The following is a 144,179-nucleotide window of genomic DNA, read 5'->3' as shown; positions in this document are numbered from 1 at the left end:
ACTTCCGCCACACTTTTCGCAATGCATTGAAATACGATAGGGCCTCTCCTTAGTATTCCTTCCTCCAGCGGCTATCTCGGCGAGATAGCCTGCCGGATCGATTCCCGGTACGTGCGTGTACCATCTGCAAATATCGACACCGAATAAAGCTTGGAAGGTATTTTATAGAATTTGAAGTTCGCGAGCGCGATCCGCATTATACATAATTGCAAGTGACGTCAGTTCCCGTCTTCCGGTTTTGCGTCCGCCATCACCGAGTACATACGTCGCAGTGACCGTGCTGTGTTTACGCCTGTGCGGCGGATCGTTTGGCGTTGTGCGCGTGTTTGCATCGTTTGCCTTGCCCGTATGGCGAAGGAGAATCGTTCAGGACATTGTCCTGCATACTTTGATGAACTTGTAGGACCAACGCGGGCCAGGTACAAAGAAAAAATAGCCCTGTGCGACGGCGTGGATCCCTATGAGCTACGGGTTGGTGCTCAAGCCGCTGTTGATGCAAGCCTGCTGCCAACGGTTACCCATGTCGACATTATAAATTATCTGGTACTCTCGACAAATTATGTTTCACTTGACCAGATGAAGGCCTACAAATCGCTGGACTCACACAATTACTTTACGAGCGGATGGGTCCGGAACATCACTGCCAAGAAGTTGCCGTCTGAGCGTGTCGTCGTGCTTAGTCAGGTGAGTTCAGTGCACTCCGCATTTCATAGCCGTGACAAAAACACAGCAATAACCACAAAATGACAGACAAACCTAGGCAAAATTAAAACTTCGACTTCTGTGGGCTGCGCGGAGACGTCGCCGAGCGGGAATGCGGGAGACACCGAACGTGAAAACTTCACAAAAAGTTAGCCAACATTAAACGAACTTAAAAACAACAGCTCTTGTTTTAAAAGGTAACGTGGCGTTAAAAAAAGCAGAATTAGCGGGTGCGGTGTTTACGAAATGCTGTTCTATTGTGTCAGCTGTAGAAGTGCATGTTTTTCCTGAATTTGAGCCCCTGTTCTTTTCCTTCAGTTTACTTTGGATTAGCTGCAACGGGAGCACAGCAGCTGCTTGCAAAATTTGTGCATTATCATTATCAGCTCTGTGTTAACCATGCACACTGCAAAGTGCAGTTCTGGTGCTCATTCAGCGCTTTTTTTTTCTTTTTTGCAACCGACCACGAAAGTTAAAGATAACAATTTCATTGTAACGCACAGAGAAAACGAAAACAATCACGTGTGTTCACTGAGAGATTGAGGGAGGCTGTCAAAGACATGCTGTTTTCGCTCTTTATTTGTAGGTAAACCATTCACAGCGCCTGCGGGAAGCACCACTAAAAGTTTGGCTCTTGGTTGACTTGGATGGCAGTATCATCACTGCCCACTGTACCTGCATGGCAGGTGCAGGAGAAGCTTGCTCTCATGTTGGTGCAACTCTCTTTGCGGTGGAAACAGCAGTGCGGATCAGAGACTCTGCGACTTGCACGGACAAGAGCAATGTGTGGCTCCCTGCATACAGCCCTACGACTGAGTTCAAACGGCTCCAAGACATTGACTTTTCGTCGTCTAAGGCCAAGAAAAAAAGAATGGACACCATCCACATCGATTCTCCCAACACCCATCAGCCATCCCGACCAGTGCCAAAAGTTCCTGCTCCAACACCAGATGAACTCGAACGGTGCTATGCTGCGATAAAAGAGAGTGGAGCTAATCCTGCATTATTCATGGTTAATGCAAAATACAGTTCAAATTTTCATCCACCAAAAGAGAATGAGCCGTGTCTCCTTCGCAGTCTAGGGAGCACAGAAGCCAGAACAGAAGATTTGCCGGCCTTACTAGTTCGTGCAGAGAAGGTATTACGTGAACTTAAAATAACTGACGACATGGTGACTCGTGTTGAGAGAAACACGAGAGAGCAGTCTAAATGTTCAAAGTGGTACGCATACCGAGCTGGAAGAATTACAGCATCTGTAATGAAGAGTGTCTGCACAACGAGTGTGAGCCAGCCATCAGTGAGCTTAGTGAAGCGAATTTGTTACCCTGAGAAACAAAAGTTTTCATCAGCGGCAACAGAATGGGGACTGCGACACGAGAACACTGCCCTTTCCAGCTACAAGGCCAAAGCAGTGCAGCAGCATAGAGATTTTCGTCTTAGAAAGACTGGTGTTTTTTTATGTGTGGAGTACCCACATCTTGCAGCTAGTCCCGATTCATTTGTAAGTTGTGCATGCTGTGGTGATGGCATTGTGGAAGTGAAATGTCCGTACTCTGCAGCGGATTGTGACATTTTACAAACATTGAACAGTCCTAACTGTTCTCTTGAGCAAAGGAATGGGAAGCTTGTTTTGAAAAGAACTCATGCATATTATTTTCAAATTCAAGCACAGATTGCAGTGTGTCGTGTGAAATATTGCGACTTCGTTGTGTGGACACCTACGTCACTTTACACTGAAAGAGTATTGGAGGATGCAGTTTTTTTTAATGAGATTTTGCTAAAGGCAACTCGGTTTTTTACACACGTTGTTCTTCCAGAGCTGTTCGCAGAGTTTTTTACTAAGAAAGGTGAAGCCGTAGAAAGTGATGCTGCAACTGCTGCGTATTGCTACTGCAGAGGCCCGGAAATTGGAAAGATGTTGGCTTGTGATGGCAAAAAGTGCCCTTACAAGTGGTTTCACTACTCTTGCATAGGTATCAAGCGGGCACCAAGGCAGAAGACATGGTTTTGCTCAGACTGTTCAACTAATGTCCTTACTAGTCTTCTGTTACAATGAGAATTCATATGTCATGTATACACCACATGTCCCACTTTTGGCAGTATTTTGTATTTTACTTATTATTTATTTAGTATTTTACTGAAGTGAGGCTCCATAAGTGGTAGTTTTAAAGGCAGCAGAGCTTATGTAGAGGTACTTGTGTGTTGAAACTTTTTTTCCCCCAGGTATCCACTTGATACGTGTAACACCAAGATAAGGCTCTACTTATTTCGTGGGAAGTTTCATGAAACCTTCACATATGTTGTGCGAGTTAAAACTCTAACAAAACCAGATTTTACTAACTTCCCGATTCAATGAGATAATTCGAGCATGGTCGTGACATAATTAAAAAGTTTTAACTGTATATCTAACACATGTTTAAAGAATGACACGGTTGTTACTGCATTCAAACGTTTATTTTCCTGGTAGTTCTTTGGTGTTGACTTGGTTTAGAACTAGTCGGGGTGTCACCTCAGAATGAGACACTGCATGTAGTTATGTATGACATCAGCTGTTGCAGGAAATGTCAAAATTTGCTTTGCACTTTATTATGTCATTTAGCAACAACATGTCTTACAGCCATATGATGTTTTAGAAGCACCTTATTTTTCATTTGCTAGTCTCCATTCCTCTTTATGATGCTAGTCATGTGTTACATCTAAATAGGCAGACTTGTGTTTATCCTGTAGAAAATTCAGGAAATCTTGAAATCTGCTCGGTATTTGTATTGTACAAGTTTAAGCGGTGACCTACATCACCATTTGAGACTGCTCTATGAATGAAGTTTTATTGCTTTTGCAGTGCAGTAAACATTTAGAAGTACACGTAGCCGGGCTAGTCTGTTTAGGTTCAATGAATAAGCCCACAGAAAGTATGGCTGTTATGCGCAAAGAAATAACGAGGGATGTGGTCAAGGGGAAGCATTATATCTTTGCGCAAAACATGCCATTACTTTCTGTGGTTATTCATTGAGCAGTAAACATTGTTTGATGTGCATGATGTCATTGTTGCGTAAAAAAGCAATCAGTCATAGTGCTATATGTTTATTTGCAAGAAATGAGCTGCTACATCGCATATTCTTGCTGCTTCGTTGAGACTTTCTAGATACGTTATTTGTAAATACAGTCCTGTTCAATATGAGATTGCAAGACAGTGCAGCTGCTCTGCACTAATGGTGCTTTAAACATTTAGTCATCAAGGTGTCAGCACTAACAATAGAATACATTGAATGGTCATTTGCAGTGTTTATTGTGACTTCCAACTCTCACACTGCCCGAGACACTGAAAAATGACTCAAGTTGTGTACTTGTGATGGACGACATTCAGCTTTGTAAGTAATCAATGATTAGTGTTTCCCAGCTGTGTATGACTAGTGAATCTAATGACTAGCAAAAAGTCAGTAAACTGGTGTCCAAAAATAAAATGCATCTGTACACCAGCCAAGTCGGTCCTGTTATTTCTGCAATCTACTCGGATGAGAACTCGAGTGTCACACAGGTCGACGGCAACAATACCTGTCGTCCATGATAGTGTTATACCAGAATTGAATCTTGAGAACATTGAAATAAACATATCATATCTTATATATTCAAAACTTCGAACATTTACATAGCCATAGTAAAAGATTGTTCAAAAATAAAGGCAAACACACACTCGAAAAAGTCCCCTGCATGTAAACAATACAATATGAATACTCATTCACGAAAATTCACCTGCATGTAAACATTGCATTAATACACAGGAAAAAAAGGATTTCAGGCATGCACTAAAAAACAAATTTGCTGAATGTAAAGAGCACATCAATTCAATTGCATCCAGAAAAAAGCTATTCATCATTCCCAGGCACAACAGATGACACAAAAATTCGTCAGTGCACAGCACACTGTTACTAACCTTGTCCAACAGGGCAATATTGTCACCTTCTTTACGTGTCACAAAATGAACTGGCTGAACAGCTTTCATTATCACATACTTGTTTCGTACCAAACCTATGACCCTTCTACATGTATCCTGACATTTGCAATCTTCCTTGTGGTTTCTACCTCCATAGCTGACAGCTGCCTCTTCCCTTTTGTAAAAGCAGGGATGTGCAACTTGGCACAGTACAAGCCTAAACTATCAGCAATATCAAACCCTCTGTCCGCGAGAACGACATCACCGTGTGACAGCTTGTCCAGAACTCCACAGTTCTCGGTTATGTGTTTGTCAGATGTTCGACCTCCCCAGCCCTTTGATATGAATGTGATTATCCCCTGTGGACAGATGCCTATTAAGTATTTTGCGGTATTGCTTGACTTATATTGTGACCACGTCTCGCATCTTGGCTGTAGAGAGGACGGTCGCTCAATTTTAATTTCAAAGCAGTCAATTATCAGCGCTACCTTTCTACCGAAAGAGTCATAAAATGCCTGTGGCAGTGTGTTACAAATTTCATCACGTGAAGGCCACACAATAGTTTCCTTCAGCCGCCAAAAAGCAGTGTGTAGCCACCTGTCAAATACTCTACTTATTGTTGACTCGGAAACCCTAAAGCGATATCCAAGGTCCTGCAATGGGAAGTTCCACTTCAGTTTCATCAAGAACACCACGAATTCTTGAAACTTACCAAGGCAGCGCTGTGGAGTATGCTTAACAGACACTTCTAGTAGCTGATAGATAGAAAAGAGAACAGCAAAACTTGGAAGCCCAGTGTAAAAGGAGACTTTCTCTGGGTCTTCACGCAATGACAGCTCGGTAATTTCAAGTGCACTTTTCTGAATCCTTAGTGTCCGTAGCTCTGATGTAAGACGCTGATTATCCTCCTCCAGCGCCTTCAGGTCCGCGGCAGTCACGTCTGTCTGTGTGGCCGTATCTGCGAAAGCTATCGCAAAAACAATCGTAAATTGCATGCAAGTAAAAATGGCAAATGGCGATAGTGCGAGTTTGGAACATAACAAACCTGTGTTGGCGGCGGTAAAACTGCAGCCTGGTGAAGCAGTGCTGACTGGCGAACTCGGGACTGTGGAACTCGGAACCTCCGTGTCTGCAGCGTCCAGGTCCATGGTGTCGCACGTACTGGGTCACACAACTTCGCACGAGTCGCCACAGCGGTGCTTTTCGCTGCCCGCATTTTACGGCGCTCGTACCGCGCAAATTTCGTCGGCGTCTGCTCCATGCAACCATGGCCCAATAAGATGTTCGGCGCCCAGTCGGATTCGTCTCATCGAAGAGTTTAGCGGGCCTCCCTGAAAAGCAAGGCGCGTTCGCTGTGTTCAATTCGGTGCATCACCTTCGACAAAAATTTATCTCGCGCATAACGAACTGGGCGATTATCGACTCCACGGCGATACACTGAGCGAAAAGGTGGGTAAGGTGGAAATAAAACTTGCCTGTTTTGAAGTGACGCCCGCATACACGAACGTTGTTCAGGGTCTCAGGTCCTTCCTGTTGATGCGCGCCAGCCATGTGCTTCGCGCCGCTTCTCTGACAGCTCTTTTGTGCGGGCGCACTGATTTGCGATCACCTTCGGCAAACAGTACATTCCTGCCTCTGATCCTTGTTTCACTTGATTTGCACTTGCTTCTCGCGCGCGGCAGCCAAAATATTGCACAAATCGTCCATTGCGATGTACGGTGTCGACGGGAAAAGCGACCGCCGTACAGCTTCGCTCAGTGTCGTCTGCTGCGATGTACTCGGTGATGGCGGCGCAGTAATCCCAGAGTTCCGCGGTGTGACGTAGTTGCAAGTTATGTATATAGATATATTATATATATATTATATATATATATATATATATAGATATATATATATATATATATATATCATTGCATTACCGACACGTTATCATAAACCTGAGGCGAACAAGCAAGGCGAGCTTGATCTGTTCATTAGTTTGATGAACCGTAATTTGGCTTGGCTCGGGAACACAGTGCGGAGGGCAATCTAGTGAGCGTCGAATACTTGGCTCATTGAATCGGAAAGCAGAACTGTAAAGCGAAAAGCGCTTGTTAGTTTTTGAAGTCTTCTTCCCTCGCTGTTTTCATTCACTCTGTTGTACATTGCTGCTAACATGGGTACCTGTTAAGGGAAAGTCATTAGTAAAGACAACATGCATGTGTCCATGCCTGGACTTCCCTCTTAGTTACTCCCTCTTATTACTCTTTCAACGGCGTGAAGTGGCGTGCGGCAACAAAGGCAGTGTGTAATCGGCTAATATTCCCTATGAATTACCTATGCTTTACAGGAAAGCAGCGTACACTAAAGAACGCTTTGAAGGGTGTCGTTTCGCCTCACAAAAACAGTCCTCATATCGTGCATGCCTCTCGATTGCATTATCGCCGCGCGCCCGGCACTTCCAGGTCACAAATGGCATGCACGTTATGAGCGTGAGACAGCATTCTTCATAGGAAAGTGGCGAGTGCCGAGAATTCAGAAAGGAAACGCAAGCCAGCAGCAAAGCAGCCGGTTGAAGATCTCTCCGTCGTTGCTATGGCAACGGCGCGCGCGGCCGCGCTCGCTTCCGAGTCTGCTTGCCTACCCTTTCGCCGTCTGTTCTGTGCACACCGGTCCCCGCCGCCGGCCTGCGCCAGTCAACGAGGGGGGGGGGGTAAAGGGAGGGGGCACTTGCTAAAGGCCTTGACAGTTTGAGAGAAACACCTATTCTCATTATTCTTGTCGGTAAAACACCGCCTCCGTCAAACTTTTGGGACGGGATGCGGGCCCTTGGGGCATACCCCCTAGCTACGGGCCTGGCCTCTGGACTCCTAGGTGGCCCCGGTCGGTCTACGAAACTTCTTCCGAAAGACCACGGCCAGTATCGTGTGGTCTAGCAAGCCTCGTACTTCATATACGCCGTCAAGTCGCTTGAGACTTATTGTAATCAAACAATGTCGAGGCGTGAGATTGTGCATATAGACCTGCTAAAGCCTGACTGTCACTGTGCAGCTGTCCAATTAGCCAGGATGGCTCTTTTTCGGAGGGGAAGTAAATGTAATGCAAAAGAGCAGCACTACTTGCAGAAGTAGAGAACGCTGCTCCCGTAGAAAAAAGGCGACGATTCAACAATACAAGCTTTGCGTTGGTTCTACTAATACTGGTTACGTTTCTGCGTCGTCTCTAATAGTAGAGTACTTCCTTAAAACGCTTCATTATATTACAAATGGCTGCCCTCATGCTTGCCTTGGTTTCGTTTTGTATTGCCTTCTTATGGTTGAGGTTAACAAAAATCTGGGTTCCTTTTCTTCGTTGTTAAGTATGGGTTGCGTGGTAATAAAAAATAAAACATTAGAAGTTTACTTGCTCCATTTCCAAAAGCGAAACCGAAACTGCAGCAAATATCTTGGTTGCAATGCTCCAGCGAAAAAACAAGCAACTAAATCTTCAGCAGCGTTGTACTAGTGATAATAATTGCTGGAGTTCTACGTGCCCAAACCATAATATGTTTATGAGGCGTGCCGTAAAGCAGGGCTGCGGAAATTTCGACCACTTCAGGTTCGTAACGTGCATCTAAACCAAGTACACGAGCCTCTAGCATTTTCGCCTTGTTCAAAATGCTCGAGCCGCCGTCAAACCTGTGCCCTTTGGGTCAGCATACGAGCACAGTAACCGCTGTACCACCGCGGCAAACATAAGCACTTCTGAGAGAGACAAAAAAAAGAAGAAAAAACCGCATTGGGATTCGAACCAAGGCCCCTGCGATTGCGCGCAAAGAGCCAGCACGGATGATCAACCCATTCAGCCACAGCGCGCGGCGGCTAGCCCGTGATACGATAGCTATTATAAAGATACTATGGTCAAACGCTCCTTGCAACGCTCCTTGCAAGTGTCCCCACCTTCCAAAGAGCAGGAGCGGAATGCAAAAGTGAAAACAGCTGCTTTCTGTTCGCAAAAATACGCTGTAGACCATAATTCGATGTTTCACAGCGCAAGGAGCGAAGACGACATTGGAAAACACACACAGCGCTGAACTTACAACTGACTATTTTTTCAAACTTACAGCAATATATATGCGCTCTTCCACCAGGAAAGAAAAAAGAATAGAGCAAATGAAGCATACAAAAAATTCCCGAAAAAATCGTAGAAGCCCAAACAATTTTGAAACGTGATTAAGAATGCACGAGTGCAGCTTCACTTGCTCTTTCGAGCAACGAAAGTGAATTTCTCGTGATCGTAAAATATATGTGATATCGATGATGGGTTGTTGTTTCCTGCGACTACAATTTTTTTTTGTACACCAAGCCTGCAATTGTCGCGTGACCAAAATCGCGTAACATCGCACATCTACTTATGTGACTACAATCACGTAACAACTAGCCACGTCACTAAAAATCACGTAAAATCAAGTAATTAGTCTCGCCACTAAAATCCGGTAACGTCAGGTAATATTGACGTGACGTGTTGGCGCCAAAAACTTCGGAACAACCGGGTGGCGCGGGGCAACCTCAGCGTCCGCACTGGACTCTAATAAAGATGTGCTTTCTCTCTCACGTGACTAAAATTCCATCATGTGACTACTAGTGACGCGACATTTCCCCTTCAGGACCACGCAACAAGTGCGTAGTCTGGGGAACCGACCGAAACCTGAGAAGAATAGATTATCCAAGCCTAGCCATATCCTATAATACTATATTAGCAAAAACTTTGCACCTCTAGCAATAGCTTGGTATTACTAGCAAAACCTTAGAAGAAGCTAGGTCGAACGCTAGCTCCGCTTTCGGTTCCAGCCTTGCGCAGCCAGTACATGCTGCGCACATTTTCATTTACAGATGTTTAATATGGCATCTTATTGCGGTACGCTGAGGTGGGCTGCGAGTGCGTGCGAAAACCTGCTGAATCACAGGATTTTCGTTTTGTAACTGGGAGCACCAGTCCCTGGACTTCCCGAAAGCTTTGATCCACACACGTCATATCACACGGACCTATCCGATGCAGCGCACAGTGCTTTGTGATGTTAAGCTGGTTTTTTAGATGCGAAGTATTTTATGGCGGAGTTCAATCCGGTGGTGGTGGTGGTGTGCGGCGTGACCACCATTACTGCGCATGCGCATACCCTCTCCACTCACCCTCTCCCATCCCCCTATCCACATCCCCTCTCTCATCCCCCTCTCCACTTCACTCCATTTCACCGGCCGTTTTTGGCGCCGTAGTTGTCCGCCGCCGCCGCCGGTGTCCGTAACCAGTATCGCTCGACATAAGAAAAAAAAAAACGAAATAAGAAAAAAATTCCAGGATGGAACGAGGTTCGAACCTGGGCCCTCTGCGTGGAGCCCAGTATTCAACCTCTGAGCCATGCCGGTGCTTGAAACTGCTTTGCAAAAAGGTCCTATACAGGCTTCATGTCGGGAAGGAACCACATTAGCATATGCAATATAGCGTGGTAGAAGAGTAAAATAAGTACCAAGTGTCGCACAACGCGAATTCCGTAACCAGGCGTCACACAATGCGAATTGCGCAACGAGTAGGTTGTTGAATGCTTCCAACCCATTACAAAGGACTCTGCCATATCTTCATCGTCATCAGGCACAGCATCAACAAAGTGCGCATAATGCCTTACATGGGTTAGCAGGTACCAACGCTCTCCGTAGAATGACGAAAAATGGCACAGTGCCTGCTGCCCTACTTCTAAAAAATTACAATGATTTATAGCGTAGTGGGTTCTTCGCAAGTGCACTTGTATTGGTTGCCAAGGAAGCCCATAAGCGCATGATCCATTTCCTCGGGGTCTCAGTAAAGTTCTTTGCACCCCCACCCTTCTCTCTCCCACGTCAACGTATGTTATACAGCATGACGGGAGAGGTAAATAGCGGCCGGGCGTCACCCAATGCAAATTACATAACTGGTGGGCCGTTTAAAGATTCCAACCCATTACAAATGGCTGAGCCATAATTCTTCATCGTCATCAGTCGTCGCGTCAACAAAGTGCACATAATGCCTTACAGACGTGTAGCTGGTGTCTCGCTTCTCCGCAGAATTACGAATAATGGCTTAGTGGGTGCTTCCCAATTTCAAAAAAAATTGTGATTTATGACGTAGTGGGTACCTTTCTAGTGTACTTGTATTGTAGCCCCAAGAGAGCTTAACGGGCTCTAGAAACGCCGCTCTTCCAGCTTTCGCTGTGACTGTGCTGCGGTTTCAGCGCAGGCCTGGCGTTTTAATTTTTGGCTACTTTCCCGTTCCCTCGATTTAAACCAAGTTATCTATGTCGGCCGACACCACAGCCGCGGAGTTGGAGCATGCGGTGCCCAAGCACCAAGTCCAAGGCTTGTTTCCAGATTAAGCATTGAATTTGGCACTTGCGCTGCACAAAAGAAAAAAAAAGGCCTTTTGTTATGTATCTGGAACTCGTGCAAATTTTTCGCCTGGCGCTTAACTTCGCAGACCGCCTATTGCTGAACGCGACTTCAAAGCATATTCATCTTGAAGGGGCCCTGCGACGCTTTTGCGACTCTACCCTATTTAGCGCTGGAATGGGTGTAGAAATGAATGCCGAGAAAAACGCAAAAATAATTACGAAATTTGGTGCACCAAAACTGATGTCATTCGTCTCCAAAGGTCGAAACTCGAGCAGTCGACGACAAGAAACGTTCCCTTTCGCATTTCACTCTCCCGCTGACGTCAAAGGCGTTTCCAATCACCGCGTGCATGTTATAGAAACGTACCGGAAGTCGCGCCTCGTGGTAGCCTTTACACAGTGCCTTGCCACCGCTCTTTTTGACGGCGTTGGAACCATGGCTACGACGAACCACGTGCGTCGCCTAGCAGATGGTCCACTGGTTTGTCGTGTAGTGCACAGAATGAGTCTGGATGATCTAACAAACCTTCAGCGCGAGATCTTGCGATGTAGCAATGCCCTGCACGTAGTGCCGTATCCGGACACGCCATTGTAAACTGAAAGTGCGTCGCTGAGTCCCGCGCAACGCGAGGACGACTCCGCGGGCCTGGACGAAACGCTATTGCCGATGACGCGGAAGGCGTCACTTGGTAAGCGTTTAGAATTTTTCTTTTTTCGTTGACAGCATCGTGCCGAACAGAGCGTTGCGTGTTTCGCAGCTGCCAGTGTGGCCAATATCGCCCCGATGCCGCAAAAAGCAAACGCGGAAGAGTATCGTTTGATTACCATTCCCACCACTTCCACAGAGCACCTAGCATCATGTCCGTTTTTTCGAAAATACACCAGTTAGAAACAGAAGTGATTTGTTTCTGAGAAAGCATAAAAAGGGGTTTTATTTATTTAGGGTTCACCTACATAGCCCAGCTACCACGATATGAATATTACATGGTACTTGTCGCGGCAAGTCAATCAAAACGCACGGCCTTTGTCGTCACTGCCACATGACTAAACGTCACTTCCCATAACAAAAATAGCCGATGTGTGCCGCTATAGTCCGAAATCACGGTAGTTTATCCGGTCAAGTAAAATTATAACTGCTTCGTTTTCGGCGATGCCACTTGCGCAACGACGTCGGCGCATTTCACAGTACCAAAACAAGCGTTGAAAACAACACGCTTAATGTGTGTCACAGGGCTCCTTTAAAAGACAGGTCGTGCAAACACGGATACAAGAGAGAAGTCAAGGCAATACAAACACCCTCTTGGCTTCTCTCTTGAGTCCGCGTTTGCACGCCCAGCCTTTTAAAGAATGCCAACCGACTGCCTCATCTCTCTCTTTCTTAAAGCGTAATTAGAGTGAGCAGGACAATAAAAAGCGCTCTGCAATTATACACAAAGCAATCGAGTATTCGACGAACTGTTTGTGTCATTTTAGGCATCCACTACGACTCTGGTATATTAACTTCTCCGACTTCGTCATCACCCAAAAAGAGAACCTCACAGAAAAGGAAAAAAAAAAGAGTGCGAAAGTGACCACAGTTTATGCCTTAATCCCCGCAACTGCAATTTTCAGCGCACTCATCTCGTACCCATTTTTATTGTTGCCACAGGATCTTGCTTCTAGTATTTTTAAAATTATAAGTCACCAAATACCAATGAAGAGAGTCTCATTTTTATAATAGCGTAATAAACATAGTCATTCTCCACGAAGTGATTGCTAAAGTCTACAATCTATGCTTCAACCACGGAAATTCTTACTGTAAGCATTTCATGCTTTACTTATTTACATTTTCGCCAAAAGTCTACTGCATTTAGTGAATTCAATAAAAGCGTCGCAGTTGTTGTTACACAAGCGTAGCTACTTTGCGCAACTCTCAGTGCCCTGGCTCATGTCGGCTACTTTTTGGCTAGTTTTGCAAGTTCTGGGGCTACTTTTTGTATTTTTGATCTGGATACCCTGCTTACAACGACAGATGCTAACGTGCTCAGTCGTTGCTTCCTTCATGAAATGGTTGAAGTGTCCACCAAGAAGCGAAGCATGGGATGCGAATGAGAAGGCGATTCTAACGGGCCCTAAAACCCAATCGTGTTCGTCTCATAAGTGCAAAACTTGACCATGCACTTTCCAGTTTTATGTGCAATGAAGAGTTTGGACATATGCATGGAACATATTAATAGCGACAGACAGGTCAGACGCGCAAGAAAACACCGGTGCGCTTAATTAAAAGAGAAGACGAAAAACTTCTAAATCGAGGCCAAGAGACAAAATTACATCTTGAAAGTGCTTTTACAGCCACCCCATATTTTGTCAGTCGCGTGGAGCAGGCAGGTGCGCATAAGGCATGGTGCATAATCATCATAACTATCCTAATCATAAACCAATGAAATATGTGCAATTCGACGAAATTTAACAATACAGTTAGGCGAAGTAAGGGTCCAAGGACGCAGCGTCGCGGTGCATCGGATGTGACGAAACAATTGCTCGAGTTATCACCCTAGCTAACATGCTGCGTTCTGTTAGATAAGAAGCATTCGATCCGGTAAAATAAATTTCAATGTGTATATAGGATGTAAAAGCAAACGGTGAGAAACGGTATCGAACTATCACCACCTAGCTTGTGCAACGCTCGACCACATCACCACACAGAACTGTCACGCACTTCCGCATGGTCCGCAGCCGAGACAACGCAGAGAGCCCAGATAGCCCAGAGAAATGGTGACTATGACGTCATCATGACTTGATGTATCGGCTGCAACATGGTGACGTCGGGGAAGCAGGGGAGTCGCCTTCGAGTAACTTCCAAGGGTGTGAATGTCGCGAGATGCGGCACATAGCGCTGGCTGAATCGCGCACGCGGGCTTCAAAATTCATATAAATTGTTAAGGTGTTTAATAGACAGCACTCAACGACAATGAGTAATGGCGACAGTCACGGCAAGGCACGAACTCCCTGCGCGAGCGGCGTTCTTTTTCAAGCAACCAAAGAGGACGACCCACTAGAAGGTGCTGGAGAGGGTAACCCATTACCATGTCCCAAGGCTTCTCTACAATTACCCCGGGTACGAAAAGGGAGCCGTCCGGCGACCTAACAGCTCGTCACTATGAGTGGGTCATAGTAGGCCTTGAAGCGCTCCACGTTGACAACGTCGCGCCCTCGACGGCGCATGTCCGAAGCTGGTTCGGTGGGTTCGATCAAGTAGTTGACCGGGGATGTGCGCTCGACGAACCGGTATGGGCCTTCGTATTTCGGCAGCAGATTTGAAGAAAGGCCACTTGAAGTGGTAGGGACTGAGAGCCATACGAGCGCTCCAGGGAGGAACGTGGGTTCAGAAGTGGTGGTGCCATCACGAATGCTCTTCTGCAGCTCTTGTTCCTGCGTCGTAAATGTCTTGGCAAGCTCGCGACACTCTTCAGCGAGCCCGGCTGTGTCAGAAATAGGTGCACACTCAGATGAATCCGGCTTGTATGGAAGTATCGTGTCGATGGTGTGCGACGGGTGCCTTCCGTACAGTAAGAAGAACGGTGAAAAACCAGTAGTGCTCTTAGGGGCGGTGTTATAGGCGTAGGTGACGAAGGGCAGAATGGCATCCCAATTGGTGTGATCGGCGGCGACCACGGTGTAAGAAAAATAATTTAGGTGTGGACACTCTCCGCCCGCCGCGAAGGAGAGCGCGTCCAGATAATGTTCGCCTTTAATACATGCGCCAGCCGCAGTTTCGCGGGGGGCGCTGCGACATGGGGGCTTAAGAAACCTATTGCGACGAGGCGAACGCGCGTTTTTCTTCATTTTTTTTTTCACCTCATTGCATTTGTTTTAACCGTGCACGCTAGCAACTAGAGCAAGGAACGCATAGGCCTCCAACGCTCAAGTTTGCGCAGCGCCGTCCGCCGCCCCAGCGGAGAGAGGGGAAACCTCCGGTAGCTCGGACGGGTCGCTCTTGCTCGGCTTTTATCTCGCATTTTTCACGCTATGGGTGCCGTTCCTTCGTCGCACTCGAAAGCAGGCATGCACTCCTGCTGCATTGTGAACTGTCAAAAAAGTTTAAAAATGACGAAGAGCCGAAAACTTCCTGTCATGTTCCACCGTTTCCAATGCAAGCAGTGCGAGGAACAGATGCGTCAAGAGTGGATTATGGCAGTTCGCCGCGATGCTTTTGCGGTCTTGTCACCTTGAAGCAATTTTTGTCGCACACAGTATTACGAACTATTAACGGGGAGAAACGCGATGATTGTGCTCATTTGAAAAGGAAGTGCGTTTGTGAACCGAAGCTACAACAAATAGACAGCCGCTGTACGTTTCGAGATTGCGCGCTGGCTTTCCGAGTCAACCATTTGTAATGTGACAGCAGCGGAGCATGTGGGCCTATTACACCACAGTTTAAATAACTTAGCGTGAGTACTAAGTGTTTAATTCAGCTGATTGCGGTACATTTCCCGTCCCGGCTCCCTGTAAATAGAATTAAGCTGCATGTTTGCACTGAGAGCTTATAATGGCCTTGCATGCGACACGCCGTGATTGCTTAGCAGGCTGAAGTGTTGCGGTGCTGAGATCGTGGTCATGGGTTCGATTCACGCATACGGCAACTGCATTTCGATGGGAGCGAAATCCAGTAACACCGGCGTACTTAGATTTACGTACACGTTAAAGAACCCCAAGTGGCCGAAATTCATCCGAATTAATCCACCACGGCGTGCCTCGTAATAATGTCATGCGTTCGGCACGTAATAAAAACCCTTGCATGCGCGTGATCCGCGGGCAATGTACAGTTGCCGCTTTGGAAACGAGCTGAAAAAAAGAACCAAGGTGGCAATTAAATTTTCGATGGCTTCGCGAATTCAGATGCGCTTATCATCGGGCACAAATCTCGGCATAATCATAAACATGCGCGATCCCAGTGGGTATTGTATATAGTACCAGGGGCCTAGCCAGAAATTTTTTTCGGGGGGGGGGGGGGGTCCAACCATACAATATGTATGTTCGTGCGTGCAGTTTGTATGTGTGCGTGTACATATACGCAAGCAAAATTGAAAATTTTCGGGGAGGGTTTGAACCCCCCCCCCCTTGGCCACGCCTCTGTATAGTATGAAGTTGACCAAGCGAGCTGTCGAAACAACCAAAGCGACATTCGAATGAGCGAGCACGGTGCGTGATCAGGCGTCGATATTATTCGAAATGAAACACGCCTCTGCAAGAAACATGCATGGTCGATGTGGGCATGAAATATTTATTTATTTTTTGTTTGCGCGTATCATTATGCTGTCAAAGGGAGCTCTAAAAAATCCAAGGTGACATTCAACTTGCGATCCGACGTTGTTATCATTCGATGCAAACCTCGGCAAAAGTGAAACTCCCACGAAACTGAACACTGCGCATTGCGATGCAGCCAGTGACTCAACAGGGCAGATGTAAATTTATGCTCTTCATACTGAGCTCATAATAAATTTAAAGCCGCACGACAAACTTGGCATCAAAGCAATCGAAAAGGTATCAATAGAAAACGCACGCGAAAGCGTGCTGGGTGTTTGCTGACAGCTCCGAGTAGACACAAGTTTACCTGCTTCGTCTTGCGGTGATTGTCTCACAAGTGGTCTAGCCAGCCGCAGACGTGGGCTGTATCTGTGCACAATTTTCGCCAACGCTGGTTTTCGCCGCCGCCACCGTGTCTGTGAGTGATTGTGATGTCTTAGCTGCTGCTGGGCAAACCCGCGAATGCCAGTCACGGCAAGGATTTGATTCAGTGCCATTATGGGGAAGAAGTGCTACGTGCCGAACTGCAATTCAGGATACCAAACTTGCACGGAACGAGTGCCGCTTTTCAAGGCTCCGTCAGATAATTATCGTCTCGAACTGGGGCGCAGGGCTATGCCCAGAGCAGACAAGGTTTTGAAATCGTATGACCATGTGTGCGCCAAACACTTTACCGAGGACATGATATAAAAAGCATACTAAAACGTACAGTGCAATGACAACGTCATTTTGAACGCTCCCAGAAAACCTGTGCTGTCGACGGACGCGGTGCCCAGCATCTTCCCCGAGTATTCGAAGTATTCGACTTCGAAGGAATGTTCAATGAAACCACCTGAAACACGAAAGCCTACAGCCGCGGGCTCCGAGACGCTTGCACTCGCCGCATCCAAGGTGTCTTCCGGAACAAGTTATGAAAAGCCACCACGTGGAAAACCATTTGAAAGTGATTCATCAGCAAGCCCGTTAAAGAAAATGCGCACAGCTTGCGCCAGTGCACCTGTCGATTCGCTTGACGAAACATGCCGCTGTCTCCCATTGAAGGTTGCAGGACCCTCTCCAAATGCCAGCACCGATATCCACCAACAAAATGTTGGTCTTATCTTATTACAGTGCTAAAGTGTTTTGCGCGCCTAATTTATCTCATATGGAAGTTTATTTTAGAATAATTTCTTGCTGGGCGAGTTGGTGCATGACTGTGATGGAAGTTTCTATTGAGTGTATTTGCAAGTTTAGCATGGTATTGAATGAGCAGTTGAGCATATGGTTACATCATTTGAATTAAGCTTTTACATAGGGATTATTTCTAGCAAAAAAAAAACCTGAGTTTCCATGTAATAGAGCTTCTTCTTTCGATACCGATCTGTAGCGTAATAGCGAGGAATTAACAAAGGACAAGAAAGGACGCGGACAAGCGCGTTTGGTTGTTTTTGCGCTATTACGATACAGATCACGCAGTATCAGCGAAAACAATTTGCCACCCTTCTAAGTTCGAAAATCGAGGTACATAATATTTAACTTATTTTGTTTGTTAGGTCGACGACGTGGATCTCTATACAAGTCAGCATGACCCGAACGACGCTGAAGAGTCTACTGAAGTTGGCACCGGCTCAGGATTACAGGCGGAACGTAGAGGTCACGTGTCGGGCAGCAATCCAAGCGCATGTGATTCGTTGACGTTTTCACGCCTCTCCAGTTATGCATCCACCATTCAACTTCCGACCACTAGATGGGCTACACAGATCATTCAAGGCTTCGGAGAACAAGCTGTCGTCTTCACGGAAGGGGCTTTGCCGAGGAATCATGACTTGGCACCTGTGCAGCAAAAGACACTAGAAGTGAAAGTTTCAACAAGTGGCATGCTGTCATTGCGGGCTTTTATTCATGGTCACTTTGCTGAAATTGAAGCCATAGCTGGTTCGGTTGCTTTGAACCGTCTTGGTGAGTTGGAAGGCGTCCTGCGCAAGTTTCACAATCAGCATATTTGTGCTGGTGGTCCAAGTGACAAGTTGTACCGCAACATTCAGCCTGAGTGTGCATATATTGATGCGTATGGTGTGTGGCGTCATAGAAGCTGCAAGTTGTTGGCTCGAGAAGGACGTTGCAGCCTTTGCAAAAGATTGAAAGACACCTTGCGTATACATTACTTCCGCCAGCAAAATAGAGACAAAATGAAGCGCATTCGTATTTTCAGAAGCCCGACCAACAAAAATCGCATTGATCTTCTGCGGAAGGCTAAGATTGCCTGCTACAAGTCCAAAGTCCGCCTTTTGAAAGGAAAAAAAGATGTTGGAGGCAGAACTTAAAAAATGCACAGCCCAAGTTAAAAGAATTAAGTGAGGAGACAGTTGAACGCATCTCTCGCGATGCAAACCTCACTGAAGCACAGTAGCTCGTCCTCAAGGAATGTGTGGTTGCTGGTAGGACAGGCAGTAAGAAAGGCCGCCGATACTCTGACAGTTGGATCCTGCTCTGCTTACTTCTGCATATTAGGTCACCAGCAGCGTACAAATTCCTCATGGAAAATGAGGTGCTGTCTCTGCCATCAGTCCGCACTATATGCCGTTATGTCTCGATGATAGGTTTTAAATCGGGATTTGACAAGAAGTTTTTTTCTGCCTTTGAAAGAAAAATGCAACACATGGACCAGTTCAAACGACATGGAATTTTGATGTTTGATGAAATGCAAGTCCGGAAAAGCAAACGTGTAAACTCACAGACAATGACTTATGTCGGGCTGGCGTCTGACACGGGAAACACAGAAGACCTCGCTGATCATGTCCTGGTTTTCATGTTCTGCCCTTTCGGTGACAGCTACGCCCAACCTGTAGGAGTGTTTGCAGATAAAAATGCAACAGCAGGAACCACTCTCGCCCAACTGCTCCTTCAAGTAATTGTCCTTCTAGAAAAAGCCGGCGCCATAATCCATGGTTTTGTCTGTGATGGCGCAACTACAAACAGGAGCATGTGGAATATTCTAGGAATAAGCGGTAGTCGTTCAGACAGCTGTAATTCCTTCAAGCACCCGCTAGATCCATCAAGAAGCGTATTCGCTTTTTCTGACACACCGGACTTGTTCAAGTGTGTGCGAAATAGACTTCAGCAGCAGAGGTACCTCAAGAAGAATAGGCAGTGGATTAAATGGGAATACTATGCTGAAGTGTACAAGAAGACCAAGTGAATAAGGGGGGGCCTGAAAGTCTGCCCAAAAATAACGCATTCTCATATTTACTCGTCGCAATGTGAAAAAATGCATGTGAAGTTAGCCACCCAAGTGTTCAGCCGCTCCATGGCAGCGGGTATTCAGTTTTACAAAGAACAAGGATTGCGTAATTTCATAGGAAGTGAGGCAACGCAAGAATTTACATTGTTTCTTAATAATTTGTTTGATTCACTGAACCAAAGATTTCCAGCAGAAGGCATCAAAAACAAAAGTCGAGACCACGGTGATCGAGACTTAGCAGTCATCGAGCAAGGTATTCTGTGTCTTGACAGCTGGGAGAGTGAAATAAAAAGTGGAGCCATTACAAAGGACATGTTTTTGACAAAAAGCACATGCGACGGACTTCGTGTAACCTTGAAGTCTACAAAGGAACTCTGTGACGTGCTGCTGAATAAATACCGGTTTAGATACGTTCTTACGAGCAAATTGAATCAGGATCCAATTGAGCGGTTCTTCGGTAAGATAAGGCTGGCAGGAAAGCAAAACGACCACCCCTCTATGCCAACGTTCTTGCAGCTTTACCAAACCTTGTCAATTTACAGCTTGATCAAACCTCCGAAGTACGGTAACTGCAATGTTGTTGATGGCGAAAAAGCCTTGTTGGATTCATCACATTTCAGAGACCTCATCAGTAGTAATGAAACCATGGCATCACGCCCCGGTTTCGTAAATCAGATTAAGCAAAAACTAGATGACATGGTGAAAGTGGACGACTGGGAATGTGAAGACATCCTGGCGCAACAGGAAACAGATTGTGTGTAAGTCACGGATTGCATACTTTACTACGTTACTGGATTTGTGCGTAGAAAAATGCGAAAAGCAACGACGTGTTCTACTTGTCTATCGGCTTTTAGTGCAAAAAGCGGAACTTCGGCCAAAGCAGCTCTGACAAACGTCAAGAACATAGGAGGCCTCACTCATCCAAATGGAGGCATATTCAATTTGTTTAAACATACCGAGCAGTTTAGTCATACCGAGTTTAAACATACCGAACATACTGATTGCAACACAGTTACTGGGACACAATAGATGCTGTGCTTGACACATATACGCTGACGTTACCGTGTGCTGAACACAAAGAAGAGGTACTTGCACACCTGCTCCACTATTACGTCGGCATGCGCATGAGGCAGCATTGCAAGCATATTAGCACAACCATGAAGAGGCATTCTCAAGAAAAAAAGAAACAGGCGAAGCTGCTCTCGTCCTAGGAAGGTGGTCTTCCACATTGGTATTGTGAAGTTTCCGATTTTCGTACTTCGTGAAACGGTGCTGATTCGCAGTCGGCCTGCATGGTAACCTAGGCACTAAGAAAACGTGGACATTAGTACAATTTTTGCCACTTTCTGTGTGGCGGCTTCACAGCCGTGCTCACTGTACTGTCAATAAAAATTTTTTTCTGCTCATACCATTGCATCTATGTGCGGTCACTTTTACCCATGTGGAACAAAATTTACTTATCATAGGTGAACCCGTGCATGGCAATTCCTGTGGCATCACCTCATTTACCTTCTGCTTTAGAATAGCCTATTTATGCTATATTCAGAACTACATATACTAAGGTATGGATGTCAGGAGGCCATTAAATGATTATTTTCGTTAGCTGCTTAAGCGCACCGAATGCTTTATTCAGTACTCCTGGCGTCGCCTAGCTTGTAGTACGCTCTTGTGGTAACTGTTGAGACGAGCAATACATGAAGCAATTAGAAAAAAGTCGGAGTATTCAACCACCAAACACGTACGCACGCGACTGGTTCTCATGGTCGCCTGGGTTTACATAACTTTTAAATCCACTGAAAGGACTTGTTATTGCACAAGTGCAAGACGTAACAATGGTGCAGTACTAACCAAAAACCACAATACACACCCATTGCAATAACGTAAGATTATATTCACGCCCGTATGCTCAATGCACGTCCACGTTTTACTGGTTCTTTTTAATCTTCCGAGCGAGTGCCTGTATTTCCGTAAAATAATTACCTGTCCTCCACCATGTTCGCTGTCGTAAACGACTGGCTGTCGGTTATCCGGAAAAAATTATCGCAATGTTCACTATCATAAGCCAGCTTCCAAATGCCGAAAAGAAAGTACATAATTGTTCTTATTGTTTAGACCGCTGCTGCTGTAATTTACGCACAGCGGAGGAGGATAGAGCCATAGAGTTTCCTAAAATGACCTAGAGGGAACTCTGGCGCTGCGATCGTTCAGCCACCATGGGAATGATGGGTAGTACACGGATTTGCCTAGTCTTCGTGCTTGTGGGCTTCGAACGCACTTGTGGCTTTGTTTATTGCTATATTTTGGTTTTCTTTCGGATAAAAGAATGGATCGTTGTGAACTTCGTGACCAGATTTGAAACGGTGAGCCTAAAGAAGTTAAAGTGGCGAAGTAGAACTGCTGATATTTGCTGAACTTCGTTTTGCGACAAAGCGGATGCAGGCGACGCGGAGCCAAACGGAGCCGAAAGAACGAAGTTTAGACAAATCCGTGTACTACCCATGATTCCCATGCTGGCTGAAGCGCGATGCATTGCAGCTCCCATAGACACTAGCGCCAGAGTTCCCTCTAGTAAGTATTGTAGGAAACTCTATGGATAGAGCATGGCCTTGGATAGAGCAACTGAACGGCGAGTTTTCATACGGTCACGGTGTAAACGGCGCACCCGACGCACATAGCGTCCCTTACAGCGTTGCGTCCGTAAAAGCGCGGCGTCTTGCTTAGCGCGCGTGAGCAGTCTTTCTGCTCGCTGACTTCTCACGTGCGCAATGCCGTTACGGACGCTACGCACGCAGCTCGTCTTCTATAGTACATGCGCCGGCCGCGGTTGCGGGGGAGGCGCTGCGACATGGGGGCCGAGAGGAGGAAAGAGGCGAACATTATGTGGACGCGCCGTCGGGCGGAGTGTCCACACCTAAATTTATTTTTCTTACACCGTGGCGGCGACGTACATTGACAGCATGTCGCCGAGCGTGCGGTTAAAGCGTTCGGTTAGGCCATTCGTCTGCGGGTGGTAAGCAGTAGTTTTGCGGTGAACAGCATGGCACTCTTTCAGAATGGCTTCCACGACTTCCGATAAGAAGACACTGCCTCGATCGCTGAGAAGCTCTTAGGGTGGACCATGACGCAGTATGAATCGGTGTAGTAGGAAGGAGGCAACGTCGCGCGCTGTAGCCGCTGGGAGGGCGGCAGTTTCGGCGTATCGCGTTAGATGGTCAACAGCGACGATGGCCCAGCGGTTACCAGCCGAAGTCAGAGGAAGTGGTCCATACAAATCGATGCCCACACGCCCGAACGGACGGTTAGGGCAAGGTAATGGTTGTAGACCTGCTGGCGACACGTGCATTGCAGGTTTTCGGCGTTGGCAATCGAGGCAGGAGCGAACGAACTTCTGCACGTAGCGGTACATCCCACGCCAGAAGTATCGTTGTCGAATGCGGTGGTAAGTTTTGGATACCCCAGAGTGCGCGCATTGCGGGTCAGAGTGGAAGGCCTCGCATACATCAGAACGCAGACTGCGGGGTATCACTAGTAGCCACTGGCGGCCGTCGGCGTTGTAATTGCGTCGGTGTAGGAGGTCGTCACGAACGGCGAAATGGTGGGCTTGACGACGCAACGCGCGAGTGGATGGTGTTGCCGTCGGTTCAGTGAGCAAGTCGATCAGCGAGGCGATCCATTTATCCTTGCGCTGTTCGGTAGCGATGGTGTGAACGCTGATTGAAGCAACAGCTATGTGAGATACTGAGCAGGGGGCATTGTCGTCAGGCAAGGGAGAGCGCGAGAGGGCGACGGCGTCAGAATGCTGGCGTCCGTTGCGGTACAGCACGCGGATGTCGTAGTCCTGCAGGCGAAGTGCCCAGCGGGCGAGACGGCCTGAGGGATCCTTCAATGACGACAGCCAGCATAGTGCATGATGGTCGGTGACGACATCAAATGGGCGACCATACAAATAAGGTCGAAACTTTGTAAGGGCCCATATGATCGCCAGGCACTCTTTTTCCGTGACTGAGTAATTGGTCTCGGCTCTGGTAAGCGTACGGCTTGCGTATGCCACGACATATTCGGGGAACCCTGGTTTGCGTTGCGCAAGGACAGCGCCGAGGCCTACACCGCTGGCGTCCGTGTGTACCTCCGTTGGGGCCGTAGGGTCGTAGTGGCGTAGTATGGGAGGAGACGTCAACAAACGACGGAACTTTGCGAACGCGCCGTCACACTCGGACGACCACGAATTTAGGGGTCCGTTACTTCCAAGGAGCTTCGTCAGCGGCGATATGATGGTGGCAAAGTTTCGTATGAAGCGTCGAAAGTATGAACACAGTCCGACGAAACTGCGCAGTTTTTTGACGGACGTAGATTTGGGAAATTCGGCCACGGCCCGAAGCTTGGCCGGATCGGGAAGGATTCCGTCTTTGGACACGACGTAGCCGAGGATTGTCAGCTGCCGTGCCGCAAATCGGCACTTCTTCAGATTCAGTTGGAGGCCGGCGTTGCTCAAACGTGTCAAAACATGCCGCAGACGTTGGAGATGCGTGGAGAAGTCCGGAGCGAAGACGACGACGTCGTCCAGGTAACACAGACACGTGTGCCATTTCAAGTTACGCAGAACGGTGTCCATCATGCGCTCGAAGGTCGCGGGCGCATTACACAGACCGAACGGCATGACGTTGAACTCGTACAAGCCGTCGGGCGTGACAAAGGCTGTCTTTGGTGGAGCGTCATCAGCCATGGGTACTTGCCAGTACCCCGAGCGCAAATTGAGAGATGAAAAGAATTCTGCTCCTTGGAGGCTGTCAATCGCGTTGTCGATTCGCGGCAGTGGATAAACATCCTTGCGGGTGATCTTGTTGAGCCGTCGGTAGTCCACACAGAACCGCACAGAACCGTCCTTCTTCGCAACGAGAACAACAGGAGACGCCCATGGGCTGTCGGAGGGCCGAATTACATCGCGTCGAAGCATATCGTCCACTTGCTCGTTAATTACCCGGCGTTCTGTGGGAGACACGCGATATGGACGTTGCCGCAGTGGTGGTTGGGCGCCAGTGTCGATGCGATGCGTAACAGCGGACGTGCGGCCGAGGGATGTTTGCCCGACATCGAAAGAGTGACGAAATTCATCCAACAAGCACAGAAGCTGCAAACGCTGGCCCGACGTAAGGTTGTCAGCAATGGAGGGACCAAATACATCAGTAGGTGACGAATCAGACGTGGAAACAGCACTGATGGTGCGGGAACTGGTACAGTGCGAGTCATCGGGTGCGTCCAGAACTTGTGCGTCTTCAACGGGTTCCACTTTGCCGAGACATTCCCCTCGAACCAACGTAACAATGCACAGGGATGGGTTGGTAACAAAAATGTGGTGCTGCCCTGAGTGACTCGCACGGTCGCAAAAGGTACCAGCAACCCTTTCCTAGTGCAGACGCGGGCAGATGGCGAAAGGAGTGCAATGGTGTCGGAGAGACCGGCGCAGTAGACCGACACAGCCGTTGACGAGTTTGGAGCCACTTTCGTATCGTCTTTGACGAGGATCTTGCTCACTGCCGATGGGCTGTCTGTCGGCGTCAAATGTGAGAACGGTGAGAGTTCGATTTCGGCTGGTGCGCAACGAATTACGGCGTCGTGGCGGGAGAGGAAATCCCATCCCAAGATGACGTCGTGAGAGCATGCCGCAATTATGATGAACTCGACGTCGTACAGAACGTCCTGAATGACGACGCGAGCCGTGCATACTGCTGTGGGATGAATACTCTTGGAGCTCGCGGTACGGAGGGACATCCCAGAAAGTGGCGTCATCACTTTTCGAAGTAAGCGGCAAAGTTTTGCGTCCATAACGGATACAGCGGCTCCAGTATCGATAAGGGCCGATGCGCGAACACCGTCCACAAGCACGTCGATTACATTCGATGGACTTCGCTGAGGGCTTTCACAGTTCGATAGCGTCGCAGCCCTTGCCTCCTGGACTGCGACGACTAGTTTTCCTGCTCTCGTGCGACCGAACGTGGCCGCATGGGTGACAGTGATCGACGTCGTGGAGACGGAGAGCGGCGAGTAGCTGGAGGTGGGCGTGACGTCGGCGACATAGGTGGAGGTGGGTCGTAGAATGCACGGCTTGACTGGCTGGTGACAGGTGACGCGACTCGAGGCGGCTGCACGCGTTGACAATAACGTGCCACGTGACCGGCGTAACCGCAAGCAAAGCAGATGGGCCGGTTGTCGGGGGTGCGCCATCGGTTCGCCGGGGTAGGTCCCGCCCATGTCGCAGTACGTGATTGACGGGTCGGCTGCTGAAATGACTGCATGGTGGGCTGCAGTCGGGGCCTAGGGATGGCGTCAGCATATGTAGCCGGCACACCCGCCTCAAAGAACGGAGGTCTAGCGGCGGCTTCGGCGTAACTCATTGGGGCAGCCGCAGGAATTACTTGGGGCGTTCTGGCAACAACTGGAGGGTAACTCTGGGGCGCAGGAGCCGGAGGTTGCGGGTGGTACTCAGGCATGACCTCCGCAATTTCCTGCTCAATCGCTCGGCGGAGAGGAGGAAGAAGGGCGGTCGACGACTGTTGTACGTGCGGCGGGTGGGCAAAGGCGAGGAGGGAGACCTGGCGTGCAATTTCCTCGCGCACGAATGACTTGACTTCTGCCAGCAACGCCGCCTGGTCAGATATTGCCGCCAAGCCAGCTCTGCGTCGCGTGATGGGGAGCGACGGGTCATCGTACGCTGCCGGCGGAGCTCCTCGTAGCTCTGGCACAGCGTTATGACCTCGGCCACTGTGCCAGGGTTTTTGGCGAGGAGCATGGTGAAAGCATCGTCGTCAATGCCTTTCATTACGTTCCGGATCTTGTCAGACTCAGACATGGTTCCGTTGGCCTTCTTACACAAGTCGAGGACGTCTTCGATATAACTTGTGAAAGATTCACCGGCCTGCTGAGATCGTTCACGTAAGCGCTGTTCGGCTTGCAGCTTACGAACTGCTGGGCGGCCAAAAACGCTGATGACGGCGGTCTTGAAATCGGACCAAGTCGCAAAATCGGACGCGTGGTTGTTGTACCACAAGCTTGCTACGCCCGCGAGGTAGAATACCAAGTTGCTTAACTTGCCTTCTTCGTCCCATTTGTTGGGGATGCTGACGCGCTCGTAAATTTCGAGCCAGTCCTCCACGTCGGTGCTATCGGCGCCAGTGAAGATAGGTGGATCGCGTATACGGGGGACACCGGGACATGTGCTCATTGCGAGAGGAGGCGTTTGCTGGGCGGCGTCTTGAGGCATGGTAGATGGCAGGGTACGGGATCGGAGCTCCAGGGGCACTGAATGGGAGCAGAGCACTCTCCACCAAATTGTTAAGGTGTTTAATAGACAGCACTCAACGACAATGAGTAATGGCGTTCTTTTTCAAGCAACCAAAGAGGACGACCCACTAGAAGGTGCTGGAGAGGGTAACCCATTACCATGTCCCAGGGCTTCTCTACAAAATAAATATACCTTCCGCACTATACTCGATGTTAATGTTTTGCAGATGATATACGCATGTTCACGGGAACCAATACGATGGGTCCCGGCCAGAATAATTCTATTCGCAATGGAGGGCAAACAGTTCGCCCACCAAAAGGCCCGAGCGCTGTTACAACAGGCCACACGTGCGGAATGTGGGGATGAGAGTGAAAAGAGCCAGCCAATTGTCACACAAAAAGACAAAGTGGAGTTTTACTTGAACGAGCAACAAGGGGCTTTCCCGAGCCACATCCAAAGTTGACGAGGGAGTACCAGACAACAGACAGACTGATAGAGATAGAGGCATTCACGCACCCCCCGAATACTTAACAGAATGCACCCGAGCCAGCACGGGCAGGAATGCCCCGTGTGCCAAGAGCCAGGAACACTGCAACACATCATGGGGGAATGTAACAACAACCAGTAGCACCCACTACCACTCCTTTTTCACCCCACCTTGAACATGCTGCCCCACGCTATCCCACCTGTTAGAAAGCGATGGGAGATCTTTCTGTCCAGCGCCGCTCTGGAAGACCAGCTGCGGCTTGGATGCACATGGGTTCCTGCTAAAAGGGGACCCCTTCCTTCCGGCGCATGCGCCGAAAAGCTCATGAATGATGTTTTTCATTCATCCATTCATTTATGCGACTTGTGTGCTCATAGCAGACGCTATAAAAATAGCCTGCGTCGTGTAAGCCCTAGTTAGGGCTCCGTGCTTTCCGATAGATTCGAAAAAAAAACGATAAACACTCGCCGATAAAATTTGTGACAATTCAGATTTATCCGTTATAATCCGATTTTAAAAGGGCATTTCAACGTTGAAAGGGCATTTTCAAATTGAGATTCATCAATCGAAAGGAGCGCACCTCTATCAGCGGCAGCAACCTCGCAAAATATGCTTGCGTCTATAACAACAAGCTTTAAAGTTGTAGGCCTAATGCGAACAAACGAAAGTGTTTTGTATTAAAGTATTTGTGCTTGGATATATATGTATTTGTGCGTCCAAACCTTCCAGACATATATAATACACTTAATGTGTTCGCATGTTTTGTGTTAAGATATCATTTCATCTGAGATTTCGGAGTATTGAGAATATTATTAATAATTATAGGTCCTTAATTTTTATCAAGGAGATGAGGGAGGCTGGGAGAAAAAGCTGAGAAGCAGCTTGACTATCTCCTGGAACCCTTCCCCTCCAAAGTACACTTTGTCGAGTTTAAAGCAGTGCACAACAGCAGCCTTATGAAGAGGGTAAATTAACAGGAACTGAGAGAAAATGAAAGGATGGAGAAACAGAATTACCAGGAACATTGCAACGCATATTCTTTGGAATTAAAACTAATAAGAACACATTGCAATAACTTATAATGCAAAATTAAACACCGAATTTCGGGGACTTGGAGATTCACGTGAAATAAACTCCGATAAACGCCGAATTTCCCTCCAAAAAATAAACTCCGAAGAACAGCCACTGAATTTCAAGGAACACTGAAAACACGGAGCCCAGGCCATAATACACAAGCTGGAGAAGAAAATATTTCATCCGGTAAGGTTGGCAATAAATAATTTCCTTCTTCCCATTAAATATATTTCATATTCCTGCATTTGCTAGTGCGTATAGAGGGTCTGCTCTAGGGCTCAGCTGCAATGTCACATTCGGAGAGCATGCAGTCTTAACTCCCCAATACGCGAGTAGTTATCTGAAAGTTTATCCATCAACTAGCGCGACTGGTGTGGCTCAGGAGAAGCCAGTATACACCTAAGAGCAGCGGTGATGTGATCAAGGTTCTGCCCAGAGGACCGGAGCCAGCCAGAGTCCCGGGGAGATGTCGAGGAGAGGAGCCCGGAGCTGTTAACAGTAACGTTTATTACATATTTACAGGTAGCGTGTTGCTACATGATGGGGTTAGCATCATGGAAGCTCTCGGAGCTCGTGAGAGCTCGAGAGAACTTGTGAGAGCTCGTCGGGAGCGCATCGGCGCTCGCATTTTATGTGCTGGCCTTCCCAGGGTTCCCTGTAGGAAAAAACAATGGAGGCCAAGACAGTCCAATGAAAATTTCCATCTTCACCTCCGCCCCCAAAAGGGAAAGGTGAAACGCCGCCTCCTTCCCAACCCACGAAAGGAGAAAGAGGCACATCCAGTTCGTCCCATGGCGAGGGAAAAACACTGCCCACCGCGCACACACGGCACAGCACGAAGACGTTGAATCTTACGTGGAAGTCAATTTCGTAGTCTGTTGCAATGATGGGTATGCGCGAGGCAGACCACGAATTGTGGAAACAGCGGCAACAAGGCGCCACGGAGAACGTGGGAAATGCATCCGCAGACGGTTCCCAGACGCTGGGTCCTTTGTCCGGGGCACCTTGACGACAAAGCATGCCGCCTCGACGGCCAACAACTCTTCCTAATCTGTCAGTCGGTCAGGCGTGCCCAAAGGGTTTTACGAGGGGCGCAGACAACCTGAGAATACTAGACGAACGACCTTCGTGTTGTCGCCGCTCCTGGGGCATCTCTGGAACCGCTGACCCGGAAGAAATCAGGGTAGTCCTAGCCGCAACGTCTCATGCGTCAAAGCGGCGCCAAGCCAGGCAGGCCGATCATAACAGCCCGTCCACCGTCACAGGAGGTCTCGAAGGGGTTGCAGCACCAAAGCACTCCGCAGAGACCGTAGATCTGCTCCCTTGTAGACGTTGACGCAGGCTGCACCAATCTCTGGACCTGAGCCATGGCCAGCAAACGCCAGAAACGAGCCACGCAAGACCCGAGGCACAACAAACATAGGGCACTCAACTGACCTCGAGAAATGCCAGGTTACAGTTTTGGTAAAACTCCCTAGAAATTTATAATTGGTGCGCTCACTCGTGAAAATCAAGAATCAGATAACGAAGCCATAACAAACTCAGACCTACTACGTGCGAAGCAAATCAACAGCCTAACGTTTTGTATCATTTCCCAGAGAGATTCACAGCGTTCAAGGCACGCAGGTGCTACGGGCGAAACAAAACGAAAGGAGGTAGTTAACGAATTACGCCTCTCACAGTAAGTAAAACTCAAAATCAAACTTGCGCGTATGAAAATAAAACAAACAGAGAAACAAAAAACCTACACTACACTGATGCGCATACTAACAAGTGTGCTGCAATTTACACAAGGTTTACACAGAGGTTTTTACCCTCAGCCTACTTCTCTGTTAAAATCAACTTGCGCAAAACCCTCAACTCGGGTGTTAGGTTTCGCTAAATGTAAGCACACTCAGTACAACAAGTATCTTAATGTCTGCAGTTATCATGAGGAAGAAAATAAAAGTTACAAAAATCGACATACTCCTTGCTCATCTGGAGACACGCGAACATTAAAAGCAAAACAATTCAAAACTGGATACAAGAGAAATTCTTGGTAGCCTTACACTGTCCGAACATTATGCGGATAAAATAAAATCAACAAAAGCAAAACCTACACTACACTGCAAAAACATAAGGTTTAAACAGAGGCTTTTTACCTTCAGCCTACTTATCTGTTAAGATAAACTTGCGCGTAAAACATAAAACAAACAGAGAAACAAAACCTACACTTCACTGCAAGAACAGAAGGTTTAAACAGAGGCTTTTACCTTCAGCCTACTTCTCTGTTAAAATCAGCGCAAAACCCTCTACTCGGGTGCTAGCTTTTGCAAAATGTAAGCAAACAAGCAGTTAAGCAAATATCTCAATGTCTGCAGTTAAGATGAGGAGGAAAATAAAACTTTCAAAAATCGACACAGTCCTTGCTCATCGGCAGACATGCAAACGTTAGACAGCTAAACAAAACAATAATAAAACTGGATACAAGACAAATTCTTAGTATCCTTCGTGACACTGCGTAATTTAATGCGGCACCCTTTCAGACGTGCTCTGGGGGGACGCGCATACCACAGTTGTCGATGGGCCAGATCGCGACGGAGGGACAAAAAGCCAACCTGTCCGAAGCACACAGTGGCGGTGACCTTTGTTCCGCGGGCCCCGAACTTCGACAAAGAGACACCCGGACGCTTAAGCTTCCTCGCTGTGGGCCTCCGCGAACAGCGGTCACCCTCTCGCAAACTTGGGGGAGGACCTTTGTCGTTACAGTCGCGTACGCACCACCTCGCTTTGCTCCACCGTTTAGCCTTCCAAAAAGATGATGAAACCAGGCGACCACTTCGGCGTCTCTCTTTCTTGGCCCTCGCGACACGCTTCATGCCTAATCTCGATTTGTGCGAGACCAGCAACTTTTGACTTTTAGAGAACTTTTTCGGGGTTTCCAGTCTCCGCTCGAGGCAACTTGGACCTTTCCCCTTTCCCCGAAGTTTTCGTTGGCGCCTTTTTCTTTCGGGGCGGCACGGAACGCTCCCCGACTCGGCAATAATACTCGGAAGTACATTGCTCAAAACTCCAGGCGGCTCAACTGGCTTATCCTCGGCGTTATTTCTAGCTGTCTGCACTTCAGAAACAACGCTACAATCGACACTTGCTAAACCAGCCGGCTCGCCATCAGATGTCTCTCCTTGATGAGAGTCATCACCTCGCGCTAATCTAAGCGCTTCATCACCTCGCGCTATGTTGAGCGCCTCTTCCTCTCGTGGTAAGCTAAGCGCCTCATCATCTGAACTTTTACAGTCTGCTTCGTTAGCGCTTTCTGCTTCCGGAACCTCATGAGCAGACTCACAGGCCATCGGATCCGTCATAGCTGCCGCCGATTCGTCACCAAAACAAAGGCCTTTCGAAAGCATATCCACATCATTCTGAGAGGGATAATGCTCGGGCAGGTTTTGGGACACCAAAGTTTTCGTGGCGAGCAGTCTGAACGGTCCCTCACTCTCAACGCGGGCTAATGGCAAACACACACTTTCATTTTCAACTACTTGCCATGCACACGGGCGTTCCCCTGCGGTCACCTCATTTGTCAAAGAGTACGGATGTACACTATCAAACGTTGCGGAAGAGTCCCGCAGTACGTTTTCCTCAACTAATTCCTGAATGGGGGGTTTCAATTGTTCCAGATTATTGTCGCTGCTGTCCCGAAAACAGAGAACATTCCTAGGCTTGCGGCAGCCGATTGCGATGTGACCTAGCTCTTTGCAACGGTGGCATACAACCTGCTTCCTAGCCTTAAACGCCTTTTCTTTCTTTCGATCTTCTGAGTGGCTCACTGTAGACGTGGACTTAGCAGGACTGCCTTTCTTTTCTTATCTGAGGCTGCTTTCTCGTTATTCGGGTTACTTGATGCCTGATAAAGTGCTAAAGCCAATCGCCTTTTCTCATTTATCCTGTCTTCTTCAGCCCATCTTTTGATTCTCTCGGCTTCTTTTTGCCTTTTTTCTACTTCTTCCCAGCACTCCTCAATTTCATCATCCTCCGCCCCGCATTCCTGAATAGCCTTAATCAGCTGCTGACTCTCTCTCTTCTCTCCCAACCTTAATTCCCAGCTCTTCACACAGTAGTAAGAGGTCTGGTCTCTCTAGCTTCTTTACCAACTCCATGGTCTTCACGAGTGAGGACTTTCTACCCGCCGTGACGTTAGGTAGCGAACAAGCGAAGCCTAGACGCACGGTAAAACACTGCCAGTTTTAGAACATGAAAGCTAAAATGGTGAATAGCTGTGACGTATGGTAGCGGTACAACGAAGCCTATACGCACAGAAGATTACACACAGATTTAGAAAACTTCAAAAGCTAAAACCTGGCAAAACTCAAAGAAAGTCAAGCACTCACCATATCGTTGAGGCCCGAGTCAAGCATGGGTCATCCCGTTGCTGCTAACCAGTTGATGAGTTCCAGTTGTCAGCAGCATCCCACCGCTGCCATCCAGTTGATGTAATCGGGGGTCTGCCCAGAGGACCGGAGCCAGCCAGAGTCCCGGGGAGATGTCGAGGAGAGGAGCCCGGAGCTGTTAACAGTAACGTTTATTACATATTTACAGGTAGCGTGTTGCTACATGATGGGGTTAGCATCATGGAAGCTCTCGGAGCTCGTGAGAGCTCGAGAGAACTTGTGAGAGCTCTTCGGGAGCGCATCGGCGCTCGCATTTTATGTGCTGGCCTTCCCAGGGTTCCCTGTAGGAAAAAACAATGGAGGCCAAGACAGTCCAATGAAAATTTCCATCTTCACCTCCGCCCCCAAAAGGGAAAGGTGAAACGCCGCCTCCTTCCCAACCCACGAAAGGAGAAAGAGGCACATCCAGTTCGTCCCATGGCGAGGGAAAAACACTGCCCACCGCGCACACACGGCACAGCACGAAGACGTTGAGTCTTACGTGGAAGTCAATTTCGTAGTCTGTTGCAATGATGGGTATGCGCGAGGCAGACCACGAATTGTGGAAACAGCGGCAACAAGGCGCCACGGAGAACGTGGGAAATGCATCCGCAGACGGTTCCCAGACGCTGGGTCCTTTGTCCGGGGCACCTTGACGACAAAGCAAGCCGCCTCGACGGCCAACAACTCTTCCTAATCTGTCAGTCGGTCAGGCGTGCCCAAAGGGTTTTACGAGGGGCGCAGACAACCTGAGAATACTAGACGAACGACCTTCGTGTTGTCGCCGCTCCTGGGGCATCTCTGGAACCGCTGACCCGGAAGAAATCAGGGTAGTCCTAGCCGCAACGTCTCATGCGTCAAAGCGGCGCCAAGCCAGGCAGGCCGATCATAACAGCGGTAACGATCTGGCTCCAATGGCAGTGGACGTACTCTGCCCTGGCTGACGCATTTCGCACATTGCTGTGCAGTACTTCGAATCGTTTGCCACATTTCCTTAGTACCGATTTCGCATTTGCGTGCATATTAAAGGGCCCCTAACCAGGTTTGACAATTTTGAGCTGACGAGCGCAGTGCATACACTGGGCGTTCACGATCACGTTTCCCAAAATTTGCAATGCTACGCGCCGCGGAAATGCGTCAAATTTCAAACTGAACGCTGCTTGCCCTTCTTCTCGCGGCCGCGCGCCCAGAGAAGGAGGAGATGACGTACATGAGGGAATGGCCCTACGTAGATGGTAGTGTTCTGACGTCGGCCATCTACGTAGACGACTGTGCTCTGACGTCGCCAACAGTAGCACGTGACACTGCGATAATTATTTGACACGACGTGTAGTTTCTGTAATTTGTTGCTTGAATAGATTAATAAAACTTGACAGCAATTATAGGACACACAAAGAGAATGTGTGCGTTTTATTTTTTAAATTTTTACTGCGAATCGCAGCGACATGCGAGACTAATCCAGTTCCGTTTCGCGTGCGTTCGTGTTCTCGCGCTCTGAGCATCGTGCAGACGCCACCCCTTGCAACGAAACTAATTTTCTACCGCGTTCCAGCGCTAATTATGCTGATTTATCCTCCCGCGTTTAATTCGATGATTATGCGGCACACCGCTTGTCTCGCGCCTGTGCAAATGCCGCAGCTTTCGTGTTCAGCAATGGGTTGAAAACCAAGTGGTCGGCGAGGGCGCATGCGGCATAACTTGCAGAGATGAAGCGCAAAGAACGTTGCCACAACACCGCTCGCGTCTCGGGGGCTCGGGCTGGTTGGCTGGTTCGGGCACGTCATGCGCTCGTGGCATTCTGTGCGCATGACGTGTTCATGCGTATGCGTCATGTGATCCACCCGCTCACGTGCCGAAGAGGGCAGGGAAGGGATTTGGCTTGCGAAGGCTACACGGGGCGAGCGGCAAGGGTTTTATTGCATACCGCCGCTGAGGTGCGGGAGTTGGCCTTGATTGACGCGGAAGTGCGATGAAGAACTTAGATTTATTTACAATAGGAGCATTAATAAAATAGGGTGACAAGATTGCAGATAAACATAGTTTCGGCCGGCAGCATATCGTACGCTGCGGACCACGGCCAGGAGAGCACGACCTGGCTTTCGATAGTAGTGCTTCTTATAAAGCTTTCCCACACGTCACTTCCAGCCAATCAAGAACTGGGGTGAGATGATGTCAGGTTCGTCCAATTGGCAGTCCCAAACAGGTGGCGTCACTTTCGGCCAATGGGAGACCCAGAGCCTTGTTGCCGGTGGACTGCGCTCTTGCGTGTAAGAGCGCGCGCCTAGAGATGCAATGCGTCCTTTTCATCATGTTGCATCCCGGTGAGGCCATCGTCCCAGGATCGATGAACGTGGAATACGAACCACCTCGGCTCTGGCGCGAAGGCGTCGCTCTGGGGATGACTCACACTCCCATGCCTCTGTGGGAATGCCGCACTTATCCGCTGAAAAGCTGGATGCTGCAATGGTGCGCAGTTCGTATCTAACAGTTTCAAGCTCGCCTCCTCGCATCATGGTTTCGCGCAGCCTCAAAGCATTGGTTTTCTCAGCTTCTATTGGACCGATTAGAAAAATTCTTGTGGCATAATGCTCCTTATTGGGCGCGCAACAACTTCCAGTGTCTAACTGAAATTCGTTGTGTCACCTGGTGAGGGGCCCTTTAAGCCATTTTATGCGCGTTAAAGAAACTGATGACTCTAGTTTCGCTTGAGCGCAGGACGGGAATAGTCTAGTTCATTCTGGATCTAACGCGGTCACCAGCGATAAGGCTCGAATTTTCGATGACGCATGTATAAACGCCGACGCGTCTTACCGCAGTTAAGTTTTATCGACGGCCGACGCTCTGTTCGCCGCTATCAGTGTACAGCGTGTGTTGCAGTAGTTCGACTTTTCGTCTCCCTGGCACAGGTTAACCCAAATAAAAAGTTTCGTCTGAACCTGCTGACTGCTACCTTCTTCAACGTCACGATCACGTGACACTATGTTTCACCCTTTCCCCTCCTCCTCCCCCTCGCTCTGCTTTCCCACCCGTTGATATACTATACATGGCTACGCTGTCTCCGTTCTCCTCCCCTTCACTTCATTTTTCCACCTCACTGTTAAACTATACTATACGTGGCTGGGGTATGCTTTCTTTCTCTCTCTCTTCCTCTTTCTTACTATCTCTTTCTCTTTTTTTATGTCTCTTTCTCTTTCTGCCTAGCTCTCTGTTTTTTCTATCTCATTTTTGTGTCTTCCTTCCATTTCTTCCTCTCCATTTCTCTCTTTCTCTTGTTTATATCTTTCTCTCTCTCTCTCTGCACTCGTACTCTCGCCCATCCGAGTTATTGCATCCCACGCCAGACAATTCAGCGCACGTGTCCTGGGAGCGAAGAAGACGATCAAGAAGAGGGCAGAAGAGAACGCGCGCCGACCTAGAAACGCGCTAGGAGGCAGAGACCGATCATGATGATATATATATATATATATATATATATATATATATATATATATAATTGCAGGGAATAACTTCTTGGACGCCAGTAAATAATATGAATGAAAAAGAAGACACACGTCGAAAAACAGAATGGTTTCGTAACGTTTCGGCCGTGGGGCCGGCTTTTGCCAGAATAACCTAGCCGAACGCAATGTAGTTGTGATGTTCCGTTCGAGAAAGGTGGACAGATTGGTACTCTTGAAGGATATGAAATACCGTTTCAGGTTTCTCACTGCATCGGCGGTGCCGGCTCAGTGTTCTGTTTGTTAGTTAGTGTCTCTGTTGGGTTATTCTGACGAACGCCGGACCCACGGCCGCAACGTTAAGAAACCATTCTGTTTTCGACGTGTGTCTTTTTTTATTATTCACACACACACACACACATATATATATATATATATATATATATATATATATATATATATATATATATATATATATATATATATATATATATATATATATATATATATATATATGTATGTATGTATGTATGTATGCAGTACATAACTAGTGTAACCGAAAGACAATTAAGCCTTGGCTTAACTGTCTGCCGGTTTCGTTAGCTGCGCATAGTACAGAAAACGAGCACCTCAGGAAATTCCCGTATACTTTCTTGTATATGTGTGTACCGGCTGTCCCAGCTAACTTGGAGCAAGATTTAACAAAAAAAAACCATGCTGTCTCGGAAAGCTCTACCTGTTGTTTATTAGTGGTAGCTGTGCGTACATACAACCTGCATTTTTTTTTCGTGACTAAGCGTTAATTAACTTTAATTAGACAACTTTTTAAATCTTGCTCGAATCGGTAAAATACAGGCTTGTGCGAATATTCGAGCCCTTCAAATATTCGAACGAATATTACAGGATTCGAATTCGCTTCGATTCGAATTTAAATTATTGAAAATTTCGAAGTATTCGAAATGAAGTCCTGTATACTCGTCCGCTTGTAGCCCCCTGTAAAGGTGCTTTCACTGCAGTAGACGGATGCTCTACCCTGAATACACCTTTCCATGAAAAATCCGCACTGCCGCGAAGCCCCACTTCAAGGTTAAATGAACATATTACCCTCCCATCGATTCATCATTTTTTAAGTTGAAAAGCTTGTTATACCGGCTTATACGCGCTAAGTATAGTAAATTTTAAAACGTAACATATTTTACAGGTTATCACTTGCATTCTACGGAAAGTCAAATCCTGCTACTATTCAAAGTTGCTTCCACTTCACTTTGAACCAAGATTGACATTTGCACATGCTTAGTTTCAATTAAAAAGAAAAATATTGTGCAGGTTGGTTCGGTCATGACAAATATGCTCATTTTTATTTATAATAAGTATATTGCCACGCCCACTTCTTGTCTTGTTTTGATGTATTCGGGTTTGACCGGCAGGAACGGTTATCAACGCTCGACGCTGTCCGCGAAGCAGTGTTCGAGAAGCTTCGCGATTGTAGTAGATCGTTTTGTTAAGATTGCGCCCCGCACGCGAATGTTCCAGCTTTGTCTAGAGATAACGCCGCCACCAGCGATATTGCTGGAAAGTTCGATAGCGCCTGTATAAAAGCCGACGCGCTTGACCGCTTGTCAGTTGATCGACGGTCGACGCTCTGTTCGCCGCTATCAGTGTATTGCTTTTCAGTTTCTCGGCCACAAGTTCGGCCAAATAAACAGTTTCATCTCGGACGTGCTGACTGTGGTCTTCGTCGACGTCACGACCACGTGACATCTGGTGGAGGTGCTGCTTCTTCCATGATCCGGACGCCCCCGCGAAGCGCTGACCCAAGCCCAAGCCGCGAGGAGGACGACGGCAAAGAAAACCCGGATCGTCGAACAAGCCGCAGGCAGAAGGGACTACAGCCAGAGCACGGGCTCCTTCCCGAACAAAGCAGGCAGCCCCAGGTCCCAATACCGACCGAAGCGACGATGACCGATCACGTGCAGCCTGCGCCGATCCTACTCCGGCAGCCCAAGGAGCCGCCAACCTTCCGTGGGTCGTCATTCGAAGACCCGGAAACCTGGCTCGAGACTTTCGAAAGGGTCTCAACATTCAACGACTGGGACTCCGAGGACAAGCTGCGCCACGTTTACTTTTACCTTGAAGACGCAGCAAGGACCTGGTTCGAGAATCGGGAGTCCACTCTCCGAACTTGGGACGCCTTTCGCAGCGCTTTCCTGCAGACGTTTGCAAACGTCGTCAGAAAAGAAAGGGCCGCAGCCTTACTAGAGACGCGGGTCCAACTTCCAAATGAAAGCGTTGCCATCTTTGGAGAGGAAATGACCAGACTGTTCCGCCACGCTGACCCAGCCATGCCCAAGGACAAGAAAGTCAGGTTGCTTATGCGAGGGGTAAAGCAAGAGCTCTTCGCTGGGCTGATGCGGAACCCACCCTCGACAGTCCAAGAATTCATCTCAGAGGCGACGACGATTGAGAAGACCCTGGAAATGCGCAACCGCCAGTATAACCGCCGATTGATTCAAGACAGCCCAGCTGTTCATGCCGTCGGCTCCGACGACCTGCGTGAAACGATCCGAGCGATCGTGCGGGAAGAACTGCGCAAGCTGTTACCCTTACCACAGCCTGAAGTTGCCTCGATCGCTGACATCGTCCGAGAGGAAATCCAGCAGTCTCTGGGCACCCCCGAGTCAGCGCAGCCGCAGCTGCAAGCAGTGAGCTATGCTGCTGCAGCCCGACGCAACGCCTCCCCCCCCCCTCCTCGCCCACGTCAAGACGCCGCGCCGCCCCAGCAGTTCCGCCGCCAGGCACCACCGCCGCCGCCACCGACGTCATACCGCCCGCCAGCCGGCCAGCTATACACGCCGAGGAAGACCGACGTTTGGCGCGCCCCCGACCACGGCCCACTCTGCTACCATTGCGGGGAAGCTGGCCACACTTACCGCCGCTGCCAGTACCGACAGATGGGACTACGTGGGTTCGCCATCGACGCGCCGCGTCCACAGCGAGGGGAAAGACCACGCGACATCGCCGACTACCTCGCGGGAACGCAATGGACGCCCCGACAACCTTCCCGCTCGCCATCGCCAGGCCGCCACGTCTCCCCCCAACGCCGACATACACCTAAAGAACACGCCGCAAGCCGAACGAAGCCCTGACGTCGAAATTTCACGGACCGAAGAAGACCTGACGACGCAACGTCGAAGCAGCGGGACAAACCGACGTAGCCGTGATCCGACGCCGCGACCAAATCAAAACGGTATGGCGACGAACGAGTGACCTCGACGTTCTCATCGACGGCCACAACGTCACCGCTCTCGTCGATACTGGAGCCGACTATTCTGTCATCAGTGGACCGTTCGCGACGAAGCTTAAGAAAGTCAAGACCGCCTAGGAAGGCCCCGAAATCCGGACAGCTGGAGGTCACCTAGTAACGGCGGCAGGAATCTGCACAGCGAGGGTCTCCATCAACAACCGGATTTATCCTGCAAGCTTCGTAGTCCTTCAGCATTGCTCCCGAGATGTCATCATTGGTATGGACTTCTTAAGCCTTCATGGTGCAGTCATCGACCTCAGATCCAAGTCGATAACACTATCTACAGAAAAAGCATTACCGCGGTACACGCCGCCAGGGAAGCATGCCTTGAATGTGCTAGAAGACCAGGTCACCATCCCTCCTCGCTCCAGCGTGATTATTTCCGTCGGCACTCAGAAAGTAGCAGACCTGGAAGGCGTCGTTGAAGGCGACCAGCATCAGTTGATTAACCGCGAGATTTGCGTCGCAAGAGGAATAGCAGAGTTGCGGGGAGGCAAAGCAACAGTGATGCGCACGTAAACAAAGGCACGACAGTCGCTTACATCGAAGAAATTGTGGCAGCCACCAATGCTTTCGCCATCACCGATTCTTCCGAGCCCACACCGACGAACCAAGCTCCTCAACCAGCTTTCGACGTCAATCCTAGCCTTCCGAAGCATAAACAAGAACAGCTCAAAACCCTGCTCTTGAAATACAGGGACTGCTTTTCGTCATCGTCAAGAATCCGCCAGACCCCAGTCGCAAAACATCGCATCATAACAGAGGAAAATACCAGGCCACTCCGGCAGAGCCCGTACAGAGTTTCGACGCGAGAACGCGAATCCATAAAGAAACAAGTCGATGAAATGCTACGCGACGACATCATCCAGTCGTCGAAGAGTCCATGGGCGTCACCCGTGGTGTTAGTGAAGAAGAAGGACGGAACCCTACCCTTCTGCGTCGATTATCGCCGCCTGAACAAAATCACGAAGAAGGACGTCTACCCTCTCCCACGGATAGACGACACCCTGGATCGACTCTACAACGCGAGGTACTTTTCGTAGATGGACCTCAAGACCGGCTATTGGCAAATTGAAGTCGACGAGAGAGACCGAGAGAAGACCGCCTTTATAACACCAGACGGTCTCTTCGAGTTCAAGGTTATGCCATTTGGTCTTTGCTCGGCACCTGCGACGTTCCAGCGCGTTATGGACACCGTGCTGGCAGGATTGAAGTGGTGGACTTGCCTTGTGTACTTGGACGACGTCATTGTGTTTGCCTCAACCTTCGACGAATACCTCCGGCGCCTTGACGCTCTACAAGCAATCAAGACCTCTGGCCTCACTCCTCGTATGCAAAGCGGCACTTTTCAGGCTTCAAGGTGAGGCCGCCTCACCTTGAAGCCTGAAAAGTGCCGCTTTGCATACGAGGAGCTACTGTTTTTGGGTCACGTGACCAGCAAGGGTGGTGTTCGCCCAGACCCGCGGAAAACAGCTTCAATCGCTGCTTTCCCGCCCCCCACCGACACGAAAGCCGTGCGCCGTTTTCTCGGCTTGTGCGCCTACGACAGGCGCTTCGTCAAGGAATTTTCACGAATCGCCGAACCGCTAACTCACCTCACGAAGACCGACGTGCCATTCAAGTGGGAAACGGCGCAAATCGAAGCATTTGAAGAACTGAAACGACGCCTTCAGATGCCTCCGATACTAGCGCATTTCGACGAATACGCCGATACGGAAATCCACACCGACGCAAGCAGCGTAGGACTCGGCGCCGTCCTTGTGCAGAAGACTGACGGGCAGGAAAGGGTCATCAGTTATGCTAGCCGGTCGCTATCACAGGCAGAAACGAACTATTCTACAACAGAAAAGGAGTGCCTAGCGATCATCTGGGCTGCATCCAAGTTTCGCCCCTACCTCTACGGCAGGCCCTTCAAAGTTGTGACCGACCACCACGCATTGTGTTGGCTAGATAACTTGAAGGACCCGTCAGGTCGCATCGCACGGTGGAGCCTACGACTTCAAGAATTCGACATTACCGTCGTTTACAAGTCCGGAAGAAAACACTCCGACGCTGACTGCCTGTCTCGCGCCCCCGTCGACCCACCGTCGCAGGACGACAAGGAGGACGACTCTTTCTTGGGAACCATAAGTGCCGACGACTTCGCCGAACGACAGCGAGCGGATCCAGAACTCAGGGGCCTTGTGGAATACCTCGAGGGCAGGACCACCGTTGTTCCGAAGGTATTCACGCGGGGACTGGCGTCGTTTTTTTTTTTCTTGCGAAACGGTGTTCTCCTAAAGAAGAACTCACCGCTTCAAGCCGATTGCCTTCTCGTGGTACCCTCGACGTTGCGGCCAGAGGTCCTCCAGGCTCTGCACGACGACCCGACGTCTGGACACCTGGGTGTTTCTCGCACGCTAGCAAGAATACAGGAGAAGTACTATACTGACCGCGCCTTTCCGCCGACGTCACTCGTTACGTAAAGGCCTGCCGGGACTGTCAGCGACGCAAGATACCGCCCACTAGGCCAGCCGGACTTCTGCAGCCTATCGAGCCACCTCGACGGCCGTTCCAACAAATCGGGATGGACCTACTGGGGCCGTTCCCGACGTCTAATACCGGAAACAAATGGATCGTCGTAGATACCGACTACCTCACCCGCTACGCCGAGACAAGGGCCCTGCCCAGAGGCAGTGCCCCCGAGGTAGCGAAGTTCTTCGTTGAGAACATCGTCCTGCGTCATGGCGCCCCAGAGGTCCTCATCACCGACAGAGGTACGGCGTTTACTGCTGACCTAACTCAGGCAATACTGAGACTGAGATACAGCCAAACAAGCCACCGCCGGACGACAGCGTACCACCCACAGACAAATGGCTTCACCGAGCGGCTAAACAAGACCATCGCCGACATGTTGGCCATGTATGTCGACGTCGAACACAAGACGTGGGATACCATCCTTCCGTATGTGACCTTCGCATACAACAAGGCCGTCCAAGAAGCGACGCAGATGACGCCGTACAAGTTGGTCTACGGAAGGAACCCGGCGACGACGCTCGACGCCATGCTACCCAACGTCACCGACGAAGAAAATCTCGATGCCGCCGCTTACTTACAACGTGCCGAAGAAGCTCGACAGCTCGCCCGCCTGCGCATCAAGACCCAGCAGCACACCGACAGCCGTCGCTACAATCTTCGACGACACTTCGTGGAATACCAGCCCGGCGACTGTGTTTGGGTCTGGACGCCGATACGCCAACGTGGGCTTAGCGAAAAACTCCTTCGGCGATACTTCGGTCCATACAAGGTTCTTCGACGCCTCGGCGCTCTTGACTACGAGGTCATCCCGGACGGCATTACGAACTCCCAGCGACGCCGCGCACGACCTGAAGTCGTCCATGTTGTGCGCCTTAAAGGGGTCATGAAGCACCCCTTGGGCTGATTGAAAAAACACATCCTGCGGAAAGCTGACACGGCTATGAACTGCTCTGCCAAATATTACAGTCGTGCGCGCCGCGTAATGGCCACAAGCGGAGCGCGAAGTTGCCGTTTCCCCAGGCACCCTCTTTTCAAACAGAGGCCGGTTCTCACTCTCGTCGGTGGGCGGGGCGTCTGTCCGCTGTACGTCGCAAGAGACATAGCATGCTTATTGGCCGATGGCCGACGTAAATCGAGAGCGGCGTTCGGATCAGATGCGCTTCTTGCCGCGGGGTGCCGCCACTTGCCGGCGCCGCACTCCTCAGTACACGGTAGCCGCACTCGCGCAAGCGAATCACAGCGGGAGAGCGATCGCGTTTCATGACGCGCGCTGGCGTAACTTCTTTCCCCCATGCCATCCCTCCCTGTCTAGCTTCCAGTGCGCTCGCCGGCACGAGAAAAGAGAGAAAGCGCTGGGAGCGTGCGCCAAACCCCCGTAACTCCGCTGATTCTTGACGGATTCGAGAAATTTTTGCGACAATCGATTCGGGAGGCAGTACAATCCGATACTGAGGCCATTAGATCATTACTTGGAAAAGTGGTTCATGACCCCTTTAAGCCGTTTTTTGCGCGTTAGCAAACTTGGGGACTCTATTTTTTCTTTTGTTATTGTAATTTATTTGTGTATGCACTTGTTTTTTTTTTTCTCTTCTATGTTCTTTCACAAGCATCGGGACGATGCTTTTTCAGACGGGGGGGGGGGGGCAATGCCACGCCCACTTCTTGTCTTGTTTTGATGTATTCGGGTTTGACCGGCAGGGACGGTTATCAACGCTCGACGCTGTCCGCGAAGCAGTGTTCGAGAAGCTTCACGATTGTAGTAGATCGTTTTGTTAAAAATGCGCCCCGCACGCGAATGTTCCAGCTTTGTCGAGAGATAACGCCGCCACCAGCGATATTGCTGGAAAGTTCCATAGCGCCTGTATAAAAGCCGACGCGCTTGACCGCTTGTCAGTTGATCGACGGTCGACGCTCTGTTCGCCGCTATCAGTGTATTGCTTTTCAGTTTCTCAGCCACAAGTTCGGCCAAATAAACAGTTTCATCTAGGATGTGCTGACTGTTGTCTTCGTCGACGTCACGACCACGTGACAATATAGTACGTTATTCGAATTCGATTCGAAATTATTCGACCAAAATCACTATTCGCTTCGAATTCGCTTTGAACCTAAAATTTACTATTCGCACAAGCCCAGTAAAATATTAACATTATGTTGTACCTCGCCTCAAATAACCCCAGAGTCAAGCATTTATTTTTTGCTGAAATCTGCCTGGTTGATTTCTCCGAAAAGAAACAAAAGCGCGCGAAACACGCCAAATATAAAATAGAGGCGCGCTCGCGCGCCACTACTCAGGCGCTTCCAGGCGTTTTTTTTTTATTGAAATAGAAAATAAATAAAAGAGTTGTTGTCACCATTGCGTGGTGCCGGCTACCCCTTTCCACATAGTTGTTAGGATAAAAAATAAGAAACGAAAATACTAATATATATATAAATATATACAGTCCTACAAGTTCAAAAACTCGGTAGCCATCGCAAATATTAGTGTCTTAAAAAAAAAACGCTGGAGCACTTCCATTGCTTTGCGGTTTATTCTATAGACGGCCAAGGGCCTAGTATTTTCGCCAACGAAAACGTTCGCTCCGAGTCCAGCGTGTGGAGTTCCTGTTCGAGTGGCACATCCTCGTCTTCGTGGCCGCACGAACACGTTGACGATGATGCACGATGAATCCGAAATTAAAAGTGCCTACATGAAGCACTTCTTATTTCGGATTCATCGTGCATCATCGTCAACATGTTCGTGCGGCCACGACGGCGAGGATGTGCATCATCTGTGGCTCGACTGTCCCAAGCACGACACACATAGACAGCTGCGTTTGTTCATTGTACAGGGCTTCACGCTATTTCATGGATGCTCACCAAAACACGATGCTGACGCATCCATCATCGAACCTGAAGCCCTGTACAATGCGGCGATGAACGAACGCAGCCGTGTATCAACTAAGAACGCTTGGAAGCGCCGGAGTAGTGGCGCGCGACCGCGCGCCTATTTCATATTTGGCGTGTTGCGCGCGCTTGTTTTTTCTCAGAAAACACAACCAGACAGATTTCAGGAAAATATAAATGCTTTAGTTCTGGGGTTATTTGAGGCAACGTACAACACAAAGTTAACATTTTACCGATCCGAGCAAGAACAAAGAAATTGGCTAATTAAAGTTAACTAATTCATTCAGATGTGTCAGAGACACACGCTTCCTCATTAGCGTATAGTCATGAAAAAATACAGCTTGTATTTAAACACGATTACTACTAATAAACAACCGGTAGAAGTTTCCTAGAGCGCATGCTTTTTTTTCTTCTTTTAAGCTTGGTCCAAGTTAGCTGGGGCAGCCGGTATATATGTAAATGACGCGGTGCCATTCTTTGAAGAGCAGTAGTTTCCTTTGTTTCTCTTACGCAGAAGAGATATACAAGGTCTCGTTTCTATTTATCGTCTTCTGCTGTCCTTAAATACTGCGGCGTTCTTTACTGTTCTGCCAATCACTGGTCAATCCTTTTTAGTTTTTTAATTTGCGTTCCTGCTTACGAAGCTTACAACACAAACTGCGACGAGACCTGTGTTTAGCTTTTGTGCGGCTCTTCCGACGCGTTTTGCTATGCTCTTATGTGATTGACTCTTTTTTTTTTTCGATCGTTGTCTCCGTTGAGACACCTGTAGAATAACACCGCCCCTTCCTTGGCTGTCGACGGGAGGCGGGAAGTGTTGATTAACGAGTGAAATAATACGCATCGAGACGGGCGAGAACGAAAACTCGGTCATTAAGAGAGCACGAAATAAAGCCGACTCAGTCATCGAGGTGTGCCGCCTTGACCTATACACGTAAGCGCGCAACATCATAGCAAGGAAAACAAACGTTGGTGACTAAGGGCGATCCCGAATTAAATTTGGCCCCGGAAGGTCGGTTGCCAAGTGACGGCGACACGGAAGAATCCGAGCACTGCAGCACGAGCCCGAACATCAGACGCGTCTTTAAACTGCACGCAACGCCCTGAGCAAAACACTCTGGCGTCTGGCCACGCAATGACTTAGAGACGCTAAAGAGGAAGAAGATCTTGTTTCGCGTTAGTAAATTTCATAATACCCGCAGCACCACTCCAGCCCCGTGAGGGTGAGAGGGATGCTAGAAGAACGAGCGGAATGTAAACACAGGTGCCGACGCTGCCTTGCTCGCGGTGACGTCATAGATTTTGACGGCGTCTGCATGGGCCAACACGGCTCTTTATCGGTAACAATGAATAGCACACTGTGTTTTAGAGGACACGGAGGTTCGACATAGCAAAATTCATCAACATTTTTTTGTCGGCCACTGTATAGCCAAGAAACTTCAAGATTACTTGAACTTTGATTTTCTCTTTGAATAAGAAGCTTATTATCGATTATACACAACTAATGAAACCGACAGACAGTTAAACCAAGGAAAGAATAGGGACATTATTTATGATTTCTTAACTGTACGCGCCATTCGAAGGTTGTGGGTTCGGATCCCACCGACGCAAAAGGGTGATCTTTCGTCCACTTTACTTCCTTTAAATTAAGCGAGAATCATTACACTACAATTAAAAACCACAAATAATGCCCCCTATCATTTCCTTGGCTTAACTGTCTGCCGGTTTCATTAGTTGTGTATTATAGAGAAAACGAGTCCCTCGGACAATTCCCCTCCCTTCGTAGCTTATGATGGAGAAATTAATGATGGAAAAGCTTAGCAGTCTGAACTAATTACAGTGCACTTAGACAGATGGTGCTGTTGTTTTAGCTGTTGTTTGTCTTCGGTGTGCTTACTTGTTGACCTCATTAGCATACATATCCTCCAGGGTACAGAAGAGAGAGCCTTCGCAACGCAATTACGAGATCCCCCGCCTGGAAATTGTCATTTTCAATTTTCCGTGTACATATGTAACGCGCACACATACAAACACGCGCGCGAGCACACATAAAGGTTGGTTGTGAATCCCACCCCTCCTCCCCGAAAAACTCCTCTCTCCGTGCCAGTGAAATATGTTAAATAGAAGTTCGAGACGCTTCCCTGCGACCTATGGAATGGCACCTAACCAATTCGTGCGGGGGTGGGTCGTTTTTATCTACATCCTTTACATTGGCTAGCTTTAATGAGTGTCTTTTCTTTCACTTTTTATAGCCGCTACGCTGGTACAATGGTTAAGGTGCCCGGCTGCTAATCAGAAAGTCGCGGGTTGGATCCCGGCCTCGGCGGTCGCATTTTCGAAGGAGGCGAAATGCTAGAGGCCCGTGTACTGTGCGACGTCAGTGCACGTTTAAGAAAATCAGAGTGTCGAAATTTACGAATCCCTCCACTGGCATGCCTCGTATTCGTATCGTGCACGGTTTTGGCGCATAGACCCCAGTAATTATTAATTATTGGCATTAGTTTTCCCTCCATTGAACTGGTAGCTCGCTTGACAATACCGAAATAAGAAGACCTTATACCTTTAGGACTTTTGCTCGAAACTTAGGAAAACGTGTGACTGAGGGAGTGACTTTGTGTGTAACAATGCCTCCCACAGCGCGACATTATCAGGTGAAGTTCTGGATACGTACACACAGTTTCGTTGGTTGTTTAAATTAGGCGTTATGGCGCGAAAGCAACTATACAGTTATGCTACGCCAGCTGCAAGGGGCTACATAACGAACAGTAAAAGCGGCGAAATTCTAAGTGAAGTTTATTTTAAAAAGCCACATTCCTGTAAAAGCTTAAGCAAATCAGACAGAGGCGCCAACAGTTAACCTAGAATTACACGGCGGTGGAGAGGTATGTGTGTAGTTTGTAGAGTTTGCGGAATATGTTTTTACAGCGAATCTGTTGTAGCTCGCCGTAGTTTTTGCGGTGTCACCAGAAAGCTCCTCAAGTGGGTATGCGCCACAGGAGTTGGGAAAGCCCAACAATACCGTGCACTGCAGGTGCGACCGTCAAGCGAAAACGAACACGTGGAAAAAGAAAGAGAGAGAAAGCGATAGCAAGAAAGAGGAAAAGAAAAATAGAGAGAAATAAAGGAAGAAAGACACAAAAAGATAGAGAGACGAAAAAATATAGAAAGAGAGAGAAATAGATATAAAAACATAGAGAAAGACATATAGAAAGAGAGAGAGAAACATATAGAAAGAAATAGACACAAGAAAGATATAGAAAAAACTGAGAGCAAGACAGAGGGAAAGAGAAAGAAATAGATAGACAAAAAAACAAATAGAAAGTAAGAAATACAAAAAAGAGATACCAGAAACAGAGAGAAAAAATAGAAAGAAGAAAGAAAGAAAAAATAGAGAAACAAAAAAGGCCACCCAGCTGCGCTCTTCCTTCAGGCTTGAGTAGTACGAAGCTGGCACAATTTTTTTGCCTCAGTGTTGACGTGTGATAGATGATGACGCGTGAAAGAGATATTCATGACCGTTGACGATTCCTGACACTTTTCGCACGTTTTTCGTCCTTTCCTTTCTAAGTAAAGAGTGGTGTGTATAAGGTGTCTGTGCCCCCAATTCGAAGTCTACAAAATATAGCTCAACAAACCGTTCTTGGCGACGGGACGTCTTCGATTCGCCAAGTGCGGGTTCAGTCAGACAGGGCTCGTTACCTCTGCAGAAGTGCGACCTTTGCTGCAATTTTGGTGGTAACGCCAAGCCGTACATTCTTATTTATAAACGAGTGTTCCGGAACAGCATGCCAGTATGGCGGATGGTAGAGTATGGCAGTGTATATTAGATAATGGGAGCATGCGGCACGCACCCACTCTGGCAGAATGGCCAAGTAGCGGGTAGTTTCGTAAAAAAATCAATAAATTATAACCTATAAATGTATAATTTATCGCTCTCGAAGAAGAATGTAATAGAAATTAAACATTTGAAGATGAGATAGACAGACAGGACACGAAAAATAATGCACGAAAGGAGGAAACTGCAACAAAAACAAACCAGTTTAGTAGAAAAATTCTGCAGCCAAAACCTATTTGATCATTTTCAATACTTTCCTCAAGGCATCGTCAACTTTCCTGTCGTTGTGCACAAGAGCCGATGCGTCCAAAGACAGTACATTTGGAATACTTAAATCTAATCTAAGCGGGCGGAATATACTGTATATATAAAGTCATTTTACGCATATTAGAAAAATATTTTAAAGCAGAACTAGAAACTGTTCAGTCGCCTCCTGGTCTCGACAAAACCAGCAATTTCGCGAGGATTCCAGAGCAGCTCCGTGTAAGTAGAGATTTAGATGCGGGATTCGACAACGTAGTCTGCGGATTGCGACTTGAATTGTTCGTGCCTGACATGTTTTACTACTGCAACGATATTCCAAGGTGTTCGTTAGTGACGATCATAAGTTCACGTAACATAATAAATGTAGCACTTACAACTAACTTCCATGCCGGTAGAAATTCGAGCAACCGGACCACTCAAAGACGCGTTTTCAAGTGCATATGCCATATCGTCCAGGAGTAGGACCTTATGTCCGCCGAACTTCCAACCTAACATAATCTGAAGCTGTATGCGGATCTAGCCTACGAGCACATTGTGTCGGCTTCACACTTTGCAGTAATAAAATTACAGTCATTAAATTACATTTTGCCGTAGTGAGCAATGTAATGAGTTACTATATGTGCTGCTAGTTTAGTAACGCGATGAATTACTTTAAGTGATTAATTTTCTTTAATTACTCATTACTTTCCTAATTGCTTCTGGCCGAACTATAGCATGCCCGCTTCCCTTAATAAAAAATTACCAAAAAAGGAAAGAAAAGTAACCAAGGCAAGCTCATCTGTGCACCAGACCTCAAACGTGGGAAGTTCAACGAATATATCTGATATTTTAATGTATATATTCGGTGTAAATTGTAAATAAAGTACACTTGGATAAGTGTACAAACGATGAACTTTTGTTCCACTATAAATGAGCACTAACAGACAATAATGCCAAGGAAAGTATAGGGGATGTTATTAGTAGTAAATGTAAGGTTGTGGAGATAGGTTTGGCACAAAGCTTAAGGCCGAACCATATAGAGCGTTTTTGCCGGCGTTTTCCCGGCGTTTCGTACGCCGGCGTCCCTCGACGTCGACGCTACCGGTGACGGTGGCCGAAACGTCCACCTCTGGACGGTCCAGACATCACGGGAGGCAGCGTCGACGCCGGAAGCAGTTCGATGAACGCAGAACCAATCAGCGTGCGGCTGGCAGCGACTTCCGCTACGTAACGGCGTTGTCACTGCTGCCAAAATGGCTGCCGCCCGCCTCGGATCTAATAAGTCGTCGCCGTGCACTCTGTGGCCCTTAAGTTCTCAACTGATGCTTGTATTTGACTTAGCTTGTTCCCTAGAAGCTTCGACAGCAAAGCGATCGTGATATCTTTGAAGTCTTTCCGAGTGCCGTACTCAAGTTGATCGGTAGGCTTAGCAGGAATGAGTGTATTGGCCGAATACGTGGCCTCAGAGATGTACGGCAGCTTCAAGCTCAGAGGCGATACATTACAAGTTTGTGCTTCTTCTTAATGCCAATAGCTGGCGCTACAAGTCAAATAAAAAAAATAGACTTTTCGGTGGCGTTGTGTCACTGTGACTCGTTTTCTGCACCACTGAACTGCTAATGAGACATAAAAGCTATAATCAGGAATATATCTTGTTGGTCCATTGGCGGAAACTGTACACTGCTTTACGAGGTGTCAGGTTCATTCCCTCTGGTCACACTGTGTGACGCTGAGCTAACGCTCTTCATATGGTTTGCCGTCCTCTCTGACGGCGTTGATGCGACGACGCCGAGGGACGCAACGCCAGGAAACGCCGGCAAAAACGCTCTATATGGTTCGGGCTTTACCCTACGAGGCGACCGTGAAGGGACGCGACGTTCTCCACTGCCGCAGCGAACAAAGACGCTACGGCCGGTTTCGTCGACTCCGGCACGGCGCAGAAAAGGCACTCGAGGCAGGAGGTCAACAAACAACAAGGGTTTATTAACCCAAGATGCAGCACAGTACGACAGCCACGGGCTTGCAGGCCGTAAAGGGAACTCCGCAAGACCGATCGAGTACGCTTGCCAGCGGCGCTAAGACTACCACACAAAGGGCAGCGGTCGAGCACACGAACGAGAAGCCGCCTGCTAGAGCAGCGCGTCAACCTCTCGTGCTAGCCTGAGAGCATCTCCCGCGGGCAAGCCAGCGCCAGACAGAAGCGAGCTCAAGGGGGAAGGGGGTTGTCACTGGCGGCCAATGAGGACAGGCGTTGCGCAGTGACGTAAGCTAGCTTGGTGGCGTGAGCATGTCGAGGCATGCCCGGACGCGTGCCCGCGCGCCGGGAGGCCGACGCATGGCTCGCACCAGACAAAGAGGCCTGGCGCTGCCGCCATGGTGGCCATACTGCCGATTAACGGCGGTCCCCGGCGCTCGAGCCGCGCAGGGTCAACACGCGCGCTAGCTGGGGAACGAGGCGCCAAAGGGAAGGGCGCGCTCGATTCCCACAAGGTAAATGAAAGGGAAGTCTGTTAGTGCTCATTAATAGTGTGTATAACAAAGAAAAAACGAGCCCTTAAAATGAAAACTTTTGTTCCAGTAATTCAAAGTAACTTCATTACTTTCAAAAAGCAATAGAACGGTGACTAATTTCGACTAGATGTAATTCACAACTTACATTTATAAAATTAGAAGAGCAATTACTAATGCGAGTTTGTTATTTTTAGGAATAATTTGGCCATCTCTAGTTGGCTTCCTCGTCCTCTTCTTGATCGCCTTTTTCGCCTCTCTGATCGTATAACACCGGCCAGTTATGTTAAAGTGTCGCGCCCACGACCTTGGCCACGGGCGATGCAGCCGTGACCGTCCTTGCTTTTATTTGTTCGTGCTTTCGTTGTCACGACTTCTTTTGTTCTTTCGCGCCACCCACGCTTCTTCCTGGAAACCGGAGAACATCGCCGCCGTCGTCAAGGTTACACCTCCCACTCTACTGACTACAGCAGCAGCTCCCCCCGTATAAAAAGCCCCACGTACGACCTAATACCAATTTAGACGTCTCGACAGCATCGGCTTACACCATTGTGACTTAGTTATTCATTTATTTTTGTATTGCTGAGGTATACACATCTGAAATTAGAATTATTTTGTAAAACACATTTTTAGGGAGTGTTGGCGGTATAAATAAAAAGAAATCATTGTCTGTAAACTATATGAGTGTTCCTTTTAAATGCGATAAGGTTCGCGAAATCGGTGCAGTGCTTGCCGAAAAAAAAATCGTCAGTTTAGTGATTCCTCGTTGGACTCTAAATAAAGTTTATTACCTACCTACACACATTTTAAAGTGGAGGTCCACAGTTGAAGGTACGCATTGCAGGGGCCCGGCGTAGCCACAAATTATTGTCGGGGGAGGGGGGGGGGGGGTAACCCTTTATGTAGGTACGTGCGTGTTTGTATGTGTGCGTATATCAATATATATATATATATATATATATGTGTGTGTGTGTGTGTGTGTGTGTGTGTGTGTGTGTGTGTGTGTGTGTGTGTGTGTGTGTGTGTGTGTGTGTGTGTGTGTGTGTGTGTGTGTGTGTGTGTGTGTGTGTGTGTGTGTGTGCAAAGTTGAAAACTACTTTCGGGGGGGAGGGTTGTCTGAATGCCCCCCACCCCTGCCTACGCCAGTGACGCTTCGTGTTTGTATTATTTATCAATCTGGCATTGCGCGAATAACAGTGCAAGGAAGGAAAAAAAAAACGCTGACGATGCTTTTATTTGAAAAGTTGAAAAATTAATATGAACTAATTATGCGATTTGGCGAAACACAATAAACAAAATGGTTGACTTGCCCCTACACGAATGGCAAACAACATTTACTTTGGCTTTTTCCAGCTACGCAGCACTTACATAACTTTTAATGTTGGCACGAGTTACGTAGGACACCGTGCAGATCACGCAGCGCAAATTGCACGAAATGAAAACTTTTATAACGAGAAATGGAGGTCATGCATGTACTGCACAGATAATACGTCACTGGTCCAAAAATAAAGAAAAGTAAAATAAATAATGAGTTTGAAATGAGAGGATCAGACAGATGGAGAGAGACATTTCAATTCAGCCGTTTAGATATCGCAGGTTACGTTGTTGAATATTCGAAAGTAACGCACTTATGCTTGTTTCTGGGCTAGCAGTGAAGGACTAAGGAGCCCTTGCCCTATTTAGAAAATTGGGGCAAGCGATCGCTTTGCGTATAAGTGTTGATGCTTGGGCTAGTTGGTTGGCAATCTTTGGTTGGTAAGCTTCGTATGCGTAAGTGACGTAATACTTTACTTCCTTTGTTCCTTCTATAGCATCGCGCCGTGCTCCCTCCTAACTGCTTCCTTCCTCCATGTTGGGAATTGGACCGTCATCGTGCTCATCAAGGCAACGCTTCATTTGCTACAGGCAACAACGACGATCGTGCGTTCATATCCAGGCAACAATGAAACGTGGCAACGTGAAATGACAGGTCACCTCGATGAAGGATCACTGATCTCCGTATCAGAAACGGCTGATCGCCCACAAGCGCACGATCGAGACTCCGAGAGGGCACCAGTTATTAGAAAACGGTGCGTACAAGTACGCATATGTGGCTGACGTACTTTCGAGGGCCTTCGATACGAGTTATGACAAGCTTCGCTTGAATAGAAAGAGAGACGGGCTCAATATTTCAATTTAGAGTGAGCAGCATTATCCCGTTTTTCAGTACCGTGTCCAAGAGAAAGCGCGCGCCGGCCGATTCGACCCACACCGAAAAAAACGTCGCCTGCTAGAAAGCGCGCGAACTTTCGAGAAAGGCCCGGGCGCGTGGAAAACGCCGCGCCGGCCACTTATTGGTCGATAAGCGCCCACGTGACTCAGTGCGAAGGTAACTGCTCCGAATTCGGCGGGCGCCGCGGCCCACGCTGCGGGTACGGGTGTAATCGTCTACTATGCCTGCGTGCACGTGAGTGAGTCAGCCGCGGCCCACGTTTTACGCAGTTATTGCGAGCGGCCGTCAAAACGAAGTCAGTCACCTGGGTTTTCGTTTTCGGAAGCATTTAGGGTGACGCTTATTCGTGGCTCCGGCGCTAAAGCGCCGAATAGGTTCTTGAGCACCGGTCTAAGAACTTCCAAATAATACACAAATCAAACTAGTCGCGCTTTGCGGTCTTCCTGTGTCGCAAAAACAGATACGAGATGCCGAAAACATATCCAGTGGAATAAATAAAAAGAGCGGACGATGCACTGACCTAGAAGCGGCAGACACGTAATGCCATCTGAACTGTATCGTTAAAACTAGCGCCGGCGCTCTGCAGAGGTTTCGAAGATCGCTTTCCTCCCGAAACTCGGGCTGCGACAATAAAAGAGCGCTTACGGCATGATACACAAACTCTAATTCTTTTTTTTTTTTCCTCAGTGAGCTTCGCGGACAACTGAGTCATCTCTAAAACGAACCCAAAAATAAAGCTGGCCGTTTCTTTGTGTTTTTTAGGAGCCGGCGAAAACGGCAGCAGCAGACGACGCTAGAACCTTCCCGACCTCTCTGCGAGCGGGCGGCCAATCAGAGCCCGCAGCGTTTGCGTCACACGCCTCTGAGGCATACGATTGGTCGGGCGGGTTCCGCAACACTCCCGAAGTTTCTCGAACGACGCGAGGTTTGTTATAAAAGAGCGGCGTCGTCTGCTGTGGCGCAGTTTTTGACACACGAGTGCAAATAGTACGCACGCTCACGAATACGAGCAACGCTTTCTTCGCTACGAAGCGAAACCAAACCTTTTCGCAATGCCAACTCGCAACAGTTCGGGAGCGCCGGCAATCGGCATCGACCTGGGCACCACGTACTCCTGCGTGGGAGTCTTCCAGCACGGTCGTGTCGAGATAATCGCCAACGATCAGGGCAACCGAACGACTCCCAGCTACGTCGCTTTCACCGACACGGAGCGGCTCATCGGCGACGCCGCCAAGGCTCAGACGGCCATGAACCCCGAGAACACCGTCTTCGACGCAAAGCGACTGATCGGTCGCAAGTACGACGACCCCAAGATTCAGGAGGACCTGAAGCACTGGCCCTTCAAGGTGGTCAACGAGTGCGGCAAGCCCAAGATCTGCGTCGAGTTCAAGGGCGAGAAGAAGCGCTTCAACCCGGAGGAGATCAGCGCCATGGTGTTGACCAAGATGAGGGAGACCGCCGAGGCGTACTTGGGACAGAAGGTGAAGGACGCCGTCATCACGGTGCCTGCATACTTCAACGATTCTCAGAGGCAGGCGACCAAGGACGCGGGAGCCATTGCGGGACTCAACGTGCTGCGCATCATCAACGAACCGACGGCCGCTGCCCTGGCCTACGGACTGGACAAGAACCTCCGAGGTGAGAAGAACGTCCTCATCTTCGACCTCGGAGGCGGCACCTTCGACGTCTCCGTGCTGACCATCGACCAGGGCTCAATGTTCGAAGTCCGCTCGACCGCGGGCGACACCCACTTGGGCGGCGAAGACTTCGACAACCGAATGGTGGCCCACTTCGTGGAAGAGTTCAAGCGCAAACACCGCCGGGACATGAGCAAGAACGCGCGCGCCGTGCGAAGGCTTCGAACGGCGTGCGAACGCGCCAAGCGGACTCTCTCCAGCTCCACGGAAGCGAGCATCGAGATAGACGCTCTGCACGAGGGCGTCGACTTCTACACCAAGATCACCCGGGCGCGCTTCGAGGAGCTCTGCATCGACCTGTTCCGCAGCACACTGGGACCCGTCGAGAGGGCCCTGCAGGACGCCAAGATGGACAAGTCTCAGATTCACGACGTCGTCCTGGTCGGAGGTTCGACCCGCATACCCAAGGTGCAGAAGCTGCTGCGAGACTTCTTCAACGGCAAGGAACTGTCGATGGGCATCAACCCGGACGAAGCGGTCGCCTACGGCGCCGCGGTCCAGGCGGCCGTGTTGAGCGGCGATAACAGCGAAAGTATCCGCGACGTCCTCCTCGTAGACGTCGCTCCCCTGTCTTTGGGCATCGAGACCGCCGGAGGCGTCATGACTCGCATCGTGCAACGCAACACTCGCATCCCGTGCAAGACGTCCCAGACGTTCACCACTTACTCAGACAACCAGCCAGCGGTCACAGTCCAGGTCTTCGAAGGAGAGCGAGCCATGACCAAGGACAACCACCTTCTCGGCACCTTCAACCTGAAAGGAATCCCGCCAGCGCCACGCGGGGTCCCCAAGATCGAGGTGACCTTCGACATGGATGCCAACGGTATCCTGCACGTCTCTGCTAAGGACCAGAGCACGGGGAGGCAGGAGAGCATCCGCATCACAAATGACAAGGGACGCCTCAGCAAGGAAGAGATTGACAGGATGCTTGCAGAGGCCGAGAGGTTCAAGCAGGAAGATGATGTTCAGAGGGAGCGGGTAGCATCCAGGAACGCACTCGAGTCATACGCGTACAGCGTCAAGCAGGCCGTCGAGGAGGCCGGAAGCAAGATGTCGCAGGGCGACAAGGACAGCGTCCTGGAGAAGTGTAGACAGATCATATCCTGGATCGACAGCAACAGCCTTGCCGAAAAGGACGAGTACGAGGACAAGCTCAAGGAGCTGCAGCAGTTCTGCGCGCCCTACATGACCAGGATGCATCAGGGCGGCGCCAGTAGTAGGAAGCGTGGAAGCTCCTCGACGCAACAGGAACAGTCCGGGCCCATCATCGAAGAAGTCGACTAGGCATGCTGTGCACGCTTAGTGGTTTTTAAAATTGAACTTCCGTCACTGATCGAGCGCGCTGTGCACACTTGGTCCGTGTTTTTAACTTAGGCCGCTTATTTAAATTGTAGTGTTTGTACATATGTATATACTAACAGCTGTATTTTTGTGTAATAAATGTGCTCCCTCAAAGCGTATATCCCTCTTGCTTTTGTTTCTCGTGGCCCTTCAGGACTTTGCTCCGCAGAGTCCTACTGGGTGCATATATTGTCGATTCAAAGCTGATGTAATACAAAATATATACACACACACACACACTCGTTTACAAAAGCTTGAATGTAGCAGAGGTAAGTTTGGTTGCCAAAAGGTTACAATTTAAATGTTGACGTGCTTTCTAAAGCATCTATTGATTGGTTCATGTTTCGGCCGGAGTCAACGTCATAAACAGTTCGTTTTAATTACATTGATGTAATTACATAATGAGATAACATTATAATTACATAGATGCATACATATAAACAGACACACTTTTTTTCCGTTCCGTCTACATCAGAACATTGCTGCGTTCCGTGTTATGAACATGAAGCGTCATATGAACGACACTCTTGACAATTTAAAACATTGACATGTGTTGAAATGTAAGTGGTGGAAGAGTAAATTGGCCTTGGTAATTGATTGTACTGATTCCAGCAGAGGTCGCCGTCTCTGTGCAGTGTGGTCAACAGCTAAAGGGCCAGCACATTTCGTATTCAGCAACTTTTGTCTACAAGTAACTTGCATGTGGATGTTATATGCTGTGCCACGACATTTTTTACTTCTTCTCAGTAATGCAGAAATATTCGATTGGCCTATATCATCGGATGTGTGTTCTGTTTAACACCAAATAATACCGTGCACACTAGTGCACTTTACAGTACTTTATAAATAATACAGACCACTAATAATGTATCGTGTACGCACTTGGAGGCATGCAATCAAATGCAACTGCCTGTAGTCATCTTGTGTGACACAAACACATACATATTAAGTTGTATTTACAAAATAATTCTTAATTAATTCTCAGTATTGTGGGAACCACTTATTCATGACGAAATTTGTACAGCATACTTATCATATAAACAATTTGCACAGTGAGACAGAAGAGTATACTATATACAAGGAAGTCGTATGGAAATGTAATGCTATAAAAATAGCGAATGTAGGACCTCGGTGCACAAAATTGTCGCAGAGACTACTTATTTGAAATTATAAACTTTTCTACCATTCCCTGCAAAATCGCTTCTGATAATAAACATGATAACATATCGGCCAGATTGTCAAATTACAAACATGTGTGCAACGTAATGAAAACTATACAGACAATCAAGCTAAGGAAGGTATAGGGGCCATTACTTGCATGTTTTAACTTTAGTATAGTAATTATGACATAGATAGGAAGGACTTAAAGTGGATGAAAAATCAACTTGCCGCAGCTAGGAACCGAACCTACAACCTTCGTATAACTAAGCTTGTAAGTTCTTTCGTTCAAACATGTGTGCACATAGCTTTAAATGTTGTCGTAAAACATTAAGAGACGTTAAATGACAAACGTCAAAGTCTAGCCTTCTATCGTCAACTGTTTCAATGTCGCAAAATAAGTTAAATAACGGACGGAAAGGAGGAGGGTGTGGGGGTGGTGCGGTGGGGATACTCTATGTAGGTCGTATTTTTCGCTAAGCACATTCTCAGCATCATTAACTTCCCCAAAGTGGGCGCGTTATTCAGAAAAGTACCCTTCCGGAGTCCATCGACAATCAACGCCACATCACCTTGTTTGATAAATCACGGTGGCACAGCGCCTCAATTCACTGGATGCGACGGTATCTGTAACAACTAAAATGAATGAAGTTAAGGACGTACCGCTTGGCGGGAAACATCTCGAAATCTCGTGTTTAAACTAAACGACATCATGACGAGCGCAACGATAATCGTGTTCTTCCATAATCGCACTAGTTCGCATTGCGCGCCATTTCTTCCTGTTGTCTACAAGTGGCTTTTCAGTAGCCACATTGAGACAAGCTTTAAAGCCATAATAAGCCAATAAGGTCAAGTTTTTTCATGACTTCTTTTGTCAGCTAATAGCGCACACACCGCAATTTCAACTGAGCACACAACAAACTGTTACGAAATGGCTTTATTGCACGCTAAAAGAGAAAAAAAAATGTCATGTTTTCACGATGGTTTAGCGAATGTGCACATTTCCTGCACCTAAGCGCAGCAACACTGTGTCCGTCCTGCGGGGCTTGTTAACTGTGTGCGACGTTTTTGCAGTTTTAAATTCTCAACTATCTGTTCCAAGTGAAAAGAAAAACCCACCGCATTACCCGCATCTTGCGACAGGTATGTCACTGAAAGGTTTGATACAAATATCGTTTCAATTTCAGCAACCTAGCGTTCGCGCAGCGCTTGCTTCGCAGCGACGGTCTTTCGTGGTAATGGTGTTTTACGAAGCATTATTGTTTCGTTTCGGAAATTCGATTTAATGGGATCAAAAACCGTTTACATGCGAACTCACATTCAGTTACGCAGACGTTCGCGTGAAGTTTGACGGAGGCCTTTAAGTTGTAGCGATCACCGATTGCTCGCCGTGGCCTTTGCAGCCGAAGGAAGTCGGTCAACTTATGGGCCATGCGACAACAAATGTCTGATAGGTTGCTTACAAGTCCTGCATGGATCGCAGGTACATTTGGTTGTCCGTACGCATTCAGCCTCGTCTTCTGCGCAAAGCGCAACTATCCCCGTTCAGTGCGGAATCTCGTAATCCGTTACATTGTGGGTACACTTGTCTGGTCTATCGACAGCAGATGTAAGTTGCCTTGCTGCCAGATTGCGGTCAACGTCAAGGAAATTCAGATACCCGAGCACACGCGAGCGAACTTTATTTAAAGGCTAGTTTTGAAAATCACGAAAATAAGCGTGGGTCGTTCGTTGGCGTGTGCCGCACGAAGCGATCAACAGCTGTACGCCGCCGCGCGTTTGTTGTCAGTGTGAACAGATGTGTGCGACGATGTTCTGTGCCTCTTGTTTCGCAGTTGCGAAATGGCTTGAATACGCGCAGTAAGTCATAACAATATCTAGGGTTTGACGTTCCAAAACCACGATATGATTATGAGGGACGCCGTAGTGGTGGAGGGCTCCGGAAATTTCGAACACCTGGGGTTCTTTAACGTGCACCTAAATCTAAGTACACGGGTCTCAAACACTCTCGCCTCTATCGAAAATGGAGCCGCCGCGGCCGGGATTCGATCCCGCGACCTTCTTATGAGCAGTCGAGCGCCATAAGCACTAGACAACTGTGGCGGGGCCGCGCAGTAAGTCAAGAGATATTTCCTTACTGTATTGGTACCCAGATGAAAAGAGTTCCATTTTCAGCTGAATTGTTGAACCTTTCCAGCTGGAAAGCTTTCCGCTTCGATAATTTAGCTGTATGGCACCATAATTCAGCTTTAAAGGGTTACTGACACCTTTTTTCAAAAGCGAGCTCACTCTGCCATACAAATCTCCTGTGTGCAGTGACAGCTCTGAGCAAGTATCAAGCTCAGCAAATGCTGAAAAGATATTTTATTTTGATATTAAAGTCAATTTTTCCATGGCTCACCCACTGACATCGACACTAGCTTGACGTCAGGCTACAGTACTAATTCTGGTGACTTCACGCAGCACTCTGGCTAGTTGTGATGTCGTCAGGTACCAAAACATCCAAGATGGTCGTTTGTATGTCACCAAAACATTCAAAATGGCCGGTTGTGCATCACCAACGGAGCCACGGTACGGAGCGGCCGTGGAAACGTCACTATATATTGTGTGAGCATGTGACGAGAAACTCGTACCGTGTTGTGACATCAGGGTACAGTAGGAACCGAAACTAGCTTTTGAAAAATTACTGTAATTACTTTTTCAGGGTGCACTCGCACTTAGCACTACCTTTTCTAGGCTCTTGAGGGCTTGGACTTTCATTTGACGCAAAAAAACGACAACTGAGAATGTTCGTGTCAGTACCCCTTTAAGTCGATGAATAACCAGCTGGAATATGGCTGAATTCCAGCTGGGAAATGACAAAGTTCCAGCTGAATATTCATCCACTTGGAGCTGAATTATCGGGCCGTAAGTCTTTCCAGCTCGAAAGATTTCTGGTTCAATAATCCACCTGGAAGTGGAACATTTTTTTTTGTCTGGGTAACGTTTTCTGTTGTAATGCTGCCCTAAATAAATTGTCACTGTTGTGTGGGAAAACGCAAAAATGTTTTCTTTCTCCCGATCGCTTTAGCTCTAATTCTTGCACAAGGTATACGTTGGATTCACCTCCATCGCTGTGAACCTATTCGTGGCAATGTGGAAGAAGTTCATAATTGTGCAGCTTGTGTTTAAGGCGTGCATGCATGACGCGACAATAAAAGCGAACGGTGTAGTACGCTCACGGCGCATGTCGTATGTTTTGCCCATTTAGTGTGCCACCTTCACGTAAGTTTGAGAGGCTGCGAACCACACTTATGTTGGTTTCTGAAATATCAACACACCTCACGTTGCATGGACGTGGGATGTTCACGTAAGGGATATTGAAACAGCGTCAGAATCTGCTTTACACCTGCAAGTTTTGCACTACGCCAACGCTGTCTGCAGACAGCTCAGAAAAATCGTGAAGCAGCCCTCCTGCTTCCTTTGTAACATGCCGTGTTGCCGAGGACACCATTGCGTTACCACTGAAACAAGTGACGGAGGTGTGGCACCTCGTGGACTGGTTTAAATGGTGCTGGTGAATTGAACAGACCTGTAGCAGTAAAAGGCGGAGGGTTCTGTGTTTGCACCACTCACGTGCCGGAACAAATGGAGTGTTGGTCCTTCTTGAACACTCGTGAAGCACCAACACTCGAACACTCACTGACACTTTATCCGTGCCTAGTAGCCTACTCATAGTCAAGCCCCACCACGGTGGTCTAGTGGTTATGGCGCTCGACTGCTGACCCGAAGGTCACGGGATCGAATCCCGGCCACGGCGGCTGCATTTTCGATGGAGGCGAAAATATTTGAGGTCTGTGTACTTAGATTTAGGTGCACGTTAAAGAACGCCAGGTGGTCGAAATTTCCGGAGCCCTCCACTACGGCGTCTCTCATAATCGTATCGTGGTTTTGGGACGTTAAACCCCAGATATTATTATTATTATTATTATTATTATTAATATTATTATTATTATTATTACTCATGGTCAAGAAAACTTAAAACATTAACTACACTAGCCAAACACGTGAGAACTGTATTCATCACCCAGCATGTTACAAATAGACTGTACGAGCATCCACTGGACCGTGGATGCCCCAATAAAGGTAATGTACTGGACCTTGCGGAAGCTATCAACTAGAATCAAGATTAATCAGTGTTGGAAGCCCTCTTGATTTCCTTAAACTTGTCAGGTTATGTCTCTAGCTCCATCATAACACAGTTTAATTTCTTTTTAGTGCTAAAGAGTTATGTTTGCCGTAGTAGACTCTATCCAAATCTTTGACATTTCGGTGAGATGGTGTGGGAAGTTTAAAGGCGGCGTTATCATCTGTACTTTCTTGCACTTTTTCTTGCATCATGTTAAAAGATAAGGGCATGCAAACACGGACACAAGAGAGAAGTCAAGACACCACAAATGCTGAACTTCTCTCTTGTGTCCGTGTTTGCACGCCCTGTATTGTAACATGAATATGCACCAACTAGCTCAGCTTTCTGTTATTCTAAGTTTTCTTGTTTGCCGAGCATCTTCTCATGGCAAGAGTGGTGCTTTTGGGATTGTTGAATCATAATTAACTTACAGATACAAGTGAAGTGAAATTTTTTCATCATTGTCCATTTAAAGGGACACTAAAGGCAAATAACAATTTGTCAGAGTGAAAGCTCAATGTATGACAACGTCTAAAACAACAATATTATCAACAGCAGTGCCCTACTTACCGAGCAAATTAAGCTAAATGTTTCACACAATGAGTGCCACGAGCGGCACATTTTCAAAATGATCCCGATGACGTATGAGAGTCTGCCTACAATTAATCACTCGTAATCAAACTAGCAGCAATAAAAAAAGAACCTTCCGTGCATCAAGAGACGTAATAAAATGCCGTTTGTTCGTTTCTGTTGGATTCATGGAAAAAAGAACCTCTTTGGCATTGCCATGGGGAACGGCGCACGTGGTTCAAAGGTTCCGTTTTCGCCGAACTGCGCTTCGCCTGGCGCCCTGCTTCGCTCACGCGGTCGCGTCTCAGTGGTAGTTTCGGTATTGCGTACTGTCGTGTGTGTTTTGCGCGCTCGTGAAAGTCGCTCTGACAGAAAGTTCGACAAAATGCCACATGCATGTGATGTTGCCAGATGCCTGAATAGTGCACGCCGCCACGCAGTAAAGGCGGGCAACGTTGGGCACTTCAGCAGTGACATGTGAAAGACTGATTTCAGGTGGGTGATTTGAAATGCACTAACGCGATGCGGACCAGTAAAACATGATTTTATTTCAAAATAAGCACTTCCTTGGCATAAAAGTAGCACTACGAGGTTTCTGGGCCGCTATTTAAACAATCAACGTCAACTTAATATTTGCCTTTAGTGTCCCTTTAACATCTCTTGTAAGTGTTCTTCGGTATCATTTCCACTTCATTCGCGTAATGTTTCAACAGTGATGCGAGATCTACCTCTGTCTTTTGTTTAGAACTGTAACCAGAGTCGATAGCTTTGCTATCCACTCTGATGGTTCTGATGGAAGAGAGTTTTAGAAGCACACATATTCATACATGCACAAGGAACTGGCATGTGAATTTGGGAATGTCTGCAACAGTTAGTGGCTTTAAGGTGGCGGTTCCACTACCACCATCTTGCCAATAGTTCGAAAAACGACAACAGACGACGCCACTCATCCACGTTTGCAGAAAGCGAGAAAATTGCGCGCGCAAGTATGGTCAGCGTCGCCTCGCGCGTGTTTTATATGTTATATGTCGCGCTAGGTGACGGAAATCGGCCGACAAAAAGCAAGGAGCACAAACGCGGACGGCGTCTTTCACCTACAATCGGGGCCAACTGTTGGCGTCGTTTCAACGACATGACGATAAGTGCCCCAGTTTGTAAGGACAAACGCTCGCTTCCTATTGCAGCCCTTGAGAAAGGACAGCGCAGCGTCTAAATACAATCGCTTGAGAACAAAAGAAAAAAAGAAACACGCACACTGGTGCGTACAACAGTGTGCACTCACACACGCACACACACATGCTCTCACCCACACGCACGCGCTACGCTCTCACTAACGCACTCACTCACATAATATAATGTGCCTCAGTGAAGTAGTATTGAACAAAACATCAATCAAACGCTTCGCAGCGTTTCAGTGGAATTGCACGGCCGCTACTAAAACAATCATTTTGGTTCATTTTAGCGACCGTGCCAGTGACTTTTATAGCATCGCGCGAGCGCATGTCTTTTGTGTATGTGTGGGGGGGGGGGGGTGCTTTTGCTTATTACAATTGGAGGAGGAAAAAATGGATAGACAGATTTCAGCAAATTATAATTCGAGAGTTACCTGCGAAATTTCATCCTCTCAAACTGCAATAAACGGTTACCAAAATAAAGTACATCTTGATGATCAGTTGAACACATGACTAGCACTAATTACCGGAGTTAGAACCTCCTAGAACACATGCTTCTGCCAGCGAGAAGTCTGACAATGAATGCGTTTGCGTGAGGAAGAAGACAATGATTTTTCCATGTGAGGCATGATTTTTTTTGCTCTTGGGAACAGTAATAAACCAAGATGGTTTGTGCGTTGGAGGGCAAGACACCCCGTTATTTTCGTCTCTTTGTTCTCATTTGTAACCTTTCGCGACGCTGTGCAGGCGCGTTCGTGGTCGTCTCGCACGAGCGTTTACAACGATGAAAGCCAGGCGCAAGACGCGCGTAGTCACACATACTGCTGACTGAACTTCTTGTATAGCTTCCACGGCGTTGCATATATTGTATGAAACTGAGTATAGGTACATCGGCCAGCGTAGGCGTGCACACGAGGGGTCTGGGTGCCCCCCCCCCCTTTGGGAGGGAGAGAATACAACATTTATTGGTAGAAATAAGTCGCTATTCGGGGTGGGCCTCCTAGTCCGGAAGACCATTGGCTCTTGCCGCTGCCCGGGCACGACGGTCGACCAGGGCTTGTTGCTGCACTGGGTCAGAGCTGGACAGGGTCGCCTTGGGGGCTTACATGACCGGGCATGTAGGCTTTTACAGAATCCAGTTTTTATTTATGCTTGTTCTATAAAAGCATGAATACACTTATTTGTTGTGGAAAGCTGTGGTTTTCCTTTATTTTGACTTACAGGCACCATCGACAAGTTTTCCATTTAGGTTGCCGCAAAAGTTTTTCAACAAAATGTTCGTCAGTAGCGTATGTATCGGCACTATTTTGTTCATGTGGCCACTCTCACGTGCGTCTAAGTCAGGTTATTCTTCGTTGACCAGACATTGCACTGTCCGCCTTGTACTTTGCTACGAACTAGTTGTTATCCGATCATTAGTAGTAGTTCTGGCTACGCAGCAAGCCGCTTTACGACAAAGTAGCAGTGCGCAACAGCGTTATCACTAGGTAGAGTAGTCCTCCTCAGTCGAACTGTTTCCTGACACCGTAGCGTTCATTAGTGGCAAAGACAGTGATCGTCTTATCCGAAGTGAGTGCGTCTTTTCACAAAGCACAATATAACTTTTCCAGGGTCCCGTACATTGAATATTCTGCCACGTTGACTAGAACGTTCTGCATCTTCAACAAAGTCTCGCTTCTGTCGCATCGTTGCAACTGGGATGTAATTACCTGATTGGGTACAACTTACCACTACTGCTTAGTGGAAGTTGTCGGCACAGTGCTCGACAGGCATACTTTGAAAATTCCGGCAATGACAAGCTTTCATACGTTCACCATCGTGTCCCCTTTGAAGCGGCGCTACATACGTATCATTCACACGGCATGTCAGCGTCCTTCCTTTCACAATTTCGAACCTCACAGGCACGAAAACACTCAAAGGAACGTGCAGAACACGAGCAGCTGAACCACAAAGAGATGCACATTACTAAAGACGTGCCGGGGAACACTGGTTCTAAGAACGCGTGACGAACGCGCAATCTTCCTGCATACCGAAACCATTTGCCGCTTGATGAGACCGCCCCACCTGCTGACGTGGGGCGAGTGGAAAGGGTTTATCACTAAGCCCTCCTCCTTTTACGGTTGGTGTTTGTTACGCGCGGCGACTAGACTTAGCTAGTGAAGCAAACTATGAGGCCTGGAGATATAATTCATGCCTGTTCTACCCGTTTTATTATGTTTAATTGCGCCACTTTTGGCGAACGCTTGAACTCGCATAAAGCAACTTGATGTTTCATTTCATAGATGGAGCTACCACCAAAAAACGCCTGTGAGACTTATGATTCATTGAAAATATTTTGAAGCGCTGAGTGGTCAAGTTAGTGAGCACAAGTAGATAAAAGACACAATATGCATCTACTAATGTGCAATACTCGTTGGCAATTAGCGTCTAAAAGAAAAAAAAAAGCGAGTTTCTACGGGACTGGTCAGCAGGAAAATTACGTAAATTCACTGCTGTCTTGCAGGTTCCCTAATAAAGATAAAGGAATTTTCTCTTCATAGAATCATAGAAAGGGCCTTGCTTCTTCATTATGTAGAAGTTCACAGTATCAGCTTGTATAGTTTTGTCGCTTCATCGGTAATGCGTGACCAAGTACAGCCATAAACTGCCGCATTGACACAATAATAATTCATCAAGTTTTCGTCAGAACACAAAGCAACTTGGCATGGAAAATAAGTGTAATGTAGTCTACGTAGCCACTAAATATTATTGTTCTGTTTTGAAAAGTAAAAAAGATATTCTCACAAAAACTTTTAATATTTTGCCCATTTTCATTCCAGCGTAAATAAATTACTAATTATTTTATGGCTAATATCTCTTCATAGAAACCTTAAATAGCACTTCTTCTAAAGGCACGGTAAATTTGGTCTTGTTATGTTGAACAGTTTCGCCGTACTGGCAGTACAACGGAGGCTTGTGCAACGAAAGTGCCTTTTGTTGCTCACACTATTTTCATTGCTATTAGGTAACGCTTCCGAACAGGCATTAACACCAGATGTCATTAGAAAGCAGAGATCATAAGCTTTCTGAATTATTACAATTAATATTTATTTGTGAAGCGCAGCGAGCACAGTGCGTCCGCAAACAATGCGTAAAATGCGGAGGGGGGTTCGCCGGAGTGGGACCGTCACCTTAAATGAACAAAGTGAAAAGTGGTATTTAGGAAAAATATTGCCCACTGTTGTGCCACTCTCTTCCTGTTGTACTATCAGCACAGATTGTGCAATGCCCACTTTATTTCGCATTTCCATTCTCACTGGTTGAACAGGAAGTAAGATTACTTACGAAGACATGCGTTTATTTCTGTCTATATTAAAAGAGGAAATGCACTTGCCGTTGCTTAGTTCTTGCATCATCGTTCTTGCATCACTTGGCAGCATCGTTATGCGTTATGATCTGAATCAAAAGTACAACCTGGTTTGTCAATAAAAAATAAATTTCCATTTGCCTTTGTCTGTGTCCTTCGTGATGTCCGCATCGCATCTCCCGACAAGAAGTAAAAACTAATCTCGAAGGCCATGCTTCGTTGCCATGTGAATGATGGAAGTGCCCTACCACATTTCGGACACAACTTATGGCAAGAGGCCTAGACAAGGACAACTTAGAATTTTTTGTTTTTTTTCTTGAAAACCACTCCGATAACACTGAAAAGCGATGTACTGAATAATGGGGACAGTAAGATGCGATCTTGCTGCAAAATTTGAATAAAGTTGGAGCATTTGTAAGAGCGAAATCTTTGTTAATCCTATAACAAGCCGTGGGAGAGCAGGGCTTGTCTGCCTGTTTCTTGTAAAAACAACCAAAGGCGAGCTCAACTCATTGACGGCATCTTAGCTTTTGTCACTGCCCTGAACAAGCCGGCTTTGTCTCGGTTCTTTGCAATGCTGGGGCAGTTGGTAGCACGCACCTTATTGGGAAATAAAAGCAAGGCACATTGATATTGTTTTGCACAAACATGGAAACATGTTGGTAACAGAGGCCTGCAAAAAAAGAAATGTGCCCTTTAGGTCACGATTTAGAATTGGAACGTGTTGCGTAAGGAGTTGGGAATGTGGAGGGACAAAAATTCTGCTGTTAGCCAATGTAGTTCTTGTGTGGGTCTTGGTGTAGTTCCAAATCCTGCGCTTAGTGCAGCTCCACTAACGTGAAACCTGAGGAAGTCCGTAGCGCAGGCAACCTAGCGATTCCCTTGGCAATCATGCGCTTGCCACTGCCTCAGCAGTCGCGTGATTGCCGAGGGGTGGCGCCCTCTCTCGCACGGCGCAGGTATCAACCAGATGTTTCAAAAGCGTTTTCTCGTGATTTTAGATGAATTATTGTGATTATTCCTGGGTTATTTCTGTAATTTATATTATTCTAGATCTTCTTAGTTTATTTTTCATTGGTTTTGAGCATTGTTAGCCTTCTTTTAGGCCTGTATTTATCACTGCGAGACCATTCGACATGAGACAGTGGATGGCGGGAGGAAAACAGCGCAAAAAGACAAAGACAAAAGTTTGCGCTGTTTTGCTCCTGCTATGTCGCTCCAACATGCCCAAGCATCCACTTTAACGGAGGATGGCCAACAAGCCGGTCCCCTAAAGTGTTACACACCCAAAAAAAAGAACACACGCCTTCATATATAAGGGCCTCTGCATTGTTCTGAATCTATGTTCCTTTCGGTGCAGGTGAGACGGGACGCATCACCTAGAGAAGTCCGTTGTCGGTGAGGATCGGCAGAGCCGCACCGGAGGTGACAGCAGCCATGTCGGACAGCGAGGCGAGCAACTACTCGGACAATGAGAGTGAACGCAGCTTCCAGGCCAGCGAGCGGGCCGAAGAGGAAGAAGAGGAGGAGGAGGAGGAAGAAGAGGAGGCTCGCAGCGAGGCTGGAAGCGGGGTCGGCATTGCTGAAGCTGAAGAAGTGCCCGAAGGTGCTGAGGTAAGGTGTAATAACCAATCAGTGTAAAATTCTTGAAGACGTCTCTGTTGTGCCTGTGCATGAAGACAGCACCGTTCTTCCCATGTTAGCCGTTCATTCAGTGCTTCTTGGACAGCAGTGAAAAAATTACAGTGATGTTTCACTCCGGCAAACGGGGCCAGCGTGCAAGCAAATTGGTCCTAACCAGTTGTGCATTGCCCATAGAACACCTCTTTACGTTAACCCTTTGAGGGTCAATTTTTTTCATAAAATGCGACCCCCCAGTGTATATATTTTTTTTGTTATTGAACTAAATTCTTCAGACAAATGTATTTAAGAAAAAGAAATTGTTTAAAATATTTTTGGGTGACCATAAAGTGACAAAAAAAACATTTGTGTTGTTACATAAATGTGGTTTATTATTGAGTAACAGCAAGATAAATTCTAAGAACAGCCTATACGACTGTTAAAGAATTGTGCGTTGAAATAAACAAAAATAAGTGCACGAAGTGGCGTTAAGTGGAAACATGGGGGGCAGAAAAGCCAATTTTGGTCCAGCCAGCATCGTCTTGCTGTGCATGCATTTGAGATGTTGCTCACTCATCAACATCTTAGTCTTAACTTCTAAGTAACTCCTCGTATGACAGCCTGACATTTATTGAATCAGATTCGGCATTCGAGCGGCGATTCCTCTGAATCACCGCTAGACTCACTTGCGGCAGAGAAACAGGTGCGCACTTCCATAGCACAAGCAAACTGCGTGGGGGAGCGCACTGAAGAAAACTGTGCAGTTGTGAGCGCGTCCGAAAAACAAAAACAAGTCCAAAACCTATAATAATCATTCGTCTTATCGCCAACGATACAGAAGTGGCTTTTGCGAGTCCCCGAAACAGGAAACGCAACCACAGTGGCATCGTTTGTGTTAGTCAGCGCCCACACGGAAACAGGCGTAATCGCGTCCCATGGAGCAATAAATGAAAGAGTAACAAATTCGTCACCTTTTCAAAGATTCTAAACAGGAAAGCCATCAGTTTTGCGGGTGCAACAAGCGGGAACCGGCTGAAGAATGAAACCAAAACTAGCCGACGCACCACTGTAGTAAAGCATAAAAAAAAACGGAGAGACATCGGCGCAGGAAAAAAATTCCACGTATTTCCACAGGGTAGCAGCACATGCCAAGCAAGAGAAATGATTGAAAAAGGCGCGCGTTTTAAACATACATGCAATGACGTACATGTACATCTTTGACCGTCTCGTGGCTTGTTAGCGGTTGACGTACAGTATGGTCCACTCTTAGAGGGAACACACGAGCGCGGGGCTGACAGCCCATGCGGCGCTCACTAGCGGCGAAATTTGTAAATGCGGCGCATGCGCATACACTTGTAAGGGCGGCGCGCGCCCGGCGTCGTCTCCTACTTCTGCGCCAGGCAATTCTTGGAAAACGCTAGAAAGCGGTTCCGTTTGTTCGGGGTGCGATTAATCTAGCCGTCACACTGCATTCAACAGGCAGGAAAATAAATATCCGCATTTGTTTATTGCTGCACTCTTTCGCAAGGTTTAACTGGACTGGTTTCTAGGCTCACTGAAGGCATCATGCACAGAAGCTCCTAAGATCGACTATTTTTTACAACAAGATTATTCTGTTACAACAACACACGCGCGCAATGAAATAAGGCGTGCACAGAACGATACCTGGAGGTAAACTTGAAGGAGACATCTCGTTGATTATAATTTTACGAGAGAGGATTATGGGGCAAGAACTAGCCACAATGCTTTTGAAGGATGCAAAGCTGGTGTGCTGGTGCACGTCCATACTCTTTTAAATGAAAATAAAGTTCAACTTGTGCAAGAAAAACAGCACCAAGAGCTTGCGCAAGCCAGTTATACATTTTTCACTTACTGCTACAGCAACTGGCCACTATTGATAACAGACAAGGCAATTGAAGCATGATGCAGTGAACATATATACTAAGCTTGCCCTTTCGACAATAAGATAACTGCCTATTCAACAAGTGGAAGGCAGAGTTGGTATCACTTGCTTCTAACTTGGAAAACAAAAGTGGTAAAGATCAGCGCGCGCTGAGTGCTGGCACATAGAAGTAGCAGACGACGCGGGGCACGCACCACCGTAATGAATCTGTACCATGCGCTGCATTTACAAATCTGGCCAGCAGTTAGCGCTCTGCAGACAGCCGGCCACGCGCTCGCGTGTTCCCTCTAAGAGTGGATTGTACTGTACATGTACGTCTTTGACCCTCAAAGGGTTAACCAGGGTGGCTTTGACACATCCCATGACAATGATTTGACAATTGGTGCATTTACACTTGCATAGTTTAGTATCCAACCATGCATATAATATTCATATCTTGCTGATCCAATTTTTCCCCCTGCTGTCTCCGGGAAGAATAGCGTGGCAGCTTTGTCTCTCTTCTGAACTAGTCGACCTACAAGAAGAATTGTTGCATATTTGAAATCAGCATGAAAAGCTGAACAAGTCTGTTTATTTTCATCAGGTTATACCTGAAAGGACAAGAAATATCTCCCACAACCCATGTTTCTCCTGAAGTGTCAATGGCAATTTGTGTGCTGCTTGGAACGGACAGTTTGTGTGTCGCCAGGTCTTCTATTCTTTTTGTAAAGTGATTGAATTCATTGTTTGACAGGAGGAACCAGAGCCTGAGGAAGAGCCTGAGGGTGAGGACCTGAACGAGGAAGAGGAGGAGTATGACGAGGAGGAAGAAGAAGACGAGGAGGATGAGGCAAGGCGTAAGCGGCGCAAGAAGGCACGCTTCGGTGGCTTCATCTTGGACGAGGCCGAGGTGGATGATGAAGTTGAAGATGAGGAAGAGTGGGAGGACGGAGCCGAGGACATGATCGACCCGCACCGACCCGCCGAGGAGACATCGTCCAAGGAGCTCAACTCCCATCGACGCCTGCAGATGATGCTCACGTAAGGGAACGGACTGCGCTGTTCGGATGATGACTTTTCATGACTTATAACATCCCTTGTGATATGGGGTGGTAAAGAAGAGTTGCCTCAATGACCAAGCTAATCTCCGAATGAGCCTTGCTTAAGCTCATCATGTTTTACCCGAATAAGCCTTGCTTTAGCTTATGTTTTATTTTATGCATTGCGATCTACAGTCGAGCCCGGTTATATTTGACCTGAAGGGCATCACAGAAAAGCTCTATAGTATATAGATAATTTGATATATAAAATATTTTATGTATAGAAAATATATTCAAGGGGATTTTACAACTGTTGGATACACCCAATAATTCGTTATATGTGGGTTCGATATACAGTTAAACTTGGATATAATGAAATTGACAAATTCCCGAAATAATTTGACAAACAGGTTTTTGTTATACAGTAAAAGCTCGTTAATTCGGATTTCTAGGGACCGAAAAAAATGTCTGAATCAACCGAATGTCCGAATTATCGAGTGGTCGAAATAAACACAATAAATGCACTAGTTTTTTCAACATACCTTTACTTAACAAAGTAATCGCGGATGCTTGTCTGTTTTTAAGCAGATATTCGCGCAGACACATTTTTCTGAGCCCTTCAAGGTGCTCAGCAGCTCGCATGATGTCTGCAGTGTCCGCAAAAGTTTCATTCGTCATCCACGCTTTTCGGTTGGCACGGTAATCCACAGGAAGATTGTTGATGTTCTTAAAGCAGCGTGGCTTTTGAACCTTTCCGATAACGAGAAGCAGTAAGCGCTCTGTTTCCGTCACGTTGGCGGCTAAAAGTACAGTTACTCATTCCTTGCTTCTTTTGCCGCCGATACAAGGATCCCCTTTCATCACTCTTCATCATTTCTTGTCGGGAGAGCCCATTATTCAGAGCACGCAAAATTTCTACTTTGGTAGTGAAGTCCTTGGCCTCGTACTTGGGCTGCTTCGCCGGCGTTGCCATTGGCGTGGAGTGCGGTCACACGAGAAGTCAGCACAAAAGCACCAGCAACGATCAAGCTAAAGGAGCCGTACTGAAATGTTCCTCGATAAATCGGCGATCAACGATGCAGCACACCAACGGGAACAAAGCAACAAAACCCACACGCGAAAAAATAGGCGTTCAACCAGTCTCAATCCACGCCAAGTCGATAATTGATGTCCATGGCGATGCTGCGTTTGAGCTTCACTTTTGTTCCAAATTGTTTTTATTTTTTCGTTTTCGAGCCTCGCCAGCGGCCCGAAAGTCGCCGAATTATCCAATTTGCGGTCAAATCTGTCCGAAATAACGAGCGCCCAGTCTCATAGAGTGATGCGTATATTTACAGGGACCAGATGACGTGTCCAAATTAACCGATTTTCCGAATTAACGAGAGTCAAATTAATGAGCTTTTACTGTATGCAGTTTCGGCCCAAAAATTCCGAAAAGAAACACAGAAGTTAAACAAAAGGGGAACTGAAGGCAGAGCTCACTCAAAATATTTATTTAACGGAAAAAAACTGCATTACAGTCAGCTGCCGGTTTTTCGGATGCCCGATTTTCCGGACATGCTTGAAAATTCGGACGCTTTCCTGGCATTGTCACCAGCCCCATAGACGACAATGTATGAGAACGTCTGAAATTTCGGACGCTGAAACTCTTTGAAGTCCTATTTTTTGGACTTTCAGCCCAATTAATGCCTTTCTGTCCGAAAGGCATTAATTGAAGCCTCCACCTCTGCCGCGTCTATCATCTCGTAGTTTTGAACCAGCGCTTTCGTGAGTCAATCTGTTTGCGACAGTAGCAGAGTCTGAAAGTCAATTTTGCCGCAATGCTGAAGTGTTATGGGGTGAAGCAGACCAGAAATTCAAAGGGGCTGCTATAACGGTGCCCTTCGGCGATGTCTTTACGGATAAGCAGCGGAAATGTACGGAGGCGTGATGGCGGCAGGTGGCAAACGCGCCAGTACAGCTTAATCGCTGACAACCCTTACGATAAGCATCTTCAGTTAACTGCTTGGTAGTGCATGTAGCCTAGCGCATTTCCATGCGTACTGCATGCATTTAATAGGTGAGAACTCAAACGCACCGCGCCTTCATTCATGCTGCCTCTTTGTGCAAGACCGCTTGGTGCGTCACATGGACGCATTGCCTTGACGAACAATACCAGCTCGCCATTGCCGCGCCCATGTGGGGTCAGGAACAAAGTGCGCATCACAAACCCTTTCATGACAAATGCTTGCGTACGATACTTAGTTGGTGATGTGCTGCACACAACTAGAAACAATCAGCTTGACACCGCAGCAAATGCTGCGTATCGGCAGATGTTCAGCGATGTGTGTGCACATCGTTTACATGTGTACACGCATCGGGGAAAGGCGGACGAGTCATTCGTTCTTCCGCCACAGCCTTTGTGTTCCGTGTCATAGTTTCCAAACGCTCCATGCGAGAGAGCCGTAATCTGTTCCGCACTTTGCTGGTACCTGCGGTGCTCATCACGAGATGCAAACTTGCAAGTGACGGTTGGCACGTAGTTAAGCGGGTTTCGCGGCAGGTACTGAATGTATTTGCAAGAGCCTGGGTGCCGATAATTGTACCAAAAGGGCTGATAATTGTACTGAGGCATTAAAGCTATTTCGTGCGTGGCTGTGGCGATTTGACTGCTGTGGCGACTGCTGTGGTGATTTGAACGCCGCCGCCCGCCTGCCCTCCTCGTGCACACCCGCACGCACAAACGAGCGCTTGCTGTCGCATTGCAATCGCCGGGGCTTCGAGCGCACCATGTGCGATGTCACCGCTTTGCAGTTCGTCGTTGGCGGGGCAACTGTAGTAGACGCATGTGGCTCGAGCTCGTGCCCAAATTACACAATTTGTGTCAAAATCCCTAGGTTGTCGGTGGCAAAAATTTGTTTGATGAAGGGTGTCTTACGCTGCCATTTCGTTACATAGAGGTCGCAAATACATGTGCTTCTTTGGAGTAAAGGCAAGGAATGGAACTACTTCGTAATATTCAGGAGTTGGAGGTTCGTTACAGGCAGGTTTGACTGTATGCGGGTTCGACTGTAAATCTTAGGTACATCTCTCTACATAGGTCAGGACCCTGTTATGTGTACACTACCTTGTACTTGTTCCAAGTTCCTTATCGTACTGAGCGCAGACACAAGATATGGGAGGAGAGGACAAGGACACGGTGCTTGTTCCTTGTTCCCTCATCCCGTTTCTCATGTTTGCACTCAATCCCATAATAAATTATTTGTTTCAACTTGCCCAACTTGCAACTTTGTTGTTCCAAGTTCATTTTACATGTACAGTAAAACCTCGGTGGTACGATCACGGCTCGTATGAATTTCGAGGTGATACGAATTTTTCTGTGGTCCCGGCCAAGGCCTACTAACCTGCAATGTATTGGAGTACGGTTGTTGTGAAGCGATTTGCACCCCGCGATGTTTGATACGAACGTACGTTAGCGCACAGGTACGAACAGGTGCTGCCTGCGCTGTTGCGGAAGACGCGGCAGTCACACGCGGGCATGCACGCTGCTCGACCATCAACAGTGCGTCGTTGTGTCCGAGATAGTGCGCGCAAATCTTGGAGGCCTTTAGGCGCCTTCGCGTTTAGATTACAGATGACGTTGACATCGCGCTTTTTTTTTTCCGAGGCGTTGACACGTGCTCCTGTGCTCGAGGCAGCAGCGTCTTTGTACTGTGTTAACACGCATGCCTGCCACGTCGACGCAAGCCATGTCCCCGCAATCAGGCGTTCTATGAAACAAGACTGAAACTTGGGCTGCGGGTCCGTCATGAAGTCCAATTAAAGGTGGACGAAGACGCCAAGAGTCGAAGTGGACGGTCTTGGTGAATGAGCTTGGCCTCTATCTATCGTTTGCAAAGCGCTTCTTAAGTCACTCTCGCCGCAGTACTCTGGTGTCATGCAGAAAAGCATAGTAAGATTAGGAAGGGGCTACTAGCGGTCACGGGGCACAACACATCTGGTTCATTAATTACACACGCGCGCATGCACCGTATATTTACGAGTACAAGTATGATCGTTGACATCTAAAAACTTTACTGCCAATCATTCAGAACTGTTCATGACGTCGTTGTGGCCCTGAGAAACACTAAACCAAAACGTATGCGAACTTTCTTTTGTCGCATACTAAATTTCCATGTTTTCTGGTGATACGAATTTCGGATGATACGAATATTTTTGGTAACCCCGCGAGATTCGTATCACCGAGGTTTTACTGTACATAGAGCACAACATTAGTGATAAAGGACGTGATTGGACGCTTAATGCAAGTGTCAGTCAACTTGAGAATGAACTTGAGGTGTACCTTTTAAGGTGAATTGAAGCAACTGTGAATGTTAGCTTATGTTGGGGAGCCTAAGTAGGAATGCTTTTAGTGTGTGCCTGACTTTCTATCCGGTATGAATATTTTATTTGAATAGCTTATAATTTAGTATTTCAGAAATGATTGCAGGCATTATGCACTGTGTAAAGATTTATTCTTGTTCCCATTCTGGGTTGAAGTGTGTCTTCAAGCTGGAGTGAGAACATTAAAAGAAAATATTCTGCACAAAAAATATAAAGTTGTGTACAATATTGTGTACATAACAAGAGAGATACAAGATCTCTAAAAAACACTGAAGAAAAAAAGCTGAATGTAGAGTTCCCATTAGGAGAGGGCTATATTTCACAAAAACGTTTTTCTCGATAAATTCTAGTATATTTTTGTGTTGAGAATATGTCAACTTGTAAATTGAATTGTTCCAGCCTCTTGTTCTTCAAGAAAGAAAGAGTGCATGTACTTGTAAACTTGTATTCAAACTATGTAACTTTAATGTCATTCAATATGTTTTGATTTCTACTTCTTGCTGTGTATAAACACATGATCTTACCGTTCCACAGCCATGTGTTAATTCTTATTCGACATTGCTCTGGTTCATTTGTACGTACCCGTCATCAATATTACGGATGTTGCTTTCCTATATTCACTGTGGCAACATTTACGACAGTAGAATCTCGGGGATACGAACCCAGTTGATACGAATTTCGGTCTGATATGAATTCGTAAAATTCCCTGGCCGAATTCTATTGTGTCCAATGGGCCAGAATTCAGATGTTCCGAACACTTTTCCTTCGTGCCGGGTGATACGAACTTTAATACCGAAACCGTTGAGCGACGGCCGAGAGCAGCGTGCTCCAGAAGCTTTGGAAGTACGCATGCAGCCAGCGCACACCCAGTCAGAACTGTGGTTATCGTTTGTCAAAACAGCTGTGGACGAAACCGCTGTCGCTATCGACACGATCGTGTATGGTGACGACGAAACTCCGAAAATAGATGTGCATACATGTATGTGCGATGCTTACAGAGTCAAAAGTTATGCTGCTTGCCGTAACCACAGCAGACAAAACCGCAGAAGACACAGTCGTAAATAAGAGCGACGTAGTTCTGAAGGCACGTGCGCAGCCCGCGCACATGGATTGGTAACAGAACTACCATTAGCTGCAACCGCAGTGCACGGAAGCGTGGTCGTTGTCGATGTGATCATGTATGACAACAACAAAACTGATGGCACACTGAAAGTGTACACTTTTCAACACTCACCTAGTCAAAGCGACGCTGCTTTCCGGAAATGTTGCGGACAAAACCACGGCAGATGTGATCATAGGTAGCACCGACCGACGTAGTTTTGAAAACATGCAGGCGGCCAGTGCACACGGATTGAAAATGGAACTACCATTTGCCACAACCGCCGCGCACGAAACCACGGTCGCTATTGACACGATCGTTGATAGCGACTACACGCTCCACGGCTAATGCAGCGGTAGATTAAAGGCAATAAAGTCGTAAAAAGGGGCGAAGCGTTTCGGCGTTCTTGTCACTCTTCGCTTATGACTATGATGGAGCAGACTTCAGCACTTAGTTTTCGGTTGATCTCAAGTGAAGCTCTGATCCATGCGTTCGAGGCAGCCAGGTGCACTGTCCTTTATTGCTCTTTTCGCGTGTGTCCCAGTTCTACTGTGTCTCATTACACTTTCTTTAAACTCTGAGGCGTAATGACATCATGTGTGCGGGCCTTCTGTTACATTTTGTTCTCTTAATTTGGTATTTGATCGTCTTGCCTTGGCTTTAATACTGTCTTTCTTTTATTTTCAAAGGTCTCAGAAAGAAGACGAGATTGAAGACTACTACCGACGCAAGTATGCCGACACTACAGCCGCAGAGGGCGGATACCGGGAGGCTGATGTCGAGCTCTCCGATGAGATCGCCCAGCAGACCCTGCTTCCTGGTGTCAAGTGAGCATAGTTGAATCGTCTTCATTTCTGCTGAATTTGCAGTAAGGCCATGGTGTGCAGAAAAGACGGTGATCTGCTAGAAGCTGTAGCTGTACAGTAGAAACCACTTGAAACTATTGTAGGTACAACAATCTCTTAATTATAGTGACCACGTTTCAGGGTTTTTACAATTTCCTGATGCTAGTTCTTGATGCTGCATTCATATATAATGGGCATTTCTTAAAGCACTGTACTGCTACAAGTGCCTCAAACCTGGTCACAGAAAAAAAAAGGCTAGAAGGTGAATTTCTAGGGAACAAAGGATTTTTAAGTGAGTCTTCCAAAGCCCAAAAGTGAGGTCTGACTAGATGGCGGTAGGTGCCCTCACTTTAGCCAAGCCATGCTGAAGCTCCGGTTTTGGAAGTTGTCAAGCCGGCGCTGTGTGTTGATATCAGAAGCCGCGGAAAAGTTGTTAGCTTACAGGCACGTCTCCAGGGGCACTGTGGCGCGAGTTGGCAGTGACTGTGCCATTATCAGTACACTACATTAGAGGGGTCCATGTAACATTTCTCTAGGTAATCATAGAACGGCGCTACTATAGAACACTGTTGCTTCATGAATTTCCTGCTGCAAAAATTCTCCGAGTCAGTGAATATAAGTGGAGCAGTTATCACACCAAATCGCATGTCTCTGCAACATACACTATGGTAACAAGAACTGTCTGTATAACAAACAATCCGAAGCCCCAGACTTCATTGCAAGTATTATGTTGTGCAACCTTAGAGGGACGCTAAAGGGAAATATTAAGTTGAGCTAGATTGAAAGATTTAGGCTTGGGTAATAACCAATTCACCATTCCGGGCAAGAACGGAGCGTTTGAAAGCGAGAAAACACCGAAATTGAGAAATTGGAGTGGCGCCCTCTGTCATGATTCGTGGGTAACTCATTAAAGTGAGGTCAGATCCTCTGTTTTGATTACTCAATCACTGCTACCGCTTGCAGATGAAAGCTGAGTTACATAAATTTTGACAGTAAACAAACAAGCAGTAAGCCAGAGTTGTTACTGCACATTACGACCGTGGAGCTCTTGGACACACGCTGATTCACAGAAATCGGCAGCCGAAATGGTGATGTCAAGACCACCATTCGGCATGGGCGATTCGAATTGAGCACCGGCACCAGGGACTTTCGGTGGCTGTTTTTCGACACAGTAAAAATTAATATTTTCGTTCAGTGTCCCTTCAACGAAGGGGCTTGTGTAATGAAGTATTCCAAGGGTCCTAAGCAATCTTTCATAATGGTTGCTGAATGCAGTTTTAAAGGGGCCCTGCAACACTTTCCCAAGTAACCACCGAATGGCTTCATTAAAAGAGTTTACTGCCTCATGAATCGACCACCGCAAAAATTCTTAGAATCTGTCAAGTAAGAGCAGAGTTACAGAGATTTGTCGCACTCTGTAATTGCTTTCTCTCTTCTCTCGTCCCAACGAGCGCGCTGGAAGCTAAGCAAAGAGAGATGTCACAGGGGAAAAGAAGCTACGTCATGCGCGCGTCATGACCTTGAGCACTTCCTTTTCTTTTTTTTTTCAAACGTGCGCCTTACTTTCAGTGTGATCGCGAGCACGCAGGCGGGCACGTGGCAGCCTTTCACGGTGGCCTCGTAAACGATACAGCTTACGATGCTCAAATCAGCCAATGGCCATAGGTTTGGGTATGTGGCGCGGTCATTTGGGTATATGGCATCATTTGTAGAAAGAAAAGGGAACGATTTCTAGCTGATTTTGAGAATTAATTGTAAATTCCAGGGTGCGTGACGCACTGTAATGTGTGGCTTGCGTGTTCTCAGGAGCCTCGACTACTGATCGGCAGCATTTTCTGACCATGCTGAAAAAGTGTTGCAGGGCCCCTGTAACATCAGGTCTCCTGCTGAATGATCTTGTGTCCGGCAGTGTATTTCATGTTCTCTGCGTCTTAACACAGGGATCCTAACCTGTGGATGGTCAAGTGCAAGATTGGCGAGGAGAAGTCAACAGTGCTGCAGATGATGCGCAAGTTCATTGCCTACCAGTACTCGGAAGAGGTGTGTATGTGATACCGTATGTCGTGCATGTCGAGTCATGTAGGAAAATGTAAACGATATTTGACACATGACACGGTAGGGGCCTACTGTAGCTTAGACTTGCTCTCTGGCTGGGCTGAAGCTTAACCCCTTCAGGGTTTTCGTCGAACATGTACGGCAGAAGCTTCTTGGTACCAAAGGGTTTTCGTCGTACATGTACGGCATAGCGTTTGTTTTTAAAACGCGCGCCTTTTTCGATCATTTCTCTTGTTTGGCCTGTGCTTCCACACTTCGGGAATACGTGGAATTTTTTTCATGCGCCGATGTCTCTCCGTTGTATTTTTTTTTTTCGCTTCCCAAAACGGTGCGCCGCCTATCGCTTGCCCATCCGAGCGCGCTCGCGGTGCAGCTGGTTTAAAGTGCGCGCCTTTTTCGATCATTTCTCTTGCTTGGCATGTGCTGCCACGCTTCGGGAATACGTGGAATTTTTTTCATGCGCCGATGTCTCTCCGTTGTTGCTTTTTTTATGCTTCGCCAAATGGCGCGCCGCGCGCCGGCTATCGCTTGCGCAACCGAGAGCGCCCGCAGCGCGGTTTGGTTTCAAACGCGCGCCTTCTCCCATTTCTCTTGCTTGGAATGTGCTGCCACGCTTCGGGAATACGTGTAATTTTTTTAATGCGCCAATGTCTCTCCGTCTTTCTTTTTTTTTTCCAAAGAGGCGCAGCGGCTTGTAGTCTCGCATCAGAACGCGCGCACGCGGTCCGGCTCGTTTCGGTTTCGTCCTTCGGGTCGTTTTCGCTTCTTGCGCCCGCAAAGCTGATGGCTGTTTGGTTTCTAATCTCTCAAAGGGTGGCCGCTTGTTACTCTCTCATTTATTGCACCCCGGCGCGTGATTACACCTGTTTCCGTGCGGCGCTAAATTACACAAACGATGCCGCCGTGATTGCGTTTCCTGTTTTGGGGTCTCGGAAAAACTACGTCTTGTTGGCGATAAGACGAAGTATTACTGTAGCTTTTTCACTCGTTTTGCTTTCCGGACGGGCGCAGAACCATGGTTTTCTTCCGTGCGCTCACTGACGCAGTTCGCTTACGCTATGGAAGCGCGCGCCGGTTGCGCTGCTGCCGGTGAGTCGAGCAGCGATTCTTCCGATGCGGACTATTCCCCAATTGCCGAATCAGAATCTGATTCATTGGATTTCAGTTTGTCAGACGAGGATTTTTTGACGAGTTCAGACTCCGATGACGATCAAGGAGTTACATCTGAAACGCGTGCGCGGGGAGCCATGCTTCAAAGACTATCACACGCTGAAAAGTTTTTAGTGTTAGAGCACGAGCGTTTTTAACCGGAAACGTACTCTGGTGCGCTTATTTTTGTATGTTCGTGAGCTATCTTTAATACAATGCATAATTTTTATTCATAAATAACTGTGAAGCTTTTTTTAGGAGTCTGCTTGATTTTACTACGAATAAACCATATGTATGTAACAACAAAACTGACTTTTTTGTCACTTTACGGTCACGCAAAAAAATTTTAGACAAATTTTTTCTTAAATAGAATTGTCTGAAGAATTTATTTAAGCAATAAAAAAATTACACATTTTTGGACTGGATTTCGTGAAAAAATTCGACCCTCAAAGGGTTAAAATACCAACAGAAAAAAAACTAAAGAAAATATAAAACAGAAAGTTGAGCTGCTTGGCTGCGATTTATCATAAATAAAGTCGGTGTGCCAACAAAGATGCACAAAAGTGAAAGGTAACTTCATTTGTTTTTGCGTCTAGATACTGTCTTTTCTGCATTCAGAGGAAATTGAGGATTGTGCAACTAGTGGCATCATAAGGGCAAGAGACAGGAGGATTAAAGAATGGGGCAGTTTCTGATCTAGTAGAAGCTAATTTGAAGAAATTAGAGCATAGCATTTGATGAGTAGTCTAAAAAATGTCTATTTCTTAACCTGTCTCACATGCAGTGATTTTGCAGTACTTCTTTGCTGCTGTGATATCCGCCGATGCAAACTTCAGTATGGCGTTCTGCAACTACCGATTATGGCAGCAGAAAATTTTTCTTGGGCACCTATTGGTACAACCAAGTCCATAGCACATTTCATGGTGTGAAAGCAAGATATAAAGATGATGCGAATGATTGCACCTTGCAGTGACACCGTTTCCACACGTTGAGCTCCCCCTCCCCCCCCCCCCAACCTCCTCTCACTACACCCTTCTCATTTCATATTAACGCGATAGTGTGAAAGAATTCCTTTTGCGGAAATTGCAGTGCTGGTGTCGTTAGTTGTGAGTGAGAAATTGGCATTGTCCGTGAGCGAAAAAAGCAAATCAATAAAAATCATGGCTCAGAGCCGGAGTCAAACCCGGTCCTTTTGTATGGTGTCCTACCACAGAGCTACGCCAGCACTTGAAATCGTTTAAAAAAAGAACTTGCGCAAGTGTCATGTAGTACATTAATACATGTAAAATTGCGTGGCAGAAGTGTAAACTCGTGCCAGGCATCAAACCATCTGAATTGTGCAACGAGTGGGTGGTTTAAAGGCCCATCCCTTACAAAGCGCTCAGGCATAATTGATCATCGTCGTCAGCCACAGCATCAACAAAGTGTGCAGATGAGTAAGCACGCGTTATGCCTTACGGACACGTAGTGGGGCTTTGCTAGTTTGCAAAATGATGAATTACGCTGTAACGGGCACTTCGCAACTATATTTGCAGTGGGCATTCTAGGATAGTAACTTTTCTTGCGACGTGGTTGAGGTGTTCACCGAGAAACGAAGCCTGGCTAGCGAATGAGAAGGCAATGCGAACGGGGCACGATTATGCTATCGCATCCTACTCTTGAAGGCTAAGCTCAAGCGTCCACAAAGTTTTGTGATGCCTTGCTGTCGCTGTCGGTGCTTTGTCCCTCGAAAAGAAACCGATTTTCTCTTTCTCGCCCCATCCCACAGCCGCTGCAAATCCGAAGCGTGGTGGCTCCAGAGGGTGTCAAGGGCTATGTCTACATCGAGGCCTACAAGCACACCCACGTCAAGCAATGCATCCAGGGCATTGGAAATCTGCGCATCGGCCTCTACCAACAGATGGTGCGTACTCTGTTGCACGTGGCTTTTCTCTTTTAGCTTCAGCCTTTGTGCCTGTATTGTGGGCTGTAGAGTCACATGGAAGGTTTCTTCCTGGCAAGACTCTTGCTTCGATGTCCTTGAATGGGGGATATCTTCTTTTAGCGATGCCTGTACCTTGCATTACGGTAAAGCCACGTGTACTGTGAATGCTACGTCAGAATTTTTGTACGTATGGCATTTAACTTATTATGACTGTTGGCAAAGTATGGGCTACCTTCTTAGATAAAGGGCCTGAAGTTTAGAGTAGAATTTCAATAAGGGGAAATCGCGTAAATGGAATTGTTGCCAAAATGGAGCAATCGCCTCTAATTGGTTGTTTTTATGTTAGGGTGCTGAGCCCCTACTCGGTGAATGAAACTCCTTTTCAGTGGAACATGTCTTCCCAGTCCCTTCAGCTTCTGTAGAGATTCTACTGTGCAGTAAAAGCTCGCTAATTCGACACTTGTTAATTTGGAAAATTGGATAATTTGGACCTGTTGTCTGTCGCGGCCAGCATACACATTGTTTAATGGCATCACTCTCGTTAATTTGGTCACAACTCAGTTACTTTGGATGATAATCAGAGCACACTAAGCGCAAGTGCCGCAAATGTGTGATGCAAACGAAAGAAAACGGCGTTTCTGGACAGCCGAAATGGTTGCGGGCTTCGTGTTGTTGGTATGTAATGAGGTATGGGTTCAGAGCACGTTTTGGATTAAGGCACGGGGGTCTCGACCCGCGTTCACATTGTAAGCGAATTCGCAAATGACAAAAATTGTGGCTTTTGCACTGCTGTTATGCAAAATAATTACTGGATTTGTGTATTCTTAAAAAAAATGAAAGTGCATTGATGTAAAAGACATTTATTTTAATTCGGCATTCCGTTAATTCGGACAGTTTTTCTGGTCCCGTGAAATCCAAATTAACGAGCTTTTACTGTATACTGTTTGTAGTGCTCTTCCACAAAATTAAAAAAAATTTTTTTTACAGTGTCAACATTATGTGTAAGTCTGTGTTAGTTCAAAGATTCCACGCAGTGCCTATTGCATTGACGGTGAATGCTCATGTGCATTCATGACCCGAAATAAATGGCTTTGATCATGACCATGGTAGGCACGTTTCAATGGAGGCTGGTACGCAATGTCAGTGCACATTAAGGAATCTCAGGTGGTCGAAATTATCCGGGAACCTTCGCTATGGCATCTCTCGTAACCAGAGTCGTTTTCTGACATTAAAGTCTGATAAACCAACCAACTAGCCAAGTTTGTTCACAGTAGTTGCCTCTAGTTTTGTTGCCGCCCTCCCTTCTTTTTCTTTCTCCCATCTCTCTTGCTGTGCAGTCTGTTTTTCACGTACCCCTTCTGCAGTTACGTGTATCTGGTTGTCAGAGGAAACATAACAAAAGTGAGAAATCTGACCGGTGTGGCCTCTCCCTCTCTCTCTTTACCACAGATGGTGCCGATCAAAGAGATGACGGACGTGCTGAGGGTGACCCGCGAGCAGGCACAACTGCGCCCCAAGCAGTGGGTTCGCCTCAAGCGTGGCATCTACCGTGATGACCTTGCCCAGGTGGACTACGTGGACACCGCCCAGGGGCAGGTCAACCTCAAGCTGCTGCCGCGTGTCGACTACACCCGTCCTCGAGGGGCCCTGCGCTCTGCTTCGAACGTGAGTGAAACTTTGCTCCACTCAGACCTCGACATAACAAACCCTTATGTTACGAATGATCAGTTATAAAGAAGTAAATGAAGACTACTCTTGTCATAAATACATTGTTATGAATATATGTTTATAATGAATTTTCAGATATAATGAAGTTATTTTTGCATCACATGCGACATCGTTATACGGTTTAACCCCTTTATAAGAAGCACTGATATACAGTAGAACCCCGCTGTTACGTTCCCGGCTGTTACGTTTTCCCGGCTGTTACGTCGTTTTCCGCCGGTCCCGGCATAGCTCCCATAGGATACAATGTATTGGGAACCCCGCTGTTACGTCGTAACTGTCGGACCGTTCCCGTATGATACGTCGCGAAGTGCGCCCGGAGCCGACCGAGTGACTACCAAAGAGAGCGGCCATGGCGCATTTTCACGCAGCTTGGCCTCGTTTGACCGTAATATTAGCCGCATGAGAGGCGCAAGCAACAGAATCTTTCAATTGATGCAAACAAAAGCATGGCCTTCGAGATTCAAATTGCAAAGATGGCGTCTATGACGTAACTGCTCGCGAAAGCCAGGCCTTCGAGATTGGCATTTACTATTGACAAAAGCATAGCCTCTGAGATTTGCATTGCACAAACATGGCGTGTATGACGTAATTGCTTGCGAAAGCAAGGCCTTCGAGATTGGCATTCACTTCTGCCATCGCGTTGGCGTAGACTCATCATCATCGTTATTTGTCAGAGAACGGGAGGAGTTCGAGCTGGTTGGAGCTCGCATGGTCGTGCGTGCGGTTCGCGGTCGGACTCGCCGCGCCGGTCGTGATTGCGTGTGCTTAGTTCTTTCATGCCTACAGCTGTTGGTGTTAAAAAAATCACATACGTTGATTACATTTCTGTGGATGAGGCCGTCCTAAGCTCCGCGTTTCTATCCATCGACTAGATCGCGGCTGAGCGCGCCAATTTTCGTGCTGCTCGTAAGAATTGAAATAAAATTCTGTACCACTAAATATTTTGCCGTTTTTCCTGTTTTTCGGCTGTTACGTTTCCCGTCTCTTACGTTTATTTCCTACGGTCCCTTCAAAAACGTATCAGCGGGGTTCTACTGTAACAGAAAATTGGGTACAAGAGACGCCATTGTGCCTACATCAAAATAGGGGTTGATCAGCAAATGAGAACATGGTACCCTGCTTATAAGAGACACCTCATATAAGAGACAAGAATTGCACCCCAGTGTGTGTCCCTTATAAAGGGGTTCAACTGCTTGAGTGTATGTTGAAATTGTGGATAAAACATGCTTCACTATATTGAGGTTACAAGTACGCATTGTTCCGTAAACATGAAGTTATAAAAACATAAATGCGTCATTATGTCAAGAACTTCGTTAGACTGAGGCTTTTTATATCAAAGTTTGGATTGAAATTGCGGATGAATTCATTTCGTGTTCTATGCACTTGAAGCTATGAAAAGTTAAAAAGGCCGTTATATAGAAAGTTTCACCGTATTGGAGTTAATTACAGTAAGTTCTAAGTAAACAGAAATCTTTGAATGGAATTGCTGCTTAAATGGAACAGCTGCCTGTAATATAATTGGTTTCATACTTCAATTCTGAACCTCTGTTCATCACTTAGTAAAGGGAATGCATGTTAAATGGAACATATTTTCCGGTTCCTTCAGGTTCCATGTAACGATAGCATGCTGTATATCGAAGTTTAACTGCATTGAAATTGCAAATACACACACTTCGTTCTAGTGAGGCTAAAAATACATGGTGTTAATGGACAGGAAGTTATAAAAGGTTAAAAGCTTCATTATTTTGAGAATTTCATTATAACAAAGTTTGTTACATAGAGGTTTAACTGTGTTACATTTTTATCATTGTTATCAAGATGTTGCTCAACTCGAGGTGCACCTTCGGGATGTGAAATTCCTTGAATGTTGTCAGGTTTATTGAAAAGGATATCCATTTTCTGATTATGAATACATGTTGTACTTCAGTGAACTTGCTTGACCACAAATGATTATGCTGCCATGTACAGTTAGTCATATGCACGTACATAATAGGTGGGCTTGACTTGACCTATCGATTCTGATGTCGTGACCGAATGCAGGGGACTGTTGTCGGTAGATCGAATGTACGCTTGCTCTCCTGGGCACACGTTCATCGAATGTACAGCTCGATTCACAACTCATAGTATTTGCAGTGTTTCACTCCCAAATAACAATAGTGCTCTTGAGATGCGATCATTTGGATGCTTCAAAGCCCGTCACACTCAAACAGTACACTACAGGAGCAGAGTTCTGCGGTTTCATTCATGATTTTGTTCCTCTATGCAAGTCTAGATGTGGTGCACTCGTGCTTCTAAGTGAGCATGAAACTCTGGCACAATCCAGCCAAGCCAGTCAGTCTCAATATGCATGCTCTAATGCAGGGGTTCTCAAACTGTCTTGCCTTGGGGAACTCCAGCGGCTTTTCGAGAGTGTCGCAGAACCCCTACGTTTTCCTTTAGCACGAAGAGAATGAAAAGCAGGGGGAAGAATGGGGGGGGGGGGGGGGGGTGTAGATGATGAAGCTTCTAGATGCACACAACCACAGTTATTAACACCATCTGCATTGGCCTGTTATCTTTAATGTTGAAGGCCATTGCTGTTGATGTGGAACTCACGATCATACATAGACTTGCGATTCCTCTGCAACCCACCTCCCCCTGCCCGTGAGTCGCACAAAGTGCCACCGACCGTACACTGCGTGCTTCAGGCACCGCGGGGCCTAAGCAGTGTGTTCATGCAAACGAAGCACCGGTTCAGAAGCCTGTTTTCTTTTTCTGCAAAACAAAACAAGAAAAAAAAAACGAAGCATGACACTCGCACTGTGAATTGGCCGTCGACTGATACACTTGCCGTAAGGTTAAGCCTAAATGTTTGTGTAGCCCACAGCCGGCAAGCAACGATGCCACTTGCGTGTATCAAAGGGCCCATTGCGTGTTTTCATTACCAAACCGACATAGTGCAGTGGCAAATCAGCGTGTGTGAAAACTGTGCCACGGGAATGCTGGTGAGCCATAAGTAGTGCTCTGTGTTTTCCGAGTACTATATTTTTTTGGAAATTCGGAGGGAGTTAATTTTTTGGAGGAAATTCGGCGTTTATCGGAGTTTCCCGTAAATCTCCCAATTCTACGAAATTCGGTGTTTAATATTGCATAAGTGGTTGCAATGCATTCTGATTAATTTTATTTCCCATGAAAATGCATTGCACTGATGCTGATATTCCTGTTTCTTGATCCTTTCATTTTTGCTCACTTCCTGTTCGTTTACCCTGTGGATAAGGCTGTTGCTGTGCACTGCTCTTAACTCGCCTAAGTACTTTATGGGTTGGCGGGGGGGGTCAGGATCTAGTCAAGCTGCTTCTGAGCTTTTTAACGCGGTAGCGTTAGAGAGCTCGTGTCGCAGAAATTCCGCTGTCGGCGTCGGCACCGTTGGTTGTGAGCGAAAAATCATCTGTGAGCGAAAAATCGAGAAAGTAGCAAATAAAATAAACGACAAAATCTTCGGTCCCAATGAGGATCGAACCCGGGCCATTCGCGTGGCAAGCAGGGGTCTTACCACAAAGCCACGATGTTGCTTGCAGCTGCTTTGGACAAAAACACTACAGAAATGTCATGTAGTGAAAGGAGAGTCGACGCATTTTGTTCGGCAGGTGTCACGACGAAAACGAGCCCATACGGTAGGCGCATTCGCGAGGCCATCAAACTACGTCGAAAAACGCCGGGATAGTGCAGCCATCGCCGCTAAATACACACACGAACTTTCAAACAGCTCTAAAAATGGACAACTATGTCCATCTAGAGGAAAACATGTCAAGCCAACGCAGCAAACACTAGATAATGTGCTGCCATCTGTGAGTAATTGTGAGAAATATGTCTCGACTTTTCATGGCATTCGAGAGGGCCGGCGCGTGGCGTATATCTTGGAGGCCATGCGACTCTTGCTTTAGATCGAAAGCCTGTAAAATTCGCGCGTGTGCGTGCGTGTGTGTGTGCAACAATACACATTAATAAGTATGCACTTAGTGGTTGAAGTGCGCACTAGGGGCCGGATTTCGCTATCGCGTTCAACTCTTAAAGGCGAAGCTTAAGGGTCCCCCAATTTTTCTCCCAGACTCCCTCATCATCTTGATGAAAAGTTAATGACCGATTATTATTATCATTGTCAATACTGCAAACTCTTAGATGGAATGATATCTGAACACGAAAACATGAGAACACACTAAGTGTATCTTAGATGTCTGGAAGGTTTGAATGCAAAAACACATATACATACAAGCACAAATACAAAACACCTACGTTTGTTCGTATTACAACCTGAAAGCTTGTTGTAAAACAGTTGAACCCGTTTATAACGAACTCGAAAGTGTCGCGAAAAATGGTCGTCATATCAGTAGTTCGTTGTATATGGACTCGCCCTTAAAAACGTGCGCTTTGCGGCCAAGCCGTTTTTTTTTTCTTTGCACTTTTATTAAAGTGCCAACAACCCCTTCGGTGACAAGCTAAGCCTTTTCGCGTCGTGAAGCGACGCCCGCTGCGTGCTCACGAGTGAATTAACCGCCTTTGCAATGAGCTGACACCATTTCACCGAAGCGCGGTACCGTGACGTGGAGCCGATCATCCCTGGCTAGTTGCGTGCAGCGCGTCGCCTACTCGGCTCGCGGAGTCACTGCCGGGCCGCTTGCTGTATGCTGTATGCGTGCATTTGTACATTCTTCGTGCCTGCTTCACTCCGGACCGTGCATGGGTGTGGCGACTAGCCTCTTCGTTCAACGCGGCGAAAACAAGCATTTTGCAAGCAACGCGCACTCGACGTCTCCGTGATGCTCTCGCGGCCCTGCACGACGATGCGCGGCGCACTTGAGTTGTCATGTAGTAAAACACACAGTATATGCTCGCTGTCAGTGCATCGACGTTTCTCGGTACCCGCGCCGCTCAACAACAGCGAGCTACTTTCGTTTCTACAAAGCGACGCACACTTTAAAGCGGTCTCGCACGACGCGGCGGCGGTGAACTTGCGAACGGCAGGCAGCATGGCGCGCTCGTACCGCCATCAATCCGCAGTGTACGGCGTACGCCACACGCGCAGCCGAGCAGATATCTACAGATGACTGTGATAAGGTTGTCGGCTATAAGTCATAATGGCATGTTCATCGACGGCCGCCACCTCGCCTTCGTTCTTTTCTTATGCTTATCCGCGAAGGCATCGCCGCAATCGCGCGGAAATCGTAATCACTAATCGACCGGTCTCTGCCGTTTACCGAAAAGACAAACGACCTTTTGCGGCACATGGTGGCGTCGACGAGTTTAGACGCAGTGAACCTTTTTGCGATGGAAAGTTATCGCGGTTATCACTTCTTGCATTTATGCCTTCTTGCGTTCCAAGGCATTGTTTGGTTCATCGCAGGCAGTCGTAGCTGCAGAGAACGGTGTCAGGATAGGTTACCGTGCGAAAGCTGACCGCAAGGCTTCATGCTGCCTACTATTTTTTTTCTTCCTCACTGCCATTCTGCCACTGAAGAAACGCCTGGAAAGTGAGCGACCTCGCTCGCAGCGTCCGAAATCTGCGTGCGGTGCTCGCCGATCTGGGATATCTTAGTCGCGAGCACCGTGGTTGGAGTTAACTGGAGCGGGGCACGCGCGAGCGCGCTCCCCTGTCACGCTTTAGAAGGAATGTTTTAACTTTTTTTCGCTTCGTATTCGCCATATTTTTACCGCGACCGTGTCTGAAGTGTTCGTTGTAAAAGTAGGAGGCTTTGAAAAATGTTCCCTATATGTGGACGCAACTTCAATGGTTAGCATAGGAAAATCGTAAGTGCACCGAAATGTGGTCGTTATAACCGATAGATCGTTATATGTGGGATCGTTATAAGTGGGTTTGACTGTAGATGCAAGTATACTTTATGAGGTTGCTGCTGCTGATGGAGGTGCGCTCCTTTCGATTCATGATTCTCAGCTTTGAAAATGCCTTTTGAACGTTGAAGATGCTCTTTTGAAATCGGAGTTTATTGGATAAATCCAAATTGTCAAAAATTTTACCGGCGAGTGTTTATTGGATTTTTCCGGATTTATCCGAAAACACGGAGCCCTAGCCATAAGCCAGGAATAAAGCGCCGAGGTGCCCGTTAATGTTGTTTGAACTGGTTTGAACATACACTGTCACCTTCTGTATCTCGACTTGCAGAATTGCCGAATTGATTCCAGCGCACAAGCATGAATTACCAGCACTTTGCATGCTCTGTCACCGCAGGTCTGCAAATCACTCAAGTTTCATGGCACGCCCTAGATGATGAGTCTTTAGTAGACTCGTGCAAATATTAGAGCAGTTCGAATATTCAAACGAATATTACAGTATTTGAATTTTTTTCAAAACAATTTAAATTATTCTCAATTTTGAAGTATTTGAAATGAACGAATAGACATATAAACCGCCTGTAACTCCCTGTAAAGGTGGTTTCACTGCTGTGGAGGGGTGCTCTACCGTGAAGACACCTATCCAGGGGAAATCCGCACTACTGCGAAGCCCCACTTCAAGGTTAAATGAACAAATTACCAGTACATCGATTCATCATTTTTTAAGTTTAAAACTCATTATACCGGCTTATATGCTCCGAGTACAGTCAATTTTAAAACGTAACGTATTTGACAGGTTATCACTTACATCCTACCAAAAGTCAAATCCTGCTACTGTTCAAAGTTGCTTCCACTTCCCTGTGAACCAAAAAGAAGAACATTTGCACATGCCTTGCTTCAATTTTAAAAAATATTGTGCAGGTTAGTTGGGTCATGACAAGTATGCTCATTTTTCTTTATAATATTCGAATTCAATTTGAAATTATTCGACCGAATCACTAGTCGCTTCAAATTCACTTCAAACCTAAAATTTACTATTTGCACAAGCCTAGTCTTTAGTGCTGATACCACGTGGGTCTCCTGCTACCCGCAAACTCCTGATGTGCAGATGCGGCATGCGATGGCTTTGTTAAATGCGCAATTCAATGCCAATTTTCTTGTCTAAGTAAATTAATTAGGTGCTAACGGGGGTAAAATGAGAGCAGGTCGCATTTTTTCTGACCGCTCATGGAACCCTAAAATGCCCTTCACGTAACCTCTGGGTTCTGCGGAACCCAGTTTGAGAACTTATGCTTCTATGTTTATGCAAGTGGTCAATTCCATGATAAAGTGCTCTCTGGTGCTGCAATGTGGAAAAGCAGGCTATGAATCTATCCTACTCGTATTCTACTCTATATGTAGAGTTAGTAAAAATCCGGCAGAGCTACTTTCGAGTGCTTCACGCATCATTGTATGCACCGTGAGGCTTTTTAAGCTTTGATCTTTGCAAGGTGGTCTCGTGAATGAAAGTGCTCTTTGTGTCTCCTTCCAGGAGCCTGAAAAGCGCAAGAAGTCCAAGCGGCCTGCAGCCAAACTGTTCGACGTCGATGCCATCAGGTGAGGCGGGCTGTTCTTAGCCGTACTGCTTTTGTGCGCAAGACTGATAACCCTCGCTGCTGTGACTTGTGTTTTCATTTTAAGTGCTATCAAAATTGATGGACTGCTGAGAATGTTGCTCCTGATGTAAACTGGGAGTTCTCAAACCATGCTCTTACTCACTAAACTTTTTCACAGCCGGACTCACTCGGACTCAAACTCATCAACAAATTACTCAGCCGTACTCACTCAGTCTCAGACTCACGGCTTCACTTGAGTCTGAGTGAGCCTGAGTGAATTGACTCATGAGTCCCTTGGCGTAAAATTGGCTTTTTCTATCATGGTGTTAATCCTCTTTAACTCCAATATCTGACATAATCGGTGCTCTACGATGCACCTTTTTATCTTGTACCTTCAGATACGAGTTATCATGTATCATCATTAACATATATCAACCTAGTAAGCAGATTTTTATGAAATACACGACTCACACGAGATATTTTTATCAAGAACTTCCCATGAAAGAGGTTGTGTGGGAGGTCATGGCACCCCTTCCCCTAACTCACGCCTCTAGTCAATAATTTTGAGGTGGCATATGAATGCTAGTGTGCTAAGATATGTGTGAATAGACTTGAGTATAAACGTAAGCTGATATAATGCTGATAGTAATGCTGAAGAGTAGATAGGACCATAAGTCGGCAACAAAAGGTGGAGCTAACTCGGACTCGCTCAAGAAATATAGTGTGTGCTTAGGACTCACTCGGTCTCGGGCTCACTATTTTCCTCAACTGGACTCATTTGGACTCAGACTCACTAAAATTTTCTACAGCCGGATTCACACAGAGTCAAACTCACCAAAATATTATTCACCCGGACTCACTTGGACTCACGGGCCTGATCTTAGTCTGAGTGAGCTTGAGTGAGTCGACTCATGAGTGAGTTTGCCAACCTATGGGTGCTGGACTGTGACGCTTAACAAAAAAAATGCCGTACCTGTCCATGTATTAGCAAAAGTTCCTCACCAGGAGCGAGAGATTATAGATAAGATAACATGCCAAACCATTAATGGCGGAGACTATTTGCAGATGCGGCACAGTGCAATTTGGATAAAGCAGCTCTAAAAGTGCTAGTATCCCCCCCACCCCACCCCCCACCCTCTTAACCATTCTCTGTGTACACCTGCATTGGTGGAAAGATATGGGAAGCATTCCACGGTGCCCTGTGCAATCATTTGTGTTTCCAGAAGGCCAAAAAGTTTGGAAATTCCTGCGATAAACACTTATGCAACCATCGACACCTTGTGTATATCTAGCGCCTCAATGATCATTGTATACGGTCTTCTGCTTGCAGGGCGGTGGGTGGAGAAGTGACCACTGATGGTGACTTCCTCATATTTGAGGGCAACCGCTACAGCCGCAAGGGTTTCCTCTACAAGGCATTCGCAACATCTGCCATTGTAAGTGACTGCACGTCTCCTCCTCCTTTGCAGGGCTGGTGATGGCTAAGACCAAAGTATCCGTATTATTTCTCCCATCTCTATTGAAATGTTTGGTATGCACTCCAGTGATTCCATATGTTGTCCGTATGGTTATGAAAAGTTAACGGAATATCTTTGGAATCTGCGTGTACTCCGTAAAATTGTGCGGAAATCATACGGACTTAATTGGAGTGGCATGCAGAACATTTGAATGTGTTGTTTAATACATTGGCTGTGTTAGTGGTCAAACGGCAACGGTAAACTTTTTAGTGATAGCAATAATTAATTTCGTGTTTACGTACTTCTTCCTCTCATCGCACAATGAATCATTGTAACAACTGCTACGAAGCCTGGTGTAGTTGTATTCATGTAGCTGCTCTTTCAGCAGTACATAATGGCATACCTGCCAAGTCTCCCGGGTTACCCGGGAGACTCCCGGATTTTGAACGTTTCTCCCGGTTGTACGGGTCATAGGAAAATCTCCCGGAAATCCAGTTTTGCCCCGCGCGTCCAGTGCATTGCGCGCCCTGTGCGTCACGGTGACGCGAGGTGGGGCGTTTCGCGTACAGATGCGCTACACGCAATTTAACATTTGATCCTAACTGTGTTATAGGTTATATCAGCCGTTAATATTTTGTAGATGATGCGTTTGTGTACACACAAATCTATCCCACAAGTTATCTCGCCTTCAAAACTTTGTGTCACTGCTGCTTTAAGTGGAGAGCCCAGCACTTAAAAAGGTAGCCGTTACCGATGTCTGTCGAGATAGCGTGTTCACCAGCGCTTGCGACCGTCCCCGTCTCAACGGTGCCCCTTATGGTCCCTTGCCCGACGAAATAACTGGCAAGCAAGCGACAACAGGCCTCGCACGCGGAGCGATGTTATCGCATGTGCCCTTCGCGCGTCGGTGACGGCCGGGTCGTTTCATCTCTGCTTCAACCGTGTTCGTCCCTAGCGCTAGCGCGCATTTGCTCACACGAGAAACAGACGATGCGTAAGCGATGTTATCGTTTTGGACTCTACAGATCTGCGGCGACCGCAAAATCCCGCTCACAGTGTCCATATAATTGCTATCGCAGTGGTGGATGGTACAACTGGTACAGTGTCTGATGCATCAGGAAAGTAGTGGTTGCTCAGTCTTTTGCAACCAGTTTACTCTGAACAGAAACTGTTGAACTTTGGTACCGCCATATTTCCTTGCATATAACCCAACCCCAACCCACCAGTACAAATCGTGGAAAAACTAAAATTAACCTCCCCCCCCCCCATCCCACCAAAAAATACATATCGCAAATTGTCATGTAGCCCCCCCCCTCCCTTGCATCACTGTGAGAGTGCCATAAAGCCAACTTGCGCACTGCAATTTACATATGTAACCCATGCCCCGATTTGAGTTCCTGATTTTTTGTATTTTTCAGGGGGGTCATATGTGAGAAAATACACTACGTGTTGGATACTCATTTCGTTATGGTTGTTGGGAGGTGCTGATGTTGGCATGTGCATGTTAGATTGCGTGCAGACAATGCGTTTCTCGCTTTCGCATATTTGGAAGGTCTTCGTTGCACTCATTCCAAGTTGAGTGGCTCTGGCTGCTGATGTTTGTCGCTGTGTGTTGTGTTGGCATTTCAGTGCTCCCCATACCCCTGCTCTGTCGTTCTAGATTGCCGACGGTGTGAAGCCCACGCTGTCTGAACTGGAAAAGTTTGAAGAACAGCCCGAGGGCCTGGAATTGGAGTGTATCCTTTCTTTTTGGGTTCCTACGAGCCGTCATACTCCTGTTCAAGTTCTCACAGTGAAATGTTGCGGCACGTGGAAAGTGTTGGTTTCAGAAACTGTAAAAATAGAAAGGCCTCCATGAAAAATTTACGCTTTAAATACTGTTGGATGCACACAAAACGCTGTAAAAAGTAGATGTTTCGGTACTGAAGAAAACATTGCTGTGGTCTCCGAGCAAAAGTTATGCAGAACCAAGGATTTTGAGAGCCACTATGGCACCTGAATTTTAACCTCCAAGATAAGACAACAGCTGTGGTGTGCTGATTTGGGGTCATGTTCTTGCAGCTGTGTTACAGAAATTGATCATCAGTTGTCCCAGCAAAGGTTCTGCTGAACTTTTGCATTCGTGAGCAGTACAGACTGTGGTCATTCCATTTGGGAACTATAGACATTGCGCAGAAAAGGCTTAGGGCAAACATGTGCAGGGTGATTGTCACATATCTTTATTTCTTCCAGAAGCTCTTGTACAGCTTATAGTGTAGTTAGCCGCGTGAAGTACACATCTTTGAACAATGCAGCTCAGAGATTAGCATAGCCTGCATTATTCTAAAAAAATCTTTTGCACCTTGCATTAGAGGATGTGGTGTATGTGCGCTAAACTAAACAGAGTTGGTCCTGCACTTTGGCGTGTGGTCCCTGACTTTGATGGAATGACTGTGACCACTGCCAGTGGGTGAAACCCGCAAGGAGGAACAAGGCCATTCGTTTGCACCTGGTGACAACGTGGAGGTCGCCGAGGGTGAGTTGGTTCACCTGCAGGGCAAGATCATCAGTATCGATGGCAACAAGATCACCATGCTGCCCAAACACGAGGATCTCACGGTGAGTGCGGCACCTCCTCACGGTTTTGGCTGAGGATAACAGTTGCCAGGCTTACCATATATAGTTTTTGACAGTCACCTTGGCAGTCATTGAAGTTTATTTATTTATTTGTTTGTTTATTTATTGATTTATATATTTATTTATTTACTTAATTATTTGAATGTACCATACAGTCTCCCCCGCCATGAGACATTGAGTAAAGATGGCTGGCACACTAGACGTTACACAAAAAAAATATGTGGGAGCATCACATAGACTTTCATTGGAATTAAAGTTCTATGATATATATATATTCATGCCACTGCTTCTATGAGTAGCCCTGAAATTTAATTGATGTTTTACTATTGGAGTTCACAAGGGTAGATGTTTGACCTTGTTGGTAATGCGTAGTAATAAATAATTAGAGCAGTAGCAACACAAGGACAAAGAAGAAGAGACGCAAAACGTGCACTAACTTTCGACAAAATCAGATGTAGTGCTTTTGTTGAAAGCTAGCACTTGGGTTGTGTCCCTTTTTCTTCGCCCTTGTGTGTCTTCTGCACTGATTACTATTTATTAAAATTTAGATTGGACACATTAGTATACCATGGCTGAGGTTCCAAAAATTTGTCTGTATTTCCTGTGTTACGTAGTCCAGCAAATAAAAATTCAATTAGAATCAATCCAGTTTCGTTGGTTCTTCGACAGTGGCTTATTTCGGTGTGCCTTGGTTTCTACAGGACCCCCTCGACTTCCAAGCGCACGAGCTGAAGAAGTACTTCAAGATGGGAGACCACGTGAAGGTCATAGCCGGGCGTTTCGAGGGTGACACCGGCCTGATCGTCAGAGTTGAAGACAACATGGTGGTCCTCTTCTCTGACCTCACCATGCACGAGGTAAGTTGGTCTAAAGGGAGGAATCTCCTGCAAAAAAGTTGCGGTTTCACCCAAAAGGTAAAGCATTGATAGCAACAGTGAAATTATTAGACGGTTACTTGAAGTAAGGTTCATAGTTTTATGGGCAGTATAAGTTGCAGTGAACATATGTTTAATGGATAAAAGCTGTCACCCACACATTTTTAGTACAAAACGACGAATATCGCTCTTCTGTTTTCTTGCTTCCTGGTTAGCTCGGATGACAGAACAATCGCTTTAGACAGGCATTGGTTCCCAGGTTTGAATCCCAGACAAGGACAAACATTTTGTCAGCCGAGAAGCCTGCTTTCTGAAAAATTCGTCTACACTTTCTTTGTAGCTCCGTACTACGAACGGATGGACTACATTTTTATTCTAAAGACGTGCAAATATTTGAACTTTCGAATATTTCTTTTCAATAATGTTTGCAATTCGATTCGATTCTCACTGGATTTTTACTATTCGAAGAATTCGAACTTCCAGTAAGTAAGTATAACAGTTTCATTTGCTTAAAATCGTATCGCATCACTTCTAAATGATCTGCGTAAACCCAGCTCTCCTCGTGAACTTTGACCTCTTGAAAGGTTAACGGCAGTGACCACACCCTGACACTATTTTAGACAAGGTAGCTCGATCACTGCGCACAGACTAGAAAGAGTGCAGCGTAAAAATGCAGAGAGCAGCATCTGCTTATACCGTACTTAATTTGCAACCAGTTTTTGAGAGTTCTAAATTAAAATGTATCTGTGTGCAATAAAACTATGGCATGCCGTTTTGTTCATGATCAGAAGAAAAAAAAAAGGGCAAGCACAATGCATCCTCACAGAAAGTGATGCAGTTCATAAGTGTAGAGGCCTGGGCTAGTTGGTTAGTATTCACACTTGCAGGTTTTGCAGCGCGCGAACATAGGAAAAAAGGACAGAGTAGACAGAAAGAGCGCTCTTTCAGCGCTCTTTCTGTCTACTTTGTCCTTTTTTCCTATGTTCGCGCGCTGCAAAACCCTGATGCAGTTCTGCTGGCTTTAAAGTCACTTCTGGATACGCCTCGATCGCGTGCCGTCTCAAGGGCCGTTACCTTGACAATCTCTGTCTACACGGAGCTGCTTGAGAACGCCTGCAAACAAAAAGATCGAAGAACACTCCAGAAAGCTGAGTGCGCAGCAATGGGACGAGGTTTGTAATGAGGCGGACGGTAAGATGAGAAGGGGAAGCAAGTGGAGCCTTCTCAAGAACCTATTCACCGACAGCAACAAACCGACCCAGAGCAATGCGCGGATAATGATCGAAAGGCTCGTCCATCTGCACACGAATCAAGGCACAAGTCCCCGGGATTTTGCTGACACCCTGGCAGATATATACCTGCCGGTAGAGAGTAAATCTCTCCCCTGGGACGACGTGACACGCGAGTACAAGGGGACACCTCAGCCCTCGCTGGATCGTCCTTTCGAGGTATCGGAGATTGTGCATGCCCTTCACGGCCTAAACGGCCGCTCGGCCCTCGATCCAGATGGACTCACAAACAAACTGCTCAGAAATCTAGATGACAAAAGCCATACACATCATTACGAGCAAAATCAACGCTGCATGGACTGAAGGCCGGGTACCGGATGACTGGCGAACTGCTAATGTAATCCTTATTCCCAAACCCGGAAAACCGCTCCATGCAGAGAATTTGAGACCTATCTCCCTTACTTCGTGCCTCGGGAAGGTCGCCGAACATGCTATTCACAACAGAATTGCTGAGCACATTGAAGAAAACAGCCTATTCCGCCACAATCTCATAGGCTTCCGAAAATCGCTCTCAACGCAAGACGCAATGCTCCTCATCAGGAGCGCCGTCATTGACAATAAATCCAGAGACGTAAAAGGCATCCTGGCGCTCGACCTAACCAAGGCCTTCGACACGGTCAGGCACGAACACATCCTCAACGAAATCTCCACTTTAGATCTCGGAGTAAATTTCCACAACTATGTACGATCGTTTTTGGCTGACCGAACGGCCACCATAAACATTGGACAAATCAGAAGCCGAAAGCACAAGCTAGGCAACATCGGCACCCTGCAAGGGTCAGTGCTTTCGCCGCTTCTTTTCAACATCGCTATGCACGATCTGTCCAACCAACTCTCAAGAGTCTAGGGGGTAGGACACGCGATTTACGCGGACGACATTACCATTTGGTCTGCCAGCGGCCCACTAGGCGCTCTGGAGCAGAACCTGCAGCAAGCGCTGGACACCACAGAAGCTTTTCTGAAAAATACGGGACTGAAGCTGTCTCCCAGCAAATCAGAGCTCCTGTGCAAACGCGGCCCCAGGAAGGGACAGCCCCTTAGCTACCTCCCCGTTCACCTAAGTACCAGGGACGGAGGCAGTATCCCCAGGTGTAACACAATCAAGGTCCTGGGTATGGTCATTGGTGCTTACAGCGGTGACAACGTGGAGGCACTCAAACGCATAGAAAAGAGTGTCCTCAACTTCACCAGGGTTATATCACGGGTCGCCAACAGAAGGGACGGCCTGAAAGAAGACAACCTCATGAAAGCATTTCACGCCTTTCTCATCAGCCAAGCAACGTACGCCGCCCCTTTCCTCAACTGGAAGAAGACGGAGCTCAATAAAATCGATACACTAATTAGAACAGGATTGAAAAGGGTCCTGAGCCTCCCTCGAAATACTAGTACGGAACGACTCCTCCAATTGGGCCTGCACAATACAGCTTCGAACTGTTTGAGGCACAGCGGCACGCCCAAATTAGTCGGCTCTCGCTCTCAAGGGCGGGCAACGAGATCTTGTTAGAAGCCGGCATTCAGCCCCTCTTCATGCTGCCAGAGAAGTCACAACTTTGCAAAAACGCCATGCAAGCGATAACAGTTGATCCGATTCCCAGAATCATACACCCGACCCACAACGAAGGACGGAGAAAAGCGAGAGCCAAGGCCATACTCGCCAAGATCATGCGCAACGAAACGCAAGTCCTCTTTGTTGACGCCGCAAGATATTGGAATCGAGGCGCTTACGCCGTCTCCGTGGTGGACGCCCATGGCTCGCTCGTCAACGCAGCCACGGTAGTTACCAACTTCACCCACGAAGCAGAAGAAATGGCCATTGCGGTGGCCCTTCAAAGCTGCACGGGAGCCTCTATCATTTACTCGGACTCCAGAACAGCCATAAGAACTTTTTCGGCTGCCCTCGTCTCTTCGAAGGCTGCTACAGTTGTCAACAAGCTCTTCTACCAAGAAAGGGGCGAAGATAATTTCCCGTCCTCACACATTACATGGTTCCCGGCTCACATGGGAAACATTTCCGGATCTTCTTCCTGCAACCCAAACGAGCGGGCACACCAACTGGCGCGAGAGCTCACTTTCCGCGCCTGCGGTCCACCCCCTCGCTTCAATGCAGCCTGCAGGAACCTCGATAACAAAGACCCGCTCGTGTCATACCACGAACTCACCTCTCATCATAGGTTAGGACGTCGAACTTTTCCTCCTCCTCACACAAAGCTCAACAGAGCACAAGCAATCACTTACAGACAGTTGCAGACTCGAACATACATAACACCGACGACACTAAGCAGGATCAATCCTGACTTTCCTGCTGTATGCTGGCACTGTGGCCACGAATACAACAGTTTCGAGCACATGCTCTGGCTGTGCCCTGCCAACGCGGGTACAGATTTTTCTGACCAGTCGTCATGGGACTCAGCGCTTCAAAGCACAGAGCTCAGCTCAAGGCTGTCCAGAGGGCCGTCGCCGAAGGACTCTTTCTACCGGCCCCGACCTGGGTGGAGCCGCCGGATTGATTGGCGGGGCCTTCGGCACCGCTTTCTTTCACCTCAGGACCTGAAATAAAGTTCGTACTCACTCACTCACTGCAAGCTTGTCATCGTGATCCGGATATTTTCTTCTTTTCGGCCCATAGAAACTTTTCCTGGTCAACATGCAGCTGAAAATTTCCTTCCTTTGTTTGCACCACTCACGGACACAGGTTTTGGGCACGCAGAATGGACGCGACGTAGCTGTCCTCAGCGTGCGGAGTAACTTTCCTTTGATATGAGCTTTCATAATGAAAAGGGCGTGTCACTGTTTACACTGCGCTGGGAACAAATTTGAAGCGGATGGACTGTAATCGAACACGAAATGAGCCTGTGTGGACTAACTCTAAGATGCGTTCCATCGCCATTTTGATGTCTCTACGTCTGCCACTGGCGGTCGGCTGTTGCTAATGCCATGATTATGGTTTTGGTACCGTACTTGATTGACTCGTTTTGCGAAACATGCTTTCCGAATAATGTCTTAGCGCTGCGAAATCAGCCTGCGATATAAAATTCATTAGTATCACCCGGAAAACGGTGAAATGTCAAGTTATCCAGGCTCGTGGCAATACTGCACATTACGTCACCCCCGTCACTACGCTACAGCTAGCAGCTAAGTTTTGTTTTCACGCAGTGGACAGCATGCTGCTGCCAGGTCTACGTGTTACCATGCATAAGGAATTTTTTTTTTGTTTAGCCATGTTTCGCACTACATTTTACCGGGAAAGTGTTGGCCAGGTTTGCGAAAGCGTGTACTCATCCGGCGTTTGCAAAAGCTGTGTGCGGAAAACACGTGACCCCTCCCACTAGAAAACACGCCTGCACCAACAACTGCTGTAGAAACCACTTGCAGCCGCAGAGTGGGAGAGGGAAATCCGCGCAGCAGATGAACTCCCAACTTGAAGGGAGCGTGTCCTTGGGCCTCCAGACAAATTGAAGGAGGGGGAAGGGGTTGAGGGAAAAGTGTAGTTTCCTTTCACGTGTAAAGTTTTATTGACACCACTTTGGTTGTACCAAATCATGTGCATAAACACAATTCAGCCTCTACATTGTCTCATTCTTTATCAGACAACTAGGGAACACCACTTAGCAGCACCCCTCCAATGCTTCACCAACCTAGCCAAAAGAAACTCTTTCATGTTCCTGTTTCATAAGAATATGCTTAGGGATCCTCTGGAACCTTTCTTCTGTTGTTTCACTTCTAAGTATTCGAAAAATATTTTAAAAACTATTTGATTCGATTCACACTCAAAATTTTGCTGTTCGCACAGCTTTACTTTTTTCTTTTCATGAACCTCAGTTTCTTTAGAGTTTTCATAAAACTCATTTTTGCCCTGAACATTTCTTTGATAGCTACAGTAGAACACCTTGATATATTTCCTACTGTGTTGTGAGAAAATAGCGCATTGTCTCGGGAAAAGGTATGTTGTCTCATAATGCCTGTGACAGTCCTGCAGACGATGTAAGGACCTAGCCTTGCATAAAACAACATTTGAAACTGAATAGAAAGTGAACATACTAGTAATGCAGTGTAGCTTCTGTTGATTTGGGTGTACTATTAAAGAAAAATTAATCTGGAGTCCACCCTATGGCACACTCCTTCATCATAATGACATTGTGTGCCATGGCAGGGACTACACCATATAGGGTACTAAGGAGGTAGTGCAGTAAAAGCTTGCTCATTCGACCCCCGTTAATTCGGAAAATCGAATCCTTCGGACGTGTTCTCAGGTCCGGGCAAGCATATGTATTGTTTAATCACATCAAACTCATTCATTCGGTCATATTTGGCCACAATTCGGTTAATTCATACGACCCTTGGAGCACACCAAGCATGAAGCATAGCAAATGTGCAACACAAAGGAGCAAAAACAGCATTTGCAAACAACTGAAACGGCCGCGGGCCTCCAGAAAGGCGTAGTCGTCATCGACAACCTTACTACGATCGCGTTGTTGGCGACCAAGGCTTCAGCGGCTGCGGTAAAGTTGTTTTGTTTTCGATTTTACTCGGCACACGCAAATTGTGTGAGCACTATCTATGATCGCGTCGATAGCGACTGGGGTCAAATCTGCGACAAGCAGTAGTTTCGTTTTCACTGCGTGCGTTAAGAACTGATCGTGTCTTTAGCAACCATGGTTTTGTCCACAGCGGATGTGTCGATCAGTAGCCTCGTTTTGATTTCGGGCAGTGCACATGCAATGCTGCAAAACTCAAACCTGGTGGAAGCTGTTGAAGAAGAAGAGCTTCATCCACGGCCCGCATGCTGGCATAAAACTCGCTCGCTGCATTTCGATGGACGAACGACCGGCAATTTTTCTGGCAAAAAAATTATTGTCACGTGTGCAAGGGGGTGATGGTATGTACATAATAAGGGCTGGGTTCAGAGCACGTTTCAACATTAGACACAGAGATCTTGGGCCACAGTCACATTGTGAATGATGTTGCGAATGACGAAAATTGCGGCTTTTACGCTGCTGTTATGCAGAATAAGTATTCGATTTATTTATTCATCAAGAAAATGAAAATGTATTGGTGTAATAGGCACATCTTTTATTGTTTTCTTGATACCTTCGATAATTCGGCATTTAGTTAATTCGGACATTTTTTTCGGTCCCATGAAATCCGAATTAACGATCTTTTACTGTGCACCATAGGGAAGGGTATGTACATCATGGGGCATGTAATGCCCCAGAATTATCTTTTTTTTTTTCCATATACCCTATGTTTCAGCACCAATTTTCTTGTGCCTCTGTTTCACGGTGTTGTGTGTGTGTCTGTGTGTCATTGCAGCTGAAAGTACTGCCCCGAGATTTGCAGTTATGTGCGGACATGGCCACCGGTGTGGACTCCCTGGGACAGTTTCAGTGGGGAGACCTGGTGCAGTTGGAGTGAGTGGTTGTCCCTCTCTTTTGCCTTGACATGGCTTAATGAAAGTCCACCTCGGTCGCTATAATATATCCTTCGCTGGCGACATGTACAATTGTACAGATCAACTGCAGAGGTTTGTCATGCTCCGCATGTTACTGCAGCCAGCCTGAAACAGGATTTGCACATTTGTAATTGTTTTCTGAGTGAGCAAGTAGCACCATTTAACTTCATTGTGCTGTGTATTGCTGTAGACGATCACTTTGCGGAAGACATTACCATGCTCGACGAGTTGTTTGACATGGTGCATTCTGGGAGCCATGTCGAAACTTATGTTTGCTTGGAATCGATATAACCGATAACAATTGCCCATGTATTTTAAGCCTGAGATGTGATTATTTTTATACAAAAATAGAACATGAGTAACTTCAGAATTAATGAATGTTTAATTACCTTCTAATTATGATTAATCACTGAAAAATGCACAAATCAGCATATTACCACTTTGTTTTTCGTGCAATGGAATATCGAGTGTGTTGGAATAAAGTTATGCAAATTTGACACATTATCGACAGTCCATCATAACTTGCACCTGGAAGTCAAAGGCAGCATTCTTGACCAGTTAGGTTCGGGCTTAGATGTGCACGAAGTGAACCAAGGTTTTGAGGGAAACCCGCACATCACGTTCACAGAAGCTAAGCTCGTCGTAGCAGGAGCCATTGTGGTTTACATGTTCTTTCTGTCCACTTTATTTGGGACAAATGACGACTACTTGACTGTGAGCATGTACAGTACGGTCCACTGTTAAAGGGAACACTCCAATGAGCACATTTCATTTTGCTGGCCCTCTAACAGCAAATGGACAGGGAAACACTGTTCATGCACTGCACGAGTCTATCAAAAAGAGGCGGAACTGTCAACCACCAGTAGATTTATGCACTTAAGCCACTGTGTTTTTGCAAGAGAGCGAAATCCAAACATGCCTGGCGCGCAAGTGTTCCCTTTAAGGGGGGACCCTGCTTCGGAGACATATTTCTTTGTTTTTGAGTACATTTTTATGAAACTTTCGCAGCTTATGTATTTTTATGTCCTGATTTCAAATATGCAATTATTTTTCTAGTACAGTATGCTGTTTCCAAAATATTAAATATTTCATGTATATTGTTGGGAGCAAGATTTATTTATAAATTGTAAGAGTTATAAAGCAAATCAGCATATCACAATAAGCTGGAATGAATGCTGTTTGCAATAAAAACAAGAATGGATGTTCTAGGCCCAATTGAACAAAAGTTATAGTACGTTGAACACTTGGCAAGTCAGCAATGTCGAGCTCGGTCAAACTGGGATCAAGCTGGGAATGTTCAAAATACCATAACTTTTGTTCAAATGGGCCTAGAACATCCATTCTTGTCTTATTGCATACAGCATTGATTCCAGGTTATTGTGATAGGCTGATTTGCTTGATAACTCTCACAGTTTAGGAATAAAGCCTGCTCCTAACAATACAAAAACTATTTAATAGTTTCAAAACTATATAATGTAGTAGAACAATAATTGCATGTTTGAAATCAGCACATAAAAATACATAAGCTGTGAAAGTTTCATAATGATACGCTCAAAAACAAGAAACATGTTTCAGAAGCAGGGTCTCCCCTTAACAGTGGACCCGTCTGTGCATGTGAGCAGTGACATTAGTTCGATATCTTCTTCGCAGAGGCAGCTGTTCAGTTTTCTGTGCTACCGCATTGCTCGGTGCTGGAACACTTGTAGGTCGAGATCAATGTGTCGAACCCCAGTCATGTGTAAACTTCCGTAAGTGTCTGCGTCCTCATAAGTGACCGGCTGAGAATACTGCCTTTGGAGCTTGGTTGCGCTAGTCGCATTATCCATGGGTAAAGAAAGAAAAAAAATAGAAATACCACAGACTCTCAGTGACTGAAAATCTCTTAAACTGAACTGCTGCTTAAATTGAACAACTGCCTCAGATATGATTGGTTTCGTACTTGTATTCTGCACCACTGTTCATCTCTCTGTAAACAAAACTCCTGTTAAATGGAACACATTTTCCTGGTCCCTTCAGGTTCCATTTAATGGTAGTCTACTGTACAAGGAAAGCAAGACTGTGTCTGCAGCTCTACGTAGTGCCTCACATTTGAGCAGTTAAATTTTTTCGAATGATCCCAACATCGTTTTCAGTGATGTGACAGCTTCGCCAATTGCGCCAAACTGCTCCAAAAGACCAATCCTGCTACATCTTGCTACATTTACACTATTCTGCCCCAAACATGGTGTTTTCCTATTTCGAAAATGAAACTAATCTTGAGGTCGAAACGCCCTAGCATGCGCTTATCCTCACGTGCACACGCTGCGCTATAGTGGCTGTGAGTGCGCGTGGACTAAGGAAAACGTGCGCGCTTATGCAGTGCTGGTCGGACTGCCTTTCTATTAAACCATAGATTGCATATAACGTAAGTCGCCAGAGGAGCGAACATTTGCACTATAACCAAAACACCACTTTTCAAAGGCTGCACATGTGCAAAAAGTGACGAACAGAACGCTGTTGCAGAAAGTCGCCGACTAACCTTTCAGAGCTCCTCGTTTATGCGCCGGATTTTCCCATGGAACGGCAACCGAATTTCTGCATGCTTTCGATTTCCCAAGCGTGATGTTGAAAGCAGTGGCGACTGCGAACCACTGCTCAAGTGTTGCACGCCCTCGTTTTCGTTAACGATGCGAGTCGCTGCCTTCAGAATCAGAGAGTTGTTTCTATCTGTCTACCCCTTTCAGAATGTTACCACTGCAAAGCTTTTCATTGACTAGGCATTAAACCGCACACCCACGGCCACTACCAATGAGGCAGTTAGTGCTTGTTAGGCCTAACCTGCGGGTCTGTGACTTGCCGTGCCGCCCTGGGAAGCTTGCCCTAGACAGCGCCTCCTAAAAGAACTTTGCCCTAGACAGCATGAGATCGGGCGCAAAAGAGATTGCACTCACGAGCTCAACCAAGGGCAGCACACGTGAAACCAAGTTTGGATTCGCAGTTGGGAGAAGGTTACACGCGTGATATCTGCACTCTACGACTACGTAACTATTTTCCAGACAAAATACCGATTAGCCAAACAGCGGTACCGTGCACTTGACATGGACGTGGGCGCCCATTCTGTGTGGTGCGGGCCTTTGCTCGCGCTTTGCGGGCCTGTGCCGCGCATTCTGCGGCAAGCAGCTGGAGTACAGTGCCGCCGGAGTAAAGGCTTTTCCGATGCCTAGACTCCTCTTGACGCATCCTTTTTTTTTTCTTCCTTTTTTTTTTCCCTGCGCCGCTTCTCATTAGTTTGCTACGCGTCCCCTCCTCCTTCCCATGTGGTGCCTTCGTTGTTGTCTCTCCTTGGCCGGCATACCTCCGTTGAGAAGTGCAGTCGTTACCTTGCTTATCTGCGCCGCATTACAACCGGTCTTTCATCTCGGGGGGGGGGGGGGGGGCTGCGCAATAAGCGGTATGCGTATACATGGAGTTCTATGGAAGGATAAACGGTAGTAAGAAACGTTTGCGTTATAGCCGGTCCTGCACTATAAGCGGTTACGCTTTTGAGCTGTACGTGCATGGAATGTTACGGAATGCTGCCTAATTCCGCTTTATTCAGCTGTTTCACTTGTCACTAATTCAATTTTTCCACTTGGCAGTGAGCCTTTAGCGGCTCCAAAAGCCTTTTTCCCAGCTCTAAAATACGCTTTTGACTGCTCCAAAAGCCTTTTTTCCTGCTCCAAAGGGTGCTTTTGGCTGCTCCGAAAACTTGCTCCAAAATGGCTTCAGCCAATCACATCACTGCGTTTTATGTGGTTACTTCCTAGTCAAGTTTTTTTTTCTCTCTACTTGGGGCTCCTTTGGACAATAATTTTTTGCATCATTTCTTGAAAAGTTGCAAAATCTGCTTGAACTCATGAACGTGATGAGATATGATTACTTCGTATTGGTTACATTCTATAGGGTGTGTGAATGGTAATGTAAAGGGTGCGAATCATTTTGCACCTGAAGTGAAATGAGTGGAATATCGAGCACCTTCTGAATAGCTTTCAAATACTGAGGAGCAATTTTCACTGTTGGTACCAAGCATTATTTGAGTGTTGGTTCGGGACTTTATCATTTGATTCAATTAACAAATTGAACCTTGTCTGACGAGATCGGGAGGACTCTGCTCTTGCCTCTTGTCCAGGAATAACTGCTCCTCAAATCGTGAACAAATGCATTGCACGACATTGTGGCACAGTTGCTGTCATTTTGTCATTTAGCGATGCTGCCATTGTTTCCTGTGTAGTGTTTGGGGAGTCCAGTTGCTTTACCAAACCTGGGCACTGTTTTCAGTCCCCAGACTGTGGGAGTTATCGTACGACTGGAAAAGGAGAACTTCCAGGTCCTGAACATGCACGGCAAGGTGAGTACACCAATCTTATTTCTAATTGATTTTCAATCAATCATTCAATCAACCTTTCAAAATCTCCTCCTTCCTCTTTAGCACTAAACTGAAACCGTGCAAATGAATAAGGCCATGCAGAGAAAGACTTAATACAATATGGGGAGTTTAAGATGAATTTTTATCAAAAATGCCCACTTTTTATTTCTTACCTAGTACACTTGTACGTGATTGTTTGAGAAACAAACGTAGTAATTGAGAAAAAGTATAACACGTGTTTGTTTCTCTGTCTGTCCTTGTTCAGCCGTGGCCATTTCTAGTTTAGTACTAAATATGACCAACGAGCCCTCACTAAGACGTTACTTCTTTCGGATAAATTTTAAACTAGAATGTCATCGGCTCAACTTTGGTCTGTAATACGTACTGCACTATGCTGCATTGTTATGTGCATGGTTTTTCTTTCAACTGAATACTTGTGCGATATGATAATGCCTCTGCGCGTACTCTGTCTCAGATGTGTGCTGCGTCTGTGGTTGAATGCTAAGAGTTGTGCCACCACATTGCTCTGCAGCTCGTTCAGGTGAAGCACCAGTCGGTGACCAAGAAGTGCGATGCTCGCAAAGCAGTTGCACTCGACTCCGACCAGAACCAGATCCAGGTTCGAGACATAGTCAAGGTCATCGACGGACCGCACTCGGTGAGATGCTTTTTGCAGTTTACTTTCCTCATTTGTTACATTTCTTAAAGGGTCCCTCAAACTGCTTATGACGGCCTTATCCACAGAAATGTAATCAACGTATGTGATTTTTTTAACACCAACAGCTGTAGGCATGAAAGAACTAAGCACACGCAATCACGACCGGCGCGGCGAGTCCGACCGCGAACCGCACGCACGACCATGCGAGCTCCAACCAGCTCGAACTCCTCCCGTTCTCCGACAAATAACGATGATGATGAGTCTACGCCAACGCGATGGCAGAAGTGAATGCCAATCTCGAAGGCCTTGCTTTCGCAAGCAATTACGTCATACACGCCATGTTTGTGCAATGCAAATCTCAGAGGCTATGCTTTTGTCAATAGTAAATGCCAATCTCGAAGGCCTTGCTTTCGCGAGCAGTTACGTCATAGACGCCATCTTTGCAATTTGAATCTCGAAGGCCATGCTTTTGTTTGCATCAATTGAAAGATTCTGTTGCTTGCGCCTCTCATGCGGCTAATATTACGGTCAAACGAGGCCAAGCTGCGTGAAAATGCGCCATGGCCGCTCTCTTTGTTTAGCTACATAAACGGTTAGGCTACAACTATAGAGCAAATATTTGCACCGTAATTAAAGTGAAGCACTTTAAATTTTCAATATATGGTTTTTTTAGCGCTCTAATGTTCTGTGCCTAACAGTGCTACTGACAGTTGTTTAGTTTTTCTGTAAACAAGTTCGAACTATTGGTCACGCATTCCTGAGTAATGCCCGCAAATGTGCGACATTTTGCGAGCCATGCTGTGTTTGTCATGTCGGAGCCTGGCTCCCCCAGCATGATGACACTTGAACGCTGATATCGTTGCCAACATTACTGCTGTCAAGCCCCAAAGAGCTGACACAGCTTTCTGCGTTCGCCAGATGACTTCGCCTGTTCCACTTTTCTAGACCAGCACCCAGTGTACTATGCTTACATTACGCTAAGGTATGTTGAGACACCATTGTAGAAGAGACATGAGGCAACTACCCGTTTCGGTTTCATTTTCAACTCGTTTTCACGCTGTGTATCCACATCGTAATTTTAGTGTTCAGAAAGTGTTCGATATAAGTGACAATTTGTTTTATACAGTAAAACCCCGTTAATTCGGACTTCACGGGACCAGAGAGAATGTCCGAATTAACCGAGGGTTCGAATTATCGCGAGTACAATCAAAACATTAGAAAAATGTTTCCGCCACCACCAGACTTTTATTTCTTAAAGAAGTCGGTGATCGCGGTTTGCTTCGCGGAGGCAACGTGCAAGGAAATCACAATTTTGCTAAGTTCCTGAAGGTGGCTGTCCGCGCACACTGTGCCGCAAAGCGGCGGTCTAGCGGATGCAGCCAGGCTTGAAATATTTCGGCCGTCATCCGAGCCTTTCTATTAAAGCGGTAGTCGGCAGGCAGCTGCTTAATGTTCTTAAAACATCTTGGCTTCGCAGCCTTTCCTATCACCAGCAGCGGCAGCTACTCTGTGCCGGTCATGTTCGTAGCCAGAAGAACCGTCACCCGCTCTCTACTCCGTTTCCCGCCGACGCACGGGTCCCCCTTAAACACGATCGTATTCTCAGGCAGAGCCTTAAAGAACAGCGCTGTCTCGTCAGTGTTGATAATGTTGCACGGCTCGTACGTAGAAAGGCGTGCGGAAAGTCCGGAACGCCAGGCCTGCACAACGCTTCACCGCGCACGTTGCGGAACACCAGGGGTGCTATCGCGGAACGATGCCTTATGCCATATTCTATGCTATTCTTATCATCCACCACTCGTGGCTGGCTGATCGCGTTGATAACGCCATATGGATAACGCGGACGGACCGTCGCCATGTTGCCTGTTGCTGATGACAGTAGCGATGCACTGCCTTTCATTGTGTATGTGCCTCCGAGATGCAAAGCTCGTTTTAAATCTCGGAGGCCATAATCCGATCTCGTTACCTCGTTTTAAATCGGAGGCCGTGATCCGATCTCGAAGTTGTTAGATGTGCCGTCGATTTCGGCTGCGAATCCGACATATATCCGAACCGCGGCCGTGGCGGTATCCGCTGCTGCTTCCCCGTCTCGACCCGACCTCGGTCGGGAGTTCGAATTAACCGAAGCGCGGTCGAATCTGTCCGAATTAATGAGAGTTCTCAGCCATAGAACAATGCAAATTTTGGACGGGACCAGACGCCGCGTCCGAATTAACCGAAATTCCGAATTAACAGGGGTCGAATTAACGAGATTTTACTGTACTGTCACGGGGTCGTGACGTCGACGAAGGCAGCAGTCGGTGTGTCCGAGATGAAACTCTTTATTTGGCCGAACTTGTGGCTGGGAAACGGAAAGTCAAACAGCAATACACACTGTACATTGATAGTGGTGAACGGAGCGTCAACATTCGATAAACTGCTCAATGCTACGGCGCATCGGCATTTATACATGCGACATCGAACATTCCAGCCTTATTGCTGGTGGTCGTGTTAGTTCCAGAAAAGACTCTGCTGTTCACGTTTCCGCGCTCAAGTCTAACAGACCATCCCAACGTAATCTGGAACGTTCCCAGACATTCTGGCGTGGTTTGTGCAAGGCAGTAGTAACGCGTGTAAGGGGTTAACATAAAGCATAGAAAGAAAGAAGCACGTGTGGCAATACTTAATCCTACTCACATTAGAAACACAAACTAATGTTTGTAGACAGCACCGCAGTGCTACAGCCTTTGCAGGATTCTAGCGTGCCCCCGAATGTAACGCACAGGTAATTTTACATTAAATTGCAAAAAAAAATAACTTGATGCCATTTGCGCTTTTGAGGCCAATTGTAATGCGCACACAATTTTGAGGGCTACATTTTTTAGGGCTGCGCAACGCGCACTACAAAAGTGCTCTTAGGAATTGTGCAAATATTGTACTTCATACTCAGGGTACTTGGTAGAAATTTTGTGGTGGCCTCTTGAAGTGATTTGTTTCCTTCTTTTTCAGGGACGACAAGGAGACGTGAAGCACATTTTCCGCAATTTCGCCTTCCTCCATTCTCGGATGATGCTCGAGAACGGCGGTATCTTCGTCTGTAAGACGAGGCATCTTCTGCTTGCGGGCAGCACAAGGGTGAGTGTTAGTATTTGCAGCTGCAGTCACCTATTGCCCGTCAGTTCAAACGGAATGATTTCTAGTTATTGAGGTCCCACTGGACCTACTTTATACATTATGTTTGGTCAAGGTATGCACATTACGATACTGCCTAATGGAATCCTGAGCGTAGCTGTTTAGGTGTTTTGATTGGCGATAAGTTCAGCAAATGCGCATGCATGAAGGTGGCGGGGCGCGCCACGAGTGAGAGTAGAGACAGCTCAGTTTTCGCGTCAACGCAACGTGGTGAACCTGGCGTTGCCAACTTCCGCCGCCGCTGGCTGACGCGAATGCTGCACCATACTATAAAAGGCCCGCTAGAGCGTTAAACACACAAAGTGTCCTTTCGAACAACGTGTGTCTTCTTGATTAAACTCGGCGCAACGGACACGATGTACATGTGAAGAATACACGAGGACAGGTGCCGGACAGGCGCCGAGTTTAATCATGAACCCATACCAACTCGCCCAACTATGAGTGTTAGTGTGTCTTCTTCTCCCAAGCCTCGCAGGTCAACCCACTTTCTTCTGCCCGTGCGCGAGAGGCACGTGTTGCGCTGTCACAAGAAGCGCGAGCAAGCATGAGGCTTTGCAGACGCTAACACAGTGGTTCGCTGGCACTTACAGTGGAAAACTCCTTGTGGCAGCCTCTCTTTCGCTCTTTTTCGTCCTTGTTCGCTCTATCAGTTACTCCAACAACAGGGGCGATGTCGTTGGATGCAGGAACGGGCGCCTAAAAAAACATAAAAAGAGCTGTGCTCTAAAAATATCACAACTGACATCAAAAAATTGCGCAACGAAAACACGGGCAGAAGAAGACAAGTACAAACACAGCGCAAACACACTGCGCTATATTCGTACTTGTCTTCTTCTGTCCGTGTTTTTGTCACGCAATTTCTTTGATGTCATGGATCACCAACTAGCCCAAAATGCTGCTCTCATCACAACTGAGTCCATGCAGAAGCAATTCAACTGTGGTGCTTCTGACTGGCCAACAAAATGTGACTTCTTAATTTTGATGGCCCACTGATTGCTTGTTGTGCCTCTCTGTGGGCCTGTGAACAGCACGAAGCTAGTCACGTTGTTTACACCAGGGGTCTCAAACTCTCCTTCGCTAGTGGGCCGCAGTCTTGAAATTTAGCCTCCTGCATGGGCCGGGACAGTGAAGAAGATTTGAGCAAGGGCAGCTAATGTTCCCATTTGAAAGAACATGTTCCCATATCTCAATATAGGTCATTTTGAAAGGGGGTTTGGCGTCAGGATTCAAGAAACATAATTGATGCTCATCTTCAGAGTGACTGAAATCTGGATGCTGATTCTGAAATATAGAGTTTTCGTTCTACGGTTATGTTTCAGCATAAGGTGACCGCATGGTAAGACCAGTCACGTCTGTGTAGATCAGGAACATACTCGTTAAGAAAATGAAAAAAAAAAAATTATGGGATGAAGACAGTCATGTGCAGCCCTTTATGTGGATGTTTGAGACTCTGGCTTTGCACTGTTGTATGCATTGTGAGTACTGTATTTGATTGCTCTGTTCTGTGTGTTACCTTATGCTCCGATATTTCAGTTTGGCTCTTTGTCTATACAATGTGCTTTTGGACTCTGCAGCAGTCGACGGGCCCCGCCATGGGCGGCTACACGCCCCTCTCGCCCCGCATCTCGAGTCCCATGCACCCATCGGGTGGTGGAGGGGGTGGTGGACGTGGTGGGGGCTTTGGTGGCGGTGGTGGCAGGGGCCGCGGAGGACGCCGAGACAGTGAGCTCATTGGCCAGACCATCAAGATCACACAGGGACCCTACAAAGGTGAGTTTAGACGCTACAGTAGCACTGTAGTTGTAATCGTCAAAGATTGATTTTATTTTACAAGAACTGAAATTTGGGCGAGTTCGTAGGAATTCATGTTGAACAAGTCGCACAAAAGACAGGGACACAAGATGGAACAGGAAGACCAGACAAGTGCCAACTACAAACTAAAGTTTGTTCTCAGAAATCCACTCCTGTTTATCAAACAATGATGGGGTGTTCATGTGTGATGATGTACGTTTGGGATCAGCCTTGTTTGATAAATAGGTGTCGATCGCTGAGAATAAACCTTAGTTTGAAGTCAGCGCTCATCTAGTATTCCTGTTCACTGTTATATCTCTGTCTATTGCACTATACTTGTTCACTGTGAATTTTATTCATTTACAGTAGAACCTCGTTGATACGCTTCTGAAAAAAAAACTCGAAAAATGAACGTACGATCCGGGAAAACGTACGATCCGAATCCAGCAAAAATTGAGGCTGACAAATATATTGAAGTGCAAGTTCAAAAAACATTTATTTCTCAAAAAGCATAGAGGGACTCTTTGATTTTCGAACTTCTGGCATTTGCTGGCACCCAGATGTCAGCCACCTAGTTCTGGTCCTGACAGGAAACAACATCGTGGTCACGTGTTGAAATCCCAAGACAACCCAGATATTGCAAAATCGAACGCTGGGACAAACAGCGTAAACGTAAAGAAACACTACCGCCGTGGCAGCAAACGAAGCTTTGCGCCGCGTGAGCGTTGGTTCTTTCTACATTGCTGCTTGGAAATATGTGGCTAGGTTTGCCGAAGAGCTGAAGCGATATTTTCGAGCATACGCAATTGGGATACGATCACGCGTGACTCATCCTGTCCGTGAAGAAAACTGCCGCGCCGCTAACGGCTCAACAAGCTCAACTCTGCACACAATCACTGTACAACACGATATGCGGAATCTCGCAAAAGTGATAAGCGTCCCCGAAAGCATCAGCTGCTCGCGGCTATCGTGTACTACGTCGCACACACTCTGAGGGGACGATCGAGAAAAGTAGAGAAGGCCCGGAGGGGGGAAATTAAGCACTGCGGAGAAGCCGCCGTCATCGCGAGGTGGCAGTCTGCCACTTAGCACTTCACAAGTAAACGAGAGGGCCCATTTTGCACACCTGAATGAGAGTTTCCGGCTGTAGAGTGTATCATACAACTGCGCAGTCTTCCGTGGTGCTGAACATTGCTGTGGAAGAATCATATTTTCCGGGAACGTATTAACCAGAGTGTATTACACATAGCTCTATTGGGTTAGTTTTTTTCTTTTCGCGATTGCGAGCGTAGGAGCCAGGAAATCATACTAAGCGGGACCGTATCAATGAGGTTCTACTGTAGTTGATCGTACTATCAACCCCTCTTGCACGGTCATTATAGGAGTAGCGTACTTAAAAAAAAAAAGCGTGCTCATGAATAACAGCACTAATAATTGGCTGGAACAAAATTGGTAAAAAGTACAATTGAATAAGAAGGAAAAGACTGCATACACAATACATGGTACTAGCGTTCATCTAATGTACACAAAAAACTTTGTATGTTAGAGAATACTACATACTACAGTGAGTGTGAATACAGATTTAGAGAAGGGTGCCAGTAGGAAATGCTATAACGATCATGCGCAAGAAAAAAGATACAAAATACAGCATGTTAACAAGCTTATCTGTATACAGTAGAACCCCACTGTTACGTTCCTCACTGCTGTGTTTTCCCGGCTGTTACGCCGTTTTCCGCCGGTCCCGGCATAGCTCCCATAGGATACAATGTATTGGGAACCCCGCTGTTACGTCGTAACTGTCGGACCGTTTCCGTATGATGCGTCGCGAAGTGCGCTCGGAGCCGACCGAGTGACTACCGAAAAGAGCGGCCATGGTGCATTTTCACGCAGCTTGGCCTTGTTTGACCGTAATATTAGCCGCATGAGAGGCGCAAACAACAGGATCTTTCAGTTGATGCAAACAAAAGCATGGCCTTCGAGATTCGTACTGCAAAGATGGCGTCTATGACGTAATTGCTCGCGAAAGCAAGGCCTTCGAGATTGGCATTTACTATTGACAAAAGCATAGCCTTTGAGATTTGTATTTTACAAACATGGCGTCTATGACGTAATTGCTCGCGAAAGCAAGGCTTTTGAGATTGGCATTCACTTCTGCCATCGCCTTGGCGTAGACTCATCATCATCGTTATTTGTCGTAGGACGGGAGGAGTTCGAGCTGGTTGGAGCTCGCTTGGTCGTGCGCGCGGTTCGCGGTCGGACTCACCACGCTGGTCGTGATTGCGTGTGCTTAGTTCTTTCATGCCTACAGCTGTTGGTGTTAAAAAAATTATATACGTTGATTACATTTCTGTGGATGAGGCCGTCCCCAGCTCCGCGTTTCTATCCGTCGACTAGATCGTGGCTGAGCGCGCCAATTTTCGTGCTGCTCGTAAGCATTGAAATAAAATTTTGTACCACTAAATATTTTGTCCTTTTTCCTGTTTTTCGGCTCTTGCGTTTCCCGTCTCTTACGTTTATTTTCTACGGTCCCTTCAAAAACGTATCAGCGGGGTTCTACTGTATGTACAAAATGTTTTTTATGCCAGTTTTAGAAAGTCGCCTGTTCTTTGCTCTTGCACTATAAGTCGGTCGACAGCATTCCATTCTCGTATGCATCCAGGAAAGAAAATAACGAAATGCCATATGATGACGTCGTCGGCCATCGTCATTGCATGACATGATTCATGACGTCATTGATGATGTAACAAATCTTCTTGGTTTGGGACATCATAATAATGTCACTCTATTTATTTATTGCGGCATTCTTGACACATTCATGTTGTTGCTGACTATGCCAGATTTTTCTACTCATGAGACATATAATGCTTTAGCCTTAATAATTCCAAGGTTCCGTCAGCTTTGTCGAATAGAGGTTTATATGTGACTCGTCCTTTAGTAACCGGTACACTTTTCTAGACTGAATTTTGAAAGTTATGCCGTGGATGGTACAAAGCACTACTGCCTTTGGTCCACAGGACACATCGGCATTGTCAAAGACGCCACGGAGACGACGGCCAGAGTGGAACTCCACACCAAGTGCCAAACCATTTCTGTGGATCGGACACGTATTTCAGTCGTTGGGTGAGTGTTCTTGAAAAGGCATTCGTTTCAGGTGATACGTACAGTCAATTGAAAAAGTGTACAAGACGTGTGTGCTAGGCTGGTGCGAATAGTAAATTTTAGGTTCGAAGCGAATTCGAAGCTAATAGCGATTTGGTTGAATTATTTCGAATCGAATTCTAATAGTACTATATGTCACATATTATAAAGAAAAATGAGCATATTTGTCATGACCCAACTAACCTGCACAATATTTTTAAAAATTGAAACAAGGCATGTGCAAACGTCATTCTTGGTCCAAAGGGAAGTGGAAGCAACTTTGAATTGTAGCAGGATTTGACTTTCCGTAGAATGCAAGTGATAACCTGTAAAATACGTTACGTTTTAAAATTTACCATACCTAGCGCATATGAGCTGGTATAACAAGCTTTTAAACTTAAAAAATGATCAATCGATGGGAGGGTAATATGTTCATTTAACCATGAAGTGGGGCTTCGCGGCGGTGCGGATTTCCCCTGGGTAGGTGTATTCGCGGTATAGCACCCCTCCACTGTAGTGAAACCACCTTTACAGGGGCTTTTATGCGTTTCATATGTCTTCCGTTCATTTCAAATACTTCGAAATTTCGGATAATTTAAATTCGTGTTGGAGCGAATTCGAATATTCGAACTGCTGGAATATTCACACAAGCCTAGTGTGTGCACGTGCTAAACTGTCTGTCTGTGCCACTGAGTGGTGCCGCCACGCTAGGCCGGAAATGGGTCTTGTCATTCACTGGTGCTTCAGTTCTCTAATACCGCGCAGTGCATTCTTAGTTTGTCATTTTAAAGAGACACTGAAGTGAAACAAGAAATTAGTTTCGACTGATAAATTATGCTCCAAAAACTCTAAATGTTGTTGATTTCACCACCATAGGTTTATTAATAGATCAGAAAATCAGTCTCATAAATTTCGCTCTTGAATTTCAAGCTGAAATCTCCATTGGTGACGTCACTGATTTTAAAGTGTTTTTTTTTTTGTATTTTGGATACATCGCTCAACGAAATTTCCTGAAACTTGGTGTGTTAATGCTAAGGCTCCCACAAAAGAAAATGTATCGTCACGTCAACAAAGTGCACATAATGCCTTACAGACGTGCAGCTGGTGCCTCGCTTCTCCATAGAATGACGAATAATGGCTTTGTGGGTGCTTCCCAACTTCACAAAAATTTGATTTGTGGCGTAGTGGGTACCTTTCTAGTGTACTTGTATTGTAGCCCCAAGAGAGCTTAACGGGCTCTAGAAACGCCGCTCTTCCAGCTTTCGCTGTGACTGTGCTGCGGTTTCAGCGCAGGCCTGGCGTTTTTTGCCCATTTTCTCGTTTACCAAGCGTCTTCTCGCAGCAAGCGGGGTGTTTTTGGTATCTTGAAAGAGTAACTTACCAATATGAGAAAAATCGTTTTTTCTCTTTAGCGTGCGTGCCTTTACTGCATAGTGCTCATTTGCAGTAAGGCCGTAAGCTCCTACTTTGATAGCACTATCGCAGCAATCACGGCATGCCTCAAACTTGTGCCATTGTGTAGATACCAATTTGTGCGCAGGGTTGAGACTGATAACAGTTATATTGATATAATGCTTTCAAGACAGAATTGCACATGACCATAGCTGCTGAAGATCTCCACTAATCTTGAATAGACAGTCTGTGAATCTTGACCAACCGGATTCATGACAACTAGAAAAGCTTTATTCATTTTTACTCGTACAAGTCACGAAACGTTATTAATTAAACCTTTTTTTTAATCTAATCGAAGAAATGATTTACTGTATTTACTTGCATAATGATCGCACCCCGAACTTGCCGCAGCGATATGTCGTGTGCCAAGTCTAGCTGATGATCATCACATTTATCATCTGTCGAACGTTACGTTAAATAACACTTCAAGACTCACCAAGCGAACTGCACGCACCAAACAGATTCCTAATTTTTGCCCACCCTTGGCGGAAACGTGCCGTATTAGGATAGCAGCAAAGACAAATGCCCTAGTTTTCACCACATGCCCGCCATGTGTTTCTACGTCTGTGGCAGCTGAACGCGCCCATCTCTGTTTCTGTGCTTTAAAAGCGGACATGGCTATGCTGTTGCCGCAAATTTACCGATTTAAATGAAAGAATTCATTATTTCGACAAAAGAAACTGTTCTGACGCGCGTGACGCACTCATGACCTCCGCGACTCGCGAAGAAAAACGCGTTCGCGTTCGCTTAGCTCCGTCAGCCGCCATGTTTGTTTTGATCACGTGGTTTTGATATCCCGCAGTGTTACAGCTATAGTGTACTAGAACAATTTCCTAGTGACGCGTCCGGGAAGGAGCACGCGTGCCCGTTTGTGTAGGCGCCACCAGGTGCCGCCGCTGCGCCTTTTTCTAGTAGACCGGCCGCTGTCTCCCGGTGAGTTTGACGTTGTCCGAGTTTGTAGGCGTTCCTTATGCAACGGATTCTTTTATTACAGCACAAAAAGACTGTATTTACTGTAGTATAGTGTAAAGAAAGTTTCTGAAAACCACGTCAACACACTAGTATCGACAACGTCGTCTGCTAGCGTAAAGGCTGCAGACCGGCGGATTCATTGCAGTTCGGGACATCGCCTCGGCAGTATGTATTTGCAGCTTTTATCATACATTGCACAAACCCAGCATGTATGGACCTGTTTTTCTTCTATGGCACTATATCTATCACATTTAAATCGCGTGCTGGTCACAAACTACATAAAAGTGCACAGCAACGTCTGCGCTGCGTTCCTATGCCAGAAGGCGTACAAATAAATAAAGGCCTCGACAGACACACATTGATTGTGATAAAATTTTTGTACTTTGTTATCGGTTACAGAACCGCATCTAAACAAAATTATTCCGGCGTTTCCTTACACCATTTCACGGCGTACAACGAGACTCTCTTTTTCTTTTTAGCATCGTACATAGAAGCGTCTGAGAAAAAAAGAAAACAAAAACAAGTCCTCCACCGTTTTTTTCACAAGTGCTATCACGTTGAAAGTATAGCGTCGCACTACAGACGAACAAAGTAAGCAGTCGCAAAGCGCGTCCGAACCGGCCCAAACCAGCCCGAACCGGCTCGGCGACTAGAAAAAGGCGCAGCAACGCCACCAGTGGCGTCTACTGGCGTTTGCTTCAACCGGCCTATTGTCCCTCCCTCGAGGACGCGCCACTAGGAGAATATTCTAGTACACTATAGTTACAGCGACAGGCGCTTGTTGGTTGACTTGTTGTCATCCTGCAGCAACAAGTTGCCGATGAATTCCCATAATTCTTGAAAAAGCCGCGCCGCCGACATCGCCGCGTTGTTATCGCCGTTCTGTAATGTGGTGGCGTGCTTTGTAGTTGCTTATTTGAGTGCCGGTTCACGATGGGGCGATACGCGAGTTTCACTGCCGCGTTTAAGCTGAAGGCGGTTGATTACGCGCTCGAGCACGGCAACCACGCTGCCGGCAGGCATTTCGGCGTCGACGAAATCAAAATACAGGCATATCTAACACGCTCGACGGAACGGAAAGTAACCTTCTGTGGGACTGCGATGACACTGCCGGTTCCGACAGGGAATCGAGCAGCGACGACACTGACGCCAGTGACGCTTCAGACTCTGAATGAAAGTGAGGGGGTCAGTGAATGAAAAAATTAAAGGGCAATATGCAATGCATGTAGTTCCTGCATAATGTGTGCGTTTATTACAAAGGTAAGCCTTACTCTACTTTTATTTTCGGTTATGTTCATGATAGCTATCGTAAGAATTCTGATACGCGACTTCTTTGCGTTTTCGGTGCTCGAAATATTATTTCACGGAAAATTTACCTCGCGTAATGATCGCACCTCGAAGTTGGCGTCAATTTTTTTTTAAAAAAAGTGCGATCATTTTGCGAGTATATACGGTAGTTAGCGGTCAGGCTTATTTTCCACTAATTTGGAACACACAGTTCGTGAATCTTGACCAATGGGAATCTCGGCGAAAAGAAAAAGCTTTGTTTATTTTCACTTGCTGCACCAGTCACGAACATTTCGAAAGATTGCACATGACTCATCAACAGTTCATTCTCATCATGCAAGCTCACTTGTTATCATTGCCTGTATCGACGTTGGGGCTTCTTTCTTAGATTTCTCTTTGGGATGTGGTAATGCTCTTCGGATGGTGCGCTTCCGCGTGCTGGTTTCTTTCTACGTGTACAAAGGACCATGGTCTGCTGTTTTTCTCTCGTAGGAGTGCAAGCAAAGGCGGAAGTGGGGGAGTTTCGACGTACAACAGGACTCCCATGTACGGCAGCGGCAGCCAGACCCCCATGTACCAGAGTGGCTCTCGGACGCCCATGTACGGCTCGCAGACGCCCCTTTACGAAGGTATGCGCACAGTTCTTGTTCTGAAATGTCCCTGCTGAACGGAAATGGGGAGGAAAAGCACAGACTTATAATCATACTTGTTTAATTAATTGTTCACGCCCTGCCACGGTGGTCTAGTGGTTATGGCGCTCAACTGCTGACCCGAAAGTCGCGGGATCGAATCCCGGCCGCGGCGGCTGCATTTTCGATGGAGGCGAAAATGTTTGAGGCCCGTGTGCTTAGATTTAGGTGCATGTTAAAGAACCCCAGGTGGTCGAAATTTCCGGAGCCCTCCACTACGGCGTCTCTCATAATCATAATGGGGTTTTGGGATGTTTAACCCCAGATATTATTATTATTAATTAATTGTTCACAGTACACTTAAAGGCTATCTTATGAGGATATTACATGAAGGGAGCAGAACAAACAGGGACTAAGAACTAATGGTAACAAAGAAAAAATTAGCGAGGCATAGTGGGAAAACAAAAGTTTGTTAAAAGAGCTTAGCTAGCAAGAAACAATAAGCATAAAAAAAAAGTGTGATACAGAGAGCACATTTACTTTGGCTATAATAAAAGTACAGTAGAATCTTATGAAATGGCAACATATGTTTATGCCAGTCTTTAGTTCAGGTTACAATGCAAGGGATGTGAAGGGACTGGGAAAGTACCTGTGCTCCATTTGACAAAGTTTCGTTTACGGAGAAAAAGTTGTATAGAAGCGCAGCAGTCGATGTTACATAGTTCTACCCTTGTTAACACACTTGTGTTCGTCACTGCACATGCAGCGGGCAGCCGTACTCCACACTTTGGTGGTGGCCAGACGCCCCTGCACGATGGCAGCCGGACGCCCGTGCACGGAGCCTGGGACCCAACGGCCTCCAACACGCCGGCGCGGACCGAGCTGGACGACTACACACTGGACGAGGGGTCCCCATCCCCTTCCTACCAGCCGGCCACACCCGGGTACCAGGCGCCCGAGACCCCCCAGGGCCCGTACACGCCCCAGACACCCGGCATGTATGGGTCCGACCACAGCTACTCACCCTCGCCCACGGCATACCAGCGTGAGTGCCACAGTGCAAAGTATTGATTTCCCCTGTTCAGATAAATGCGAGCTCATAAAGTGCTTTTTGACTTCGCTAAGCACGAATGTCATTCCATTTCAGAAAACTAAAGCAAGTTGTTCATATAGATATTTGGCCATATAGAGTATATTTTTACAAAAGCAAGTTAGGAAATGAAAATTTAGCAGAAGTTTATTATCGTAATGAATACTGCAATATCGTAACGAGCCCCACACCTCCACCACTCTGCAAGACAGCAGCAATGTTGTGGGTTCGACACCGTTTATTCAGAGAGTGCAGCTTTTCAAACTAAGAAGACGCATGCAGTGATGATGATTATATACAGGTTAAGAGAATGAAGGACAAAGGCTGTGAATATTGCGCTCACAGTATTAGTAATTGGCTTGCTTGATTGAATTGAGCATATCAGAAACACTTCTGTGGGCACAATGCCATTCTATAAAGTTTACAACACCTTTTGAGGTGTTGGTACTACTAGATGGTAGTTATTCTTGTCCACCTCCGGGGGCGTCTGTGTTTCTTGAAGATAAAAGTGCATTTCGTCGTTTCCAATAAAACAGTTGTGAGTTTGCGCCCGTGGTGTCCTTTTCTTTCTTGCCTGTGTGTGTCTTGCGTAGCCAGTCATAAATCTGTACTAACTCGCCCAGTTGTCAGTACTGTTGCCAATTTGTACTTACTGCTTGTTACACTTGATGGAAAGTTGGACTTAGAATTCGTAACTGTTGGTGAAAATTGCCAAGAAATTTAAATACTAAGTTTATGAATCTGTAACTCCACAGAAAAAAAAAATGAATATGACAGTCTTCCAAACTGCTCTGTAGTGTGCTTTATTTCTCATTTCACGCTGTCATAGCCATTTCTTGCTTGCCTTGCTATGTTCGCAAGTGTACTACACTGCTTTGTTCCTGCCCACTCCTTGCAGCATCTCCGAGCCCCACCGGGTACGTCACCACGCCTAGTCCAGTCACATTCCAGGCGGGCACACCTTCCCCATCAACATATGGTGGCTACAGCCCGACGACACCTGGTGCACCGTCTCCGTTCAACCCCCAGACACCGGGTGCTGGTACGTGAACCAGTTCTTTTGCTGAACAAATATGGCTGTGTTTGTTCAAGTATGACAGTTTTTTTGTGAACAGGAATTGTAGCAACCATTCAAGAATGTAAATGATAAAGCTTTGGGAATAGCGGACCTGAAGGTAGCTGCCCCCTTGCATATAACAATCCTTACCGTATTGAGCACTCACGTATGTGTGATTACTATTCGTTTGCTAACTATTTTTTAATTGTCACCTTTAATTAACTGTATTATTATAAGTAGGGTTGTGCAAATATTTGACCTTTCGAATATTTTTCTAATAGGGTTTGTTATTCGATTTGATTCGCACTAGAATTCAACTATTCGAACAACTTGAACTTCCGGAAGATAAATACAGTCAGCGTCCGATTTTTCTTACTCTCTAGGGACCAAAATTTTGTCCGAAAAATTGGGCTGTCCTAAAAAGCAAATTTATGCTTTTTTTATTCCGCTCAAGTTGTCTAATTGCCACAGCCACGTCCAAAATAGCTTTAATGCCTCCCAGTACACTTATCAGGCATTTTGGTGCGCTCCCAGGCTCTGGTGAATAATACATTTGGTACCTGCCGCGAACCCCACTTCACTTCGTGCCAACCGCCAATTGCAAATTAGCGCGGAATAGATTACGGCTCTCACGCATGGAGCGTTTGGAAATGATGACGCGGAACGCAAAGACTGTGGCGGAAGAGCGGACGACTCATTGTGCTTCCCCGATGCGTGTGCGCATCATCATACGCACACGCATTGCCAAATCTCCGCCGATTCGCAGTATTTGCTTCCGCGTGAAGCCAATCGTTCCTAGTTGTGTGCAGCACATCACCAACTGAGCTGACGCCGTCACTGCCAAGGTACTTGCTGTACCGTACGCACGCGTTTGCTGTGGTAGCGTTCGTTCGGATAGGCCTAGTTATGACGTGGCCACTCCGTTCCCGATCGCCCTCAGGCGCGGCGATGGCGAGCTGCTTTCGTTCGTGAAGGCAACGCGTCTGTGCGGTGCCCTTAACGGTCTCGCGCAAGGATGCAGCATGAACGGCGATGCGGCGCGTTCAGCTTATACATGTACCACTGCACCAGGCTGCGTGAACTACTGAGCAGTTAGCTGAAGATGCTTATCATAAGGGTTTGCCGCCTGCCGCCGTCACACCTCCGTGCATTTCTGGTGCTTATCCATAAAGTCATCGCTGCACTGCACCGTGACAGTGGTTCCTTCAGATTTTTTATATGCTTCACCCCATCACACTCTAGCGTTGTGGCCAAGCTGCATTTCGGACTCTGCTATGGCTGCAAACAGATTGACTCACTGAAATTGGTTGACATAACCTTGTGTTCACACAGAAACTAGCAGAAAACAATAAATTTGATGCGTTTTTCACAAGCTGCCACATCTAGTGGCCATGCCACGAACTAGAAAAGGTGGCGTTTAACTTGCCTGAAAGTGGCATGCCTGAATTATTTCTTACCCATCAACATTGACAGCCATCGGCTGTGTCTCTCAACCCACTCCGTTTCAATCGTACGAACCAGTACTACGGTTCCCATAACCAGTCTCAGCGTCTTTGTGGAAGGGGAAAGTGGGATGTAAAGGAGAAGTGGAGAACTGGAAAGCATGCTCCAACTGCCTGCCTCTGTTGCTGCTGCTTCTGCAGCCAACACACAAATATGCCACAGTACAGTAGAACCCCGCTGATACGTTTTTGAAGGGACCGTAGGAAATAAACGTAAGAGGCGGGAAACGTAAGAGCCGAAAAACAGGAAAAACAGCAAAATATTTAGTGGTACAGAATTTTATTTCAATTCTTACGAGCAGCACGAAAATTGGCGCGCTCAGCCGCGATCTAGTCGATGGATAGAAACGCGGAGCTTAGGACGGCCTCATCCACAGAAATGTAATCAACGTATGTGATTTTTTTAACACCAACAGCTGTTGGCATGAAAGAACTAAGCACACGCAATCACGACCGGCGCGGCGAGTCCGACCGCGAACCGCACGCACGACCGTGCAAACTCCAACCAGCTCGAACTCCTCCCGTTCTCCGACAAATAACGATGATGATGAGTCTACGCCAACGCGATGGCAGAAGTGAATGCCAATCTCGAAGGCCTTGCTTTCGCAAGCAATTACGTCATACACGCCATGTTTGTGCAATGCAAATCTGAGGCTATGCTTTTGTCAATAGTAAATGCCAATCTCGAAGGCCTTGCTTTCGCGAGCAGTTACGTCCAGAGCCGTATATTCCTTCGGAGAGTTCGGCGGAGGGGCGGAGCCAACAACCGTCCAAATTTAGCGGCGGCGCTGTCCGCCATTTTGTGCCGCGGCACTGTAAGCTCGCGTTGGCGTGCGCCCGCAACGCTCCGTCTCTGGCGAACCCTTTCTTCAGCGAGTTAAGGGGCTGATATACTCCAGAAGTAACGTCGACGCGCGCGCACGCTCGGCACAGTGACGCTACGCTAACAAACGTGCAGCACTCTATAGGCCAACGCGCGATGCGACTGACGCGCCCAGCGTCCGTCAACGCGCCCCGGCTGCAGGCGGCGCGAGATGCGACATGCTGCATTCCACGCCGGCGACGACGTTATCCAGACTGAACTGCGTCTGTGTCTCTACGTGAAGAAGGGACGCCGAGTGCGCTCAATTGCGCATGCGTCAAGGCGACGTAGTGCGTCGCGCAAGTGGGAGCATAGAGTGCTCTGTTTTCGCGTCAACGTAACGTGACGAACCTAGCGTCGCCATCTCCCGCCGCCGCGGGCTGACGCGAACGCACGTCGGAGTATAACAGAGCCTTTAGAGCAGCCTACTGCGCCGCAAGCCCCCATTGCGACGTCCGTGCAGGTCCACGATGCTCCACGCAGCCGACACGTGCACGAACAGCAGCAAAGACACACCAGGTCGGTCACAGAGGAAGCATAAATGCCGACAGCGACGTCACGGTTACAGCATCACGAGAAACCTCGGCACGAAATGGCGTCGGCGGCGCGGAAGCGCGCTGTTGCCAGACTGTAGTGCAGCAGTTGCCAGACTGGCGGCGAGATCAAAAGAGCGCCGAACTCTCCCAAAGGGAATATACGGCTCTGGTTACGTCATAGACGCCATCTTTGCAATTTGAATCTCGAAGGCCATGCTTTTGTTTGCATCAATTGAAAGATTCTGTTGCTTGCGCCTCTCATGCGGCTAATATTACGGTCAAACGAGGCCAAACTGCGTGAAAATGCACCATGGCCGCTCTCTTTGGTAGTCACTCGGTCGGCTCCGAGCGCACTTCGCGACGTATCATACGGGAACGGTCCGACAGTTACGACGTAACAGCGGGGTTCCCAATACATTGTATCCTATGGGAGCTATGCCGGGACCGGCGGAAAACGACGTAACAGCCGGGAAAACGCAGCAGTGAGGAACGTAACAGCGGGGTTCTACTGTATTTGGAGATTTTTAAGTATGAGCCGATGTTACACGAGACAAATTACATCTTATACCAATTTCTTCATTCCATTTGCACGCGCCATTTTTTGGTTGCCAGTGCGAGCAGTTGGAGTCTCTCAGATTCCTTGCAGCATTGCCAGCCATCAGTGAAGCAATGTGTAGAGTCACCCTGCGTGATGTACTACATCAGCATCCGATTCATATTGGGGCTAGGCTTCTGCTCCGCCTTCTCATCAGCCTGCTAGGCTACTACAGTGTCTCCTAAAGCAGTGACGCACGTTGGCTCCTCTTATGTTGTATCACAGCAACGATGCCGCACACGTCATCTGCAGGCATGGAGCAGTTGTCCGTGGAGTGGCAGTCCGTTGACCTGGAGGTGCGCATCAAGGACACCCACGAGGGTGAAGGCCTCATCGGCCAGACAGGCGTCATCCGGGGGATCTCGGTACGTTGTCGTTGTATTCATTCAGCTTGAAGTTGCTTATCGGAGCAGTACTTATGCAACTTTTTAAAGGTGAGACAGCTTGTGAGATAGATGTGTTGCTGCACACACACACCATCTACAAAATTTCATTGGCTAATATGCCTAGAACATATTTAAAATAAATTTTATAGTCTGTGCCACGTAACTGCACACGAAACGGAGCACATCGCAACATTGACATCAACATGCAAGTACAAGCGAGTTAGTACCCCGTACTTGGCCACCTTAAACGTAAAAAGTTTGGATGAAAGGACGAAATAGACACAGACAAGTGCTAGTGCCTGTCCATGTCTTTTTGTTCTTTTGTGCAAACATTTTGCACTTAACGATGTTCAAGTATCGACATCATCATCATCATCAGCAGCAGCAGCAGCAGTAGCCTGGCTACGCCCACTGCAGGGCAAAGGCCTCTCCCATGTTCTGTCAGTCAACCCGGTCCTGTGCTTTCTGCTGCCACGTTACACCAGCAAACTTCTTAATTTATCTGCCCACCTAATTTTTTGTCTTCCCCTCGCACGTTTGCCAAATCTTGGAATCCAGTCAGCTACTCTTAATGCCCAGCGGTTATCTTGCCAACGCGCTGCATGTCCTGCCCACGTCCATTTCTTCGTCTTGATTTCGACTAAGATGTTCTTAACACCTGTCTGTTCCTTGACCCACTCTGCTCTCTTCTTGTCTTGTCTTCTTGTTAAGTTTATACCTATAATTTTCCTTTCCATTTCTCGCTGCGTTGTCCTCAATCTAAGTTGAACCCTCTTTCTAAGCCTCCGGGTTTCTGCTTCGTAGGTAAGTACCGGCAGGATGCAGCTGTTATTTAACTTCCTCTTGAGGGATAGTGGTAGATTGCCATTCATGATTTGAAAGTGCCTGCTGAATTCTTGTTCCCCTAGTTACTTCAGTCTCATGGTTTGGCTCTGCGGTCATTACCTGTCTTAAGTATTCCTTTGCAAGTTTCAGTGCTTCGCTACCTATTGCAAAGCGCTGTTCTTTTCTGAGACTGTTGCACATTACTTCAGTTTTCGGCATATGTATTTTCAGACCTACCATTCTGCTTTCCTTGCCCAATTCAGTAATCATGAGTTGCAAATCGTCCCTTGAGTTACTCATCAATGCAATGTCATCAGCGAATCGCAGGTTACTCAGGTATTCTCCATTAACTCGTATCCCTAACTCTTCCCAATCTAGGGCCCTGAAAACCTCCTGTAAGCATGCAGTGAATAGCATTGGGGAGATCATATCTCTCTGCCTTACACCCTTCTTTATTGGGATTTTGTCGCTTTCTTTATGGAGGACTATGGTGGCTGTGGAGCCACTGTAGATTTCTTCGAGTGTTTTTATGTATGGCTTGTTGACGCCCTGATTCCGCAGCGCCTGCATGACTGCTAATATCTTGACTGAATCAAATGCCTTCTCGTAATCCATGTAGGCTATATATAGGGGTTGGTTATTGAGGAAGAGAAAATCGACAACCACCCATTTGTAGCACAAAGCCACAAGGAAATCCATACGGATTTCTCAGAAAATAAAGCCTCTTAGTTGCCGAAAAAGTCGTCCTGGTCCAGGGTTCGAACCTGGGACCAACGCCTTTCCGGGGCGGTCGCTCTACCAATTGAGCTAACCAGGAAGCTAGCAGTTGGCAGCGCAAGGGCGAATTCATCGACAACTCGAAGCAACTGGACACATATTGCAAATCAGTTCTGCGGAATCCCGCAAGGTGGCGGAAGGGTTAAAGGGATGCTGAAGTGGTTTTTTTACAATTCGGTAAAACTTTGTTGTTAACAAGGGTCAACATTATTGTCGACAATGGCGTAATTTTTTTCGCTGTTGTGGCAGCAGGAGCTTTAAAATACGCGAAAGAAAAGTTCGTCTTGCTCCGCCCACGCGAACGCGCCGAAAGTGTGGGCATGACCGGAACTACGTCATCGTCGGTAGTTTTGGCCACGGTGGTAGAATAACAGGTGGCCCGACGTGCCGCTTCGCCAAAGCGCCGCGTGTGTCACGGAGGTGCTCGAGTTGCCGCCGTTCTTCCACAAGGTGGCAGCAGGTATACTCTGGGCCGATATCTCCGCTCCGGCGCATTTGAAAGCACGTGGCCAGTGTGCGTCGCGAGCATTTAAACTGCAATTTACATCTTTAACTTTTGAGAAAGAGATCCGCAGTGTATTTATTACACCAGAGAGGCCTAGAGCAACACTGAAGAGTTGCCGTCGCTTAGGACGGACGCGCCACTAATGAAAGCATGCAACGCAACCAGCGTTGCAGCCGCGTCTCTTCCTTTCTGTTTGGTCATCTTCGATAAATGCGGAGGCGTCCGTGGGTGCAAGCGTCCGAAGAGTAAGAGCGTCCCTATGTGACGCAACCAGTGTTGCAAAGTCGCAATCAGCCTTCGAGCCATGATCACGGCCAGATCACTGTGGTCGTGATTAGGTGATCCCACGGCTTGAGATCCGCTCTGATGCATCGCGTTTGTTGCCCTCTGTCAAACCAACGTGCGCGACCGCATCGGTGTTTCTTTCCGCTCACTTTGTCAGCTGGAACCACGGCTGAAACCACGGTGGCTCGATCTGTACCGCTGATGCGGCGGCCACCATGGGACGAAAATGCTTTGCTCCAAATTGCAAATGTGGCTATAAAACGTGCAAAGAAAAGCTGCGTCTTTTCTTCGCACCGAGAGACGAAAAGCGACTGCAGTTGTGGAGAAATGCAATTGCATGGAAAGACCGCCAGCTACAGTACTCTGACATACATACGATAACGTGAAAACCAAATGCTTTTCTTTTTACTCTGTACACTCGCCAGTAGGGAATTTTCACGCTTTCGAAAAAAAAAAAAAAATATGCGCACGTCTCTTGCAATCGGCACCCTGTGACAGTCATATCGGGACTACCCGCGTCGATTAAAAAAGTTTAAGCTTCATAAAGCCCGTCGCTCTTACTTTTGCGGTCGAAGCTGGCAGACAGCCACTACAAGCTAGTAAAAGCACAAACAACCGTTTAAAGCCACAAAATTAGCTAGAGAAACCGGTTTTTGCAGCACAGCGAGAGCTTGCGGTGCGCGTCTTTCGGCCCCAAAACTCGTCGCGTACCTAGCGGCGGCCGCGAGCAGCTCGAGCAGTACGGCGACGCGCTCGCGGCGCTCGATGGGCCACCTGTTTTATTCTACCACCGTTGTTTTCGCGGAGCCGTGGCCTCCGTGACTACTTCTGGCTGCGCGCGTTGCTGGAACTGATCGCGAAGGCCATGCTTTCACAGAGCTGATGGCGCCGATGACGCGGCACACCGAAGTTGACGTCACCGCCTTCGCTCAGCAGTTCAAGAAGCCCTGCGGCTGCAGCCGCTGTCTTTTTGCCAAGAAATGCCATTTACGTTCACTTCTGTGAATTCTTACATTGGTTTTCGTATTCAGCAAGGATCAAACTATGATTACACATTCCCAAGTAATTTTTTTTTTAAAGTGCTTCAGCTTCCCTTTAAGGAAGAGAAAATCGACAACAAGCTACAAACGGGTGGTTGTCGATTTTCTCTTCCTTAACCCTTCCGCCACCTTGCGGGATTCCGCAGAACTGATTTGCAACAGAGGTTGGTTATATTCTGTGCATTCTATCACCTGATTCATGGTACGAATATGGTCTATTGTCGAGTAACCTGTATGTAATCCTGCTTAGTCCTTTTGTTGATTGAACTCTATGGTGGTCTTAATTCGATTAGCTATTATCTTTCTAAATAGCTTGTAGACAATGGACAGTAAGCTGATCGGCCTGTAATTTTTCAAGTCCTTCACGTTCACTTTCTTATTGGATTTAAGATGATGCTAGCATTCTTCCACCAAATTCTGGTACCCTCACCATCAAGACACACCTCGTATACAGGGTGGCCAGTTTTTCTAAAACAATCTGTCCTCCGTCTTTCAAGAGATCTGACGTTACCTGATCCTCACCAGCAGTTTTGTCTCTTTGCATTCCCTGTAAGGCTTTCTTTGTCCAATTCCTCTGGGCTACTGCTACTTCTTACATTATCGTTCTGGTTGTCCTGGCTACTGTACAGATCTCTGTAAAACTCCTCAGCTACTTTAACTATGCTATCCATATTTGTAGTGACTTTGCCTTTCTTGTCCCTTAGTGCATACATCTGGTTTTTGCCTTTGCCCAGTTTTCTCTTCACCGCTTTGAGGCTTCGTCCGTTCTTTAGAGCATGTTCAATTCTCTCCATATTATACCTTCTTATGTCGGCTGCCTTACACCTATTGATTACCTTCGAAAGCTCTGCCAGTTCTATTTTGTCTGTTGTATTTGAGTCTTTCATACTTGACATCAGCTAACTTTAAATGTAAACAACCAACAACCATATACATCACAAGTTTGTGTTGGCTGCCACGCCATTTGCGTGCGCTCTCTCCCTCTGCTGTCGACATGGTGCTCATGTACAGGTGATGCCACGCATGGTGATTGCATCACTGTTTTATGTGTTCACATGGTCAGCTGTGTTTACAAACAGCACTGTGTCCCACCTCTCTCGGTGCTCTCTGAAACCCAAACTGCAACTGAGTGCTAGTAGAACACCACTGATATGTTCTTGATGGGACCGTTAGAAATAAACATAAGAGCTGGGAAATGCAAGAGCTGAGAAACAGGAAAAATGAAAAAGAAAAACTGAGTAGTGGTGAACTGCACATAATTTTATTTCAGTGTTTATACTTGAAACAACTGTACAACATTGCCTAATGCGTTTACTCATGCCCGATCAGCACATAGACTTGACGAAGGCCAGCAAAAGAACGGGACACGAGAAAAGGCAGACACACACACCGCTGGAACTAACAACTGTGAGTTGTTAGTTCCAGCGGTGTGTGTGTCTGCCTTTTCTCGTGTCCCGTTCTTTTGCTGGCCTTCGTCAAGTATCATGAACCAACTGGCCCAGATCTCAACTCTTCTGCAGCACATAGAGTTTTTCGAGCACCTGCTTTGCCCTATCTTTTGAATTGCTATGTTCCGCTAAAGCCAACATCTAGCAGGCAGTCACTTTTGGCAATGCCTTTGCGAGATTGTTGTCAAGTGCGTTGGCGCCTCCGAGGAATAATGTGGCACTGTTACTGTACTTTGTGTATTAATTTTTAGATGCACCATTCTGCTTTGCCTGCCCAGTTCAGTAATCATGCTATACAATTTGTCCTGAGTTACTCAGCAAATTAATCTCATCAACTTGGCAATGATGATGTGCTAGTTACCGCTGGGTAATGTAAATGCCCTGATGCTATCGGATGCTACAGTTATTTGTCATGGAAGAGTGAACTGCAGCATCTGCAGCCACTAAAATTGACCAAGCTGTTCTCTCGCTTAGCTCGTATCTCGCAGTTCCTGCAGTGGCTGGCTAACATTGGTTTGTGTGCATTAATTGTCACGATTTTCCTTTTGTTTGTTTAATATGTCAAGAGCAGATGTAGAGTGAAAATCATAGCTGTATGAAGTGGTTTTGGGAAACCTAGCCGTGCATGCTGACAGGATTTTCAAGCTAAACTTGTATGGCCTCACATATTGACGTTGTAGGTGTGACTGCAAAAAATCCGGCGCCCACGAGTGTACATAAATGAGGCCGTTGAAGTCGCACCATTCACATGCGTGTTTGTATGCGCTGTTTTCCAATCATTGATTCTCACTCGATCATGGACTTGTCGGCGATCAGCCGTTTCTGATACGGCAATCTGATATTTTATTGAGCTCATCGAGGTGACTTGCCATTTCACGTTGCCACATTTCATTGTTGCCCGGACATGAATGCGTGACTGTTGTCGCCTGTAGCAACTGAAGTGTCGCTAAGCACTTGGATGACGGTCCAATTCCCAGCATGGAGGAAGGAAACAGTTAGGAGTGGGTGTTACGCTGTGCGAAAGAAAAGTAGTGTGTGAGGCATATGCACACACCAAGCTTCACTTGCCCCCATATTCCTGATAGGGCAAGGGCACCTGAATTTTTTGAACAGAGGAGCTATTTAAATTAAGCTTGGCGAAACTCCGGCTGGCGCACTGCACAAAACTGGACTGGTATGCGCCACAGAAAACGGGTATGTGCCAAGCAGCTCCTAGCATAACCCTCGATGACCCACTTTGATGCTCTGGGAGTGTAGCAAAGGGGTGGGAAAGGGTAGTGAGGATGAGGCGGTGTGATTGGAGGGTGAGGAGAAAGGACAGGACGAGGGAGAGGGGGTAAAGCATTGCATAGCATTATATGTAGTATAGTTTAGCAAGAGGATGCAAAAGAGAAGTGAGGGTCAGGAGGACTGATGCGAGGTTGTGGATGATAGGAGGAGGGGAAGGCCATCCACTCCACTTTTCCTTCAGTCTTCGCACCATCAGTGCCTAGCTGCCCAATTTTTTTTAGCAAGCAAATCGTATTGGTGCTGTGTTGCCAAGTGACTCTTGACCCTGTTCCTGTTTTCTGCAGGGTGGCATGTGCTCCGTCTTTCTGCTCAAAGAGGACCGAGTGGTCAGCATTCCGAGCGAACATCTCGAGCCGGTGCCACCGACTCTGCGCGGCGACAAGGTGAGGCGACGAGCCTTTTGAGATTCCTGTTGTGTCGTGTGACCCCTGGTGCCATGCTGAGACACCAGCGCTGTTGTGCTCTCTATTCATGCTACTGGGGGGAGCTGGGTCTCTGCCATGCCTCTATGCTACCACCAATCCGGCGTGGTCATGCCGGTCATGTGACCCGTGCCTCGCTGACCAATAGCCTTACTTCTCCCTCCTTAAAACCGCCTGTAATAAACGCGGGAGAGCAGTCTCCCGTTAGTCTCGCCGAAGCTTGGTCTCTGCGTCGTCACTCCGCGCGCCCTCCCGTCGTTCGGCCTCTCCGTCGGCCCGCCGCGGGTTACGCCGCGCTCCTGCCCTACACAACACATGGCGACGAGGTGCTGAACCCGGTTCGACAGGCGACGCCAGGAAGAGCACGACGTACGTGATACTACGCTACGAGTCACATTTTTCTGCTGGGCGTCGGTGCTGCTTCCTGCACGCTACAAGCGCGTCGACCTGACTTTTCTTTGTTCCCGCTCCGGCTCCCTCTGCGACGCCACCTTCCTGCTTGAGCCTACTGCCTACCTCCTGCACACATGGCGGCCCATTTTGCAAACCTTCCTCCGTTCCTCAACGTTCCCGGCAAGCCTTCCATTCCTTGGCATTTATGGAAAAAGATTTTCCAGGTACACTTGAAGGCGGCCGGCGGAAGCGGCTGGGAGGACGAAAGACGCGCGTCAGCACTTATCAGCGTGCTCGGTATCGATGGCCAGCGCAAATACTTCGCGGCGCAGGAGCAGCTCGAAGCACACGGCGGCCCAAATGCTACGCACACGGCCAGTACACCGACGGCGGCGGACTCGGGCACGGTGTCAACAGATGCGGCGACGACGGTGTACGACACGTTGCTACAATTCCTGGACGGGCTTTTCGCCGAGTCAACGAACGTGCTAGCCGAGCGGCACCTTTTCACGAGCCGCAAACAACTGCCCGGCGAAACGTTTCTCGACTTCGTCACCGCGCTGAAAGAAAAGGCCCTGTCATGCAAGTTCGGCGCCACTTACGATGACAGAGTACGGGACCAAGCAATTCACGGGGTCGCCAACGCACATGTACGGGCCAAACTACTGTCGTACGGGGAAGCCCTTACGCTGCAGAAAGCCGAAGAAGTTGGACGCGACTTGGAGGCGCTCAACGAAGCCAACGCGGCATTCGGAGAGAATGAACGGCTACTCGGTTCGCACTCCGGTTATGGCGGCAGCATTCAGTGCGTCGCAGCGGCTCAAAATGGCGGGTCGGCTGCTTCGCTGGTCCCGCATGTCACTCAACATGGCGGCGGCTTCCCCCCCTGCGCGGGTGGCAGGGTCCAAGATGGCTCCGCGGGCTCGACGGCGCTGGCACAATGCTGCGTTCGCTGCCAGCAAGTACAACAGCTTGCGCCCAAGCCTCAAGTCGGCCCCTGTTTTCGCTGCGGCAAGTTAGGGCATTTGGCGACTTACAAAAATTGTCCGGCCAAAAAGAAAATTTGCCAATTTTGCCGTATCAAAGGTCATGAGCGTCGGTATAGGAAGTTACCCCCGTTCAAGACCGTGCCTCCGGCACTGCCACAGTCTTATCCGTGCAAGCTGCGCCGACTAGCCCAAGGGACTTGCGCATCCCTGTTATCGTCGGAGGACATAGCCACATGTCATTGCTGGTGGACACCGGAGCCACTGCATCGTTAATGACCAAGAAGGACTTCGACACGCTTTTCGCTTCGAAGCATCGCCTGCTGCAAACGTCAGTCCACATGCAGAATTTCTCCAAGCAGCGCATTCCAATTCTGGGCTGTTTCCATACGGACTTGCAACACGGTGGGAAGCAGGCTCACGTCACATTTTACGTGACTACGTACGGGACTTCGCTACTGGGGCGGGACGCCATCCAGAAATTGGGACTCCTGATCGACGGCGCAACGTTGACGTGTCGTCGCGCTTCACCTGTTTCCTCGCAGCTTCGTGCAGGTGTGCCTCCGGGGTTCGAGCACCTGTTCGACGGGGAGCTGGGACTTGTCAGGGACTACGTCCACCGTGTCAAGAGGCGGCCGGACGTACCAGTGTCCGCCAAGCTGCGTCGCCTGCCTCTGGCGCTCCGGCAACAAGTCTCCAGCGAGCTGCGCCGGCTCCAGGACGACGACGTCATCGTCGACGGCCGCGGTCGACGGCCACATTCAAAAGCGCAGATCAGCAGCGCACAAAGTTTTTCGCCAGAGAGTGATGCGAATGGGTCTTCAGCATCGGCTCACGGCAGCTGCAATCAGCCCAGTTCTGGAAGAGATGGGGACAGGTCTTCGAAGTCGGCTCCCGACGGCCGCCACACGCAGAGACTTCCTGCAGGGCCTGGGTCACGTCGCCACAGCGGACGCGTAAGCCCCCAGCCACTTCAAGGACTACATCAGACTAAGAAGTCTAGTTAGTGTTTGCTGATGTATAACACTTTTTCAAGAATTGTATAAGGATGCAATTCTTCCCAGGGCGGGACGATGTTGTGTCGTGTGACCCCTGGTGCCATGCTGAGGCACCAGCGCTGTTGTGCTCTCTATTCATGCTACTGGGGGGAGCTGGGTCTCTGCCATGCCTCTTTGCTACCACCAATCCGGCGTGGTCATGCCGGTCATGTGACCCGTGCCTCGCTGACCAATAGCCTTACTTCTCCCTCCTTAAAACCGCCTGTAATAAACGCGGGAGAGCAGTCTCCCGTTAGTCTCGCCGAAGCTTGGTCTCTGCGTCGTCACTCCGCGCGCCCTCCCGTCGTTCGGCCTCTCCGTCGGCCCGCCGCGGGTTACGCCGCGCTCCTGCCCTACACAACAATTCCAAGTTAATTTTTGCCGGATGCGTTTCAACGGAATCTTAACGGATCTTGAAGCGGCTTGCAACACTTTTTGAACGTGTTCATAAAATGCTGCCAATTGGTAGTCGAGGCTCCAATCAGGATGTGAGCCAAACATTATCACACAGCATGAGGCATGGAATTTACAATTGAATTTCGATGTTAGCTAAAAATTGCTCGCCCTTCTCTGAACAAATGATGCCATATAATACCTGAAATCAACACCTTCATATACACTCTAACCTTGATATAACAAACACGGATATGACGAATTATCAGTTATAATGAAGTAAATGAAGAATAGTCTTGTCATAGATAAAGTGTTAAGAATACACGTTTATAACGAATTTTCGTATATAACGAAGTTATTTTCGTGGCAGGTGTGACCTCGTTATAATGAGGTTTGAGTGCACGCAAAAGCACATGGTGACGGCCACTAGCTTATTTGAGCATCGTGAACTGTGTAGTTACTAGGCCGCTGTGGTGTGCCGTGACGTACCTGCGGCTAGTGCTGTGCTCTATAGTGCTAGAATTACGCTATAGAATTACACCAAGGCACTCGATCAAACTGAAAGTGAGCTGTGCATTCAAAGAAAACAAAGTGTTCAAGGTAACGACGTGCACTGACGTACGGATACGTCTTCATGGCCCCTTGTCATCCCCCCCCCCTCTGTGTAGCTTTCAGCGCGTTCTCTGGGACGAAAGGAGGAGAGAGAAAGCGCTTAGAGTGTGTGACAAATCCCTGTTGCTTTTCTCGTACTTGACGGATTTTAAAAATATTTATGGGCAGTCGATTTGCGAGGCAATCAACTCCGATAGTGAGACTATTCGATGATTACTTGGAATAGCGTTGCAGGGCACCTTAAGTGTTGTAGAAACTGCATGTGGGCTTCTTGCACGAAAGAATTGGAGGAAGGGAATTTTGAGGGCTCGTTTCTTTGTTTGACGCAACCTTAATGAAAACAAGCAGATAATGAATCCAAGGAAGCTATAGAGGATGTTAAGATTACTATTTTAAGTGCGGTGTAATAATTGTGATATAGATGTGAAGGAAGTGAAGTGGGCGAAAAGGCAACTTTCTGTCGGCAGGGACCGAACCTGCATCCTTCGGATTATGCGCCCTATGCTCTTACCAATTGAGCTATGGCGGCATTCTGCTGGAACGAGGCCCTTGCTATGAAAGAATGAAGGAACGTAATCCGAAGGTTGCAAATTCGGTCCCTGCCGGCAGCAAGTTGTCTTTTCGTCCACTTTACTTTCTCCACATCTATTTAACAATTACAGTCGACGACCGATAATTCGGACTCCATGGGGAATGTAAATAAGTCCGAATTATCAAATGTCCGAAAAAACGAATGCGTCAGAAAAAAAAATTCTTTTATTGACACTTCAGGGTCCCGGTGGCCGAAAAAAGTTGCCAATGCGTTGCTGCCCGCACTTCCGCTTACGTGCAACCAAGTCCGCCTGTATCTCCGCCAGTGTGATGTGATCGCTGTACGATGGCGAGCTGATTTTGTTCGTGAAGGCAACGCGTCTGTGCGGCGCACTTAGCGGTCGCACAAAGAGGCAGCATGAATGGCGGCGCGGCGCGTTTAGGTTCTCGCCTATTAAATGCGTGCGCTACGCGTGCAACTGCACCAGGCCAGAAGCACTATCGAGCAGTTGACTGAAGATGCTTATCGTAAGGCTTGTCAGCGATTGAGCCGTACTGACGCGTTTGCCACCTGCCGCCATCACGCCTCCATGCATTTCCACTGCTTATCCGTAAGACATCGCCGCACGGCGCCGTGATAGCGGCCCCTTTGAATTTCCGGTCCACTTCACCCCATAACACATCGGTATCGCGACAAGGCTGATTTTCGGACTCTGCTACTGTCGCAAACAGGTCGACTCGTGTAAGCGCTGGTTCGAACCTACGAGATGATAGACGTGGCAGAGGTGGGGGCTTCAGTTATTGCCTTTCAGACCTGCAATTTGGGCAGAAAGTCCGAAAAATTGGACGCCGAAGAGTTTTAGCGTCCGAAATTTCCGACGTTCTTGACCATTGACGTCTGTGGGGCTGGTGACGGTGCCGCGAAAGCGTCCTAATTTTCGAGCATGTCGGGAAAATCGGCAATTGACTGTATCTGCCGCGTTTCATTGTCATCGGCACGGCCTTCGGCGCTGGCTGTGAGGGCACCGTTGACGCCATTTAACTCAGATCTTTTGAGACAGCAGAGCATAAAATAAAGCAAGTCTCAAGATAAAAATGAACGTGCGCGCAGAACGCTTTACCGCAGACGCATTCGACAGAATGGCGGCGATAGCAGCGCAGCGCGGGGATACAGGAACCGGAATGTAGGATGTTCGCGATGTCGATAGGATTTCCCACAGTTGACCAGTGCCTCCAAGATCGGCATTTTAAATCACAAATCTGAGGCATAAAGTAGCGATCGAAATAGAGCCTCATAGATCACCAATTAGCTTTCGTTTTGATCTCTGAGGCCATACTTTGTATGGTACGGGTGCCAGAGGAGATAATGGCTGGCGATTCCACGTGCGCGACAGTCTTGGACAGGGTCCGGATTATGGAATGTAGATCTCGCAGCTGTCCGAAATATCGGTCGTCTTTACACATTACTTCTATGGGATCATCGGCGGTGCCGCGCGACTGTCCGTATTACCGAGCATGTCCGAATTATCGGTGTCCGAATTATCGGTCGGCGACTGTACTACAGTACACTTAGGACAGTACAATTAACGTCCCCTAATCTTCCTTGGCTTCATTATCTGCTGGTTTTCATTAAGCTTGCACAAAAAGGATGACACATAACAAGTGTGAAATCTTGCAGATGAATGGCATACCAGAAATGGTTTCAAAAGGTGGCACGTCTGCTCATCCACATTATTGTCGCGTCATGGCACTGAGCAAACTCGCCATTGTCTGGTGGCAATAAGTCTATGTTCACGCAATTCCACTCGCCACGTTTAGTACCTTGCACTTGATCTATATATCCCGCATGATTTGCCAAGCGTTGCAGTTGAATGGCATTACAACCAAGCAGATGACAAATCTGATTAACGTGATCCCCTTCTTTCACCTTAGTAGGTACATTTCCTGTGACCTTCATTTTTTAGTTTAGGCTTCAAGGCTGTCACATGACACTTCCTCCTACGTTTTCTGTCTATTGTACAGTAGACTCTCATTAAACGGAACCTGAAGGGACCAGGAAAACATGTTCCATTTAACAGGAGTTCCATTTACTGTGAGATGAACAAGGGTGCAGAATACAAGTACGAAACCAATTTTGTCAGAAGCACTTGTTCCATTTAAGCGGCAGTTCCGTTTAAGAGATTTCCGTTTACTGAGAGTCTACTGTACTATGTTGCAGAGAGTGAGAGTGATATAAATTCCGTACCATCTAAATTTCGGGGTGCCGATGAAGGCTGGTCTCGTGAGACATTGCTGCTTCTCCATCCCAGGTGAAAGTGCTGATGGGTGAGGACCGCGAGGAGACTGGAGAGTTGCTCAGCATCGACATTCGGGAAGGCGTGGTCAAAATATTCAGCAGCGGCAAGATAACAATGCAGCCGCTGCGGCATTTCTGCAAGATGCATGAAAGCTAAGGACTGCTTACTTCACCGACCCGCCATACTTTTGTTTAATATGTTCCCTACACTTTCCCTTTTTTGCCTTTCAACTTCATGCAGGTTCTCACCTCACAAGTGCTTTTTTTTTTGTTTGTATGTGTTCAATGAATTGGAAAGTTGTGATGACCATTAGAGACTGGTTTCTTGCCACTGTGAAGTGAATAAAACACGTTTACTCTGGTTCTTTGTGGCTCTCTTTGGATACTTCCAGCTGATGTAATAAAATTTTGACAAGTTGGCAATGTGTCGGTTTCCGTATGTGTTCCACATGTACACCCGTGAGCAAAAGCATACAGACCACGGGAGCACATGCCAAAATTGCGCTCTGCACCGTCTAGTGGCAAGCTGTGTGTTATCGAGAGCATTGCTCTGGCCGCGCATTTGACAATACAATGCTCTTGACAGCTGATGGCTGGCCACTAGACGGCACACTAGATGGCACTAGATGGCAATCTCAGCACGTGCTCCTGTGGTCCGTATACATTTGCTCACGGGTGCACGACTGCGTTTGTGTAGGGCGAGTAGTAGCTGTGCGACACGGACATTCTTGCGATAACATCAGCCAAATGGCAGCGTGGCTAACGTGGCTGCAGCTGTGCGAATGAGTTTTTAGCGGGAAGGTGTTTCTTGGCTAGGTTGGCAAAAGGGTGTGCCCAGCTGGCTTCCGCAAAAGCAGTGTCCGGAAAATGCGTGACCTCTCCCACCGCAACTGACACTGGCGCCAGCAACTGCTGCAGCCACTGCTGCGTTTCTTAGTTAGGCTGACAAAAGTACGCACCCAGCGGGCATCGCCGCAGTGACACTCGGTGTGCACTACGCTATGCCACAACAACCACTTGCAGCGATAGTGTAGGAGAGGGGAATTCCCGCAGCATACTTTGCAGCACCCCTCCGTAACAACAACCATGGTCAGTCTGGAGGCATGCGCTCGCAAGTGCGTGCCTCCAGACTGACCATGGTTGTTGTTACGGAGGGGTGCTGCAACAACCATGGTCAGTCTGGAGGCATGCGCTCGCAAGCGCATGCCTCCAGACCGGCCATGCAACAGTCTAGCCAAAATATAAGCTTTCATGTTCTCATCTCACAAGAGTACGCTTAGGAATCCTCTGCAACCTTGTTTGCTCCGGCGTTGTTACAACCTGTTGCATTACACTGTGGGCCGATTCTGAAGGTGGTACAGTGTCGTGCAGCATTTGCGTTGCATTAGCTGTGATGAAGAAAGGACTGGGGACTGTTGGCCGACCTCGGAGATGTCTCAAAGCACTAGCTGCCACCCGCATTTCCTGATGCACGCAGAAGACTGTGTTTAGACTGCAGCCAAATGGAAGCTGGCGTACTCGAAAGCACTTCACAGGTTGCTGTACGACATGACACATGCGTCAGTCGCCTCAAAGCACTCGCCATTGGCACATTAGTGCAAGTATGGCATCAATTTTCGAAAAGTGTGAGCCAAACCTAACGGTTGCGATGTCTGGTTCTAATACTGGGGGCTGAGATAATACTGGGGGCCGAAGACGCAAGTCAAGAATATACCTCACTACAGTGTACCTGAAACAAAGCATCGACACAAAGCATAGTCAATTCAGAACATCATTAACACTTAAGCATTAAAGGTTTGTTATTGCATAACATTAAAGCTTCGCCCACTTCTGGGGTTCAAGCTCATGCTTACGTAGTGTATTGCACACTTGACAACCAGACCCACTTCGCCATTGACCTACTGCGCTACACTTGCGTTCAGCAATGTGTGGAATGTTTAAAAAATTTCACATACTGTGAGGGTAAAGTTAAAGCGCTTTGCATTGGAAAATAGCAGCATGAGAAACGTGAGCTTGTATCCGTGATGCACAGGCAATCTGTAAAGTCTCTTGAATGCTGAACTCGAACATCCATGAGAAAGGCATTCATGCGAGGTGACACAGGACAGAGGAGTATCTCCTTTCTGATCCAAGTCCCTTTCAGGAAGGGGAATATCCGCACTATGTCAGGAAAGTTGTGGAAGCTTCTCTTTACTTTTGGCGATAGTTCTATTACCTCCAAAAGTGTATCTTTACAGTGACTAGACGCCCGATTTGTTTCGGGGTTGACTTTTATTGCGCCATACTTTCAAACGTATGAAGCTGGTGTGCATGAAGCTGGTGTGCATACCTGGTGTGTATGTTTTATGCACATTCGGCAGCTTCGTTAATGTGTTTGTATAACGATACAAGTTTCCCAGCCCGGCGTCTTTGCTCTCTGTTGTTCCGTATAGATGCATTGATTATGTCCCAGTTTGCGGCACCTACAAGCTATCATGATTGCATTTCGTGTTGCACTGACGGACGACGCTTTTCCGGTTTCAGCTTAAAGCAGAAGCATATTCTGCTTTGTTGTGGCACCTACTAGATAAAAGGAGCCCGTGCCTTATTATGGTTGTTGTCATCACATCATGGGTGACCAGTAAAACTCCTTTCCAGTAGAGGCGCTTGAGTGCGTTGTAAAGGGGTTTATTGCGAGCGACTTTAGAAGGCAACAGAATTTAAATTAGCGGAATTTGTTGTAAATAGCTCCCCTGGTGGTTATTGAACATGACACAACTGCTTTGTACCGTATAGACTTGGAGATTTTCGACACACCAAGGGCGGCCGCAGCATTGCCTGTGACTTTTGCTTACACACTACGTTACATGTGTTTAGAATAGAAGGAAACAATTTATGGTAGTGGGTACTCTACTATGGAGGGCTGTCCCTTGAACGTCACGTGGTCAAAGGTGTTTTACAGCGAAAGCTGTTATGAGATCATTTCACCGGCCGTTTTTGGCGCCGTAGTTGTCCGCCGCCGGTGTTCGTAACCAGTATCGCTCGAAATAAGAAAAAAAAAACGAAATAAGAAAAAAATTCCAGGATGGAACGAGGTTCGAACCTGGGCCCACTGCGTGGGAGCCCAGTATTCAAGCTCTGAGCCATGCCGGTGCTTGAAACTGCTTTGCAAAAAGGTCCTATAGCCGATGCGCAAAGCGCCGACCACGCCATCTGCCGCCATGGCTCGGAAGCGCTCGCGGGACCCGGCGAACAGTGTTTCAGCGAGCGTCTACGCGAGTGCACGGATGTTTGTGTTTTTCAACGCGATTTAACGACTCTCTCGGGCTTCAGCGATGTCGAGAAACAACTGCTGCGTTGTCGGCTGCTCAAACACGTACAAAAAAATCGCCAGGCCTGCGCTGAAACCGCAGCACAGTCACAGCGAAAGCTGGAAGAGCGGCGTTGTAAGCTCTCTTGGGGCTACAATACAAGTACACTAGAAAGGTACCCACTACGCCATAAATCACAATTTTTGTGAAGTTGGGAAGCACCTACTAAGCCATTATTCGTCGTTCTGCGGAGAAGCGAAGCACCAGCTACGCGTCTGTAAGGCATTATGTGCACTTTGTTGACGCCACGACTGATGACGATGAAGAAATTATGGCTCAGCCCTTTGTAATGGGTTGGAAGCTTTAAACGGCCCACCAGTTATGTAATTTGCATTGGGTGACGCCCGCTCGCTATTTCCCTCTCCCGTCATGCTGTATACCATACGTTGTCGTGGGAGAGAGACGGGGGGGGGGGGGGGGGCGAAGAACTTTACTGAGACCCCGAGGAAATGGATCATGCGCTTATGGGATTCCTTGGCAACCAATACAAGTGCACTTGCGAGGAACCCACTA

At 47.2% G+C, this 144,179-nt stretch overlaps 4 protein-coding genes and 1 non-coding gene across 6 annotated transcripts; 3 read left to right on the top strand and 2 right to left on the bottom strand.

Moving 5' to 3' along the window:
- Positions 1–226: 226 nt before the first annotated feature.
- Positions 227–2,758, top strand: LOC119405739 (uncharacterized). The gene is made up of 2 exons (XM_037672575.1): positions 227–684; positions 1,289–2,758. The coding sequence occupies exons 1-2, from the start codon at positions 349–351 to the stop codon at positions 2,756–2,758; spliced, it is 1,806 nt and encodes a 601-aa protein (XP_037528503.1). The 5' UTR covers positions 227–348.
- A 1,970-nt stretch (positions 2,759–4,728) lies between these two features.
- On the bottom strand, positions 4,729–5,781 carry LOC125759952 (uncharacterized). Its single transcript, XM_049419492.1, has 2 exons — positions 5,679–5,781; positions 4,729–5,600 (listed from the first exon to the last, which is right to left on the bottom strand). The coding sequence occupies exons 1-2, from the start codon at positions 5,779–5,781 to the stop codon at positions 4,729–4,731; spliced, it is 975 nt and encodes a 324-aa protein (XP_049275449.1).
- A 48,925-nt stretch (positions 5,782–54,706) lies between these two features.
- On the top strand, positions 54,707–56,831 carry LOC119406025 (heat shock protein 68-like). The gene has a single exon (XM_037672869.2). The coding sequence runs from the start codon at positions 54,756–54,758 to the stop codon at positions 56,682–56,684; it is 1,929 nt and encodes a 642-aa protein (XP_037528797.1). The 5' UTR covers positions 54,707–54,755; the 3' UTR covers positions 56,685–56,831.
- A 2,081-nt stretch (positions 56,832–58,912) lies between these two features.
- On the top strand, positions 58,913–140,680 carry LOC119406023 (transcription elongation factor SPT5). Of its 2 annotated transcripts, none has more exons than XM_049419284.1 (24): positions 58,913–59,042; positions 68,516–68,769; positions 71,412–71,698; positions 77,848–77,985; positions 79,944–80,043; positions 82,976–83,110; positions 84,581–84,796; positions 92,217–92,281; positions 93,611–93,716; positions 95,398–95,473; positions 96,184–96,335; positions 97,055–97,210; positions 103,828–103,925; positions 108,263–108,332; positions 108,883–109,008; positions 111,997–112,122; positions 113,757–113,949; positions 116,985–117,090; positions 121,312–121,448; positions 122,215–122,493; positions 123,437–123,580; positions 127,343–127,455; positions 133,931–134,029; positions 140,330–140,680. In XM_049419284.1, the coding sequence occupies exons 2-24, from the start codon at positions 68,593–68,595 to the stop codon at positions 140,471–140,473; spliced, it is 3,243 nt and encodes a 1,080-aa protein (XP_049275241.1). In that variant the 5' UTR covers positions 58,913–59,042; positions 68,516–68,592; the 3' UTR covers positions 140,474–140,680. The 2 variants fall into 2 exon arrangements, with proteins under 2 accessions (XP_049275241.1, XP_037528796.1); XM_037672868.2 differs by having other exon boundaries at positions 113,754–113,949.
- Trnas-gga (transfer RNA serine (anticodon GGA)) lies at positions 129,045–129,118 on the bottom strand. Its single transcript has one exon. It is a non-coding gene; the product is annotated as a tRNA-Ser (tRNA).
- Positions 140,681–144,179: the final 3,499 nt, after the last annotated feature.

This window comes from Rhipicephalus sanguineus, chromosome 9 (assembly GCF_013339695.2).
Source record: "Rhipicephalus sanguineus isolate Rsan-2018 chromosome 9, BIME_Rsan_1.4, whole genome shotgun sequence".
Classification (NCBI taxonomy): Eukaryota; Metazoa; Arthropoda; class Arachnida; order Ixodida; family Ixodidae; genus Rhipicephalus; species Rhipicephalus sanguineus.
The sequence above is the reverse complement of the archived record's forward strand: the minus strand, read 5'-3'. Positions and strand labels throughout refer to the sequence as shown.

Coding starts and splice junctions, on each gene's coding strand:
- LOC119405739 (XM_037672575.1), top strand. CDS start 349: ATGGCGAAGGAGAATCGTTCAGGACATTGTCCTGCATACTTTGATGAA. Junction 685..1,288: donor GTGTCGTCGTGCTTAGTCAG/GTGAGTTCAGTG, acceptor CTTTATTTGTAG/GTAAACCATTCACAGCGCCT.
- LOC125759952 (XM_049419492.1), bottom strand. CDS start 5,781: ATGGACCTGGACGCTGCAGACACGGAGGTTCCGAGTTCCACAGTCCCG. Junction 5,601..5,678: donor TTTTACCGCCGCCAACACAG/GTTTGTTATGTT, acceptor TTTTTGCGATAG/CTTTCGCAGATACGGCCACA.
- LOC119406025 (XM_037672869.2), top strand. CDS start 54,756: ATGCCAACTCGCAACAGTTCGGGAGCGCCGGCAATCGGCATCGACCTG.
- LOC119406023 (XM_037672868.2), top strand. CDS start 68,593: ATGTCGGACAGCGAGGCGAGCAACTACTCGGACAATGAGAGTGAACGC. Junction 68,770..71,411: donor AAGTGCCCGAAGGTGCTGAG/GTAAGGTGTAAT, acceptor ATTGTTTGACAG/GAGGAACCAGAGCCTGAGGA. Junction 108,333..108,882: donor TCCTGAACATGCACGGCAAG/GTGAGTACACCA, acceptor ATTGCTCTGCAG/CTCGTTCAGGTGAAGCACCA.